Source organism: Saccopteryx bilineata, chromosome 3 (genome assembly GCF_036850765.1).
Source record: "Saccopteryx bilineata isolate mSacBil1 chromosome 3, mSacBil1_pri_phased_curated, whole genome shotgun sequence".
Taxonomy (NCBI): Eukaryota; Metazoa; Chordata; class Mammalia; order Chiroptera; family Emballonuridae; genus Saccopteryx; species Saccopteryx bilineata.
Genome location: NC_089492.1, coordinates 159,712,883 through 159,854,342, shown reverse-complemented (window position 1 = coordinate 159,854,342; position 141,460 = coordinate 159,712,883). Strand labels below are relative to the sequence as shown.

Genomic DNA, 141,460 nt, shown 5'->3' with positions numbered 1-141,460 from the left:
GGTTTCGATCTCCAGTTGGGGCACACCCAAAAGCAACCAATGAATGCAAAACTAAGTAGAGCAACAGATGAATGCTTCTCTCTCTCTTCCTATGACTCTGAAATCAATTAATAAAAGACAGTAGCTTTGCTGAGAGTCACTGTGTTAGGCACTAGGGCCACAGAGGTGAAAAGAAAACTACTTTGGGGACTCAAGAGTCCAGGGCAGGACAGGCATGTAAGTGAGTGATGACACATCTCTGCTATATACCCAAAGAGGCATGAGCAAGTTGTCCTGGAAACAGCAAGGAGAAAGGGCCAAGCTCCCAGCCTCTGGGAAGGCTCCTGGGGGTCAGTAATATTTGAGCGCTCTGATGATAAAAAGTTGCTCATCATATGACAAGAAAGGGTGTTTCCAGTCAACAGAAACACTGCTGATGATGTGGGGGTGCTTGGGAAGAACTGAGTAGTTTAGAGACTGGTTGGGTGAATGGTGGAGACAGATGGAAAATTAGGCAGCAGTCCTCACCAAATACAGGGATCCTTGAGGCCTGATGTTCACAAAGTAGGGTCTGAAACCTTGGAGCACCAAATTTACTGTACTTAACTTTTAAAAAAAATTTTTTTATAGAGACAGAGTCAGAGAGGGATAGATAGGGACAGACAGGAATGGAGAGAGATGAGAAGCATCAATCATCAGTTTTTTGTTGCAACACCTTGGTCATTGATTGCTTTCTCATATGTGCCTTGACCGCAGGCCTTTAGCAGACCGAGTAACCCCTTGCTTGAGCCAGCAACCTTGAGTCCAAGCTGGCAAGCTTTGCTCAAACCAGATGAGCCTGCGCTCAAGCTGGCGACCTCGGGGTCTTGAACCTGGGTCCTTCCGCATCCCAGTCCAACGCTCTATCCACTGTGCCACCACCTGGTCAGGCTGTACTTAACTTTTTTTTTTTTTTTGTATTTTTCTTAAGCTGGAAACCGGGAGAGACAGTCAGACAGACTCCCGCAGGCGCCCGACTGGGATCCACCCCGCACGCCCACCAGGGGCGACGCTCCGCCCACCAGGGGGCGATGCTCTGCCCCTCCGGGGCGTTGCTCTGCCGCGACCAGAGCCACCCCAGCGCCTGGGGCAGAGGCCAAGGAGCCATCCCCAGCGCCCGGGCCATCTCCGCTCCAATGGAGCCCTGGCTACGGGAGGGGAAGAGAGAGACAGAGAGGAAGGAGGGGGGGTGGAGAAGCAAATGGGCGCCTCTCCTATGTGCCCTGGCCGGGAATCGAACCCGGGTCCCCTGCATGCCAGGCCGACGCTCCACCGCTGAGCCAACCGGCCAGGGCCTGTACTTACTTTTTATTATTATTATTACCCTTTATTATTTTTGTGACAGAGACAGAGAGAGAGACAGGAAGGGAGAGATATGAGAAATATCTACTCTTTGTTGTGGCTCCTTAGTTGTTCACTGATTGCTTTCTCATATGTGCCTTGACCCGGGGCTTCCAGCTGAGCCAGTGACCTTTTGGGCTCAAGCCAGTGACCATGGGGTCATGTCTATGATCCCACGCTCAAGCTGGTGAACCTGCACTCAAGCTGGTGATCCTGTGCTCAAGCCAGATGAGCCCATGCTTAAGCCAGCGACTTCAGGGTTTTGAACCTGGGTCCTCTGCAACCCAATCTGATGCGTTATCCACTGCACCACCTGGTCAGGTCAGGCCATTATTATTTTTGCTAAATATAGAGGAGTTTTTTGTAGGCTATGGGCTATAATGCACATAATAACACCTCCCTTATTATATTAAAGAGATAATTGACATAAAATACTTAACCTATGTATAAATCATGAAGTATATAAACAAAATGAACATCTGACACTATTCAAATTTAAGAGCTAGAACATTTCTACATACCTATGCTTTTTTTTAATTAAAAAGTTTTCTTTTAATTGATCTGACAGAACATTGACCTGTTGCTCTACCTGTCCATGTGTCCATTGATTGACTTACACATGCCCTGACAGGTTACTGAATCTGCAACGCTGGCACACTGTACAACACTCCACCCAGCTGAGCTACCCGGCCAGGGCCCTATGCCTTGAACCCATCTCTCCATATTCTCAGAGATAACTGTTACCTTAAATTTTATATTTTCCTTTCACAGTTTTCTCATATACACATAGTTCCTGACCAAAATAAGTTTAGTTTCTTTTCTTTTTGAGCTTTATAAAACATACTTTTATACTGTGAAACTTTTGGGACTGGCTTTTTTAACAAACATTTTGTTTCTGAGATACATCAAAGTTGTTGCATGTAGCTGTTCATTTTCCATGGTTGTATAATGTTATGTTCTGTGAAGAGACTAAAATTTTTGTTTTCCTATTGATAGACATTTGCATTGCTGCCAGTTATTTTTCTATTAACAACAGGGTCACAGTGCATCTCTCCTGATGCACCTGTACAAGAGTTTCTTTTTTTGTGTGTGTGTGACAGAGACAGAGAGACAGAGAGGGAGACTGATAGGGACATACAGGGAGGGAGAGATGAGGAGCATCAATTCTTTGTTGCGGCACCTTAGTTGTTCACTGATTGCTTTCTCATATGTGCCTTGGGGGTCCTACAGCAGAGCGAGCGACTCCTTGCTCAAGCCAGTGACCTTGAGGTTCAAGCCAGTGACATGGGGTCATGTCTATGATCCTGCGCTCAAGCAGGTGAGCCTGTGCTCAAGCTGGTGACCTCAGGGTTTTGAACCTGGGTCCTCTGTGTCCCAATTCATTGCTCTATCCACTGTGCCACTGCCTGGTCAGGCTGTGCAAAAGTTTCTTTAGCCAAGGTGTTCCTTAAAGTGGTTGTGCAAACCTGCACTTCTCTGGTGTAAGAGTTCATATAGACCACATCCTTTCCAGACCTTGAGATAATTAATTAAGACTTCCTGATTTCTGCCAATCTAGTGAGAACAAAATAACTTGTGATCTCAGTCTGTATTTCCCTTATTACTTAGATCGATCATCTTTTCATATATTTCTAAATAAGTCTTTGTATTTTCATTTTTGTGAAATGTCTCTTCATGTCTTTTGTCCATTTTTCTATTGGGTTGTCTTTATATTGATGTTCTGTAGGAGTGCTTTATTTTTTTTTTCTTTTTTTTTGTATTTTTCTGAAGTCGGAAACGGGGAGGCAGTCAGACAGACTCCCCCATGCGCCGGACCAGGATCCACCCGGCACGCCCACCAGGGGGCGACGCTCTGCCCACCAGGGGGCAATGCTCTGCTCCTCCAGGGCATCGCTCTGTCGCAACCAGAGCCACTGTAGCGCCTGGGGCAGAGGCCACAGAGCCATCCCCAGCGCCCCGGTCATCTTGGCTCCAATGGAGCCTTGGCTGCAGGAGGGGAAGAGAGAGACAGAGAGGAAGGAGAGGGGGAGGGGTGGAGAAGCAGATGGGCGCCTCTCCCGTGCGCCCTGGTCAGGAATCGAACCCGGGACTTCCGCACGCCAAGCCAACGCTCTACCACTGAGCCAACCAGCCAGGGCAGAAGTGCTTTATTCTTGATACTAAATCATTAGTGGTTATATATGTTGCAGATAAGTTCTCCCTATTTATGACTTGTTTTTTTCACTTTTAAAAGGTGTCTTGGCCCTGGCCGGTTGGCTCAGCGGTAGAGCGTTGGCCTGGCGTGCGGGGGACCCGGGTTCGATTCCCGGCCAGGGCACATAGGAGAAGCGCCCATTTGCTTCTCCACCCCCCCCCTTCCTCTCTGTCTCTCTCTTCCCCTCCCGCAGCCAAGGCTTCATTGGAGCAAAGATGGCCCAGGCACTGGGGATGGCTCCTTGGCCGCTGCCCCAGGCGCTAGAGTGGCTCTGGTCGCGGCAGAGCGACGCCCCGGAGGGGCAGAGCGTCGCCCCTGGTGGGCGTGCCGGGTGGATCCCAGTCGGGCACTTGCGGGAGTCTGTCTGACTGTCTCTCCCCGTTTCCAGCTTCAGAAAAATACAAAAAAAAATTTTTTTTTTAATTGATTGATTTTAGAGAGAGAAATGATGTAGGGAAGCATTTGTTGTTCCACTTAGTTGTATGTTCATTGGTTACTTCCTGTATGTGCCCTGACTCACATTGTTGAGTTTATTGTAGATTTTATTTTTTCACTTTAGAGAGAGGAGAGAGAGAGAGAAGGGGGGAGGAGCAGGAAGCCTTAACTCCCATATGTGCATTGACCAGGCAAGCCCAGGGTTTTGAACTGACGACCTCAGCGTTCCAGGTCGATGCTTTATCCACTGTGCACCACAGCTCAGGCCAATTTTGATGTTTTTTGGGACAATGCTCTGACTGAGCTAACCAGCCAGAGCCTTGCTGTCAAATTGTTTTTTCTTTTCTTTTTTTTTGTGACAGAGACAGAAGAACAGATAGGGACAGATAAGAAGGGAGAGATAAGAAGCATCTATTCTTTGTTGTGGCACCTTAGCTGTTACCTGATTGCTTTCTCATATGTGCTTTGACTGGGGGGGCTACAGCAGAGCGAGTGACCCCTGGCTCAAGCCTATGTCTATGATCCCACCCTCAAGCCAGCGAGCTGTGCTCAAGATGGTGAACCTGTGCTCAAGCCGGCGACCTCGGGGTTTTGAACCTGGGTCCTCTGCATCCCAGTTTAATGCTCTATCCACTGCGCCACTGCCTGGTCAGGCTGTCAAATTTATTTATTTATTTATTTATTTATTTATTTATTTATTTATTGCAGAGACAGAGAGTGAGTCTGAGAGAGGGATAGACAGGGACAGACAGGAACGGAGAGAGATAAGAAGCATCAATCATTAGTTTTTCATTGCACATTGCAACACCTTAGTTGTTCATTGATTGCTTTCTCATATGTGCCTTGACTGCGGGCCTTCAGCAGACAGAGCAACCCCTTGCTGGAGCCAGAAACCTTGGGTCCAAGCTGGTGGGCTTTTGCTCAAACCAGATGAGCCCGCGCTCAAGCTGGCGACCTCGGGGTCTCGAACCTGGGTCCTCTGCATCCCAGTCCAACGCTCTATCCACTGCGCCACCACCTAGTCAGGCAAATTTCTTAATCTTTTCTTTCAAGATTAGTGATTCATGAATCTAGCAAACTTCTAGAAGCCAGAAAGATACTCTGGTTTCTTTTTAAAGTTTCCTGGTTTTGCGTTTCTGTAATGGAAAAACTCAGATTTATCATTTCTGAATAGGAAAAAACCTAGTTCTCCCCTCCTGTGTGTTTCTTTTATGTGAGTCTCCACTCATATAAAACACTTCACCTACCTCTGACACTTTTGGTCACCAAATGTGTAAAGTTTTCCCTTATACCAACAAGCAATTCTAGACACCAGTTGGGTGTCTAAGAATGAAAGTTAGTTCTGACATTGTTTACCTGGAAATAGCACAGATTCCACAGGTTAAAGGATCAGTCCCAAAGGACTGCCTTCCCCTTCAGATGCCAGTTGCTAGCCCAGGTTGTCACCTGTACTGGCCAGTTGGCTGTGGATGAGATGTTCCCATGATCTCCTCCCCCTAGGGTTTGATTACTTTTCTAGACTGGCTCACAAAACTCGGGGAAACACTTGCTTATGTTTACCAGTTTATTTAAGGATGTGCTAACGGATACAGGTGAATATTTAGATGGTAGAGATGCCTAGGGCAAGGTATGATAAGGGATGTGGAGCTTCTATGCCATTTCCCAGCATGCCATTCTTCCGGCACCTTCACTTGTTCACCAACTCTGAAGATCTCTGAACCCCCTACTATTGGGATCTTAAGGAGGCTTCCTCACGTAGACATGATTGGTTATTAACTCCATTTCCAGTCTCTGTCCCCTTTCTGGAGAAGTGGGGGAGTAAAGGGCTCTTGAAATTCCAAGCTTCTTGACCATGGCTTGACCTTTCTGTCCAGAGTCTCTGCAGAATGAAAGATGCTCCTAATGCTCTTATCACTTAGGAAATTACTAGGGTTTTGGGAGCTCTGTGCTGGGAACCAAGAGCGGAGACCAATATACAAGTTGGGGCAAAAGTAGGTTTATAGTTATTCATAAGGATAATGCTATAATAAATAATAAGAGGAATAAACTGTGGCATACTCACAACTGTAAACCTGATTTTGCCCCCACCTTCTATATATTTTCTATTAGCTCACACTTCCACATAGAATTTTATATTTCATTCAGAATTGATTTTTGTGTACACTGTGGTAGGGATCTAATTTCAGTTTTTTAATATGGAAAACTGTTTGTTATAGCATTGTTTATTGAGAAATCCCTCCTGTCCCCAGTGAGCTGAGCTACTCTGCTGGAGCCAAGGTTCTGTGAATTCCATTTCCAGGATTCCAAACTCAGATCTTAAAACCTGACTGTAAATAAGGTTCCAACAAAATGAAGCTCAAAAACCCACTTTGTGTTTGCATCATGTGAATGAGTTCTATTTCGATTCTGTGTCTAAATTTTGGAGAGACTAATCAAATATTACTTGAAAGAAGTGCCCCAGTGCCTAGGGTTTGAGAATCTTTTATAGGTCTCAGTTATCAAGGTAGTGGTCACTTCTGGCTTTCCTGGGCCTGGGTGTGGTTCCCCAGGCAAAATCATGTCCTGGCAGAGCCTGCCCATCAAGTAATGACAGGACCTGTGTCCTAGTCTTCGGGTCCTCTGCATGCTAGCTGGGTGACTTCAGTGTTCACGAAGATGACTCAGTTGCTTCCTGGGCCTCTTCTACTTTAGAGATCGTCATCACAGTTCATTCTTTCACACTTGCAGCTATACCATGGATCACATCCATCTCTAAAGAAATGCTCCCTGCTGAAGTCAAATGCTCACTGGGTCCGCAGACCCCTCTGCTCTCAGCTCTCCCACTTGGATATTTTTTGTACACTTTGTAACAGTACTGTGAAGAAATGTGTGTATAGTCATATGCCACCTAATGATGTTTCTGTAAATGACAGACCAAATATACAGTGATGATTTCATAAGATTATAATGGAACTGGAAAATTCCAGATGCCTAGTGACATTGGAGCCTCTGTGATGTTGTCATTGTCATTAGTGCAATGAATTACATGTTTGTGGTGATATTGGTATAAGCAACCTTACTATGTTGCCAGTCATATTAAAGTATAGGACAGTACAGTACATAACACTTGATAATGATAATAAACAACTATGGCCTTGGCTGGGTAGCTCAGTTGGTTAGAGCATCGTCCTGATACACCAAGGTTGTGGCTTTGATCTCCAGTCAGGTCACATACAACAATCAACTGATGAATGCATAAGAAATAGCCCATTTTGTTGAAATGTATTAAGTAAATTAAATTCAAATGTATGTAGGTATAATTAAGTGGAACAACAAATTGATGTCTCCCTTTCTTTTAAAAGACAATGAATAAAGAAAAAACAACTATGTACTGGTTTGTGTACTTATTATACTTTTCTTGTTATTTTAGAATGAATTTTTTCTATTTATAAAAAAAAAATTTTGGCCTGACCTGTGGTGGCGCAGTGGGATGAAGCGTCGACCTGGAACACTGAGGTCGCCGGTTCGAAACCTTGGGCTTGCCCGGTCAAGGCACATATGGGAGTCGAAGCTTCCTGCTCCTCCCCCTTCTCTCTCTCTCTCACTCCTCTCTCTCTAAAAAACCAATAAATAAAATATTAAAAAAAAAAAAATTTTGCTGGTAAAACAGTGTGCCACAATACGCCAGCCTCACATATCTCATGGTTACTGTGTCTCTTGACAGCATCATTTTCTTTTGTGCTTTATTTAATCTCATGTTGTTTTGTGTAGTAACATGCAGTATAGGCCTAGGAGCATGTTAGGCAGTGAACCACAGAGTCTAGGTGTAATAGGCGTGTTGAAGTGAACTCTGTGATGTTCACACGATGACAAAATTGCCTAACAATGAGTTTATCAGAACATATCTCTGTCATTAAGCAACACATGAGTGCTCTTTGGGCAATTCCACTTTAGGAATTTATTTATTTATTTATTTATTAATTTATAGAGAGAGGGATAGATAGGGACAGACAGATAGGAACAGAGAGAGATGAGAAGCATCAATCATCAGTTTTTCGTTGCGACACCTTAGCTGTTCATTGATTGCTTTCTCATATGTGCCTTAATTGCCGGCCTTCAGCAGACTGAGTAACCTCTTGCTCGAGCAGCAACCTTGGGTCCAAGCTGGTGAGCTTTTTGCTCAAGCCAGATGAGCCTGCACTAAAGCTGGTGACCTCGGGGTCTCGAACCGGGGTCCTCTGCATCCCAGTCCGATGCTCCATCCACTGCGCCACCACCTGGTCAGGCCACTTTAGGAATTTAAATAAGAGAAGTAGCCCTGGCCGGTTGGCTCAGCAGTAGAGCGTCAGCCTGGTGTGTGGAAGTTCTGGGTTTGATGCCCGGCCAGGGCACACAGGAGAAGCGCCCATCTGCTTCTCCACCCCTCCTCCTCTCCTTCCTCTCTGTCTCTCTCTTCCCCTCCTGCAGCCAAGGTTCCATTGGAGCAAAGTTGGCCTGGGTGCTGAGGATAGCTCCATGGCCTCTGCCTCAGGCACTAGAATGGCTCTGGCTCTAGTAGAGATGGAGCAATGCCCCAGATGGGCAGAGCATTGCCCCCTGGTGGGCGTGCCGGGTGGATCCAGTACCAGTCCGTGGGCCATTTGGTACCGGTCCGCAGAGAAAGAATAAATAACTTCCATTATTTCTGTTTTATTTATATTTAAGTCTGAACAATGTTTTATTTATTTATTTTTTTTCTGAGACAGAGAAAGAGATAGATAGGGACAGACAGGAACGGAGAGAGATGAGAAGCATCAATCATTAGTTTTTATTTGCAACACCTTAGTTGTTCATTGATTGCTTTCTCATATGTGCCTTGACCGTGGGCCTTCAGCAGACCGAGTGACCCCTTGCTCCATCCAGCAACCTTGGGTCCAAGCTGGTGAGCTTTGCTCAAACCAAATGAGCCCGCTCTCAAGCTGGCGACCTTGGGGTCTCGAACCTGGATCCTCTTCATCCCAGTCCGATGCTTTATCCACTGCGCCATTGCCTGGTCAGGCACAATGTTTTATTTTTAAAAAATGACCAGATTCCCTCTGTTACATCCATCTAAGACTCACTCTTGACGCTTGTCTAGGTTACGTGATACATTTACCCATCCCACCCTAAAGGCCGGTCTGTGAAGATATTTTCTGACATTAAACCGGTTTGTGGCCCAAAAAAGGTTGGGGACCACTAAATTAGAGCATCATCCCAATATGCCAAGGTTGCAGGTTTGATCCCTGGTCAGGGCACATATAGGAACAGCTTGATGTTCTCTCTCTCTCTCTTCCTTTCTCTTTAAAATAAATAAAAACAAAATAAAATCAATATATCTATCTATATATATGTATATATCTATATATCAATCTATATATCTATATCTATCTATCTATCATCTATCTATCTATCTATCTATCTATCTATCTATATATATATATATATATTTAGAGAGGGACAGACAGGGACAGACAGGAAGGGAGAGAGATGAGAAACATCAACTTATAGTTGTGGCACCTTAGTGGTTCATTGATTGCTTTCTTATTTGTACCTTAACTGAGAGGCTCCAGCCAAGCCAGTGATTGACCCCTTGCTGAAGCCAGTGATCTTGGGCTCAAACCAGCGACTTTTGGGCTCAAGCCAGAGACCTTTGGGCTCAAGCCAGTGACCATGGGGTTATGTCTGTGATCCCATGCTCAAGCCTGCGATCCCGTGCTCAAGTTGGCAACCTCAAGGTATCGAAACTGGGTTCTCTGCATCCCAGGTCGATGCTCTATTCACTGCGCCATCACTTGAGTAGACAATAAATACATTTTAAAAAGAAAAAAATAAATAGGGGTTGGGATCAGAGGTTGGGAATCTTTTTGGCTGAGAGAGCTATGAATGTCACTTTTTTTTTTTTTTTTGTATTTTTCTGAAGCTGGAAATGGGGAAGCAGTCAGACAGACTCCCCCATGCGCCCGACCAGGATCCACCCGGGCCGCCCATCAGGGGGCGATGCTCTGCCCATCCGGGGCGTCGCTCTGTCGCCACTCTGGTGCCTGGGGCAGAGGCCAAGGAGCCATACCCAGCGCCCGGGCCATCTTTTGCTCCAGTGGAGCCTCGGCTGCAGGAGGGGTAGAGAGAGACAGAGAGGAAGGAGAGGGGGAGGGGTGGAGAAGCAGATGGGCGCCTCTCCTGTGTGCCCTGGCCAGGAATCGAAGCCAGGACTTCCGCACGCCAGGCCGACACTCTACCACTGAGCCAACCGGCCAGGGCTGTCACATATTTTAAAATGTAATTTCGTGAGAACCATACAACGACCCATGTAGGTTACACATTATCCAATAAAAATTTGGTGTTGTCCCGGAGGACAGCTGTGATTGGCTCCAGCCACCTGCAACCATGAACATGAGTGGTAGGAAATGAATGGATTGTAATATATGAGAATGTTTTATATTTTTAATGTTATTATTATTTTTATTAAAGATTTGTCTGCGAGCCAGATGCAGCCATCAAAAGAGCCATATCTGGCTCACGAGCCATAGGTTCCCGACCCTTAGTATAGATTTTTATTTTTTTATTTTTTTGTATTTTTCTGAAGCTGGAAACGGGGAGAGACAGTCAGACAGACTCCCGCATGCGCCCGACCAGGATCCACCCGGCACACCCATCAGGGGCGATGCTCTGCCCACCAGGGGGTGATGCTCTGCCCCTCCAGGGCGTCGCTCTGCGCGACCAGAGCCACTCTAGCGCCTGGGGCAGAGGCCAAGGAGCCATCCCCAGTGCCCGGGCCATCTTTGCTCCAATGGAGCCTTGGCTGCGGGAGGGGAAGAGAGAGACAGAGAGGAAGGAGGGGGTGGGGGGTGGAGAAGCAAATGGGCGCTTCTCCTATGTGCCCTGGCTGGAAATTGAACCCGGTTCCCCCGCACGCCAGGCCGACGCTCTACCGCTGAGCCAACCGGCCAGGGCCCCTAGTATAGATTATTAAAATGGAAAATGCTCATGATGAAACAAGCATCTCTCTCAAAGTAGCCCATTTTTATTCAAAGATATGTAGGTGAATAAAAGGACCATCGGTCACCTAAGGATGAACAGTTGTCACTTCTGTCAGCTGGGTTTATAAAAGAATTGCCAATTCTTTGCACTTTTTAGTGCTTTCAAGTTTTATGGAAAGGGTATGTAACTACTTTTGTAATAAAAAATAATCAAATGTCTTTAAAAATTAAATAAAATCCGGCCCTGGCCGGTTGGCACAGTGGTAGAGCGTCAGCCTGGCGTGCAGGGGTCCTGGGTTTGATTCCCGGCCAGGGCACACAGGAGAAGCGCCCATCTGCTTCTCCACCCCTCCCCCTCTCCTTCCTCTCTGTCTCTCTCTTCCCCTCCCGCAGCCGAGGCTCCATTGGAGCAAAGATGGCCCGGGCGCTGGGGATGGCTCCTTGGCCTCTGCCCCAGGCGCTAGAGTGGCTCTGGTCGCGACAGAGCGACGCCCCGGATGGGCAGAGCATCGCCCCCTGGTGGGCAGAGCGTCGCCCCCTGATGGGCGTGCCGGGTGGATCCCGGTCGGGCGCATGCAGGAGTCTGTCTGACTGTCTCTCCCCGTTCCTAGCTTCAGAAAAATACAAAAAAAAAAAAAAAAAATTTAAATACCCCCCCCCCTTTTTTTAGCCATGCTCTGGTTTCTCTTCAGATCGTATAAATCTTTTGCCTTTCTCTTTCATTTTCACCTGTCAGCCATTCCAAGATCGGTCTGCTCTCCCTGCTCCACTGCCTCAGCTTCTGCTCACTGCTCCATTCATCACGATCTTCTCCCGGCCCCTGCATCCCGGAGAGACTCTCTGGCCAAGGTCACCCTGACAGCCTCCTCTCTAAATCTGACCTTGTCTCGCTTGCCCTGTCCACAGCATTTGACACTGTCAAGCATTTTCTTCTGGAAACGAGTTTCTTCTGGCTTCTGTGGTGACACTCTCTCCACTCACTCCACCTCCATCATTTTGGCCATTCTGTTTCAACTTTTCTTTACAGGTTTCTCTTTCTCTGCTCTTTCCTTAAGCATTAGGATTCTGAGGGTTCCATCCTGGGCTTTCTTCTCACTCTATATCCTCTCGCTGTCAACATCCCCAACGTCTCATTCTCCAGTTCAACATCTAGCACGTTTTTATGCTGCTAATTCTTGTATCCATAGTTTCAATCTATAGCCCAAAACTCCTTCCAGAGTTTTAAACCCACAGAGCCACCCAGACCCAAGAATCTCCACCTGTGCTTCCTGCAGCTCCGAACCGGTCTGATCTTCCTGTTTTGTTTTGTTTTTTTCCCCTCATGGAATGAATCATTTTTGTTTTTTTCTCTTTCCTTTCATCCTCACTGTCAAGCACTGTTGAAGTCTTGCCCCTTTTATCCTTAAAATGCCCCAAATTCATCCTCTCCTATTATCCCACCTGTACATATTTGAATTAAAGAAAGGATAATCTGCCAAAGAAAGATAGAAAGAAAAATCAGACTGACAAAAGGCTTGTAATCAGTAACAATAGATACAAAAACATGTTGAAATTGTATCTAAAATCTTGAGGAAAAATAAATATCAGCTTGGAATTCTATTATATGCTTCCATTTTCTTGGGTTTACTCTATTTTTTAAACTTCTTAAATTGGACAATTTTTTTTTTTACTTTTTAATCTTTATTTTTTTCCATTTTTGGTCAATTTTCACATTGTTTTTTGAAGTATTTTTTCTTCAGATTAAAAATATTTTTTTCCATTGATATGAGAGCGAGAGAGAGAGGAAGGGGGACAGAGAGAGAGAGAGAGAGAGAGAGAGAGAAGCATCATTTCATTATTTTACTTAGTTGTTCCATCTAGTTGTTCACTCACTGATTGTGCGTTGAACCTACAACCTCTGGCACATCAGGTTGACAGTTCATTCACTGAGCCACCCAGACAGGACCAGCTATTTTTGTTTGTTTTGAAATATCTTAATTTATTGCCTGACCAGGTGGTGGCGCAGTGGATAGAGCGTCGGACTGGGATGCGGAAGGACCCAGGTTCAAGACCCCGAGGTCGCCAGCTTGAGCGCAGGCTCATCTGGCTTGAGCAAAGAGCTCACCAGCTTGGACCCAACGTCGTTGGCTCCAGCAGGGGGTTACTTGGTCTGCTGAAGGCCCACGGTCAAGGCACATGTGAGAAAACAATCAATGAACAACTAAGAAGTCGCAATGCGCAACGAGACACTGATGATTGATGCTTCTCATCTCTCTTCGTTCCTGTCTGTCTGTCCCTGTCTATCTCTGCCTCTGTAAAAAAAAAAAAAAAAAAAGAAATATCTTAATTTATTGATTTTAGCAAGAGAGGAATGGAGAGAGAGAGAAAGACAGTAACATTAAGCTATTCCTGTCTGTGCCCTGATTGGGGATTGAACCAGCAACCTCTGCACTTTGGGATGATGCTCCAACCAACTGAGCTATCCAGCCAGTGCTCTGTTTTTTTTTTTCAAGAATTTGTTTTAGTCTTACTCATATGAGAGTTCCAGGTTTCAAGGGAGGGAAGGAAAGACTTGGGTTTAGTTAGTCTTCATGAAGTCATTTAAGGACTTTGACTGATGGTGGTCCCAACAATTAAATTCCGTCACCCTGGGTATGGCCCCCCAGTCTGTCAGAAGGGAGAAGAGCTTGGGCAGATCTGTGCATGGGCAGTTGTAGGGCAAATCTCACTAATGCCCCTGTCCACTAGTGAGGACTTAGTTACGTGGCCAGACAACTGCAGAAAGTCTGCTGAATGCAAGCCCATCAGTTTCTTCTCAATGTTTCCAATCAGTCTCGATCACAACCCTGTTCATGGAGCAGCATTGACAGCTGCAATGTTTTATTTCTGACCTATTGTAAAATAACATAACAGCTAGATGGAACAGATGCATAAGGTCAGGTAAGGGAAAGGGGCGCAGACCCCCATACCCTCTTCAAGTGCATCTCCACAGCTTCACCAGATTTTATTTTATATTCCAATGTCGTATTTTGACCAATGCTTGTGAGATATTCCAGGGATCTTACTGAGAATCACATGGCATTAAAATATAAAGAAAATGCAAGGTCATTGTCTGATAAGTAAGGATAGAAAAGCCAGAGCAATATGACCAATGAATTAAGACTATAATGATAAAACAACAGAATGAGGTATTGTTTGAAGTATTGATGGAATAAACATTTTATGTACTTCAGAGCTATAGAGAAAAGTAACTTCTTATTCTGAGAGAACAAATTTAATGCAAAATAAATTATTGTAATTGCAAACACATTAGATGGAAACACAATCTCTGAGATGTGTTTTTCTAACAGATTTTGTAAAGACACCTAAAAATAACTGAGGATTCAGTCAAATGTCACTTCTGATTCTAAGGGTCATACTGGCTCAGTACAGTCAGGGTACCCGTATTTCCCTATGTGTAAGATGCTCCCATGTAAAAGACTCATCTTAATTTTGGGGCCCGAAATTTGAAAAAAAGACAAGTGCGAAAAAGTGGGAAATACAAGTAAAAAACCTAACAATGAGTGCAAAACCAAGTGCGAAAAAGCAGAAAATGCAAGTAAAAAAAAATCTACAACCACTGTATAAGATGCATTCAGTTTTTAGACCCCAAATTTTCCAATAAAGATTGCATTTTAGCCTGACCAGGCAGTGGCGCAGTGGATAGAGCGTCAGACTGGGATGCAGAGGACCCAGGTTCGAGACCCCGAGGTCTCCAGCTTAAGTGTGGGCTCATCTGGTTTGAGCAAAAGCTCACCAGCTTGAACCCAAGGTCGCTGGCACCAGCAAGGGGTTACTCGGTCTGCTGAAGGCCCATGGTCAAGGCACGTATGAGAAAGCAATCAATGAACAACTAAGGTGTTGCAACTTGCAATGAAAAACTAATGATTGATGCTTCTCATCTCTCTCCATTCCTGTCTGTCTGTCCCTGTCTATCCCTCTCTCTGACTCACTCTCTGTCTCTGTAAAAAATAAATTAAATTAAAAAAAAAAGATTGCATTTTAGCCTGACTTGTGGTGGCGCAGTGGATAAAGTGTTGACCTGGGAATGCTGAGGTTGCCTGTTCAAAACCCTGGGCTTGCCTGGTCAAGGCACATATGGGAGTTGATGTTTTCTGCTCCTCCCCTTCTCTCTCTCTCTCTCTCCCTCTCTTGCTCTTTCTGTCTGTCTCTCTCTTTAAAAAAACAACAACTAAATAAAGTTAAAAATAAATTAATTTTTAAAAAGATTGCATTTTATACATGGGCAAATATAATTAATTTGCATCTTAAATCATCATCTCAGGTAAAACTGACATATAATATTTTAATGCTCACACTTTATATTATATGAGAAAAGAATGGACAACTTATACACCTGTAAGAGTAGCTTTTACTACACATAAAGACCTCTATGAAATCTTATAATAGATAACAGTAAATAATAATAATAATAATAATAATTAACACAGAAAATTTCTGCATTTTTTTGGAGAAAATAAACTAAACCCCTAGCTTATCAGAAACAAAATAAATCTCTCTGACCTACTGTTTTTAGGAAATGTTATCTTGAAGTTTTATTACAAATTTTGATAATAAAACCAATAAAATTCTTAGTTCATGTTGTGTTAAAAAAAATTGAGGTTATGAGAACAATATCAGAGAATGTCAGGATTCAAATCCAGCCTGACCAGGTAGTGGTGCAGTGGATAAAGCATCGGACTGGGATATGGAGAACCCAGGTTCAAAACCCTGAGGTTGCCGGCTTGAGTACGGGCTCATCCAGCTTGAGCATGGGCTCACCAGCTTGAGCCTGGGGTCACTGGCTTCAGTGGAGGATCATAGACATGACCCCATGGTCATAAACTTGAGCCCAAAGGTTGCTGGTTTGAGCCCAAGGTCGTTGGCTTGAGCAAGGGGTTACTCGGTCTGCTGTAGCCCCCCAGTCAAGGCACAAATGAGAAAGCAGTGAACAACTAAGGTGCTGTAACGAAGAATTGATGCTTCTCATCTCTCTCCCTTCCTGTCTGTCCCCATCTCTCCCTCTCTCTGATTCTCTCTCTGTCTCTATCAAAAAAAAAAAAAAAAGATTCAAACCCAGTAAGACCTTATTTACTCATCCATTCATTTATTCATCTGTCATTTGTGGAGAAACAGAGAAACATTACCTGCCACAAATATGACCCCAGATTCTTATTTCTCTTATGGTTTGGAGTTTTCATTGTTTTTTTGTTTCTTTGTTTGTTTCAGAGAGAGAGACAGGAAGAGAAAGAGAGAGGGAGAGAGATGAGAAGCATCAACTCATAGTTGCTTTACTTTAGTTGTTTACTGATTGCTTCTCATACGTGCTTTGACCAGAGAGCTTAAGCCATGCCAGTGATGCCTTGCTCAAATCCGCGACCTTGGGATCATGTTGATGATCCCATGCTCAAGCCAGCAACCTTGCATTCAAGCTGGCAATTCTCTGCTCAAGCCAACAACCTTGAGGCTTCAAACAAGGGTATTCAGTGTTCGAGTTGAAGCTCTATCCACTGTGCCACCACTTGTCACGTTCATTGTTTCATAAATGTTTTTTTTTTTTTTTTTTTTTTTTCTTTTCATTTTTTCATTTTTCTGAAGCTGGAAACGGGGAGAGACAGTCAGACAGACTCCCGCATGCGCCCGACCGGGATCCACCCGGCACGCCCACCAGGGGCGACGCTCTGCCCACCAGGGGGCGATGCTCTGCCCATCTGGTCGCCATATTGCGACCAGAGCCACTCTAGCGCCTGAGGCAGAGGCCACAGAGCCATCCCCAGCGCCCGGGCCATCTCTGCTCCAATGGAGCCTTGGCTGCGGGAGGGGAAGAGAGAGACAGAGAGGAAAGCGCGGCGGAGGGGTGGAGAAGCAAATGGGCGCTTCTCCTGTGTGCCCTGGCCGGGAATCGAACCCGGGTCCTCCGCATGCTAGGCCGACGCTCTACCGCTGAGCCAACCGGCCAGGGCTCATAAATGTTTAATGGAGGACCTGGTCCATAGGTCAGCTGGTTATAGCGTTATCTCTACATGCCAAGTTTTTGGGTTCGATCCTGGATTTGGGCACATACAAGAAACAACCAATGAGTGCACAAGTAAATGGAACAACTAAATGGAACAATGAGTTAATGCTTCTCTCTTCCTCCCTTTCCCCTATACCCTCTCTGCCCTCAAATCAATAGAAAAATTAAAATAAAAAATGGATCACAGATTTGAACATAATTTCTTAGAATACAAAAAGCACTTACAATAAAAGAAACATATTGTTAAATTATGCTAGAGCGTCGGCCTGGTGTGCAGGAGTCCCGGGTTCGATTCCCGGCCAGGGCACACAGGAAAGGCACCCATTTGCCTCTCCACCCCTCCCCCTCTCCTTCCTCTCTGTCTCTCTCTTCCCCTCCTGCAGCGAGGCTCCATTGGAGCAAAGATGGCCCGGGTGCTGGGGATGGCTCTGTGGCCTCTGACTCAGGCGCTAGAGTGGCTCTGGACGCAACTGAGCAATGCCCCGGAGGGGCAAAGCATCGCCCCCTGGTGGGCAAAGCATTGCCCCCTGGTGGGCGTGCCGGGTGGATCCTGGTCGGGCGCATGCAGGAGTCTGTCTGACTGCCTCCCGTTTCCAGCTTCGGAAAGGTGAAAAAAAAAAATTATGCTTCACCTAATTTAAAATTTTCTGTTTATCAAAAGTGGGTAGATAGTAAAAATGTCTCCCTCCCATTTCTACTAATCACCCTGTTCTCCTTAAAAGATCATCACTTTGGGCCCTGGCCTGTTGGCTCAGTGGTAGAGCGTCGGCCTGGCGTGCAGAAGTCCCAGGTTCGATTCCCAGCCAGGGCACACAGGAGAAGCGCCCATCTGCTTCTCCACCCCTCCCCCTCTCCTTCCTCTCTGTCTTTCTCTTCCCCTCCCGCAGCCAAGGCTCCATTGGAGCAAAGATGGCCCGGGCGCTGGGGATGGCTCCTTGGCCTCTGCCCCAGGCGCTAGAGTGGCTCTGGTTGCAACAGAGCGACGCCCCAGAGGGGCAGAGCATCGCCCCCTGGTGGGCGTGCTGGGTGGATTCCGGTCGGGCGCATGTGGGAGTCTGTCTGTCTCTCCCAGTTTCCAGCTTCAGAAAAATACAAAAAAAAAAAAAAAAAAAAAAAAAAAAAGATCATCACTTTGATAATCTTTTTCATTTATCCTCAAAATATTCTTTTTTTTTTTTTTTTTTTTTTTTTTAACACTTTTTTTTTTTTTTTTTTTTTTTTTTTTTACAGAGGCAGAGATAGACAGGGACAGACAGGAACGGAGAGAGATGAGAAGCATCAATCATCAGTTTCTCGTTGTGCGCGTTGCGACTTCTTAGTTGTTCATTGATTGCTTTCTCACATGTGCCTTGACCGTGGGCCTTCAGCAGACCGAGTAACCCCCTGCTGGAGCCAGCGACCTTGGGTCCAAGCTGGTGAGCTCTTTGCTCAAGCCAGATGAGCCTGCGCTCAAGCTGGCGACCTCGGGGTCTCGAACCTGGGTCCTTCCGCATCCCAGTCCGACGCTCTATCTACTGCGCCACCACCTGGTCAGGCCTCAAAATATTCTTTGCATTAAGCCTGACCTGTGGTGGCGCAGTGGATAAAGCATTGACCTGGAATGCTGAGATTGTCGGTTTGAATCCCTGGACTTGCCCAGTCAAGGCACATATGGGAGTTGATGCTTCCTGCTCTTCCCCCTTCTCTCTTTCTTTCTGTTCCTCTCTCTCATCTCTAAAATGAATAAAGTCTTAAAAATATTTTAAAAATATTCTTTGCAGTAAGAAGCATATTTATTCCTTTATAAACAGAAGTGGTAGTGTACCATATATACTGCTTCCATCTAACGTGCTTTAATTTTTTTTTTCTTATTTTCCAAGTGAAAGGAAAGGAGATAGAAAGACAGATTCCCACGTACACCCTGACCAGAATCCACCTGGAAACCCCATCTCTGCCCACCTGGGGTCATGCTCCTAACCGAGCCATTTCTAGGGCCTGAGCTGGAGGCTCCAGGGAGCCATCATCAGTGACCGGGGCAATGCGTCTGAACCAATTGAGCCATGGCTGAAGGAAGGGAAAAAAGAGAGAGAGAGAAGGGGAGGAGAAAGGGCGGAGAAGGGAGTTGCTTCTCCTGTGTGCCCTGATGGGAAATTGAACTTGGGACATCCATACCCCTGGCTGATGTTTTAAAAACTGAGCCAAGCGGCCAGGGCCTAAATTTAATTTTTAAAATGGTTTGCAAAGTAATTTATATATTTTATTTGTTTATTTATTGTGCATGGGAAAGAGAGAGAAAGAGAGATAGGTAGCATCAAGTCATGGTTATGGCACTTTAGTTGTTCATTGATTGCTTCTCTTACATGCATTGCCAGGGAGAAAGGGTGCTCAAACTGAGCCAATGACTCATTGCTCAAGCCAGAGACTTTTGGGCTTAAGCCAGAAACCATGAGATTATGTCGATAATCCTACACTCAAGTCGTTAAATTTGGTCAAGCTGGCGACCTGGGAATTTTGAACATGGGAGCTCGGCATTTCAGGTCAATACTCTATCCACTGGGCCACCACCAGTCGGCTAATTTTTATTGTTTTACAAATCAAAGATTTTCTGCACTTTCTTATACTTTTTTTTTTCTGAAGCTGGAAACGGGGATAGACAGTCAGACAGACTCCCGCATGCGCCCGACCGGGATCCACCCGGCACGCCCACCAGGGGCTACGCTCTGCCCACCAGGGGGCGATGCTCTGCCCCTCCGGGGCGTCGCTCTGTTGTGACCAGAGCCACTCTAGCGCCTGGGGCCAAGGAGCCATCCCCAGCGCCCGGGCCATCTTTGCTCCAATGGAGCCTCGCTGCGGGAGGGGAAGAGAGAGACAGAGAGGAAGGAGAGGAGGAGGGGTGGAGAAGCAGATGGGTGCTTCTCCTGTGTGCCCTGGCCGGGAATTGCACCCAGGACTTCTACATGCCAGGCCGACGCTCTACCACTGAGCCAACCGGCCAGGGCCTCTTCTACTTCTAAAAACAATTGATTTCAGTTTCTTTAGTCAGTTCTTCCCATTTTTCAAATAACCATCTCTCATTTGTTTTAGTCTTCTCTCTTTGTCCTTGCACATTTGTTTTTAGTTCTTCTTCTTTTTTTTTTTTTTTTTCATTTTTCTGAAGCTGGAAACGGGGAGAGACAGTCAGACAGACTCCCGCATGCGCCCGACTGGGATCCACCCGGCACGCCCACCAGGGGCGACGCTCTGCCCACCAGGGGGCGATGCTCTGCCCATCCTGGGCGTCGCCATGTTGCGACCAGAGCCACTCTAGCGCCTGAGGTAGAGGCCACAGAGCCATCCCCAGCGCCCGTGCCATCTTTGCTCCAATGGAGCCTTGGCTGCGGGAGGGGAAGAGAGAGACAGAGAGGAAAGCGCGGCGGAGGGGTGGAGAAGCAAATGGGCGCTTCTCCTGTGTGCCCTGGCCGGGAATCGAACCCGGGTCCTCCGCATGCTAGGCTGACGCTCTACCGCTGAGCCAACCGGCCAGGGCCTGTTTTTAGTTCTTTACTCTCGTGTTGATTTCTATATTTAACTAGAAGCTTCTTAATTCCTTAAATTTTAGTTACTTCAGTTGTCTACCTCATAAGGTAGGTGTGAGAAATAAAGGTGGTGGTACATGTGTAACAGGATGTTTCCTATTGTCTTGGAGTTTGAGCTGAGGCCTCAAGGAGAGAAGAGCATGTAGTACCTCCATTACTAAAGAGAGAACTTACTGGAAAGACAAAAGGGCACATATCTCCAGTAATGATGGTCCCTAACATCATTGTCAGCCCATATAAGTTGATACATTTGATAAAGGAGTGAAGATTTATGGAAAAGAGTGGCTGGTTTCTTCACAGTGTTTTGTCATTTCCCTTCCTCATTCCTAGGTGAGTGGAGGCTACAGACCAAATAAAGAGACTGGGGGTGCTTGCAAGAAACAGAGATAGCTTGACCAGACAGTGGCTCAGTGGATAGAATTATGGACTGGGATGTGGAGGACCCAGGTTCAAAACCCTGAGGTCACCGGCTTGAGTGCAGGCTCACTAGCTTGATTGCGGGGTCACTGGCTTGAGCATGGAGTCATGCTTGAAGCTGGCTTGAAGCTCAAGGTCACTGGCTTGAGCCCAAGGTCACTGGCTTGAGTAAGGGGTCACACACTCTGCTGCAGCCCCCTGGTCAAGGCACATATGAGAAAGCAATCAATGAACAACTAAGGTGCCACAACAAAGAATTGATGCTTCTTATCTCTGTTCCTTCCTGTCTATTACTATCTGTCCCTCTCTCTGTCTCTTTCTCTTTGTCACAAAAAAAAAGAAAGAAAAGAAAAAAGAAACAGAGATGGCATCTGTATATTTGGTGACTGGGTGTTTCTTGGGTGGTGATATTATTGTCTTGGTATTGCCAAAGAGCACAGACTCTGGAAGAACTTGACTTGAGTAATGGTGTTTGGGAGATGTACATGAACATGAGGATGGTTATCTGCTGATAGTTTGGCGAATGGGGCACATTGCAGGTTGGCTGGAGGGAAGGTCTGTAACAGCAGTATTAGTGGGTAATCTGTAGTCTCGACTTCTGATATGGTAAGCATGTGGGAGTTTCTCGTGGATCAAGAGGACATTATGGAAAGAACCTGGGCTTGAACCATATGGATAGGACCCTGCTCAAGAAGGCCAGAAGACCCTCATGGTAAGATGCTTTGGGTCAGAAGCTCAGGTTACTGAGGGCCAGCTGGCTCATGCACTGCAAACACGGAGAACTAGACAGTGTGGAGGGCCCTGGGAGTCTCCTCAAATATAAGCTCCACCAAGAGAAATTTAGGCACCTGTTATTCAGAGGGCTCTAACAGCTGCAGTCATATAAAACTGTAGCCCTTTCTCTTTTTCTCAGGATTCTTTTTTTTTTTTTAATGTGCCTTGACCGCGGGCCTTCAGCAGACCGAGTAACCCCTAGCTTGAGCCAGCGACGTTGGGCTCAAGCTGGTGAGCTTTGCTCAAACCAGATGAGCCCTTGCTCAAGCTGGTGACCTCAGGGTCTCGAACCTGGGTCTTCTGCATCCCAGTCCGACGCTCTATCCACTGTGCCACCGCCTGGTCAGGCCCTTTCTCTTTTTCCCACCATTCAATCCTGGAGAAGCCAGAGCAGGAGGTGGAAGGAGGATTAACGAAGAGCAAAGAAACAGGCCACCTTCACCATTGCAGGTCTCTGTGTTGTGAGTCGAGCCTGGGCCAGAGGCAGGGGGAAGAGTCGAAGCTGTGAACTGAATATAAGACTGAAGTTTGGCCCTGGCCGGTTAGCTCAGTGGTGGAGCGTCGGCCTGGCGTGCAGGAGTCCCGGGTTTGATTCCCGGCCAGGGCACACAGGAGAAGCGCCCAGCTGCTTCTCCACTCCTCCCCTCTCCTTCCTCTCTGTCTCTCTTTTCCCCTCCCGGAGCCAAGGCTCCATTGGAGCAAAAAGTTTGCCCAGTTGCTGAGGGTGGCTCTGTGGCCTCTGCCTCAGGCGCTAGAATGGCTCTGATTGCGGCAGAGCAACGCCCCCTGGTGGGCGTGCTGGGTGGATCCTGGTCGGGCGCATGCGGCAGTCTGTCTGCCTCCCCGTTTCCAACTTCAAAAAAATGCAAAAAATAAAATAAAATAAAAAATAATAAAAAAGACTGAAGTTTTGCCTGACCTGTGGTGGCACAGGGGATAAAGCATCGACCTGAAAATGCTGAGGTCGCTGGTTCGAAACCCTGGGCTTGCCTGGTCAAGGCACATATGGGAGTTGATGCTTCCAGCTCCTCCTCCCTTCTCTCTCTTTGTCTCTCTCCCTCTCTCTTTCCTCTCTAAAAATGAATAAAAAAAAAAAGACTGAAGTTTTTATTTTTTTGAATGTATTTATTGATTTCAGATAGAGAGGAAGGGGGCAAGAGAGAGAAAGAAAGAGAGAGAAACATAGATTTGTTGTTCCACATATTTATGCATTCATTGGTTTATTTATTTATTTTGAGAAAGAGAAAGAGAGAGTGAGAGAGAGAGAGAGGGAAGGACAGACAGGGACAGACAGGAAGGGAGAGAGATGAGAAGCATCAATTCTTTGTTGCAGCACCTTAGTTGTTCATTGATTGCTTTCTCATATGTACCTTGACCTGGAGGCTCCAGCTGAACTAGTGACCTCTTGCTCAAGCCAGAGAACTTGAGCTCAAGCCAGAGACCTTGGGCTTCAAGCCAGTGACTTCTGGGTTCAAGCCAGCGACCATGGGTGTCATGTCTATGATCCCATGCTTAAGCCGGTGATCCAACAGTCAAGCTGGTGAGCCTATGCTCAACCTGGATGAGCCGGTCCTTAAGTTGGCAACCTTGGGTTTTTTTTTTTTGTTTTTTTTTTTGCATTTTTCTGAAGCTGGAAACAGGGAGAGACAGTCAGACAGACTCCCGCATGCGCCCGACCGGGATCCACCCGGCACGCCCACCAGGGGCGACACTCTGCCCACCAGGGGGCGATGCTCTGCCCATCCTGGGCGTCGCCATGTTGCGACCCTCCTGGGTGTCGCCATGTTGCGACCAGAGCCACTCTAGCGCCTGGGGCAGAGGCCACAGAGCCATCCCCAGCGCCCGGGCCATCTTTGCTCCAATGGAGCCTTGGCTGCGGGAGGGGAAGAGAGAGACAGAGAGGAAGGCGCGGCGGAGGGGTGGAGAAGCAAATGAGCGCTTCTCCTATGTGCCCTGGCCGGGAATCGAACCCGGGTCCTCCGCACGCTAGGCTGATGCTCTACCGCTGAGCCAACCGGCCAGGGCCAACCTTGGGGTTTTGAACCTGGGTCCTCAGTGTTGTAGGCCAACACTCTACCAGGGGTCCCCAAACTTTTTACACAGGGGGCCAGTTCACTGTCCCTCAGACTGTTGGAGGGCCGCCACATACAGTGCTGCTCTCACTGACCACCAATGAAAGAGGTGCCCCTTCCGGAAGTGCGGCGGCGGATAAATGGCCTCAGGGGGCCACATGCAGCCCGTGGGCCGTAGTTTGGGGACGCCTGCGGACTGCGCCACTACCTGGTCAGGCGTTTGATTTTTTTTAAAGATTATTTATTGACTTTAGAAAGAGGATAGAGAGAGAGAGAAAGGTGGCAGGGAGGAGTGGGAAGTATCAACCTGTAGTTGCTTCATAGTTGCTTTTTATATGTGCTTTGACCAGGCAAGCTCAGGGTTTGGAACTGGTGACCTCAGCATTCCAGGTCAATGCTTTATCCACTGCACCACCAGGCTCATTGGCTCATTCTTATGTGTGTCCTGACCAGGAATGGAACCCGCAACCTTGGTGTATCAGGACTATGCTCTAACCAACTGAACTACCCAGCCAGGGTCTAAGATTCAAGTTTTTAAAAAGGATGGTTCAAGATTTTCAATCCATGAAAATGACTAGAATGCCATGGGGTCTATCTACTTAAGAAATGTGTTCAGGGATGGGGAAGGTTGATGAGAGTACAGGTAAAGGTAGTGGTTGTTGTTGTTGGGAGGGGGAAGGAGATTCACTTCTTTGTACCTTATTGAATTCAGATACTTCAATAAACCAGTTGTAACTTAAATTGCCACACCTTCATTCAACAAGTATTTGTTAAGTGCCTACTCTGTGCCAGATTTCATGTGAGTTTCAGGAGGTAAAAATCATGAGTCCTGCTCCTATGGATGATCAAGTGGGGAAGACATAAGGTAGGAACTGCATCTGGCTGCCAATAATGAAGAACAGAAATAACAGAGACTTAAAGTAGATTAAAGTTTTATTTTTCTCTTATGTAAAAAAAGTCCATAGGTATGTGGTTCATAGCAGTTTCATCATCACCAGGGCTGAAGCTTTCTGTATCATCATCCTTAGCCTGTTGTTTTCATTCTCAAGGTTTACTCATGGGCCAAGGTGACTAATGGAGCTCCAGCAATCATATCTACATTCCAGCCAAGAATCAGGAGTAAAGGAGAAAGAGCAGTAAAGTATCAATTATCAGCTTTATTCCCCTCTTAGAAGCTTTCTTGGACATCTCATCCAACAACTTTGGCTTACATCTCATTGGCTAGAATTTCGTCACATGGCCACTCTTGACTGCAAAGGAACTTGGGCAATATAAGAGTGATTTTACTAAGTTAGAAGAAAAGGGTGGATTTTAGATTGGTAATTACCAGATTGCAGCAGTACAGCCCTTCAGCTCTCTATCAGATCTTCATGTGGTCCACCGACCCATAAACCAAAAACCAGTTGTTGGCCTCCAACATACCTGATATTTAGTGGTGGAAGAGAAAAGTGAACTACAACCAAAACTCTTATTTGGAAAAGGAGAGCATAAGAAACACCAGCAGTCACTAGTCACTGGTCTAAAGCCCACTGAGTGGTTTGTGTATGTTCTTGTCCCTTGAACCTGGATGTGCCAGTGGCTGGTTGACCAGTAGAGCACAGAGGACATGATGCTTTATAACCTTTGCGGTTAGGTCCTGAGAGGCAATGCAGCTTCTGCCTTGTTTGCTGAAACACTTATGCTAATACCTTCTAAGTTAGCATTCCAACCACCCTGAGGCCAGCATCTTGTGAGGAAGCCCAAATTATCCCACACAGATAGCCACTAAGAAGCTCTGACAATATATGAAAAGAGTGAGACGCCCAGTCAGTTCCTAGCTGCTCCAGCTCCAACTGTGTGACAATAGTCACAGGAGACACCCTGAGCCACAGTGCCCAGGAACCTTTGGAAACCACAAAAACTGTGGGGATAATAAATTATTATTTTCAGCCACTAAATTTTGGAGTGATGTGTTACACAGGAACAGATAAATAGAACAACAGTGTGTATCAAATCTGGGGGTGTAAGAACCACCTGCCATGACAGAGGAGTAACTTCCTTGGTTGGTTTCTGTTAAGGTGACCAATATTTTTACAATGAAAAGGAGAACAAAAATAAATAGAAGAAAACAATATCGTAAGTAAAAGAAACATTTTATTCATTGCAACAATAATACACTATAATATGATACATGCATAATAAAAGCATTTGTAATATTTTATATTGTAATTATGCTTACATGCCTATTAATTTTCAATAATAATTGTAAGAAAAAAGTACTCATTTTAGATACAAATACATCACATCATACAGAATGGATCAACTCTGCATTAATCGAATATGGACATTTACAGATTAGTCTTCCAATATAAAAAAGGAGGACATGTAGGAGGACACTTTTCGAGGGAGCACGAAACTTAGAAAAAGGACTGTCCTCCATAAAGGAGGACAATTGGTCACCTTATTTCTGTGGCTTCTCCTGGTTCTGCTCCCTGGAAGCTTCTCCACTGCTCTTTAAGGCCCCTTGCTCTGCCCTCAGGGGGTGGTTCCTTGTCCATTATCCTACATGGCCCTCCTTAAAGGCTACACAACTTTGACTCTTTTCCTCTAGGGAGCCACTGATCCAGGATGTTTTAGCTTATAGTCAAAGGCTGTTGCAGTCCAGTGTGGGTTTTTTTTGTTTGTTTTTGTTATGTAGTTTTCTGAAATAATTATTGGGCTTTGTCAATTCATAAGCATTAATTACTATGGCCAAAATCGTACATATCATATTAAGCCTAAAAACTCTCATATTTTGCATGTTGGTTTCTGTGCTCTGACCATCCCCCCTAACTCTTCAAGACTTGACAGGGAAGATAATGCTATTAATCTGATTTTTGCTGGGAATCTTGCACTACTGTTAGGCACAGAACTCTTAACAGAAGGTGCCTGAAAAAAGTTTTGGGTTACAGTGTTGTTTCCTGGTGGGGTTGACTATGTAACAGCTACCATGCTGCTTGAACTCCTTTTCATAGGGGGTGGGGGTGGGGGTGGGGGTGGGATGGGGTAGAAAAGCAGTTGGCTTTTTCTTTTTATTTATAGGTTTAAATTATTTTATTTATTTATTCATTTTAGAGGAGAGAGAGAGAAAGAGAGAGAGAGAGAAAGAAAGGGGGAGGAGCAGGAAGCATGAACTCCCGTATGTGCCTTGACCAGGCAAGCCCAGGGTTTCGAACCGGCGACCTCAGCAGTCCAGGTCGACGCTTTATCCACTGCGCCACCACAGGTCAGGCCCAGTTGGCTTTTTCAATCCATCAGCTTCCATATACCGAGGCCAGTGGTGGGATTTAAATAATTTAATAATGGTTCTCTGCCCTAATGACCGTTTTAAGTATAAAAAATGATATATCAAAAGGTAGTTTATTATTTCATGCATCTAACATTTAAATAATAAGAGATGTATACAAAACTAGATTATAAGAAAGTTTTAAAATATTAATGAAAATATATTAAATACCTGACAAAAACAATGAAACTGTTTTAAGATATTTCCATATTGCTTCTTTTTTTTTTTTTTTTGACAGATAGAGTCAGAAAGAGGGACAGACAGAGACAGACAGGAAGGGAGAGAGACAAGAAGCATAAATTCTTCGTTGTGGCATTTTAGTTGTTCATTGATTGATTTCTCTTATGTGCCTTGACCAGGGGGCTGCAGCAGAGTGTGTGACTCCTTGCTCAAGCCAGAGACCTTGGGTTCAAGCTAGCGACCATGGGATCATGTCTATGATCCCACATTCACGCCAGCGACCCTGCACTCAAGTTGGTGGGGCCTGCGCTCAATCCAGATAGCTGGTAACCTTGGGGTTTTGAACCTGGATCCTCTGTGTCCCAGTCCGATGCTCTATCCACTGCACCACCGCCTGGTCAGGTTCCATATTGCTTCTTGATTGGCATCATTTGTAATCTTTTTCACCTATGAATAGCATGAACATTACTACGGGTTCTTAGAATATGCTGTTGCGCAGATGAACATTAAAAAAAGAGTAAAGAATGTAAATTTGTGATTTCCATTTTGGGCAGCTGCCCAGGTGCCCACCTTAGATAAACCCTGATTACAAGTGCCATTTTAACAATTGGTTTATTGGACTCAACAAAAATTAGGTATCAGTTCTGCCAAACTGGTGCGAACTAGCTGAATACCACCACTGACCAAGACTCTTGGTCAACCTTATATTCCTCATTTTGTGTGTGTGTGTTAGGGAGGTGGTGGTGTGAGGGGTCTAAGTAGAGAGTGTTTTCCTTAGCAGAGTGTTATTTCCATTTTTTAAATGCCTACAGATTGGTTCAAGCCTGATTTTATATGTTTCATGTAAAACTTTGCTAAAGTCAGTGAGAGGCAGCCAGCACACAAAAACCTTTCTTAAAGCTGTATAGCCTGACTAGGTGGTGGCACAGTGCATTGAGCATTGGCCTGGGATGCTGAGTACCCACCTCATGGTTGCTGGCTTACGTGCAGGTTCACCAGCTTGAGCGCTGGGTCATGGACATGACCCCATGGTCACTGGCTTGAAGCCATGAAGCCCAAGATCGCTGGCTTTTTTTTTTAAGCAAGACAGAGAGGGTGGGGACAGACAGGCTGGAAGAGAGAGAGATGAGAAGCATCAATTTTTCATTGTGCTATTTTAGTTGTTCATTGATTGCTTTCTCATGTGACCTGACTGATGGGGTGGGGGGGCTCCAGCAGAGTGAGTGACCCCTTGTTCAAGCCAGTGACCTTTAGGCTAAACCCAGAGACCATGGGGTCATGTCCATGATCCCATACTCAGGCCGGCAACCCTGCACTGAAGCTGGTGAGCCCGTGCTCAAGCTGGATGGGCCCTTGCTCAAGCTGGCAACTCAAGGTTTCAAACTTGGGTTCTCAGCATCCCAGTCTGATGCTCTATCCACTGAACCACCACCTGGTCAAGTCAAGGTCACTGGCTTGAGCAGGGTGTCACTTGCTCTGCTGGAGCTTTCCCCCTAATCTCGCCCCCCCCCCCCCCGTCAAGGCACATATGAGAAAGAAATCAATGAACAACTGAAGTGCTGCAACAAAGAATTGATGCTTCTTTTTTCTCTCTCCTTTCCTATCTGTTCCTATCTGTTTGTCTCTCTCGCTAAAAAAAGAAATTAAAAAAATCAAAGCTTTCTAGAAGGGGCAACCATTTGAGTGGCTTGCAAATCCACACTAAGGGTTACCTTTCTAGGCTGCAGTGAAGAGGATGCTCCCTAAATAACTATCCCACACACTTCTCAAAGCCAATGTCATATTTTAGAGACCACTAACAGTTATGAATCAATTTGGAACAGTGTTTATGTTTGTAACAGACTGAAAAGAGCAGAAGCTTAGACAAGATGGAAGTTTATTTTTCTCTCAAGCTAATAAAGTCTGGATATAGACACTCCAAGGCGACAGTCCTCCAGTAAGTCATCAGGTTCCCAGGATCCTTGAAATTCCATACCATCCTTAGCCTGTGGCTTCATCCTTATGTGCCTCCACATCACAAGATTCTTCGGTCATCATGCCTGTGCTCTCCACAGGAAACAGAAAGAAGAGAGAAAGAAAAAACAAAGGAAAGAATTACAGAGGGTAATGCTAGTTGCCTGACACATCTTTAAGAAGTTTTTCTGGCCCTGGCTGGGTAGCTCAGTTAGTTAGACTATCATCCAGATATGCCAAGGTGTGGGTTCAGTCCCCTGTCAGGGCACATATAAGAATCAACCAATGAATGCATAAATAAGTGAAACAACAAACTCATGTTTTTCTCTCTCAAAAATAAATAAATAAATAATTAGTACAAAAAAGTGTTTCTGGCCCCTGGTCGGTTAGCTCAGTTGGTTTGAATGTGGTCTGGAAACACCGAAGTTGCGGGTTTGACCCCCAGTCAGACCATACACGGAAAGTGACCAATGAATGCACAACTAAGTGGAACAACAAATGAATGATTCTCTCTCTCTCTCTCTCTCTCTGTCTAAAATATGTTTATCTCTCTCCCTCTTCCCCTCTCTTTTTAAAAAATAAAATCAATGAAGAAATAAGTTTTTCTGGAAGATCCATTCAGCAAACACCACAGAAATCTTTTTTGATTACATTCATAGAATGTAGTCACATGGTCACAATTAGCAGCAAGAGGTGCAAAATGTAGTCTTCAGGCAGGTTATGTTGCCACCCAAGATAATAGAAATATGAGTAAACTTTGGGGTTGATGAATATGTTCATTATCTTTTTTTTTTTGTAATTTTCTGAAGTGAGAAGCAGGGAGGCAGAGATAGACTCCTGCATGTGTCTGACCGGGATCCACCTGGCAAGCCCACCAGGGGGCAATGCTCTGCCAATCTGGGGCGTTGCTCTGTTGCAACAGGAGCCATTTTAGTGCCTGAGGCAGAGGCCATGGAGCCGTCCTCAGCACCCGAGCCAACTTTGCTCCAATGGAGCCTTGGCTGTGGGAGGGGAAGAGAGAGGCAGAAAGAAAATAGAGGGGAAAGGTGGAGAAGCAAATGGGCGCTTCTCCTGTGTGCCCTGGCCAGTAATCAAACCTGGGACTTCCACACGCCAGCCTGACGCTCTACCACTGAGCTAGCTGGCCAGGGCCTGAATATGTTCATTATCTTGTTGGCGATGATGGTTTTGTGGATTTATACTATGTCAAAATGTATCAAATTGTACATTTTAAATATGTGCATTTTCTTGTATGTCAGTTATACCTCAATAAATTTGTTAAAATGTTGTATGTGTACAAGAAAAGAATTATATACCCTCTAGTTATAGGCTGCAGGGTTTTATGTAAGTTCATTATGTCTAATCTCTCACTGTCAGTTTCAAATTTCATATTCTTACTGAGGAATACATATATTTCTTTTGTTTTCTTGATCCATTAATTAACTGAGGGAAATATGCTAAAATTTCCCACAACTGTGGTGGATTGATTAATTTCTCCTGGGAATTCTGTTAATTTTTTTTTTTTATAAATTTGAAGCTGTACTACTGAGAACATATAGATTTATAATTATTGTGTTCTTGTGCAGAATTTAAAGTTATATCAATGTAGATACTCTTTTTATTTCCAGTTAGTACTTTTAGTTTAAATTTTATTTTATTTTACCTGATACTAATCTAGAGGGCCCTTAGGTCATGACACAGTTCTGTTCCTATGACAGTGATGGAACCCAAATTTTGGTGTAAATCGAAACATACCATAGCTTAAGTCACTTACCTATCCTAACACAGTTGTAAAATCATCATCTAGTACAGTGGTAGTCAACCTGGTCCCTATTGCCCACTAGTGGGCGTCCCAGCTTTCATGGTGGGCGGTAGCGGAGAAACCAAAGTATAAATAAAAAGATAGAGGCCCTGGCCGGTTGGCTCAGCAGTAGAGCGTCGGCCTGGCGTGCGGGGGAACCGGGTTCGATTCCCGGCCAGGGCACATAGGAGAAGCGCTCATTTGCTTCTCCACCCCCCAACCCCCCCTCCTTCCTCTCTGTCTCTCTCTTCCCCTCCTGCAGCCAAGGCTCCATTGGAGCAAAGATGACCCGGGTGCTGGGGATGGCTCCTTGGCCTTTGCCCCAGGCGCTAGAGTGGCTCTGGTCGCAGCAGAGCAACGCCTCGGAGGGGCAGAGCATCGCCCCCTGGTGGGCAGAGCGTCGCCCCTGGTGGGCGTGCCGGGTTGATCCTGGTCGGGCGCATGCGGGAGTCTGTCTGACTGTCTCTCCCCGTTTCCAGCTTCAGAAAAAATACAAAAAAAAAAAAAAAAATAAATAAATAAAAAGATAGATTCAACTATAGTAAGTTGTTTTATAAAGATTTATTCTGCCAAACTTAGCAAAAATCAACATAAAATACTTGGTAAGTAATTATTATTATAATCTTTAACTTGCTGTAACTCTGCTTTATAAATTTTATAAAGTAAAGTTACTTCCCTACTTTATAAATCACCATTACTGTGGAACTGGTGGGCGGTTAGAAAATTTTACTATTAACAGAAATACAAAAGTGGGCAGTAGGTACAAAAAGGTTGACTACTCCTGATCTAGAACATAAAAACACAACTATGCTGCCTGACCAGGCAGTGGCGCAGTGGATAGAGTGTCGGACTGGGATGCGGAGGACCCAGGTTTGAGACTCCAAGGTCGCCAGCTTGAGTGCGGGCTCATCTGGTTTGAGCAAAACTCACCAGCTTGGACCCAAGGTCGCTGAAGGCCCACGGTCAAGGCACATATGAGAAATTAGTCAATGAACAACTAAGGTGTCGCAATGAAAAACTGATGATTGATGCTTCTCATCTCTCTCCGTTCCTGTCTGTCCCTATCTATCCCTCTCTCTCTCTGTCTCTGTAAAAAAAAACCCAAAACAACAACAACAAAAACACAACTATGCCACAGAAAAAAGAAAAGGACACAAATATAGTTACTGTGTACACTGTACTTTGTATTCTTCTGCTGTGTGCAACCAAACTAGTTCACCCACACAGTCTGTAAGTATGATGCTAATGGCATATGAAACACTCATGTCTCAATTTTTTAAGGTTTTTAGGGAAGTATCGCAAACTTGAAACGTCTTATGACAAGACTGTTGTAACCTGAGGCCCCCTGTATCTACACTAGCTTTCTTCCAATTAGTATTTGCCTGGCACATGCATATTTTCTATTCTTTTATTAAAAAATAATTTTTATTTTAAAATTAGTTGATGTAATATTATTTTAGTTTCAGGAATATATTCTTTTACTTTTAACCTTTTCATTTATGTTTTAGGTATGTTTCTTTTTAAAATTTATTTATTGATTTTGAGAGAGAGAGAGAGAGAGAGAGAAACACCATTTTGTTGTTCCACCCATGTATGCACTCACTGGTTGATTCTTGTGTGTGCCCCAACTGGGGATGAAACCTGCATCTGTGACATACAGGGACGTTGCTCTAAGCGGCTGAGCTACCTGTCCAGGACTAGTTCTGTCTCTTATAATCAACATATCAATGGATATTAATATTTATGTAGTAAAAATTAATCTAGTTATTTAGATTTTTACTAAAAATCTAACAAACTTTGCCTTTTTTTTTTTTTTAAATCTCGGTCTCCTACATGACAGGCGGGGATACTCACCACTCTACTAACGAGGATCAAACTTTGCCTTTTAACCAGAGGATTTACTTTATGTACATTGATCATGATTATGATATCATTGGATTTATTTCTAGCAAAATATTACTGGTCTTTCTAATCTGTCCAGATTTTTCTAAGTCTTTTATTTATTTTTCTCCTTTCTTGTTTTCTTTTCGATTACTTCAGCTCCTCCCTCATTCTTTTTTTCTTCCTATTTGGAAATTATACATTCTGCTCTTGTTCTATTGATATTTAAATTAAAAATTATTTATTGACTTTAGCAAGAGAGAAAGAGAAAGAAACATTGAGCTGTTCCTGTATGTGCCCTGACTGAGGATCAAATCATCAACCTCTGTGTTTCAGGACCATGCCAACCGAGCTATCTGGCCAGGGCTAAATTAAAAATTTTGACATGAGGTCAACCAGACTGCTGGGCTCCGCCCCCGGCCAGCAGTGTCTGCAGGTCTGCGGTGGGCCCTACAACCTGCGTCGGGGTGGCGCTGCTGCTGCTGCTTGGGACTTCACGCTGCTAAATGGAATGCTGTTCGTCCTTCTCTTCGTCCTTATCATCTACGGAGTCATCCTATTCTTCATACCGTCCTATTGGCTTCACGTACTTTATGCTGGACTTGGAACTGTGCTCTTCTCAATGTACTTGGTGATGGATGTGCAGCTGATGATGGGAGGAAGCCACCTCTATTCTGACCTGGACTCTGAGGAGTACGTGTTTGCTGCTCTGAACATCTATTTGGATATAATCAACCATTTCCTTTTTATTTTGCAACTGACTGGACTGGGACGGTAGTCTCATGGCCGGGCGGGGTCATGCTGATAAGAGGGAAGGACAGTCATCTGCAGTGTCACAGGCTTAGATTTGCAGAGGTGGCCATTTCATATGCCCTTCTATTAAAAAAAAGTTTTTTAGGCCTGACCGGGCGGTGGCTCAGTGGATAGAGCATCGGACTGGGATGCTGAGGACCCAGGTTCGAGACCCCGAGGTTGCCGGCTTGAGCGTGGATTCATCTGGTTTGGGCAAAAGCTCACCGACTTGGACCCAAGGTTGCTGGCTGGAGCAAGGGGTTACTTAGTCTGCTGAAGGCCCACGGCCAGGGCACATATGAGAAAGCAATCAATGAACAACTAAGGTGTCGCAATGCGCAATGAAAAACTAATGATTGATGCTTCTCTTCTCTCTGTTGCTGTCTGTCTGTCCCTGTCTATCCCTCTCTCTGACTCTCTCTGTATCTGTTAAAAAAAAAGTTTTTTAAAGTACTTATTTTTTTTCAAATGAAAGCAAGCAATCAGCAGACAGCTGCCACTGTTATATTTTAAATTCTATTGTCATGTTGCAAAATTTTCTGGAGGACATTTCTAATTTTTTTAATTCAAAAGATGAGCATCAAAATGACATACAAACAGCAAGATGTCTGTTACTTTGTTGAAGTTTTTCAGGTACTATTTAAAACTGTAAACAACATCTCTCAAGAAAAAAAACATTTTGACATGAACATTTAACAAGAAAAATTAATCAAATAGTCCTGGCCATATAGCTCGATTGGTTAGAGTTTTGTTTCTGTATACAAGGGTTGGCAGTTCGATCCCTGGTCAGGGCACATACAGAAACAGATCAATGTTTCTGTCTGTTTCTCCCTTCCTCTCTTTCTAAAAGTCAATAAATAATTTTTTTAAAAATTAAATAAGCCTGACCAGGCGGTGGCACAGTGGATAGAGCATTGGACTGGGATGCAGAGGACCCAGGTTCGAGACCCCGAGGTCGCCAGCTTGAGCGCGGGCTCATCTGATTTGAGCAAAAGCCCACCAGCTTGAACCCAAGGTTGCTGGCTCCAGCAAGGGGTTGCTTGGTCTGCTGAAGGCCCGTGGTCAAGGCACGTATGAGAAAGCAATCAATGAACAACTAAGGTGTTGCAACACACAATGAAAAACTAATGACTGATGTTTCTCATCTCTCTCCGTTCCTGTCTGTCTGTCCCTGTCTATCCCTCTCTCTGACTCACTCTGTCTCTGTAAAAGAAATAAAAATAAATAAATAAATAAATAAAAAATTAAAAAACACTTCTTTAAAAAAAATTAAATAATACAAAAGCCTTGGAATAAACTTAATCAAACTCTTCTAACTAATATGCAGTTATGCTCAAGATTTTAGCTGTATCTTTTCTTCTCTTAGTTTTTTTTTTGTTATATAGGCACATAATTTGGAGTTAAACAATTACAGTGCTTGTTATAAACAACACATCCCAGCTCACTCTCCTCATTTCCTCTACCTAGAAGCACTTTTATTATTTATTAAAAAAATTTTTTTTAAAAATTTTTCTGAAGTAAGAAGTGGGGAGGCAGAGAGACAGACTTCTGCATGCGCCCAACTGGGAAGCACCCGGCATGCCCACTAGGGGGTGATGCTCTGCCCATCTGGGGTGTTGCTCCATTGCAACCAGAGCCATTCTAGTGCCTGAGGCAGAGGCCATGGAGCCGTCCTCAGCACCTGGGCCAACTTTGCTCCAATGGAGCCTTAACTGTGGGAGGGAAGAGAGACAGAAAGAAAGGAGAGGGGGTAGGGTGGAGAAGCAGGTGGGCGCTTCTCCCATGTGCCCTAGCCGGAAATTGAACCCAGGACTTCCACATGCCAGGCTGATGCTCTACCACTAAGCAAACCAGCCAGGGCTAGAAGCAACCACTTTTAAATCCTGTATCTTGTATTTTATCAATTATTTCTTTCCATATCTCTAAATAACATCTTACATTGTGACTACTTGATTTATTACTTTATAATACACAGTAATAAATTTGATTTCCAAAATGGGAGATGATGACTCAGCTGGTTCACATCCCCACCCTTCCTTCCCCTTTCCCCCCATATAGTTATACAACAAGTTTGGTCAAAGGACTATTTAGAATTTACTTTTTTTTTTTTTTGTATTTTTCTGAAGCTGGAAACGGGGAGAGACAGTCAGACAGACTCCCGCATGCGCCCGAACAGGATCCACCCAGCACGCCCACCAGGGGCGATGCTCTGCCCCTCCGGGGCGTCGCTCTGTTGCAACCAGAGCCACTCCAGTGCCTGGGGCAGAGGCCAAGGAGCCATCCCCAGTGCCCGGGCCATCTTTGCTCCAATGGAGCCTCAGCTGCGGGAGGGGAAGAGAGACAGAGAGGAAGGAGAGGGGGAGGGGTGGAGAAGCAGAGGGGCGCTTCTCCTGTGTGCCCTGGCCGGGAATCGAACCTGGGACTTCTGCACGCCAGGCCGACGCTCTACCACTGAGGCAACCAGCCAGGGCTTACTTTTTTTTTTTTAACTATGTAAATGCTACTCATAATGCGTCACTGTGATACTTTTCCTTTCTTGAATTGCTTTTTGTCTTCTACCTATTAGTACCTGATCCCAACTCTTCTCCAACTGCCTGACCTCTTCTGAAAGCATTCAGTCAATCTTACCTTCTCACAGAACTCCTTCCTAGAGCCTCCTGGAGCAAAACTTTCCTGACGTCTTTGCCCTTTGGCCTCTGATCCCCCTTCCCTCTCATCCTGGAAAGGCTCCTTGCTTCTTGCCTGTGTTAAATTCTATCTCCCTAATTCTGCTGGACTTCATTCTCAGTTTATTCTCTTGTGTTGACGCACCAAAGCCTTTTCTTTGAGAGAGTTGTCTTAACCAGCCAAAGACCAGCACTGGCTTATTGGCCTGTGGCAGTGAGGGAGATCACAGACCAAATAACAGCAAGGCATCTCACCAAACAAAGGAAGAGACGTGGGTTTCAGGGCGAAGCTTTGGTGAAATTTAAAGCAAAGTTCTCACAGGCTCAAAGTCAATAGGGATCTGTGTAAAGAGGTTCGTAGTCTGTGAAATAAACTGTTGATGCAGGATACTGTGTCCAGAAACCTCTAATCTGTCTCAATGTGACTTGGCTTCTTCAAGCAAAAGGAGAATGATTCATTCTTACTGATATGCATTCAAACAGCAATACTTCTTTTTTTTTCTATTTAAAAATTTTTTTTTAGCGAGAGAGACAGAGAGAAAGAAAGAGAGAGGGGAAGGGAGAAGTTGAGAAGCATCAACTCGTAGTTGCAATACTTCAGTTGTTCAATGATTGCTTTTCATATGTGCTTTGACTAGGGAGCTCCAGCAGAGCCAGTGACCCCTTGCTCAAGCCAGAGATCTTGGGCTTCAAACCATTGACTTTTGGGCTCAAGCTGGTGACCATGGGATCATGTTTATGATCCTGTGCTCAAGCCAGTGAACCTGCACTCAAGCTGGTGAGCCTGTGCTCAAGCCGAATGAGCCTGTGTTCAAGCCAGGGACCTCGGGGTTTTGAACCTGAAACCTCAGCATCCCAGGTCGACACTATCAGCTGTGCCACTGCCGGTCAGGCCAGCAATCTTCTTTTAGTCTATGATTTTAGAGAACAATGTTGCTCAGTGCAGTAAGAAAGCTATAGTCACAGAAGGGGGTCCTTATGAACTTAACTGCTATGTACCTTGGGAGAAATAGAGTTTCTTCTTAACTTTGCTGGCTGTGCCCTGTCAGCTTGATGAATGGCAGGGCAGAATTTTACTTTCTCAGTCAGAGCCAAATTTTATTTTCTCAGGGAATGTAGGAGACAATATTTTTGGGCCTTGATGGGGAGATGTTAACTGTAAGGTTTTCTCTAGGATGATCTGGCCAGGACTTTTCCTGGAGTAACTTCGGTCAGTATCTTTAGATCAGATTCTGCAATACAAACATTCCTCCTTGAAGAGTATTGCTCCGATTGCTAGAGTTCTGGGGACTGAACTGGGAGAAAGGGCTGGAATTTAGGATGTAAATGTTTTTTTATTCTTCCTGTTTTTAGGATAATATTCCTGCCTTTTCTGGAGCACAAACCTCGGGTTTCCTGTGTGGATGGAGGAGAGACAAAGACTGCACAGGTGGAGAGGGGACCTAAATGAAATACAACCCTCCTTAAACATCTTTTCAAATAATTCTCCTGTTTTCCACCCCACTTGGCAACCACTGATTTTCTTTTACTGTTTCCATAGTTTTGCCTTTTCCAGAATGTCATATACTTGGAATCATACAGTATACAGGGGGTCTTCAGGTTACGACAGTCTCGACATATGGTGTTTTCAGTTTGTTACGCTCATTCTCATAAAAACCTAAAAAATTTAAGACGTGAGTGTTTCGGTTTATATTGTTAGCATCCTACTTATGGACTACATGGGCAAACTAATTTGGTTGCACACAGCAGAAGAATACGCAGTAGTGTATGTTAGGTTCGGGGAGGTGTGCTGTGGCTGCCAGAGTCTAACTCTTGAGGGAGCAGGAACAGGGAAGTGCTGATAGGGTCCCTGTGAGGCTGAGAACAAAGAGATCAGCACAAAGCTGGGCAAATATCCTGCATTCTATTGGTTAGAGACCCTTATCAGAAGTTTATGTTTGAAATTCGCCACTAAGCTAAACCCTTCCCCTGTTGCTATGTTGCACGTGACCCCCCCTAGTGAATAGCAAACTGCCACATCTGCTTCTGTAAAATGCTTGCTCACTTAGGATATATAAGGACCTAGTTGTAAGCGCCAGGTACAACTCTCGTTTGCAGCCCCCTGCGGGTACGGTGTCTCCAAACACCTTGAGAGTTCGTCCCTGTGCAGGTTAAACTTGGCCAATAAAGTAAGATCTAACCCCTGAAAGTCTCCAACGTTTGTTCTCACGCTTGGTGGATGCAACATTTGTTGCGTTGGCCGGGAAACTCCCCCGGTTCGGAGACCGGATAGGCAGCTCGAGCTGAGTAAGTATTTACTGAGGATCCACTTTTGGTTCGGTATTTGGGCTCTGGACCAAACAACCCTGAAGTAGTAGGTGGGATGCTGCTGATAACCTACCCAGGACTTTCAGAGGCTGGACGCCGCTCTCTGAAATTTGGTTTTGCTAACATTAGAAGTGACCGGTCACGTGAGGGTTCTTATTTGCTTGTGCAGCATTAGTTTTGATTTACATGTTATTCTCGTATGTCCAAAAGTTAGAGTGTCTTGTCTGTTTCTTGCTAGTCTGTATTGTTTGTTTTCCCCTTTTATTTCTTCCTCCCTGATTTTCTTAGGATAGGCCAGCAGGAATCTGTACCTGGCTCTCCACTTGATTGCCTGTTGAAGAACTTTTCTGATTTCCAGAGGCGGCCCGGGAATACGGGGGCCTGCTGCCTGACCCTGAATTTCTCCGAACCTTAAGTCAGCTAGAGTGGCCCACCTTTAATGTAGGATGGACCACAGAGGGTACCTTTGACCTTCCAACTTTATTTGCTGTTCAAGCCACCGTCTAGCAGGGGTCCCCAAACTTTTTACACAGGAGGCCAGTTCACTGTCCCTCAGACCGTTGGAGGGCCGCCACATACAGTGCTCCTCTCACTGACCACCAATGAAAGAGGTGCCCCTTCCGGAAGTGCGGCGGGGGCTGGATAAATGGCCTCAGAGGGCCGCATGTGGCCCGCGGGCCGTAGTTTGGGGACGCCTGGTAGGGTTCCCCACCCGGACCAATATCTGTATACAGACATCTGGGTAGATATAGCTACCGAACGGCCCAGATATATTAGGAAGTATTTGAAGGGAAAACAGCGAGGCAGATGGGCAGTTTGCCTTGCCGCAGGGGAGAAGAAAGTCAAAGAAAAGGAAAAAGGGGAAGCCCACGCCCCGAAACAGCCTCGTAGCCAGCCTAGGCTTTACCCTGTCTTGTCCGAACCACTGGAGGACCACCTAGACCCGGTGACTGCGCCTCCACCTTACCCGCATCGAGAGGAACCAGATTCCTCGCATCAGGATGCGGGCGGGCTCCCGAGCCCACCCCATGCCCGGGGTATTCTATGGGGAGGGGGTTTTGCCTCCGGTGGGAGGTGCTGCCATTTTGCCCGCCGCTGCTTTGCCTTTGGCGGGAGGCCCCGCCATTTTGCCTCTCCGAGAGGCACTGCTAGCACCAGATGCTCCACCACGGGCACCTCCCCGCCTTGTTTATGTGCCCTTCTCCACCAGTGACTTATATAATTGGAAACATCAGAATCCTCCATTATCTGAGAAGCCCCAAGGGCTGATCTCCCTCCTCGAAACCATATTCAGAACTCATCAGCCCACCTGGATGACTGTCAACAGATTCTGCAAACTCTCTTCACTTCTGAAGAGAGTGACAGGATAATGCGGGAGGCCGCAAAGGCGGTCCTGGGGGAGGAGGGAGAGACTACGGCCAGGAGAAGGGAAATAGAAGATATACTCCCTTCTCAGCCCCTGGCCTGGGACCCTAATACTACCGGGGGAAGGGACACACTCCTCCAGTATCACCGGGCTCTGCTGAGGGGGCTCAAGGCAGCTGCGAGAAAACCTACAACTTCAGTAAGGTTAGTGAAGTCATCCAGGGAAGAGAGGAGTCCCCAGCAGCCTTCCTAGAAAGATTCATGGAGGCTTATAGAGTATATACCCCTCTAGATCCTGAGGCAGAAGAGAACAGGAGACTAGTAAATATAGCCTTTGTGACTCAGGCCGTTCCAGATATTAGGAAAAAGCTTCAGAAGATAGAAGAATTCGAAGGAGAAAATAGAAGCAAGCTATTAGAGATAGCCCAGAAGGTGTGTGTCAATAGGGATGATCCGGAGGTTGGCAGGGCGAAAGAAGTTGCCAAAATCCTGATTGCTGCCCAGAAATTTCCTCCCAAAGGGAAAGGGGGACAGCAAAAGGGCCAGGGACGGCGAATAGCCAAAGATCAATGTGCCTATTGTAAGGAGAAAGGGCACTAGAAAAGAGAGTGTCCAAAGTTGCAGGCCGACAGCCAAGGGCCAAAACAGGGCCCAGAGGTCTTGCTCCAAACCTTAGATTGACGGGGCCAGGGCTCCATTCCTGTTGGCTCCCAGGAGCCCATGGTCACCTTGACAGTCAAAGGAAAGACAATAGACTTTCTAGTCAACATGGGAGCCACCTACTCAGTCCTAAAGCAACCACAAGGGCAAATTCAGAAGGCAACTACCAAAATAGTAGGGGCAACGGGCAAAGCAGAAGCCTATCCATGGGCTATCACAAGAATTACTAACTTAGGCCAAGGCACCATTACCCACTCCTTCCTAGTCATTCCAGACTGCCCTTACCCACTACTTGGAAGGGACTTATTGCAGAAACTTCAGGCCACCATTACCTTCCGACGGAAGGAGAACCCTACAAGGGACAAGGAGGTGGACGTCAGCTTGGAGATAACTGTCCCACTGTCTGAGGAATACTTACCTGCCACTATCCAAGGAGGTAAGGAGGAAGGAGCAGGAGTTCCGGATGCCCTGCATGCCAGGGTACCTGAAGTTTGGGCGGAAACCAACCCACCAAGTTTGGCAACCCACCAACCGCCTGTCCTAGTACAGCTGTTGAGCACTGCCACCCTTGTTAGAGTCAGACAATACCTGGTCCTGGCCCGAGCCAGACAGGGCATTGCACGGCACTTGCAGCGCCTGCTGAAAGCAGGCATACTCCGAGAATGCCAATCAGCCTGGAACACCCCGTTACTCCCCGTCCAAAAGCTGGGGACCCATGACTACCGCCCAGTGCAGGACCTGCAGGAGGTAAATGCATGGGTAGAGACTATCCATCCTACGGTGCCCAACCCGTATACCTTACTGAGTTCATTGCCCCCAACCCGTACCTATTATTCGGTCCTGGATTTGAAGGATGCCTTCTTTTGTATTCCCCTGGTGCTTCAGAGGCAAGAGATCTTTGCCTTTGAATGGAATGACCCAGAAAATGGACTGGTAGGGCAGTTCACTTGGATCAGACTACCACAAGGGTTTAAGAATTCCCCCACCATTTTTAATGAGGCCCTCAGTAAAGATCTGCAGGCTTTCCGCTCCTCTCATCCGTCGATCATACTGTGCCAGTCTGTGGATGACATCCTCATTGCTGCCAAGGACGAAGGAGAGTGTGAGGAAGCTACCTCGGACCTGCTACAAGATCTCAGGCAAATGGGGTATCGAGTCTCTGCCAAGAAGGCCCAGATTATGACGCAAACTGTAAGTTATTTGGGGTATAACTTACAGGGAGGGCAAAGGACATTGTCCAGCCAGCGAATCCAGACGGTCTTGCAGATCCCCGAGCCTACTAACAAGAGACAGGTACGAGAATTCCTGGGTGCAGTAGGATATTGCCAAATGTGGATATTGGGCTTTGCAGAACTAGCTAGACCCCTACACGAACTAACCAGGAGAAAGGAAGAACAATTCATATGGACAGATAAGGAAAAGCAAGAGTTCCAAGCACTTAAGGAGGCCCTAGTGACTGCCCCAGCTTTGGCCCTGCTCGATATGGCCAAACCCTTTCAGCTATTTATAGCAGAAAAGGGAGGGGTAGCTCTAGGGGTACTGAGTCAGGAGCTCAGGCCGTGGAAGAGGCCCGTCGCCTATCTGTCCAAGAAACTTGACCCTGTAGCCTCGGGATGGCCAACATGTCTGAGGGCACTTGCTGCCACCTCAATACTAGTCAAGGAGGATAGTAAGTTGACTTTGGGACAGGACATCCAAGTAATTGGGGAACATTACGTAGAGCAAGTGCTACGAGCACCTCCTGACAGGTGGCTATCCAATGCAAGGCTGACACAATATCAGGCTCAGTTGTTGAACCCTCCGTCTGTTCAGTTCCTCCAAACAACCGCCCTGAACCCAGCGACCCTGTTGCCAATACCGGAGTCTACAGTGGATCACAGTTGCAAGCAAATCCTTGACTCGGTGACTGGCTCCCGCCCGGACTTAAGGGATCAGGCCTACGAAAAGGCAGACCTGACTCTCTTTACTGATGGGAGTAGTTTTGTCAAGGATGGACAATGGTATGTAGGGGCAGCCGTGACTATGGGAGATGAGGTCCTATGGCAGAAAGCTCTGCCCGCAGGGACATCTGCACAGAGGGTAGAGCTAATAGGACTAACCAGGGCCTTACAGATAGCGGAGGGAAAAGTTGCCAACATCTATACTGACAGCCGCTATGCATTTGCCACCACCCATGTTCACGGAACCATATATAATATAAAGAGAGAGGCCTCCTGATGGCAGGGGGGAAGGACATTAAGAACCACAGTGAAATTCTTGCCCTCCTCGACACCATTTGGCTACCTACCAAAGTTGCCATTATTCACTGCAAAGGACACCAGAAGGGGAATTCTCCTATTATAAAAGGTAACAACCTAGCAGACTCAGCTGCAAGAGAAGCAGCCACTAGGCCACAGGAAAGCCTTCTGCCATTGCTGCCTAAGCCAACACTACCTCCAGATCCTAGATATTCCCCAGAAGAAGAGCAGGAAGGGATACAATTAAAGGGAAAGAAAAATCAGCAGGGATGGATAGAACTTCCTGACTCCCGGCTCTATTTACCCCAGGGAATAGTAAGGGAAATAGTGAGAGATATTCATACTAGCACTCACCTAGGGCAGAATAAGCTAGAACAACTTGTCAAGAAATATTATTCCGGGCCCAACATCAGGGATATTGATCACTCTGTTGTCTCTAGATGCAGCATCTGTTCCAGGGTAAATTCCCAGAATAAGAAGTTGCCTCCTGGCCCTGGCTGGTTGGCTCAGCGGTAGAGCGTCGGCCTAGCGTGCGGAGGACCCGGGTTAGATTCCTGGCCAGGGCACACAGGAGAAGTGCCCATTTGCTTCTCCACCCCTCCGCCGCACCTTCCTCTCTGTCTCTCTCTTCCCCTCCCGCAGCCAAGGCTCCATTGGAGCAAAAAATGGCCCGGGTGCTGGGGATGGCTCTGTGGCCTCTGCCTCAGGCGCCAGAGTGGCTCTGGTCGCAACATGGCGACGCCCAGGATGGGCAGAGCATCGCCCCCTGGTGGGCGTGCCGGGTGGATCCCGGTCGGGCGCATGCGGGAGTCTGTCTGACTGTCTCTCCCTGTTTCCAGCTTCAGAAAAATGAAAAAAAAAAAAAAAAAAAAAAAAAAAAGAAGTTGCCTCCTTTTGTGAGGTATCGGGAGAAAACTCCTGGAGAGTTATGGGAAGTAGATTTCACAGAGATGACCCCTGGGAAGTGAGGTTATAAGTATCTATTAGTATTAGTAGACACCTTCTCAGGATGGGTGGAAGCATTCCCCACGCGAGGAGAGGCTGCTTCCACAGTTTGTAAAGTCTTATTAAGGAAGATCATACCTAGATATGGCATTCCCCTAGCCCTAGGATCAGACAATGGACCTGCATTCATCTCTAGGATATCTCAAGAACTAGCTACTAAGCTAGGTATCAATTGGAAATTGCATTGCATTTATAGGCCCCAAAGTTCAGGACAGGTAGAAAGAATGAACAGGACTCTAAAAGAGACTATAATTAAACTGATGGAGGAGACCGGCGAAAACTGGGTTGAGCTACTCCCTTTCGCCCTCTTTAGAACTAGATGTACCCCTTATCTTAAGAAGTGGGCCCCTTATGAAATCCTGTTTGGACAGCCCGTACCCCTTGTGCCTCGATTAACCAGAGAGGAATTAGAAGTTTCTAACCATAACTTCCTCAAGTCCTTGCAGGCTCTGCAGCACATCAGGAGTGAAGTGCGAACCCTCCAGAGATCAGCCAGCTCGGAAGGAAAATACAATCCCAGACTGCCGGAGTCACCAGAGCCTGGACAGTGGTATGGATTCTCAACCACAGACGGGGCAACCTTGAGCCGTGATGGAATGGACCATTCCAGGTACTTTTGAGCACCCCTACAGCTGTTAAGGTAGCCGAGAACCCCTACTGGATCCATCTCTCCCACGTGAAGCCGGCTCAACCATCCGACGAAGGACCTCGGAGATGGCAAGTCAAGCGGACCCCTGGAGAGCCTCTAAAGCTCACCTTCTCCTCCACTTGGGACTGATAACTTTTTATTGTCTATCCAGCAAGGGACTGGAGTTGCAGGAATGGGTTTTAATCAGGACAGCAGATGGCACAGTTATAGCACAGAATAACACCTGGGATAGTAGCAACCCCATAACCCTCCAAGCTGACTTATCGAAGTTTTTTGAGGATAAATTTTGTGACTCACCAGCAGCATGAAGATATGTTGGGGACAGGGATAGGCGTCCATTAGGAGCAGAACACTTTGATAACCAAGAATTATGTGACCCTCATTATCATAATAGGGCTTTATGGTATACCCCTCACTATGCTTGCCCTGAACCCCCTTCCGGACAGCGCCGCATTTGCGGGTCTCACTCAAGATTATTTTTGTAAAAAGTGGGGTTGTGAGACACTTGTCAGTGAATTTAAATGGAGTCCACCTAAACCAGACCCAGACATAAGTCTCTTTCAATTAGGCCTAAGACTGTATGTAACTGGACATGATCCTGGTACTTTTTTTTTACCATCAGAAAACTTCCTACAAAGAACAGACCTCTCCTTCGAGGAGCGGGAAGCAGGCTGCCACTCAGGCCACCTAGACCCCCTGTAAGCCTCCCGGCAGTACCTAAGCTCCTGGACAGTAAGGCAGGCCCAGACCAGAGCGAAGCTACCACGACTCCTACTGTAGACTCTTTCCCAGTCGATCCAGGAGAGCAGGACCATAAATTGCCTTTTTACACTCCCAGCCCATTACTAGAAAGACCACACCAACAAGAGATGTATGCCCTAGATTTACTAGATAAGGTATTTCCCTTCTTTAACAGTACGCAGCCTGGAATTACAGAGTCTTGTTGGCTATGCCTTAGTCCCAGACCCTCTTTCTATGTAGGGCTGGAGGCCAACATCTCGAGAGAAGGTGAACTGGCTCCCACTACAGTAACCCTTACCAGGGACCGGAACCAGGATCAGATAAAAGATTGTTTCTCTGAAGGATCTCTCACTTTAGCAGAGTTCCATGGGAGGGGGACCTGCTACCTTCTGGCAAATTTCACCTTAAGTAACTCCAATTATAGTGACTATTGTCTTAACCAAGAAACCCTACCTGCCACCCTAGAGGGCCCAAAAGTAACAAAGGCTTCTGAAGGACTATGGTTTGTGTGCACTCAAGGTTATCTTCAAGTGTATAGTCCCCACTCATCCTGAGCTTTGTGTAAGTGCTTATATTATTCCACAGGTATATCTGTATGGGGGAGACCCCGAATTCCTCGTTGCTCCCCCTAGGCGGGCAAAACGAGCTCCACTCCTTATTCCTATCATAGCTACAATAGGAATTGTAGGGTCAGCCGCGGTAGGGACAGCATCCCTCATTCAGGGAGAACTCACCCTCAGACAGTTACCCAAGACCTTCTCCAAAGATATTGCGCTTCTCCAGAAACAGGTAATATACCTAGAGAAGCAAATAGACTCCCTCGCTGAGGTAGCCCTTCAGAATAGGAGAGGGCTAGACCTCCTCCTCCTTAAGCAGGGAGGAGTGTGTGCTGCATTAAGAGAAGAATGTTGTTTTTACGCTAACCACTCTGGAGTAATTAGAGAGAATATCAAGACACTTACAAACAGATTAAAGAACAGGGACCTAGAAGAAGAAAGCCCTAGCTGGTATGCCTCCATGTTTAAGACCTCCCCTTGGTTACCCTCATATCCACAGTTGCCGGACCCCTCCTATTATTCTTATTAGCTCTTGCCTTTGGACCAATAATCCTTAACAAGCTCCTTGCCTTCGTTAAAGAAATAATAGATGTAGTGAAATTAATGGTTCTGTCCCAACCTTATACCATTCTTCCCACTGATGAAGAATCATGGATTTGATTTATGCCCAAAAGAGATGGGGGAATGTTAGGTTCGGGGAGGTGTGCTGTGGCTGCCAGAGTCTAACTCTTGAAGGAACAGGAACAGGGAAGTGCTGATAGAGTCCCTGTGAGACCGAGAACAAAGAGATCAGCACAAAGCTGGGCAAATATCCTGCATTCTATTGGTTAGAGACCCTTATCAGAAGTTTATGTTTGAAATTTGCCACTAAGCTAAACCCTTCCCCTGTTGCTATGTTGCACGCGACCCCCCCTAGCGAATAGCGAACTGCCACATCTGCTTCTGTAAAATGCTTGCTCACTTAGGATATATAAGGACCTAGTTGTAAGCGCCAGGCATGACTCTCGTTTGTAGCCCCCTGTGGGTATGGTGTCTCTGAACACCTTGAGAGTTTGTCCCTGCGCAGGTTAAACTTGGCCAATAAAGTAAGATCTAACCCCTGAAAGTCTCCGACGTTTGTTCTCACGCTTGGTGGATGCAACAGTGTACAGTATAGTATTCTTATGTCCTTTTCCTTTTTCTGTGGCTTGTTGTTATGTTCTGGATTATGACTTTATTTTATAAAAAGATTTTATTTATTCATTTTAGAGAGGAGAGAGAAGCAGGGGAGGAGCAGGAAGCATCAACTCCTACTTGTGCCTTGACCAGGCAAGTCCAGGGTTTCAAATGGCGACCTCAGTGTTCCAGGTCAATGCTTTATCCAGTGCACCACCACAGGTCAGGTGATTATGATTTTACAACACCGTTAGGTTAGGTAAGTGACTTAGTGTGCTTTCACTTACACCAAAATTTGGGTTCTGTCACTGTTGTAGGAACAGAACTGTGTCATAACCTGAGGACCCCTGTATAGCCCTCTCAAATTGGCTTCTTTCACTTGGCATGGTGCACATTTAAAGTTCCTCTGTGTCTTTTTGTGACTTGATAGTCCTGCTTTATTTTTTCTCCTGGCAATGGTGATTTCTAACATGTTTCTATATATTTTATTTATTTATCATATTTACTGTTTGTCTCCTACACAGGAACATGTTTCATGAGGACAGGGATTCTTGTCTGTTTTGTTCACTGCTATATCCCCAGTGCCTACAATAGTTTTTTACTCAGAGGGTGCTCAAAAAATACATATTGGGCCTGAGCAGGCAGTGGTGCAGTGGATAGAGCATTGGACAGGGATGCAGGGGACCCAGGTTTGAAACCCTGAGGTCACTGGCTTGAGTGCAGGCACACCGGCTTGAGTGTGGGCTCACCAGCTTGAGCATGGGGTCGCTGGCTTGAGCCCAAAAGTCGCTATCTTGAAGGCCAAAGTTGCTGGCCACTAGCTCTGCTGTAGCTCCCCCTCCCCCCATCAAGGCCCATTTGAGAAATCAATCAATGAACTAAGGTGCCATAACAAAGAGTTGATGCTTCTCATCTCTCTCCCTTCCTGTCTGTCCCTATCTGTCCCTTTCTCTGTCACACACAAAAAAGAAGGAATACATATTGGTTGAATTAAGTGATGGATACATGAATTTACCAAAACTTCCAAACTGCCCTTTTGCTGTTCTGCTTGGCTATCTGACTCCACCCTTACTGGACTATCGCCCCTGAAACAGAAAAGTTCAAGGAAGCTGGTCAGCCACCCCGAGGAGAAGTGTTCCAAGAAGCCGATATTGTAGGACTGCAGAAGGGAGCATACCAGAATTGCTGACGCAACACACACTTGCTCAAAGCTCTCCCTTAACCCTATAAAAAATTTGCCTCAGAATCTGTTTGGGTGCACTTCTCCTGGAGGAGTGCCCCAGCAGGTCTTTCTCCTCTAATAAAGCCTGCACACCTGGTGTTCGAGTGCCGTCTTATTCTTACATTAAGTTAATTCTTAAATGAATGAATACTGTATCTAACTGAAGAACAAACTTCTATCTAGAACCATCCTAGCAAGAGAATCTGTGATATAGTTTTAAGTATTCTGGATACTTTAAGTTTCAAACCTACTGCCTTTGACCTTAGGTAAGTAACCTTAACTAACCTGTCTGTGCTGCAGTTTCCTCAGTAAAAATGAGATAATAATATTTGACAGGGTTGTGGTAAGAATTAAGTGAGTTAATACTGCCTGACCACGCAGTGGCGCAGTTGATAGAGTGTTGGATTGGGACACCGAGGATCCAGGTTCGAAACCCTGAGGTCACCAGCTTGAGCGAGGGGTTGCTGGCTTGAGCACAGGGTCATAGACATGACCAAAGGTTGCTGGCTTGAAGCCCAAGGTCACTGGCTTGAGCTCAAGGTCGCTGGCTTGAGCAAGGAGTCACTCACTCTGCTGTAGCCCCCCCCCCCTCAAGGCACATATAACAAAGCAATCAGTGAACTAAGGAGTTGCCTATCTGTCCCTCTCTCTGACTGTCTCTGTCAAAAAATGAAGTAAAATAAAATAAATGTAGTTAATACACATAAAAGTTCTTATAATAGCTCCCACATGTGTAGATGAGCAGTAATTATTATTCCAAAAGGAAGACTCAGAGAAGAGGGTGGGAATTGAATGTGGGTTGGTTGCTGAGACGGAAGAGCACTGTGAGCTGGAAACCTGGAGAAAGGAGGCCAGGTGGGGGGTAGGTACGAATCTCATTTGCTCATCACTTTACAAAGCACTTTTCCATACTCAATGCTTTTAATCCTCACACACACAAAAATGACTATGTCAGGTGTATATTATAATCCCCACTTTACCCATGAGAAAACTAGTACAAGGGAAATTGAGCGACTTGCCTGATGGAATCATATGGTAAGTGGAGGCCCCAAGATTCCCATCCAGAAGCTCTGATTCACACCTCAATACAGTCGCAGGCTATCAGCAATCGCGGGAGAGTCCCGGATTCAGAGGTCCAGTTACCCCTGGCATGGGAACAGAACCACTTTGAATAACCACGCCCTGGTTGTGAGCGGCACTCTGCCGAGGCTCGCCGGCTGGCTAGCATGCGTAAAGTTACACACAGGGTTTCCAGCTGAATTCTGCAAGTGCGTGCTGATTACAATATCGAGGCAACTCTTTACCAAGTATCCCTCCCCTTCTCCTGCCTCTAGGGGGCGGGGCAACAAAGCGCGGGAAAACCAGCCTCGACTCCACCCTCACCCTGGAGCAAGGAAAAGAAGAGCTTTTAAATGGGAAATGGGTATGTGTACGTGTGTGTGTGTGTGTGTGTGTGTGTGTGTGTGTGTCCCTCCCCGCTCTCCCAGTATTTAGGAAGTCTACCAATGTGCCGCTTTAAGATCCTTTTGGAAACGGCCTAGGCCACGCCAGCACGCAACGTCACCTCTCCCTCACTTCCGGTCTGCAAGCCCGTCCCAAGCTTCAGGTGCCGGTTCCTTGCACATTACAGAACCTCTCCGCTCCTAGTCCTCCCGCAGTGAGGAACTACGGGTGACGCCAACGCCTCTGGAGCTGGCCCGCGCTAGGACTCCCCCCATTTAGGGTTTATGGCGCTTTAGACAGTAAGAAAACCATAACAGTCAACCAAATGGCGTAATGTTTTGGGATACTTCCCATTCTGTGACTTCTGCACGGCATGAATGACATTTGGGGTTAGCAAACACCCGGTGTCCATTCAGAATCGGAGAGGTTCCCCTCAAAGTAGTCACCAAAGAGAGGCTGACAATCCCTTAAGTTTGTATAAAGTGAACCGCAGGGTTTAAGGGTCACTGCTAATATGGAATGAGGGGGCGGAGATGCACTTTGGGATAGTCACCGCCTCCAGTAACAAGGCACGGAGTCAGATCGGCTTCTTCCTAAACGACAGTAGCCGCGGCCAATCGCCTTTGAGAGCAGGTCAGGCACAACCAATGCCGAGAGGTATCTTCAGAAGGACAAGTCTTCTCGACCAATGAAACTTGAAAGACTGTGCGGGGCTTGTTCCGAACGGCAGTACTTAAGGCCAACCCAGTGCGGGACAGGGAGGGGCGCAGTACTGAACGACGAGGGGATTGGCCAATGGCGAGTACGAAAGCGGGCAGCCCCGACCGGGAACGCGGAGGGAGCTGAGGAAGGGGGAGGCTGAACGGGAGAGAAGCAGGAAGTAGCGGCGGCAGCGGGGAGGGCGGCGACAGTGGTAGCGGCTGGAGCGGGCGAGAGACCGCCGCGGCTCAGCCCGCGCTAGGAGCCCGGCAAGTAAGAGCGCTTGGGGTAAATACCCGCCCTTGGCCCCAATACCCGCCCTTGGCCCCGCCCCCGGGGGGCGGGTAAACACCCCGCCCCTCCCCCACTTGGTCAACTACCCCCTTCTCTGCGCCGCCACCCTGGGGCGGCTTCTAGGAAGGCCGGGATACCGCCACCATTCCATGGGGCGGATGGGCGAAACTCCCAGCTTGTTGAAAGCACATCCCTTAGCCGGGTAAACGTGGAGGGAGGGTTGGGGTTTCCCAAGTCCTGGCGCTCCAAGCCCAAGAGGCACCTGAAGCGCAGCCCGGGGGCTGGAGGCTGCGGGATGTCGCGACCTAAAATGGTGTCCGAGTCTGAGGGTGGGGGCGGGGGACCTGGGCAGGCAGGAGCAGAGGCTGCACCTCGCCTGGGCGCGGGTCAGCGTCCGGGCCCGGACGGGACTCAAGCTTGCGCCCCGGGCCGTCGCGCGCCTCTGCTCACTCCCCAGTCCCGAGGGAGTTTCTGGAGACTGCGGGAAGAGGAGGCTGCGCTGCGCAGGGAGGCAAGGGAACGAGGTCGGAGTTAGGACAGACCCTAGATAGATAGCTGCTGGTCTCTACAAGACCGAGCCCCGCCCCGCCCCCCGTTCTCTTGCCACGCGCCTAACCCACTCCCGCGTGGGGCGGGTCCCGGAGTTGCTGCGCGGCAGCTCCCCAAGGGTTTGGCTTGGCTTGACTGAGGCCTGTCCTCTTTTTCGGTCGTCGGTATGAATGAGACAAAGTGCCACACGCCTCAGTTTCCCCTCTGGCTTTTCCTATGTATACCCCGCCCCTTCCTCGCAGCGACGGACATGTTTCCAGCGCCGGCCCTTGGCAGATGGCAGGGACTTAATTCGCATGTTGCCCAGCTTGGTGACAGTTTAATTGCCACCCCCCCCCCCCCCAGCCGCCAGCTCCTCGCCCCCTGCATAGCAGGCCCCGGGCTAGGGAAAGGGCGGTGGGGCCCCATCGGACCCAGGCCAGTTCACCCTCTTCCTGTTTAGCCTCTTCCTTTGGCTCTTGGGGAAGAACAGAGGGAAAGGGGGGGGGGCTGGAACCCCAGGGACGGTGCCACAGGAAGGCCTAGGCAGGGAGGTACGGGGAGACTCGCCTTGAGCTCTTCTGCTTGGTCTACTGTCTGCTCCTGGCTATCAGATGACCTCTAAGTGATTTGGATGCCAAAGGGGGAATTACGAGGGGGAGGCGAGTGTGCAGATGTTTTATAATAGTCCCCACTGATCTGTGCTCCACCAACTCTGCCTGAAATGTAGCTTAGGCCTCTCAGGTATGGAGAGCCAGGCAGTGGAGGGCCTAGCGATCCATGAGGGCAGAAGCAAAAGAGATGGAGGGCTTTGTTTAAAGCCAGAGCCTGCATAATTGGGATGGGTGGGTGAGGGGAGGACTCCCCTCTCTTCCTCTAGTTAGTACCCTCTTCCTTCACCTTGGTCCCAGCAATGAATGCCATCTGCCACCTGCTGGGACTATCTCCAGTTACAGTTTAAGACTGGAAAGAGGTGAGAGAATTGGCCCTGGGAAATTGGCTTGTAACCTGCTCAGGGAACGTCTAAGGGCAGAGACTTCTTCAGTTGCTTCTTCCTAGATATAGATCCACTTGTGGGAAAATCTGGTAAGGGAAGAGACCTGGGTCCCCCACAAGCTCTAGCCTGGCCTTCTTATTGTTTTAGTGACACAGAAGTGTTGTGGGATTTTTTTTTTTTTTTTGAACTGGGCAAGATTGGGGTTGGGTGAGACTTCCTGGGCTACTTGTTGTCAAAGGAAAATAAAAGGGTGGGGAGTGTGAATTAGGGGATAGACTGGGGTGAGGAGGAACTCAAAGCAGAAATGATAGGGGTGAGGAGGCCTGGCTTTTTCCTGTTGTGGCAGCTGTGCTGGATAAACTTGTATCCAGGAGTTTTAGCCCTGGGAGAGCAAGATGTGGAGGTAGGAGGAGAGGGCCCAGGCACTCTGGGGAAGGTTGGTTAGGGAGCCCCTCAAGGTGTTTATGACAGGAGAGGTCCTAGGCTGGGAACCTTGTAACCAGGCTTCTGGTGGTTTTCTCCTCTGTGTCTTCTCTTTGTCTTTTTCCCTGTATCTTATTCTAGCTTGATTTCTTGGGTGATTTCCCTGAGTCCACTTCTCTGTTAACCAAGCTGCATCTCCAGGTGTCAGTGATGACCCTAAGTGCCCCAGACTTGACCTTACGAAACCCCTGACTCTTGTGTCTGACTCCAGTGCTCTCCAGTGCTTACTCCTTCCCAGCCTGCTGTGACCTGACATGACCTTGTTTGTCCTAGCTGTCATAATTAATTGTATTTTGGGTTCTGTCATGTTTATAATTTTATATGATGTTCAAAATAACCCTATAATATATGGATTACCTGTCCCTTCTTTCATTCAAACAGCAAACATGTGGTAGTGGAGTAACTTGCTTATCCAGCAGGGCATTTGTTAAAGCTGGAACTAGAATCATTTCTTATGTCTTGGCTTAAGTTATGGCCCCTTTGTATACATGGTTTTTCAGATCTGGACTCTCAGAAGATCCATGAAGAACATGAATGTATCCCATGCAGACTTCAATGAGCTCTTAAACCTAGAGCATCATGTCCATCCTCCTCCTTAATAGTAGTATTGAGTAATATTGACTACTTGATTGATTCTGTGCTGGGCACAGCAGGGCTTAGGTGGTTTCAACCAAGTATGCACTGAACTCCCTCCATCTCTATTATTGTTACTTCATATATGTATTTCTGAGAGGTCTCTTTTCCTCTGCTTTCTCTGGATCTTGATGTCTTCTATGGAAGGTGGACACTACCTTTTTTCCTATTTTAGTGCTTAGCAAACCATGCGCCTCTTCCAACTCTAGGATTTGCGCTATGATGGAGGTGTGCCCAAATCAGAATGTGCGTAGGTTCTGAGAGGGATAAATACAGATAACCTGAGGGAAGAAGTCCAGGGTTTCTATTTTCAGAGATCTCAGTTTTTCCCTCTCTATTTTCATCAGGTCTGGGACCTGCCGCCATGGGAGACATGAAGACTCCTGATTTTGATGACCTCCTTGCTGCCTTTGACATCCCTGACATCGATGCAAATGAAGCCATCCACTCTGGGCCAGAAGAAAATGAGCTGCCAGGAGGCTCAGGGAAGCCAGAACCCAGTGTAGGGGGTGAATCTGGAGAAGCAACAGCAGTGGCTGTAGGAGATGGCCCTGGGGTTTCTGACCATGGCCTGCCATCAGCAGACATCTCAGCAGTCAGTGTCATTGTTAAGAATACTGTGTGTCCTGAGCAGTCTGAGTCTCTGGTTGGAAGTTCAGGAGGGGAAGGGGCCCGGGCTGGGTGTATGACTAAGGAAGGGCCTATGGGGCCTCATCTGATGCAAAATGGTTTTGGGGGCCCTGAGCCATCCCTTCCAGGAAACTGTCACTCTCCAGCTCCTTCCAGTGGGGGTACCTGGAAAGAAAAAGCCACGGAAGGCAAAGCTCCCTTGGACCTCTTTGCTCATTTTGGACCTGAGCCAGGGGAGGACCCTGATCTCCTGCCTCCCTCTGCACCCTCCCCACCGCGGGAAGGGGCTATGATCCCACCTCCTTTCCCTTCTCCCTTTGAGCTGGCTCAGGAGAATGGCCCAGCCCTATTGCCTCCTGGTTCTCCCCCCCCACTGGGCGCCTTGAAGCAGGGAAGCTGCAGCCCCCTTCATTCCCAGGGTATAGCCCGGCTAGGCTCAGGCTCCAGCCCTGAGGCTGCAGGCATCCCTGCCAGCACCTCACCTCCCCAGGTTGCTGGGGTACTTTTCTTCAAGCAGTCTCCAGGACATCAGAGCCCTCTTGCCTCCCCCAAAGTGCCCAGCTGTCAGCCCCTAAAGGAAGAAGTGGATCAGGGGCTGGTGGACAAGACTCCCCCAGGAAGTCCCCAGAGTCCTTCTAGTGGAGCTGAGGCTGCTGACGAGGACAGCAATGACTCCCCTGCCTCCTCTAGCTCTTCTAGGCCCCTCAAGGTGCGGATCAAGACCGTTAAAACATCCTGTGGGAATATCACAAGGACTGTAACCCGGGTCCCCTCAGACTCTGATCCCCCTGCCCCCTTGGCAGAGGGGACCTTCCTGGCTGAGGCTAACCTACTAAAGCTGTCTCCTGCAGCTCCAACTCCCGAGGGTCCAAAGGTGGTAAGCGTCCAACTGGGTGATGGTACGAGGCTAAAGGGTACCGTGCTGCCTGTGGCCACCATCCAGAATGCAAGTACTGCTATGCTGATGGCGGCCAGTGTGGCCCGCAAAGCTGTGGTTCTGCCTGGGGGCACTGCCACCAGCCCTAAGATGATGGCTAAGAATGTGCTAGGTCTAGTGCCCCAAGCCCTGCCCAAGGCTGATGGTCGGGCAGGGCTGGGGCTGGGGGGACAGAAAGTGAATGGTGCCTCGGTGGTGATGGTACAGCCTTCCAAGCCAGCTACCGTGCCAGGTGCAGGGGGTGGTACAGTGATCTCACGGACCCAGTCCAGCTTGGTAGAGGCCTTCAACAAAATCCTCAACAGCAAGAACCTGCTGCCTGCCTACCGGCCAAACCTGAGTCCACCTGCTGAGGCTGGGCTGGCCCTGCCTCCAACAGGCTACCGCTGCCTCGAGTGTGGGGATGCCTTCTCATTGGAGAAGAGCCTGGCACGACATTATGACCGCAGGAGCATGCGCATCGAGGTCACCTGCAATCACTGTGCCCGCCGCCTGGTCTTCTTCAACAAGTGCAGCCTGCTACTGCATGCCCGGGAGCACAAGGACAAGGGGCTTGTCATGCAGTGCTCACACCTGGTTATGAGGCCTGTAGCCCTTGACCAGATGGTGGGGCAGCCGGACATCATGCCCCTGCTGGCTGTCCCACCTGCCCTTGGGCCTCCAGCCTTGCCTGCCTTGGGCAAGGGTGATGGAGCTATCACCACCTCCTCCATTTCCACAGTTGTTGCTGAGGCTCCTGTGCTGCCGCTCTCAGCTGAGCCGCCCATTGTCCCTGTCACCTCTGCTTACACATGCTTTCGCTGCCTGGAGTGCAAGGAGCAGTGCCGGGACAAGGCTGGCATGGCTGCCCACTTCCAGCAGCTTGGGCCCTCTGCTCCTGGGGCCACCAGCAATGTGAGTTACCTTTCACTGCCTTTCCTTGGGAAGGGAATAGACAGGGTAGGATCTAGAAAAGGAGAAGAAGTAATGGGGGACAGGCCACTCTTCCCCTACTTACTTTGTTTCAACCCCCTTGACAGGTATGCCCAACCTGCCCTATGATGCTCCCCAGTCACTGCAGCTTCAGTGCCCACCAGCGCATGCATAAGAATCGACCTCCCCATGTCTGCCCTGAGTGTGGGGGCAACTTCCTGCAAGCCAATTTTCAGACCCATCTCCGGGAAGCCTGTCTGCATTTCTCTCGCCGTGTAGGATACAGGTGCCTCCCACTTCTGCTCGTAGTATCTCCACACTCCTCCGTGCATTTGCTGGTCTCATGGTTCCTAACACCAGTCTTTCAGGTAGCTCCTGCAGGGCCCCCGTCTTTCCTGCTCCATCCCTTGGCTGTGTTGTGCTGGTGCACAGCAGGGCCCCTCTGGAGCTCCAGCTTTGCCTCCACAGGCCTCCTTCGGGGATTGGGTTTCTGCAGCTTCCTCTGGTCTCCACCTTGCTCAGGCTCCACTGCTGATTAACTTCTCAAAGTCCCATCCAGTCCTCAAGGATAAGCGTGGGGTGGAGGAGGGCATGGAGATGGTCTACCTCACCACCATGCCTCCCATGTCCTCCCCAAAGGTGCCCTAGCTGTGCAGTGGTGTTTGGGGGTGTGAACTCCATCAAGTCGCACATCCAGACGTCGCACTGTGAAGTTTTCCATAAGTGCCCCATTTGTCCCATGGCCTTCAAGTCTGCACCTAGTGCCCACACCCATGTCTACACCCAGCATCCCAGCTTCCACACGCAGCAGGCCAAGTGAGACCTGGGACAGGAATGAGGTAGGGGGGGCTGGAGGGGTTGGGCCCTGATAAGGCAGGGTTTGCAGTGTACTCTTCACCTGTACAGGATGATCTACAAGTGCGCCATGTGTGACACTGTCTTCACTCACAAGCCCCTGCTCTCCTCACACTTCGACCAGCACTTGCTGCCCCAGCGTGTCAGCGTCTTCAAGTGCCCGTCTTGTCCTCTGCTTTTTGCCCAAAAAAGGACCATGCTAGACCATCTCAAGGTATTGAGGACTGGAGTTGAGGGCTGGAGAGGGGGTGCTCAGTGGTGTTGACCTGGTGCAGGGGTTATATAACCTTTATGAAATGGGAGCAGGGGAGAAAAGAGGCTTCTGGCAAAGCCAGGCGCTCCCCCCACAACAGCCATCTCCTTTGTCTTCCTCTCACAGAATACCCATCAGTCTGGTCGTTTAGGAGAGGAAACTGCTGGGAAAGGGGCCGAGGGTCCCCTTCTGACCCCCAAGGCTGAGCCCGAGGAGCTGGCTGTGTCTCAGGGAGGAGCAGCTGCCCCTACGGAGGAGTCATCTTCATCCTCAGAAGAGGAGGAACGACCCAGCTCCCCAGAGCCCCCTCATCCAACCAAACGGCCCCAGCGGGACCTAGGGAGCAAAGGCACCAAGGGTGGGGGTGGGGGCCCTGGGGGCTGGACTTGTGGCCTTTGTCACTCCTGGTTCCCAGAGCGTGACGAGTATGTGGCTCACATGAAGAAGGAGCATGGCAAGGTAAGCAAGATGGGCTGAAGGGCAGCCTCAGAATTGTCCTGTGTGGCAGTGGGGCTGGGTCCTGCGCCCTGGAACCTGGCTCTGAGATTCCTTACCCTCTTCTCTCCTAGTCAGTGAAAAAGTTTCCATGTCGCCTGTGTGAGCGATCCTTCTGTTCTGCCCCCAGCCTGAGGCGCCACGTCAGGGTCAATCATGAGGGTATCAAGCGAGTTTACCCATGCAGGTAACTCTTTCTCTTACCCTTTCCTCTTTCTGACCAGCAGGTGACACATTCAGCCCCATTCCCTACCCCGCACCTCCCAAAGTGCATTCCCACCTGCCTCTTGTCTGAGTGGACTGAAGTTTAAGGTCTCCCTCTGTTCTGGAGTCCCCTTCCTCTCAAGCCATTGATCTTGGTTTTTAGGTGGTGCCCTTGGTGTCCACCTGTTCACTCTGCCCCTCTAGGTATTGTACAGAGGGAAAACGCACCTTCAGCAGCCGCTTGATCCTGGAGAAACATGTCCAGGTCCGGCATGGCTTGCCGCTCGGGGACCAGTCTCCTGGCCGGGGGAGTATTGTGGTTCGGGGCCTTGGTGCCAGAGGCCAGGTAGGCAGAGAGCGCCCCCCTCCCCCACCGTTAGGGCTGTGGGAGTGGGAACCTGCAGGGGGTTGTAGATACTGGCCTCCAGGAGCTAGGTGGGGGTTCCAGGGTCACTGGGGGTGATGAGGAGCCCAGTTTCTTCACTGTCTTCTCCAGGGGCCAGGACGGAAACGTCGCCAGTCCTCTGACTCTTGCAGTGAGGAGCCTGACAGCACAACACCTCCAGCCAAGTCCCCCAGGGGTGGACCAGGGTTGGGAGGCCCCCTGCGCTACGGGAGCAGTGGCTCAGTGGAGCAGAGCCTCATGGGATTGCGGGTGGATGGCGGTACTCAGCAGTGCCTCGACTGTGGCTTATGCTTTGCCTCCCCTGGCTCCCTGAGCCGGCATCGCTTCATCAGTCACAAGAAGAAACGGGGTGCGGGTAGTGCTGGTGGCCTGGGGGATGGGGAGGAAGAGGCCCCTCCTCCATCAAGGTCCGATCCAGATGGAGATTCACCATTGGTTGCTCCTGGAGGCCCACTGACCTGTAAGGTCTGTGGTAAGAGCTGTGACAGCCCTCTCAACCTCAAGACCCATTTCCGCACACATGGCATGGCGTTCATCAGGGCTCGGCAAGGGGGTAGTGGGGACAACTAGACCCTAGACTTGGACTGATCAGTCCCTCCCTCTTCCCAGGGAGCCTGGGTCACTGCTGCTGCCTGGGAGTTTCATTATAATTCACATTTTGTTCAGCTCCTCTCCCCAACCCCCTGAGACAACAAACTTGAGCATTATAGTTAATTCAGTCCCTGTTTGGGGTTTGGCCCATGGATCTTCCAGTCTTACTTTCTTAACACTAATTAGGCTCCTGCTGCAGACCCTGTGTGGGACTAGAGGTGGGAGGATGGGACTTTCTTAGGCCTGCTAGACAGGTCCAGGGGAGGACAGTGCTAGGACAGTCAGGACACACTCCACAACCCCTGCAAGCAGACTGCAGTCCTGGCCCTGCCCTAGCATCACTCCCAGACTCCCTCCCCAGCCCCTACAGTGCCTTTCACTCCCCTCTCCCAGAAATCGGGGTGGGGGGGGGGCTGGGTTGGTAGGGATGAGTCCTGTCAAGGGAGGCCCAGGGAGAGGAGGGGACAGGTTCTCAGGAATCCTTTATTGTAGTAGTAATACTAACTGGGGGAAATGGGAGGGAGAAAACCAGACCATTAAAACTGCTTGTGGTTTAATCCCCATTCAGGCTCTTGATGTGACTTGGACAATGTGGACTTGATGGAGGGTGGCTTTTTCCCTGGGAAGAAGTACTGATGGAACAAGGCAGGGAAAAAGCAATCTTCCTCCCCCTTGTTCTGTGTGATGTCTTTTGTATCCTGGACACTGAGGCATATGTTGACTCATCACTCAATGCCCCCCCCCCCCCAAATATAGCTCAGAAATGACACCGATGGCTAACTAAGGAGTTTATTTCAAACAAAACTTAAAAATAAAAAAAAGTGAGAGCTATATCCCTGGGTGTGGGCAAGGGATCATGGCCGGGATTCTCTGGCTAGGCCAATACCCTCTCATACTAGAGGGTTGGGATAACCCTTCCTGGCCTCTGTGGTGGGGAACCCAGGCAAGTGCAGGACCCTGTGCCAGAGCCTACCTACCAAAGGGAACCTAGGCTAGGAGGCAGTTCCTGGGAAGAAACGGCATGGGGGACAGCAGCATGGCCAAAGGCAAACCACAGGATTAGTCCTAAATACCAAGAACCCACTCTTCTCCCCTTCCTGGGACCCAGGACAGATTAAGAAAATGGTGTGTGGAAAGAACCTCTTAGACCCTGGAGAGATGAAAGGCTCAGTGTCCTCACATTTATCACTTCTCTGGAGGCAGTGAGTCCTAGAGTGTCAGGTGGTAATAATGACACCACTGAGAAAAGCAAGTCTGGACCCCGCAGCTGGCTCTCCTACCCCCTGGCAAGCTCTAGTCACATGATCCTTTGTACTTCTTGTCTCCCATTTCCCTTAGGTAGATGGATGAGTAGGTGGGGTTTCTCCCAGAGAGGGCCCTCTGAATGCCCCACCACTCTGGGGTCTGAGAAAGAGGGTGTCACATGATGCCGTTGGTGAGGTACTGGAAGCCGTCATAGAGTTTGGTTGTGATAGACCGCATGCTGCCATCCACCATCTGCTCCACCAGAAGCTGGAGCTGCTCCTCAGTCATGCTCATGTGGAACCTCTCTTTGAGGTTGCGGATGGTGCTGGAGCCATGGAAGCAAGGAAGCTGAGAACCTGGAGGCAGTGAAGGCAAAGGGTCATGGGGAGAAAGGAGGGTGGGGCAGTAGTAACAGTCATAGCAAATAACTTTGACCCCCAAGCATGTGATTGCAATTCTGCTTGGGCAGAGAAGGAAGAACTGATCAGAGGCCCTGTCTTTGTCTCATACTCCTAAACCCCTCTAGGTGAGGGCAGAGGACCAACACACAGCTCCCCTAGTAATGGGTGAGGGAGTTTTAAGACCAGAGGGAAGGCTGGTCCTGAACTGGGCACTTACCTGGTTGTAGGACTCTGCCTATGCTATGTCTGACACAGATGACCTGGGCCACCTTCACCTTGGGGCCAGACAGGGATGCTGAGGAACTGCGACAATCTGTGGGGTGTGGGCAGGGATGGAGAGGAGGAGGAGACTGGCAGCTCAGATGGGTGTACACTGCAACCTAAAGAAGGGGGGTGGGGACAAGAGCCCAGAGGGCTAGGAGAGGAAGGACCTGGACAAAAGATGAGTGAGGACATAGCACTGTGGGGTAGATAGAGGTGACAGACTTAGTTCAGAGCAGGAGTGAGTATCAGAACAGGGAAGGACCTGAGGCCAGGGCAATTGGAGATCAAAGCCCAATGGGGAGGAAAGTAGTGACTGGAAATACTTAAGCTGGTGAAGAGCCGAGTGATAGGAGAAAAACTCAAGAGTTGGATAAGGATGGGAAATGAGATTGTTCTCTATGAGCAGCCCTAGGAGGTAGTTTCTGGGGCTTCCACCCATCTACCCTCAGGAACCTAGCTGTCAGGAGACATGTAAAAGGAGAAACAGGGCCCTGGATCAGAGCTGGAAACCCTTTGGGAAGCCCTGCCTGCCTGGGGTCCTGAGGTGGAATGAACTTCCTGGAATTCCATACTGGGCACTGCCCTATGGTCAAACACCTGGCCTCTTCCCAGCCTTACCTTGTTGCATGATCTCCACAATCTGCACCACCTTGTCCATGTGTTTCCGAGCAGCAATCAGCCCCTGCAGCATCAACATCTTGTAGTAGTTGAACATGTCACCATCCAGGCCGCCCATGACCTGGGAAGGGAGGGGAGGAGAAGAGAGAGGAGAGGAGAGGGTTGTAGGTGTCAGGGGGCTCAATGTCCCAAAACCAGCCAGAACTCCTTCCACCAGGGCAAACACGCCAAACCCCATTACTTCCCAACCCTCTCAGGCAGGAAGCCGCCCAGGACACCCAGCTTCCCTTTGACTTACTGCCATTTCTGTTCTGTTCATCCCTAATTTGGCAGGAACCCATCAGCTTCCCCTCCCACGACAGAGAAAACTCAGTGAGGCACCTCTCCTTCGTCACTCACGTCCACAAACTCTGTGGTCAGCTTAAAGGCTGATGTCTCAAAGCCCAGGTTTCGAGGTGAGCTGGACAGGATGAAGCCGAAGTCGATATGGATGATATGGCCTTCTGCGTCCAAAAGAATGTTCCCATTGTGTCTGAGGAGGGGGCAAAGGAGTGGAAGAGGCAGTAGTAAGTTTGACTGAGGCAGCAGCCTCAAGCTGCAACACACTGGCCACATGACACCAGGCAGGGGAGTCCCCTGCCATGTTTCCTGGGGCCTGTAACTCTGGGTCCAACCTCCTAGGACTTAAAGCTAGCAGCAGAAACAGGGAATGAGAAAAGTAAACAGCTAACAAACTTCATAGTTCAAGCAGTGGGCTCAGAGGAAGCCTCAAGTCAGAACCTCATTACCTGTATTTATCTGTGATTCCTATCAGCCCAAGCAGGTCAGAGCCTACTAGGAGTGGCAGGTGGGAGGAGTTTATATGTAAAATTGTGTGGGGGGCATCAAGGGTAAATTTTAACTGGTAAAGTCATTACAGTAAGAAATCTCGGCTGCAATCACCACAGGAAGCAGATTGAGTTAAAGAAGATGAGTCCAGGTCTTTGTGATTCCCATATGAATGGCCAGTAGGAGGAACAATTAACATGCTAAGTATGTGAAGCCTGGCCCATTCAGGATAACCGCCTTCCTCAGTGTCAAAGGAGGCTTTGTTAGGCTAAGAGCTCAAGGTCTAAGTACTACCTTCTCTGGGGTTGGTGTGACTGGCCCAAATGAGAGTGGGGTAGGGGAGGGTAGAGGGTTGGAGGAAGGAAGAGCCCAGTCCCATCTGAGTCCTTTCTGCTCTGGGGAAGCTCTACAAACTTAACCACAAAGGCACAATCTTGAGAGCCAAAAAGGTTCTATGAGATGTCTTAGCTCAACCTCTCATTTCACAGGTGAGGGAACAGGCGCTGAGAGAAGTACTTAGCTATCCAAGGTCCAAAGATCTGTGAGGGCAGCTCTCTCTTTTCTTAACTGCTGGACATAGTTGGGGACTCATTCTGAAGCAGTTAAAGAGATCTTAAACGTGCTTCCCATTTGGAGCCCTGTGCATTGTTGCCAGTTCTTTCCGCTGGCTGATTTCATTCATGCCTCAACTGGATCTATTACTTTGAGTTATTAGGAAAGGTTTATTGTCTGCCTGTTTGTTCCCTCACCCCCATTTTTTTCCCTTTTCCAAGTAAAAGGAGGGATGATAGACTCCTGCATGAGCCCTGACCAGGATCCCCCGGGCAACCCCTGTCTGCGGCCATGCTCACAACCCAGCTATTTTAGCTCCTAAGGCGGAGGCTCCCCAGAGCCATCCTCAGCACCTGGGCTGATGCGCTCGAACCAATCAAACCAATTGAGCCATAGCAGCAGGAGAGGAAAAGAGAGAGAAAAAGGGAATGAGGGGTGGAGAAGCAGATGCTTGCTTCTCCTGTGTGCCCTGATTGGGAATTAAACCTGGGACATCCACACGCTGGGCTGATGCTCTACCACTGAGCCAACCAGCCAGAGCTCCCTCACCCCCCTTTTTAAAAAGTGTTTTTTCATTTTTTTACTTATTGATTTTGAGAGAGAGAAACCCTGACTTATTGTTTCACTTGTTTATGCCCTTGTATGAGAGAGAGAAGGAGAGAGAAACACTGACTTATTGTTCCACTTGTTTATGCCCTTGTATGTGCCCTGACCAGGGATCGAACTTGCAACCTTGGCATATTGGGGCAATGCTCTAGCCAACTGAGTTACCCGGCCACCCCCCCACACACACACTTCTTCTTTAAAGGATGGACTCTAATCTTCCAAACATCTTTGTTTCCTAAAGGAAAGCCCAGAGGCCTGAATAGCACCTGCTTCCCTGCCACCCATTTAGCAATCCTGCTACTAGCTCTAGGCTCTCTGGGCCCTGGATTCAAATCTCTGACTCTTTAGGAACAGTCTAAAGCTTGTAAATAATATTTCTCTTCAGCTCTCTAATGCAGGGCCTCCACTGGGTTCATCTGTAGGGTTGGCCAGGTGGAATGAGGGCAGGTTCTGAAAGCTCCCCAATCCTCAGTTCCCTCACAGGAAACACCTGTCTGACAAGGTTTCAGCTGGTTTCAATATAAGACTGTGAGGCCACGGCATGTAATAGATGCTCTGTTAGCTAGATCTTAAAGTGCTACCACATCACTGGGAGCTCTGGAAGCTCAGGCCACTGTGTTTCTGCCTTCCCAGGGCAGCTGCCCTATGCCCAGTGGGAGGTATTAACTCACAGGAGCATTCAGAGTACTGACCCTGAGTCAGTCTGGGTGGAATTACCTTTGTACGATATGCTGTTCACCTTTATGCGAATGAAGCTGGGCCTCATAAAGATCATGTGATATTGAAAATGACAGCAAAACGAAAAATACCTACAAGTTCCGAAAATCATAGGTTGGAATAAAAGGAGATTTCAGGGCTGGGAGTTTCAGTTTTATCTCTGCCATGCCTCTCATACCCACCCTTTTGCTCTCAGTCACTAGTCCCCTCAGGTCAGGACTCATTACCTCTTGCTTTGTTGCTAAAGCCTAACCTCACCCACAGTGCCACAGGGTGCACTTACTAAACAGATGGGGTCATGTCATTCCACCACCTGCAAAATAAAACTCCTCAGCCTCATCGTGCAGGCCCTTTAATTTGGCCTCTACTTATCTGCCTGACATTACTGCCTACTCTTCTCCTGCCAGGCAGCAGAGCCCAAGCTTTAATCACATTGATTTGTTCCTTGGCCTGGAGAATCCTTCCCCCCATAGCTTTCTCTGCCCTCATCCTGCAGGAGGCTGCTCGCTCAGACCCTTGTTTCTCCCATAATTCCTTCATGTTTTTGCCTCTTTGTGCTAGTAGTACATGTCAGTCTACTTCCTTGGTTTAATGGCTTGTGAGCATGTCTGTCTCTGTTTAAAACATATTGTTTCGTCTTTTACATCTTGGGAGATGGAAGGTGATGATGAGTATATGAGAACTACACATGAAAGGACAGAGAGAACCCTAGAAAAAGGCAGGAATTTACTTACCTGTCCTTGACTTGTAGCAGGTAGCAGACCAAGCAGTAGCCAGCGCAGCTTTGCACAAAATTGCGCTGGGCACTGAGGAATGCCTCTGTGGTATAACTGCCATGCTCCTGAAGGAAGTAATCAAGTAAGGAGAGCTGTGACTGTTTCTTCACCTGGTGGATGGACACAGCGTTGACCACTGGTTCAATCATGCCACTGTCAGCCGAAATTACAAGAATCTTGTATGGCTTGATCCAGAGGGGCACTCGCTCCTGTTCCCAAATGGACTGTGAGGAGACACAGAAGCATGGGGACCATCATCTTTCATTCAGATTGGGGGGAGGCTACAATCTCCCTCTGTCCACAACCTTGGATGGTCCCCAGTCTTGGTTGCCTTGGATTTTAGGCCATCGAGTGAGTAAAATTCACTGAGGACCAGGGAGTTTTTAAAGGAAGTCCAGGGCCTAACAAAACACAAGGAGTTATGTGGGAAAAGGCATGTTATAGGTAAACAGGCCCCCAAAGGCAGAGAGAACAGGAAACCACACAAGTAGCAAGAGTGGGAGCTATTAATCCAAGTTCAAAGAATAGGAGAAATACGAATAAGGATTTAAGTCCATAGGAAGCTTCTCTGAAAAATGAAAATGTTTTAAAGTCTGGATTAAACAGGTGAAGTTGCTGGCAGGCAGCCAACCCCAGGGATCAAGGGATTGACATCTCAGCACACTGCAACCCATTTATGAAGACAACCACATGGGAGTTTTTGTTTTGTTTTAAAGTTTTTATTTATTGATTTTAGAGAGAAGACAGAAAGGCAGAGGGAGGAGCGGGAAGCATCAACTCATAGTTGCTTCTCATATGTGCCTTGACTGGGCAAGCCTGGGGTTTCGAACCAGCAACGTCAGCATGCTAGGTCAACCCTCTATCCACTGTGCCAACACAGGTCAGGTAGGAGTTTTTATTTATTTACTTATTTAATTCTTATTGAATTTATTGGACTGTGGCCCTAGCTGGTTGGCTCAGTAGAGCATCAGCCCAATGTGTGGAAGTCCCAGGTTCAATTCCCAGATGGCATACAGAAAAGTGACCATCTGCTTCTCTACTCTTTCCTATCCCCTTCTCTCTCCCTCTTTCTTTCTCCCTCCCACAGACATAGCTCCATTGATTTTAGCGGGTTGGCTGGGCCACTGAGGATGGCCTCGTGGAGCCTCTGCCTCAGGTGCTAAAAATAGCTAAAAATAGGTAGGTTTTGAGCATGGCCCCAGATGGGCAGAGCATAGGCCACAGATGGGTTGCTGGGTGCATCCTGGTCAGGGCACATGCGGGAGTCTGTCTCACTATCTCCTCTCCTCTCACTTGGAAAAAGAAGAAAACTATTGGCATGACATTTGTTAATTATATAGGTTTCAGGTGTATAATTCTATATAAAACTCCCATCTGTATATTGTGAGTTCACCACCCAAAGTCAAGACCTGTAGTAGCACAGTGGATAAAGCGTCAACCTGTATGCTGAGGTTGCTGGTTTGAAATCCTAGGCTTGCCAGGTCAAGGCACCAAGGCACATATGAGTCAACTATGAGTTGATGCTTCCTACTTCTCCACACACCTCTTTTTTTCTCTCTCTCCTCTCTCTAAAAATAAATAATTAAAATCTTAAAAGAGACCCGGGTTCGATTCCCGGCCAGGGCACACAGGAGAAGCGCCCATTTGCTTCTCCACCCCTCCGCTGCGCTTTCCTCTCTGTCTCTCTCTTCCCCTCCCGCAGCCAAGGCTCCATTGGAGCAAAGATGGCCCAGGCGCTGGGGATGGCTCTGTGGCCTCTGCCTCAGGCACTAGAGTGGCTCTGGTCGCAACATGGTGACGCCCAGGATGGGCAGAGCGTCGCCCCATGGTGGGTGTGCCGGGTGGATCCCGGTCGGGCGCATGCGGGAGTCTGTCTGTCTCTCTCTGTTTCCAGCTTCAGTAAAATGAAAAATAATAATAATAATAAAAAAAAAAAAAAAAAAAAATTTTGGCCCTGACAGGTTGGCTCAGTGGTAGAGCATCAGCCTGGCATGCAGGAGTCCTGGGTTCGATTCCCGGCCAGGGCACACAGGAGAAGCACCCTCCCCCTCTCCTTCCTCTCTGTCTCTCTCTTTCCCTCCCACAGCCAAGGCTCCATTGGAGCAAAGATGGCCCAGGCGCTGAGGATGGCTCCATGGCCTCTGCCTCAGGCGCTAGAGTGGCTCTGGTTGCAGCAGAGCTACGCCCCAGATGGGCAGAGCATTGTCCCCTGGTGGGCGTGCCGGGTGGATCCCGGTCGGGCGCATGCGGGAGTCTGTCTGACTGCCTCCCCGTTTCTAGCTTCAGAAAAATACAAAAAAAATAAATTAATTAATTAAAAAAAATTTTTTTAAAGTGAGGAAGGGAGACAGAGAAAGACTCCCACATGCATCCCAACTGGGATCCACCTAGCAATCCCCGTCTCGGGATGATGCTCTGCCCATCTGTGGCCCATGCCCGCAACCGAGCTATTTTTAGCTCCTAAGGTGGAGGCTCCATGGAGCCATCTTTGTGCCTGGGCCAATGAGCTCAAGCCAAACTAACTGAGCCACAGCTGCGGGGGTGGGGTTGGAGGGTAGAAAGGAGAGAGAGAAGGGGGAAGGGGAGGGGTGGAGAAAAGACGGTCACTTCTCCTGTGTGCCCTGACCAGGAATCAAACCCAGGACTTCTACACACTGGGCTGACGCTCTACCACTGAGCAAACTGGCCAGGGCCTTCAATAATTAAAATCTTAAAAAAAAAACAAAGGGCAAGTCTTCCGTCACTGTTTACCCACCCCCCCTTCCCTCTGGTAATCACTATCCAGTCCGTGTCTGACTTTTTCAGACAGGAGTTTTGACGAAGGACTTAAGAACCCTGAAGTTTGGTGATCAGAGCAGGTACAAATTACCAAAGGGCCACAAGAGGTTGCTGTGGAGCTGTTTTTGTAGGGAAGTTTTAGTTTAATCTGCATCCAATTAAGACCTGGGCAAGAAGCTGACCTTCAGTAGAACTCCCTGCAGAGTGACCTGTGTGATCACCTCAGGTGAGATGTAGTTAAGCTGAGTTCCTCTTCCTTCTCTGTCCCTTTTCTTACCTGCAGTTGCTTCAACACCTGGAAGGCCAGCAGCTCCTGCCGAAGATCATCCCCACACTTGACAATGACTGACAGGAGCCGCCAATTGGGGAGATGGCCATAGGGGGAACCCTCTCTGATCCGCCTGCATCAGGGAGAAGCAAAAGGTGTCAAAGGATGATGCCACGGTGAAGACAGACATACCTTCTACCAAAAAGCCAAACTCCCCACAAGGCAAGGACTTGGACTACCTAGGAGCCTGACGGATTTGGGGGGGAGCCTGATGGTGCAACGAGTACCTGCAGTTGCCTCCAAGCTTTGAGAGGACTGGAGACTACCCCCTCCCCAACTCACCGTACTTTCTCCTGCCAGGGCTCTTTTAGAGCAACTGCAGAAGGGTCTTCTGGGTCTCGTTTGAAGGCTGTTGGGGTGTGAGCCAGTTGCTCCGAAAGGCGCCGTCTAGCAGGAAGAAACTTTATCATTTGCTTGGAGGAGTTACCCCAGAGCCTCATGTCCCTGTCTATGGCAGCATTTCCTGCACTGTCTCCTTGATTCTAGGTATACACAGAAAGAAATCTGGGCTGAGAGACTAATGGAAGGCAACACGCCATTGATACCATTTTGCTACCCTGGTGGTTTGGAATCATGTTAAAATGCAGATCACCAGGCCCTCCCCACTCCTCTACCAAGATTCTGGTTCAAAACAGCTGTGGCTCCATCATCTGTATTTTCAACAAGGTCTCCCCTTTCTCCCCTGATTCTGATATATGTAGTCCTCAGATCTACTCTGAGAAATGCTGCTCTAATTCCTACCTCTGGTGCTTTCATTCCTTTGGAGTCCTTTTTTTTTAAAGCGAGAGAGACAGACAGAGACAGGAAGGGAGAGCGATGAGAAGCATCAACTCATAGTTGTGACGCTTTAGTTGTTCACTGATTGCTTCTCATATGTGCCTTGACCAGGGGGCTCCCGCCAAGCCAGTGACCCCTTGCTCAAGCCAGTGACCTTGGGCTCAAGCCAGCAATCATGAGATCATGTCTATGATCTCACACTCAAGCCGGTGACCCCGTGGCTCAAGCCAGATGAGCCTATACTCAAGCCAGAAACCTCGGAGTTTTAAACCTGCAATTTCAGTGTCTCGGGTCAATGCTCTATCTACTGTGCCACCACTGGTCAGGCTGGAGTTGTTGTTTTTTTTAAGTATTTTTATTTATTGATTTCAGTGAAAGAGGAAGAGGAAGGAGAGAGAGAGACAGAGAGACAGGAACATCAATCCGTTCCTGTATGTGCCCTGACCTGGGAATCTAACTGGCAACCTCTGCGCTTCAGGTGAGGCTCTAACCCACTGAGCTATCCGGTCAGGGCTGGAGTTCTTGTAACACTTAATTTCCTTCAATAGTAGACCAGTAATTTCTCCACCTGCACCTTCACTGCCTCAAGTTTGGTGGCCTCAGGACAAGAATAGAGTTAAGGAGAGAGAAAAGGGAAAGACACAGGCTGATAGAGAGGAAAAGGAAGAGAGGCAGGGCCTTAAAGAGGGATGAAAAATGAGGGGCAGTGTGGTCTGGCCATACCGGATGTCCCCTGCTGCAATGAACACAGGTTCCTTGCTTTCCTGGCTGGTGATGCTGTCCACGGAGAACTGGGAGATGTTGTCACAGCTGTTGGTGTGCACTTCAGGGAGCTGGGGAGAGCGGGGATGGCAGGTCAGAAGCACTAAGCACAGGTTTCGCTTCTTTCGTCTCCTCTGCAGACCACTCTGTGTTTGCCACCTGCATGTCATGATCATCCCTTTCTTCCTAACTCTGCTCCAAAAGAGCTTCCCTGTTTGCACATCATCCTGATCACCTGGGTCCCAAATTGCTTAGGCACTCACATAGGTCCTACAGTGATGTTTCTCAAAGTGTGAACTATCTTCATCAGAAATACCAGGAATGCTAAAACTAGATTCCCATATGGCATCATCAATCTGGATTAGAATTACTGGGAATGGATCTGAAGTCTGAATTTTTAACAAGTTCTCTAGAAGACTCCCAGCATACTCAAGTTTGAAAACCACTGCCATGACAATTACAGAAAGTAGAACTTTCTTTTTTTTTTAATTAAAAAAACAAACAAACAAAACTATACATTGCTTTTAGTGAGAGAGGTGGGGGTGAGGTGGTGGAGGGAGGGGGAGAGAAACAGACAGACAGACAGACAGACAGAGACAGGAACATCAGTCTGATCCAGTATGTGCCCTGACCAGGGATCAAATCAGCAATCGCTGCGCTTCAAGATGATGCTCTTAACCAGGGGTCCCCAAACTTTTTACACAGGGGCCAGTTCACTGTCCCTCAGACTGTTGGAGGCCCGCCACATACAGTGCTCCTCTCACTGACAACCAATGAAAGAGGTGCCCCTTCCGGAAGTGCAGGGGGGGGGGGCGCATGTGGCCCGCGGGCCATAGTTCGGGGACACCTGCAACGAACTGAGCTATTCAACCAGGGCAGAACTTTCTTTTTCCTTTTTTTTTTTTTTCTTTTCCAAGTGAGAGGAGGGGAGATAGAAAGACTCCCACATGAACCCTGACCAGGGTCCACCCGACAATCCCTCTCTGGGTCATCTGGGGTTATGCTCAAAACTGAGCTATTTTTAGTGCCTCAGGTAGAGGCTCCACAGAGCCATCCTCAGTGCCTGATGTGCTCAAAAATTGAGCCATGACTGCAGGAGGTGAAGAAGCAGATAGCTGCTTCTCCTGTGTGCCTGACCAGAAATCAAACCTGGGACATCCACACATTGGGCTGGTGCTCTACCACTAAGCAAACTGGCCAGGGCAACTTTCAGTCTTATACTGAGAGTTCCCTAGGAATGCATTCTCCCTTAGGGTACAGAATACTCTCTCTCCAGACTAGGTTCCATGACCATTTCTTCAATCTAAGCCATTCAATCTAATCTCCCTTCTCCCTCTATTAAGTCCCTTCTTTTCTCCTTCCTTTGTAGCAGAGCATTTCTCCTCAACTCTATTTGTCACTTATTTTTTACTTGATGAGAGAGAAAGAGAGAAACACTGATTTGCTGTTCCACTTATTTATGCATTCATTGGCTGAGCCCTGAGCCTTGTATGTGCCCTGACCAGGGATCAAACTTACAACCCTTGGCATATTGGGTTGATACTCTAACCAACTAAGCTACCTGGCCAGGGTCCTATGTATTTTTTTTCTTAAATGTCTGTGTCCAATCTCCCCAACTGAACTGTAAGCTCAAGGGCAGAGAGTGTATCTTTCCAAAAAGTGAAGTCTGTGTGTCTCAGCCCTACATAAAATCCTGCCCTGGCTCCCTACAACCCCAGAACAAAGTCCAAGTTTCTTTCCACAGCTTACACAATTGTTTTTTTGTTTGTTTGTTTTTACAGGGACAGAGAGAGAGTCAGAGAGAGGGATAGACAGGGACAGACAGACAGGAACGGAGAGAGATGAGAAGCGTCAATCATCAGTTTTTTGTTGTGACACCTTAGTTGTTCATTGATTCCCTTCCCGTATGTGCCTTTACTGCGGGCCTTCAGCAGACCAAGTAACCCCCTGTGAGAGCCAGCGACCTTGGGTCCAAGCTGGTGAGCTTTTGCTCAAACCAGATGAACCTGCGCTCAAGCTGGTGACCTCGGGGTCTCGAACCTGGGTCTTCTGCATTTCAGTCCGACGCTCTATCCACTGCACCACCGCCTGGTCAGGCCACAGCTTACACAATCTTACTCCAATCTGGCCCATACCAGCCTCTCCAGCCTCATCTGTCACCACTTCACACCCACACATCATACAAAATTTCTTCTGGGTCCTAAAACAAGACAAGCTCTCTTTTCTCCCAGGCTTTGTACATGCTATCCTCTCTACCCAGAATACTCTGTCCAGCTAATTTGTGCCCATCTTCAGGCTTCAGCTGAGATACTATTTCCTCTAGGGACTCTCCTGGAGTGTGTCCAACTCCAAGTCTGGAGTAAGTGCTACCTCTACATCAGGTGCTCCCATAATTCCCTATCCTCTCCAGCATAACCTGGATCACACCACACTATACTACCTGCTGACTCGTCTTCTGCCCTCTCCTCTTAAGTCAGAAACTTCTTGCAGGCAGGGGCCATGTCTTGTTCACTAGCATACAACACTCAGGGTGGTACAAAGAAGGGACTCCACAAACAGTTCTTCAATAAATAAATGAATGTATAACTTTGCATTCTCTACTTTCCTAAGACAACTTTATATAACAGGTGATCCATATTTTGATTAAACTTCTCTCATTCCCTTCCACTTAGAAGTTCCTCCATACACACACACACACCGTCTTTTCCCATGTATAACATGTATCATTTTCCGAAAAATTTGGGGTCTAAAAACTGGGTGAGTCTTACACAGTGGTTGTAGATTTTTTTTTTTTTTTTTTTTTGCATTTTTCTGAAGCTGGAAACAGGGAGAGACAGTCAGACAGACTCTCGCATGCGCCCGACCGGGATCCACCCGGCACGCCCACCATGGGGCGACGCTCTGCCCACCAGGGGGCGATGCTCTGCCCATCCTGGGCGTCGCCATGTTGCGACCAGAGCCACTCTAGCGCCTGGGGCAGAGGCCAAGGAGCCATCCCCAGCGCCCGGGCTATCTTTTGCTCCAATGGAGCCTTGGCTGCGGGAGGGGAAGAGAGAGACAGAGAGGAAGGCGCGGCAGAGGGGTGGAGAAGCAAATGGGCGCTTCTCCTGTGTGCCCTGGCCGGGAATCGAACCCGGGTCCTCCGCACGCTAGGCCGACGGGTTGTAGATTTTTTTTACTTGCACTTCCTACTTTTTTTTTTTTTTTGTATTTTTCTGAAGCTGGAAACGGGGAGGCAGTCAGACAGACTCCCGCATGCGCTCGACCGGGATCCACCCGGCATGCCCACCAGGGGGCGATGCTCTGCCCCTCTGGGGCGTCGTTCTGTCACCACCAGAGCCACTCCAGCGCCTGGGGCAGAGGCCAAGGAGCCATCTCCAGCGCCCGGACCATCCTTGCTCCAATGGAGCCTCACTGCGGGAGGGGAAGAGAGAGACAGAGAGGAAGGAGAGGGGGAGGGGTGGAGAAGCAGATGGGCGCCTCTCCTGTGTGCCCTGGCCGGGAATCGAACCTGGGACTCCTGCACGCCAGGCTGACGCTCTACCACTGAGCCAACCGGCCAGGGCCCACTTCCTACTTTTTCATGCGGATAAGGAGTTGTATGAATTTTATGATGAATAAAACTTGAGTTCAGTAACTTTATATAACACTTTTTTCCAAATTTCAGGCCCCAAAATTAAGGTGCATCTTATACATGAGGAAATATGGTACATATTTAGAGAAAGAAATAGAGGCCCTGGCCGGTTGGCTCAGTGGTAGAGCGTTGGCCTGGCGTGCAGGGGTCCCGGGTTCGATTCCCGGCCAGGGCACACAGGAGAAGCGCCCATCTGCTTCTCTACCCCTCCCCCTCTCCTTCCTCTCTGTCTCTCTCTTTCCCTCCCGCAGCGAGGCTCCATTGGAGCAAGGATGGTCCGGGCGCTGGGGATGGCTCCTTGGCCTCTGCCCCAGGCGCTGGAGTGGCTCTGGTCGCGACAGAACGACGCCCCAGAGGGGAAGAGCATCACCCCCTGGTGGGCATGCTGGTGGATCCCGGTCGGGCGCATGCGGGAGTCTGTCTGACTGTCTCTCCCCGTTTCCAGCTTAAGAAAAATGCAAAAAAAAAAAAAAAAAGAAATAGAGACAGAGACAGATAGAAAGGGAGAGAAATAGCATCAACTTATAGTTGTGGCACTTTTGTTGTTCCTTGATTGCTTCTCATACGTGCCTTGACTGGGGGGCTGCAGCTGAGGCAGTGACCCCTTGTATGAGCCAGTGACCTTGGGTTTCAAGCCAGCAACCTCTGGGCTCAAGCCAGCAACCATGGGGTCATGTCAATGATCTCATGCTCAAGCCCGCACTCAAGCTGGATGAGCCTGCGCTCAGGCTGGTGACCTCGAGATGTCAAACCTGAGATCTTGGTGTCCCAGTTCAATGCTCTATCCACTACACCACCACCAGTCAGGCTCCTCACATTTAACCTAAATTCCTCCTGCAGGAAGATGAGCTCTACCTGAAACTACTCCAGGCTAGAACTGTTCAGAGCCTTCCCCTTTCATACCCAATACCACCTACCCCTTTCATTTGGGCACTTGCCTCAGCCTGCCTCAAGGTGTTGTCTCAAACCTACTGGAAGCTCCTACAGAATAGGTGTTGTGCCCCAGTATTACCTCCTTGAGCTCCCTCACCTCCACCTGCAGCTCACCGATGTCATCCACTGACCAAGCCTCATCATCGTTGTCATAGTTGGGCACAGTGCTGAAGCTGCCTGCCCGCTGCTCATGAGTGATACCGCATTCGGGCAGGTTCTCTACGGACCGTGTGCTCCGGATTCGGTTCTCAGGGATCCGGGCAGGGACACTGGTGGTGTCAAAGTTTTCACATTCAAGGACTTCCACGTAGATCAAGTAGGGAGCCTGGGGGAAAGTGAGAACAAAATTTGCAACTCACCTACATTGCTGTCCCCCAAATCTGAACTCTGTTAACACAGTTCTTCCTGCTGCCCACTCCTGGCTTCAACCCTCAAACATCAGTCTCCTGACACTATAAACTTATAGCCATAATTAGGGCTGGAACTTGTCCTATGAACATCTATTTCAAGAATCTGGGTGAGAGAGTGCACCCAAGTTTACAAAATGGTTCACTGAGCTTCAGAATGTATAGATAACGCACTCGGCCAAAACCACTCCAAACTATCAATTATAACCCATAAGAGAAGCATGGAAACCTCTGAGGGCTTGTCCTAAAGAGAAAAAGACTGGTAACTGGGCACTAATCCAAGCAGGGTTGTAATCTTCAATATTTCTAAAAGAAAAATCTGAACCATTATTGAGTCATTCCAAGAAGCAGACAAATTTAGCCAATTCTCTCCAATGTGAATCAGGCATAATTCTCTTCTCCGTGTTCACTCTGTTCACAAAAGGTCCTCCATTCTCATGCTGCTGTACCTGGAAAGCCTATGAGTTATAGAGGGTTGCAGAAGAGCTATCAAAAGGACTCTAAGGAGGGGTGTAGAGCGACTCCACAGATGTAGTAAAAGGTGAGCAGGAAAGATCAGACCTCTTTGGTCCAGAAAAACAAAGCCCAACACCAGCACCAAGGTAAAGTCAAGGTGGACATGTGCACATGAACCATGAAGGAGTCCAGGATGCTGGCGGGGCATCCCGGGGCATGGCACAGATACAAACCCCGGACAACCAGGGAGTACAATCTACCTACCTTGTCCTTGGAGTTGAGGACAACAGCCTGGGTGTGGGGCACGCGGACCACATGGTGGTCAAAGCCAGCAGTGGGCAGCCAGACTCGGGCAGGGAGCTTATGGTTGAGCAGGGAGAGCTCTGAGATCAGCCGCTGTGTTTTCTGCTCTTTGGTAGGGAGCGTGGCCAACCGCTTGCCAATCGCCATCAGGGACTTGATGAATTCTCGCTCAGGAGCCAGTCTGACAGGCTACAGGGGGTTGGGGTGAAGTAAGAAATGGTGAAGAAACCATGCCTGACCTGTGGTGGTGCAGTGGATAAAGCATCGACCTGGAAATGCTGAGGTCGCCAGTTCGAAACCCTGGGCTTGCCTGGTCAAGGCACATATGGGAGTTGATGCTTCCAGCTCTTCCCCCCCATCTCTCTCTCTCTCTGTCTCTCCTCTCTCTCTCTCTCTCTGTCTCTCCCTCTCCTCTCTAAAATGAATTAAAAAAAAAAAAAAGAAATGGTGAAGAAACCATAGCAAAGAGTGGCCCAACCACTTAGTTACTCCTGGCCATGCAGGCCAGGGATCCTAGTGCCTGGAGAACTCTAGGGAAGGAGCTATCTTTCAGCCCTAGTTCCCACCCCACCCCTGGCAACTTGAATTGGGAACAGTAGAAGAGCCAGCATATTCCTTCTTCACAGGCTGTTTGTTGAGGGTGAAGGAGTGTATGAATACAGGTTACTGGGATGTACCCCTCTTCTCCTGGACTTGAGTTTCTTAGGAACTGTCTCAAGGCTTCAAGGTGGGTGGGAGGACAATGTCCAGTGAGGTTACAGAGCCCCAGAGAGAAGAGCTGCTTACACCTAAAGAGCTTCACCTACCTCAAAAAGAGGGGTGCCCCTATTCCCACCTGGATCTTTGGGCTAGAGCTCTGCCAGGGCCCACAAGGCTAGAGAGGGGAGCTCCAAGACAGTATTTCCCATTTCAAAGGAGAACCCACTCAATTCAAATAACTGCTGGTGCTTTACATGGCACCCCATTGTCTACCCCACGATCTCTTATAAGAGGTCAATGCACATGCAGGGGATAAAAAGAGATTGAACAGATTTGGGATTAATAAAGGAATGATCAATGGGGAAAGAAAAAGCAGATGGAGGAAGGCTGGTATAGGCAGGTGGGTGGGGATAGCAATAGCTCCTTTCACTCCTTAATGACAGCTCTGAAGGCCTGTCTCTTTCTGTGATTCTCTCCTTGGGTCCTCTTCCCCTACCTCTCAAGACTGGGGTCCCATATTTGGTCCCTCTGGTGACCTTGGCTGCTCATGCTGGACAGTTCAGTCATTCTCCGAAAGGGCAAAGTCAGTGTGGGCAGTGAGGTGGGGGTGGGGAAAAGGATGGACTCAGCTAGTCATGAAGAGGGGCTCTTTTCCCTAAGTCCTTCTACAATAAGGGGCATTTTATCAAGATAGCCACGCAGCTCCGCAGCCCATCTCCCCACAGCTACATAAGAACAGTATCTCCTCCGTTCATAAAAACAATACGTCACTCACCAGGCTTTTCTCTCTGTGTGTGGCTTGTTTAGTTTCCTGATTGAGAATTTCTACCCTCCCTCAAACTTCAAAAAAGAGCTTCTTTTGAAAGCCTGGCAACACCAGGCCTATCTCTGCATGTGTGCAGAGCCAGGTTCAAAGGACAGTTCATCTCACAGCCTCTACACTACAGGGGGCTGGCTCAGGCCCCCCCCCCCCCCCCCCATAATGAAACAGCATGTCTGAATCAGTCACAAATGCTTTGGGAGGCAGGGTCAAGAAGAGATACAGGAAGACAATAAATAGAACTAGACTTCTGTGGTCTCTGGAAATATCCCAGGGGCCTAACAACAGAGAAAGAGAAAGAAGGAAGACTTATTTCTTCATTCATCCTGATCCCCTAATCCAGGGGTCCCCAAACTTTTTACACAGGGGGCCAGTTCACTGTCCCTCAGACCGTTGGGAGGACCGGACTATAAAAAAAACTATGAACAAATCCCTATGCACACTGCACATATCTTATTTTAAAGTAAAAAAACAAAATGGGAACAAATACAATATTTAAAATAAAGAACAAGTAAATTTCAATCAACAAACTGACCAGTATTTCAATGGGAACTATGCTCCTCTCACTGACCACCAATGAAAGAGGTGCCCCTTCCAGAAGTGCGGCGGGGGGCCGGATAAATGGCCTCAGGGGGCCGCATGCGGGCCCGCAGGCCATAGTTTGGGGACCCCTGCCCTAATCCATCCACTCAGGTGGCAAACAGTTACTGTCCCAAGGTTCCTCCTCCCCAACCAATTCATAGTTATCTCAGATGAGAAAAGGCAGAATTCCTTCCCATCTTCAAATCAGCATTTGGGGTGGGGGCCCCTCAGTTACATGAGCACATTGGAAACGTGACCCCAGGCCTCCAGAGACAGGCTCTGCCACATGGGAGGAGATAGGAATCATGACTGAAAGGGGATCAGCACAGAACAGAGAAAACAGATTGGGTACACAAATCAAAAATAAAATGTGGGGAAAAAAATCAACCAAACTCCCAGAGGGTCCAGCATTTCCTCTCACGTCTCTGCCCAGCAACAAGGTCCAAGACCCTGTGGGACCAGACGGTCAAGGGTTAGTCCAGAGGCAACAAGAAAGGACAATGATGATCAAGGAACATCCTGGGCAGGGAGCTGGGAAAGGGAAGAACTCAGACCTGGAAGAAATGTGGTTGAAGTTAAAAAGAAAATGGGCTATAGGGAGGTAAAACTTTCCTTCAAGCCAAATCTTGTTTGCTTTGGGAATCAGCTCACCCAGCACAGCACCTAGCATTTAGAAAAAACTAAATAAATATTTGATGGTCTGATGGCAGAAGCCATGAGGAGAGGGTCCTGGGCGGAAGGAACAGGATCCTGGATGTTTCTTGGCCTCAATCCAGGGGTAAATTCTACCTCTCCCAGCTGTTTGCTCAAGAAACCCAGGAGCTGGGGGCTGAATCACACTGCATACCAGCTGCCCGTGTGAAAAAGATCAACTGAGCCTGGGTTCAGGGCACTGGTGACAGACAGGGGACTCCTCCAGGCCTGGGAGGGGAGAGCCTGATCTCCCAGGAAGAAAAGGCACCTTTTAACTCCAACCTTGGCCTGGAGACTCAGAAGACCTGGGGACGGAGAGGAAATGCGGCCATGGGGGGAGCCTGCCACCCAGTCCCAGCCTGGCCCCACTTACGGAACTGAATGAATTATCAATACTCTCGGTGCTGGAGGAGAGTTCCTGGGAAAGGGCCAGAGGGCAAGGGAAGGAGGGGCAGGGACGGAGGGGAGAGAGACAAAGGCAAAGAATTTAGGTCCAACTTGGATCATACCTGCTTCTCTTGTGTAGCTAGCTCTACCTTTCTGCTTTAATGAGAAAAGTCAACCCAGAAACACCACTTGCCCAGATTCTTGACACTGTAGGAGATGCTAGAAGGCTAGCTCAGACCTTAATTTAAGGTCAGAAGGGTTGAAGAGACAGCAGCCTCTGTTTTCACTTTCTTCCCTTCTATTCTTGCCTGAAGAATCTTCCTTCTAGGACAAAACCCTAAACCTGGAAACCTTAGGGAGGTAACTGCTCTTAGCCAAACTTTATCTGTGGAGACCACTGGAGAGACTGAATTAACAAGATGCATGTCCCCCATAATGGAAACCCTGTGTTCCTCCAGCTTCTTGGAAACGTCAGGAAGAAGCAGAAGAGCTCAACTTTCAGTGCCAGGTATATCTCCTCTCTAACCAGCCTTATTATCACTCTGGGAAGCCTCATCCCAACCTAGAATTATGTGACTAGGGACACCACAGACCATGAGCATAAAACTTCTGGGCTAGAATCTGTTGGAGTAAAGGATGAGTACCTTTCCTATCAAACCTCCACAAGCTTCCTATTGGGCTATTTCTCATAAGAACCAATTACAATTTTTTGCCATAAGTTGGGAGCTAGGTCCTAACTAACTTCATCTGAGAAAGCTGAGTAGCAGAGCAGCAGCTGTCGCAGTCCCAGCCAGGGGGTTTATCTAAACCACACCCGTTCTTGTGTCGTACTGAAGTCTGAGAGCGTAACAGAAGGGCCAGTCAGCAGTCAAATTCATTCAGCGGCTCGGCTGCGGCTCCTACACAGGCCCATCTGGAATCTGTGCAACAAGCTCTCCCAGAACAGGGAACAGGGGCAATGCCAGTGTGTGAACCTGCAGTAGGGGAGGGGCCTAGACTTAAAAGATAAAGTACTGGGAGCTCCCAGGGCAGGAGGGCAGTGGTCACTGAGCTTCTACTCTGCAATTAGCATTTCAAGCATCTACTACCACATTTTCCCATGTATAAGATGCAACCTTTCCTGAAAAATTTGGGGTCTAAAACCAGGGTGCGTCTTATACAGTGGTTGTAGTTTTTTTACTTGCATTTCCCACTTTTTCGCACTTGTTTTTGCGCTCATTGAAGACAGTGATTCGTCATCAGACACAGATGAGGACAAGGTAATGAATGGGAGTTCTGACAGTGATGAGGAGTTGTATGAATTTTATTATGAATAAAACTTGAATTCAATATGTAATACATATTTTAAAAAATTTCGACTGGGCTTGCCTGGTCAAGGCACATATGGGAGTTGATGCTTCCAGCTCCTCCCCCCTTCTCTCTCTCTCTGAATCCACAAATTAAAAAGTGCTCTAGATAATGGAGTCTCCTCTCTCTATCTCTCTCTCCCTCTCCTCTCTAAAATGAATAAATAAATTAAAAAAAATTAAAAAAAAAATTCGAGCCCCCAAATTAAGGTGCATCTTATACATGGAAGTGTCTTATACATGGGAAACACGGTAATTCAATTCTATGGTATAAATTCTGTTCTGACTGGAGGTCCTATAGTTAGGCCCTTCCTTGAAGAACCTGGGGAGAGAGGCACTTTGAAGAAGCTAAGCTAAACACTCCCAAGGCAACAATTCTGTTTTGGGTGGAGGAGGGAGGGAGAACTGAGGCAGTGAGGATACCAGAATCTATTATGACTTAGTGGTTCAATTTCTACCCGAGCCAGTGGGGGAAGGAATAGCAGGCAGGATACCAACTCCCTGAGCAATACTCCAGCTGGTTCTCCCACAGACAGGTCCTGTCTGACTCATTAACACTCTTGGGGGAGGGGAGTTATACCATGACAGTCTCCTCTCTCCTACTCTGTAGACTTGAGTCACTCATACTGAGTCAGCTCCAAAGAGAAAAGCTAGGCCAAGAAGCTGATATCACACCGTATCAGGCTGGATGGCCCAATGGGGCTTCCAGTGTGACATGCAGCAGATTTCTGTGCAAAGGTTGCAACCCTGAAAAGACAATGCTAATTAGAGCAGTGTTTTTCAACTGCTAGGCTGCAAACTGGGCTGGTTTGCCATAAATTTTGTGCCAATCCATGAAAGAGTTAATCACCCTATTGTTGTAGGAAGATTATATAAAAAATACCGCACTAAAATGTCATTATATGGAGCACGGTGTGGGGTAGGAACTAACCATTCCACCACCCTTAGCCAAATGACTTATCATTTGGTTACAAATGGGAAAGGACAGTGCATGAGTGCAGTTCCCTGACAAACTGATAAAATCTGCTTTGAAGGGGTGGGCTTGGGGATGAGAGAGGGGAGAAAGCAGTGCTAGAACTCTCTGATTTTAGGGGAGACTGTAAAGGATCCATCATTGAAAGATAACAGGGGCCTCTGTGAGATCTGGGCAGAGAAGAGCTCTGCAGAGAGACTGCAGGCAAGAAGAGAGCTGTACAGTTTCTTCTTTGGGCCTCACCCTCCAAAGCACCTCTACTGGTGGCAGGAGTTTACGATTAAACTTAGAACCCACAGGGAATGCAGGGATGGGGAGCTGAAGAGTCAGGTCTCCTAGCCTCTCCTTCTAGAGTCCCTCCGACCTTAGTTACTTATGTGCTTCATGTTAGTAAACAACATTTCAAGAAACTACGTTTCAAGAGTCACAGATGCCACCAAAAACTGTTAGAACTAATAAATTCAGTAAAATCTCAGGATACAAAATCAAAAGTCACAAATTAAAAAGTGCTCTAGATAATGGAGTCTCCATATTACCGTATAAGTTCCTAGAGAGGACAGCATTTTATCTTCCGTCTTCCACTCCCTCTAGCACAGGGCTTTACACATTGTACAAGTTCAATAACTATTTGTGAATAAATGTAGCATGACAGGGGAAGCAGAGTAGAAGTATTGATATCTGAGGGACCTTGATATATGTATCTTCAAAAGGCCAAAGGGATGTGGAGAGACTGTGCTGAAGACTCCAATGCTTAGAATCCTAGTGATATTCCTGTTTATTCTCCTTTTCACACTCACATTCCCTGAGGAACCACAGTGGATTCAGGTGTGTCATTCTGCCAGCATTAGATAACCGAGGAGTGTCTGGGGATGTAGTATATCTCCTTTCTTTCCTGGATCTAGTGTCCCACAATAAAGAAGCCAGTGTGGGAAGAATGGCAGCTGGAGAGGCCATCCTAGAGGATTTAGGCACTCACATAATACCTGCATCTCTGTGTGTCACCCATAATCCCACTTGGGCACAAGTTAGATGCAAGGAAGAGGGACCAAGGATCAGCACAGAGTAAGTAAAACCCTGGGCTTCCCCCTTTCTGGTGCTAAGAAGAGGACACAAAATACACACAGAGGAATGGCAACCCTAACAGGAGGCACCAGGGATTCACTTCCAACTACTCACACTCATTGTTATAGAGTTGGCTCCAAGAGGAAAAGCTCCCAAACTTTTCATGCCCCTATTCCCTTCAGATATGGATTCTTTTTGTTCTGTGACAACCTCCTTTCATGACCTTGGGCTTCCCTGCCAAGCACAACCAGAAATGGAAATAGTCCTTTTTGGTTCTGAGAAGAGTTGAGCCCTGACTGTACATGGATATGGAAACCTTAGTGGCTAAGGCCTAGGCTGTTCTACCCCAGACTGATAGCTGAGAAAGCAGATAATCTGGGAAAGCAGATGCTGAGAAATAGCCAAGACAGAGTAGCTGAATGATTAGGAGCAACAGCTGTGATGTGAGGCCTAGTCTGACATTCAGTAGTTGGACAAATCATCTAACCTCTCTGAGTCTGTTTGCTCAATGGTAAAATAAACCTGTTAGGGCTGTTGTGAGGATTAAATGTAAAGTACTTGACATGATGCACATAAGTGCTTAATAAATGTTCGCTCTTTTAGCCTATTATCATAATTAAATACTAAATTTCTAGAGAAAGCAGGCTCTGTAGTCTCCTTCCCTCCTGCCTTTTTCCCTTTTCTAGTCACCCTGATCTCCTAAGCTGAAAGAAGTCCCGCTGTATCAAAAACATGGGTGGGCCCTGGCCGGTTGGCTCAGCGGTAGAGCGTCGCCCTGGCGTGCGGGGGACCCGGGTTCGATTCCCGGCCAGGGCACATAGGAGAAGCGCCCATTTGCTTCTCCACCCCCACCCCCTCCTTCCTCTCTGCCTCTCTCTTCCCCTTCCGCAGCCAAGGCTCCATTGGAGCATAGATGGCCCAGGCGCTGGGGATGGCTCCTTAGCCTCTGCCCCAGGCGCTAGAGTGGCTCTGGTCGCGGCAGAGCGATGCCCCGGAGGGGCAGAGCATCGCCCCCTGGTGGGCATGCCGGGTGGATCCCGGTCAGGCGCATGCGGGAGTCTGTCAATCTCTCCCCGTTTCCAGCTTCAGAAAAATACAAAAATAAAAATAAAAATAAAAAAATAAAGAAAAACATGGGTGGGCCCTGGCTGGTTGGCTCAGTGGTAGAGCGTCGGCCTGGCGTGCAGAAGTCCTGGGTTTGATTCCCGGCCAGGGCACACAGGAGAGGCGCCCATCTGCTTCTCCACCCCTCCCCCTCTCCTTCCTCTCTGTCTCTCTTTTCCCCTCCTGCAGCGAGGCTCCATTGGAGCAAAGATGGCCCGGGCACTGGGGATGGCTCCTTGGCCTCTGCCCCAGGCGCTAGAGTGTCTCTGGTCACATCAGAGCGACGCCCCAGAGGGGCAGAGCATCGCCCCCTGGTGGGCGTGCCGGATGGATCTCGGTAGGGCGCATGCGGGAGTCTGTCTCTCCCCATTTCCAGCTTCAGAAAAATACAAAAACAAACAAACAAACAAACAAAAAAACATGGGTGGGTTATGTGTCACAGAGGCACCATTGCTATATGCATTTTCCAACAATTGCAAATTCCTCATTCTTTTCTCCCTGCTTTCCTAGTCTAGGCTGGCAGCCAGGATGGGAGCCAAGCTGGTGGTGAGTCAGAGGGGGACTGGGCACCATTGTTTGGCTGGGACATCAGGTCACTGATACTTGGTTGTCCACTGGCAACTTCCCCTGCTATCTGTCCAGATGTGGAATGGAAGGTGGGTATAACCTATCGATGTGTTTCAGCTCCCTGTTCTGTATTCTAAATGGATATCCCCCACTGCCGCTGTAGCTCTCTCTTCTTCCTAGACACGGGATCTGTCCGAGACTTACTCTATACCACACTGCTTCCCTCTTTGCTTTGCACTTCTAAATAATTTTCCCCCAAGGAAAGTGCTTTCCCCCCCAAGGAAAAGCAGGTAGGCATTCTGCAGATGTCTCAGTGATAGGGAATGAACTTTACCTGTGTGAAAACAAAAAGCAGGATCTTCAGGGAGTGGGGAGGAGGGATTATGAGGAGTGGTCAGGAGAATGAAGCTGAGGTTTTATTTAACACCACACACACAGACACACACACACACACACACACACACATACACAATTCACAGACTTAGTCCCTTCTCCTCCCCATGGTTGCTGCTCTGAGAGGTTCTGGTAGACATCCCAGGTCAGGATGAGGAGGGTCTCTGCACAGTTCTCAGTAAGGTGTTAATGGAATGGCAGTGCAGTTGGACAGAGTCAGGTGTAAGCCTTGCTATTAGCTATATGACCTGACACAAGTCACTTTATCTCTCTGGGTCTCCAAGTTCTTCCTTTGTAAAATGAGTCAGCTGGAATACATGAATTCTAAAGTTTTTTTCCATTCTAACATTCCATGCTTTTATCAGTGAAATGAAACAGAGGAAAAGAGAGAAAAGGACAGAGTGACTCTATGTCAGACATCCTGTCTCCATGCCACCTAGCCCCTCTGTCCCTCCCAGGGATTTTACCTCATCCTCATTCTCCACTTTGGGGTTGCTGGCTGTCCGTTTCAGGTTGCTGCTGAGACTTATACTGGTGGTAGCATCTGACTTAGAGCGCTGGTGAGTCCTTTTAGAGGGAGACAGCCCTGTGTCAGGGGCTGGGCTCAAGGAGGGCAGCTCCCTCTTTCGGTGAGCTGGCTTCAGCTCATCTGAGAGGATCAGCTTCCGTAACTTGGTCCCACGGGAGTGTCGCTGAGTGGAAATGTGCATGTCTGAAGAGTAGGCTCCGAGCAACAGGGCACACTGGAGGGAAAAGTTAATGCTCTGGCGGCAACGGTGGACTATATAGGGCTTGATGGCATCACCCACATCCTCATCCATGTGGATGTACATGTTAAGCAGCTGGGGCAGATAGAAGTCCACGTCCTCATTGCGAAAGCAAAAGAGCCGGTTGCCGATGTAGGCTTGCACTCCAGGCTCCTTGGAGTTATACAGGTATGAAATGGCCATGGAGATGTCAAATAGTTTTGACTCAAATAGCCTCAGCAACCAAGATTGTTTGGCTGAGTTGTTCTGCCGCCGCCTTCTTGCTCCCTTGGCTGTGCCTGCGGCCACAGTAGCCCCCATCTCATCTTCCTCCTCTGTTATCTGGCCAGGGGGATCATCCAGGCAGTGGATCTCACTGTCCACACCATCCCCATTGACCAACTCCAGTGGAGTGCCTCTGCTAGAGATGGCCACGCCTCCATGCAAAAGCTTGACCTTCTCCAGCACCTCCTGGCAGGCCTTTTGGGCCACCTCAGGGTCAATCACTGATAGTTCCCCGACCCCCTCTGTGATGACGCTTAGCAAGGAGCCCCCGTTATTCCCTAGTGGACCAGGAGTGGGCTCAGAAGTTGGCTTCAGGGGGGCAGACTCCACTACCGTGTCTCCCATGGCCACAGCCAGACTTCGAGCTTCCAAGCTACAGGAGGGAGGAGGGAGAAAGGAACAGAAAGGGAGACACATACAATACTAGTTAGTGGTGTCGGCCTCAGGTTTCCCCTTCCACAAAACCTTACAAAGCACCTCCTCTCTTTTTGTCTTCCTGGACTCCTTCAAAAAGTCATCTCCCACCAAGAAGTTTTCCCTGACTACCTCCACTTCTGATTGATCACTACTTCCCTTTTCATTCCTTCTGCATTTACTCTGTTCCTAACTTGTATTTTCAAAACATTGCTTTATATGTGTTATGCTTATACAGGTTTACAAATTCTTCAGCTAGACTGAGAAGCAGTTCTGATCTTATTTCCTTGTCCCTCTTCAAATGCTTTCCTATCTTTGTGTTCTTCCCATGTCTCCCTTTAAATGCCTACCAATAATCTTTTTCTTTTCCTCTTTAAACTGTATTTCATTACTCATATAACAGGTCCTGAGCATCTCACCTTTATTTAGTATTCAAGTTTTGATTTATTTTTATAATTACAGATATGTTTTTACCTTCCCTTTTAGATTCAATAGTTCCCAAGAAATAACGGCGAACAAACACCAGGCCAGGCTTCACTTGGAAATAAACAGCCGTAAAACAACCTGCTGAACATCAACCCTGCTGAAGTTGTGCCATTTGTCTGATGTCATTTCCTCCAGTGCTGTGGCAGCTAATGTATAGTGGAAAGAGTCCTGAACTTGAGAGTCAAACAGGCTGGGGTTCAAAATTCTACCACTGTGAGATGTATAAACTTATACAAGCTATATATGTTTTGAGTTTAAATTTTCTTGACTACAAAAATGGGGAAAACATATCTACTCTCACTGTTGCCATGTAGAATAACTTCATGCATGTAAAAAGATCTAGCCTAGTCTCTTGTACTCCTAGTACTTTATAGTTGTTGTGCTCAATAAAGGCTAGTTGAATCTGAATTACTGAAAAGGTTAGTAAACCGAATGTGTGCACATGTGTATGTGCACATGCATATACTGTTTATTATAAGGGAAGAGAATGACAGCTACCTTGTTGTGTGAGAACCTTCCAAAACATTAACAGGCCTCTGCTATCCCAACACTACTTTCCCCACTATCAGACACAGACTCCAGAACTAGAGGGGCTGTGAGAAGGAAAAAAGAAATCAGGTTGGAACTCATGGGTCTAGAACAGGAGTAGTCAACCTTTTTATACCTACCACCCACTTTTGTATCAGTTAGTAGTAAAATTTTCTAGCTGCCCACCGGTTCCACAGTAATGGTGATTTATAAAGTAGGAAAGTAACTTTATAAATTTATAAAGCAGAGTTACAGCAAGTTAAAGCAGTGGTCCCCAACCTTTTTTGGGCCACGGACCGGTTTAATGTCAGAAAATATTTTCATGGACCGGCCTTTAGGGTGGGACGGATAAATGTATCTCGTGACCGAGACAAGTGTCAAGAGTGAGTCTTAGACGGATGTAACAGAAGGAATCTGGTCGTTTTTAAAAAATAAAACATCGTTCAGACTTAAATATAAATAAAACGGAAATAATGTAAGTTATTTATTCTTTCTCTGCGGATCGGTACCAAATGGCCCACGGACTGGTACCGATCCGCAGCCCGGGGGTTGGAGACCACTGAGTTAAAGCATATAATAATAATTACTTACCAAGTACTTTATGTCGGATTTTCACTAAGTTTGGCAGACTAAATCTTTATAAAACAACTTACTCTAGTTAAATCTATCCTTTTATTTATACTTTGGTTGCTCTGCTACCACCCACCATGAAAGCTAGAATGCCCACTAGTGGGCGGTAGGGACCAGGTTGACTGCCACTGGTCTAGAACATCTAAAAAACAGGGTGAACAGGAATCACTAAAAATCCCCCTCTGGAGGGACTCCTAGAAGGGAGTTTAATGAAAGAACACTGCTGACAAAAGCCACACACAGCCTTGCTCTTACCGGACAGCTTGATTAGTTAGAGCATCATCATCCTGATGCTCAAAGGCTGCCAGACAGAAGCAGGGAACATACAGAAACATATTGATGTTTCTGTCTGTCTCTCTTTAAAATCAATTAAAAAAGAAAGAAAAGCCACTGCCTTCTCGGACTGATTCTCCAGAGCCTCACCAAATCCAGATCAGGAGAATCAGTGAAGAACAGAAAAAAATTTCAACGTAAGGACTGGGAGGGGCACGTTGTTAATGTCACATCAACCCAGCTCCAGAGTCTGGCTTTAGTCAACCATTGGCTCAGAGGCCTCCTCACAAAAATGCAGATAGAGTGAGCGAGTCTGAGACATGTCAACAGTATGGACAAGAGGAAGGCAAAAGCTACTGTGAGGTGGAGAGCAGGTAATTTCCAACTAATAGTGACATCACCTCTGACCCAAGTGAACCTGGCTGCATGTATTTTGTGTAGGTGGGAGGAGGTTCCAGATACAGATTCACTAGTCACTCTGGAAAGCCCCATTTTCCACAGCCACCCTTCCATTGACTCTTCTTGCACCTCCGAAATGTTAAGAGTTATGGTTATTTTGGTCTGCCTGATATTATGCAGTCTAGCTCCCTGTCTCCCAGAAGTCAACATTAAAAGTTTTGCAGGAAGGCAGATGGGGAACTTTGCTTTTCTCAGAGATCACCAAAAAAGGCTACTTCACTTTATCATTCTCCCAACTCTGTCAGGCAAGAAGTTCAGCCTGACCAGGCGGTGGCGCAGTGGATAGAGCTTCGGACTAGGATGCAGAGGACCCAGGCTCAAAACCCTGAGGTCGCCAGCTTGAGCGCGGGTTCATCTGGTTTGAGCAAAGCAAACCAGCTTGAGCCCAAGGTTGCTGGCTTGAGCAAGGGGTCACTCGCTCTGCTGTAACCCCCCGGTCAAGGCACATATGAGAAAACAATGAATGAAAAATAAGGCACCACAACTAAGAATTGATGCTTCTCATCTCTCTCTCCCTTCCTGTCTGTCCCTATCTGTCCCTCTCTCTGTCACGGGGGGGGGGGGGGGGGGGGGGAGTAGATTCTCTAAACCTAAATCCAGATATGGTCCTCAGTATCAATTCACTCATTTTCAAATGCAAAGAAAATACAGCTTTGATAAATAACGATTTTAAAGAAAGTGAAAGGAAAAGGAAGAAAAAGGTCCTGCACTCAGCAACCTTCCCCTTTTAAATCAGAGAATGTGAAAGAAAATCCAAACATTTTAATATCAAATGACTCCTACAACTCTCAATGACAGGAAACTGAGGCTCTACATTTCACACTAGGAGCTTAATCTGGCATTCCAGTGACACTAGAAGGGAACTGAAGAGGCTTTCTCTGCCCTAGCCTAGCAGCTGGCTTCTAGGAAAGGGGGGTGAAAATGTTGACCACTGACTGAGGTCCACAGCTATGGCAATGTCATGTCAGGAATCCTCATCTGAGCATCAGGGGTTGTTCAGAGCAGCACAGCAGGTGTAGAGAACTGCAGGATTTACAGGCATGTGTTCTCTGTGATTGGGCATTTAAGTCAGGGGTCGGGAACCTATGGTTTGCGAGCCAGATGTGACTCTTTTGATGGCTGCATCTGGCTCGCAGACAAATCTTTAATAAGAAAAATAATGTTAAAAATATAAAACATTCTCATGTATTACAATCTATTCATTTCCTACCGCTCATGTTCATGGTTGCGGGTGGCTGCAGCCAATCAGAGCTGTCCTCCGGGACAACACCAAATTTTTATTGGATAATGCATCACCTACACCGGTCGTTGTATGGCTCTCACGGAATTACATTTTAAAATATGTGGCATTCATGGCTCTTTCAGCTAAAAAGGTTCCCGACCCCTGATTTAAGTAAATGTTTCCAGAGGGCTCTGGAGTGAGGGGATCGCTTAACCTGGCTTTCAGCTTCTCTTCCCTTCAAAAGATTCTAGGCAAACAATCCTTCACTGGTTTCCATAAAAGGACTTAACTGAAGTCTCTGCTTGGACAGGATGGTAAAATGCCCTGAATCAAAACCCTCATCCAGTTCATCACCATTCCCTTCTTCAAATCTTTTCCATGGACTAGATAAATATGGATTGGTTCAGACCAATTTGTATGTTTTTATATGTTCCTGTATTTTCCTTTAAGAGATGACCTGATTTAGTGCTCTGCCTCCAAGCAGATAGGTAAGCTCAATTTTCTTCCTCTGTTTAAAAGATTCCTTTAAGGTGAATCATATGAATTGGAAAAAGGGAAGTGGAGCCAATATCTTCATCCTACAAGGTGGGTAATTAAAAGAGACTGTTAAAAGTTAATGGAAAAGAAAGGGATGTTCAGATACGTTATTTAAGGTTTTCAATAGAAATAAAAATGACAATCATATAAACAAGTAGTATAAATCCTTATCCTTTTTGTAACAATAAATAAACAGAGACATTATATCTAAAACATTTTGTCTAAAGCTACAGCAATAACCTTTAGAAGTAAACACTAAACTAAGAGGGTAACTCTAAAGGAGAAGACAGGATGAACGGAAAGGGACTGGTGATTTTTATCATAAACTCTTATGAACCACTGGATTTGTTACCAAGTACGTATATACCTTTAATAATGATTTTTAAAAAGCAGCTCTTTAAAAGAGACTCCATATCATCCCAGGCTACCTGTTCTGCTCTTCAGGAAGTTCCTTCTCTCATTTTAAAATCTAACTCAAACCTTGCTTTAAGGAGGTCTCAGCTCATCTTTTCCCCTGGACCTCAATGGTAGAGATGGAGATTGAGTACTTCTTTTTCCTTGTAGAAACACAGGGCTAAGCAGTCAAGCAGGCTCCAGCCCTACTAGGAACCAGGTAAATGGTTACCCAAAGCTCCAGGATGCGTTGGCATCAGGAGAGAGGACATTCTTAAGCTACCAGGAGGAGGGTAGGGAGGGCAATGGTCTTAGGATAGTTAAATCAATATTAAATTGGGCTGAGAACTCTCTGTAGTGCCATGGAGCCAATATAGGCAGATTCCAGCCAGACAGCCCAAGCCAGCTCTGAAGCCTCTGCTGAAACAGACAGATGATAAAGAAAGCAGCCTGTACACTCACCTCTCTCTGAACCGAACCTCTCTGCTGCAAGCCCCAAGTGCACTTGGACTAGGTCCTCTTTATTTCATGCCAATTACTGAAAGGTTCCTTTCCAAGTTTTTCCCTAAATCAAAGAATCTCGATTTGCTGCTTTGGATGGTGTTCAGCAAACATGGTCTCATATAGTGTGGATCCAGCTCTGAGAAGGAAGGAGGGAAACTAGGGAAATATGATTTCTTTCTGCGAGTGCTTGCAAGGAGTAAAGCCGCTCCTAAAAGGGGGATTATGAGTAGACTTCACTCTGGGTAATGAGGAAAGATGAGGGAGAAGTAGGATGAGGTAGTGTGATTAATTTCAAACAGGCCTAGAGTTGGAAGATGAATGGAACCTCACATGCCCTCTTTGCTATCACAGACCAAGAGAGAGACATGACATACAAGGGGACAACTACTTTCCTAAGTCCCAGCTCACCCCAATCCTCTTTTCCAGCTAGCTTCCTCAAAGTTCTTGCCACCTGTGGAATTGGGAAGTAAGGATCAATTACAAGAGTAACAGCACATCAACTTAATGCAGTGGGGGAAAAAGGCAAGGCCTGAAGTTTGTCTTTCTTTTTTTTTTTTTTTCATTTTTCTGAAGCTGGAAACAGGGAGAGACAGTCAGACTGACTCCCACATGCGCCCGACCGGGATCCACCCGGCACGCCCACCAGAGGCGGTGCTCTGCCCATCCTGGGCGTCGCCATATTGCGACCAGAACCACTCTAGCGCCTGAGGCAGAGGCCACAGAGCCATGCCCAGCGCCCGGGCCATCTTGGCTCCAATGGAGCCTTGGCTGCGGGAGGGGAAGAGAGAGACAGAGAGGAAAGCGCGGCGGAGGGGTGGAGAAGCAAATGGGCGCTTCTCCTATGTGCCCTGGCCGGGAATCGAACCCGGGTCCTCCGCACGCTAGGCCGACGCTCTACCGCTGAGCCAACCGGCCAGGGCAAGTTTGTCTTTCAAACTGATTTACTCCCACTTAGACTAGACCAAGGAAGAATTCTTCAAACAACTAAACCACTACTAATAAATACCTTTTGTCTGAGATACCCAGATTGTCTTGTAAACAAATAAACTGAGTCTAATTCCCTCCCAACCCACATCCTGCTATTAGCCTCCTACTACACTGATGCATATAGAGTGGGCTATTTTCCCAAAAAGGTCACTCTAAAGGTCAAATGCGAAAGTCATATGTTGAACACAGAAGCCCTGAATCTGAATGAACAAGTTCTTTCCACTGTCTCCTGCTCCCTTTCCCAGTTACTGCCAACTTTATCCCAGCCCTAAACTCTCAGGGAATCAACCAAAACTATTCTAGTAAACCACAACAGTAAACTGATTCCTTTTGGATCTGGGCAGAGGTGAGAGGGCACTCTACCCTGTGATCCTTTTGAGATAAGCCTAAAATTATATAATCTAAAACAAAACTTTTCACAACCTCATTCCATTTCCATGTAGAACTGTTCATCCCTCCTTGCGCCTAATCCTGAGTAGTCAACAAAATGGTAATCTGCTAGGAACTTCTTCAAAACTTGCCGCATCCTTCAGAAACATCCTTATGTCCAGAAAAACCTGAGTAAGACAGCTGAGGCTCCCCCCGCAACACATTTTCTCCCTAGTTTGAGGTTTAGCTGACCCCAAAATAAGTGATATGTGGAAATAAAGAGTATAACAGAGAACACATAAAGATCACAGGGAAAACAGAACCAAATGTCACATGGATCAGCAGAATCCTTGAAACTAAAGGGAGAAGGTGTCAAAGTTGGAAATCCTGAATGGGAAGGGGCACCGTCAGATTTTCTCTCTTCTACAGGAACAAACTTCCAAGATTTGAGGATTAAGAAGGGAGCAAGGGAAGCTAGACAAAGTTACAGGGGTAAAGATTAAGGTTAAAGGAGAATGCAAATGATACTTTAGGAATGACGATGAGATCCTTTAAGGACAGGGTAATAGGCAATTCTTGGAAGCCAGGAGCTGGGCGGGGGGTGGTGAGGTAATGGAATCAGAAGCAGAGGAAAAGGGGGCCACAATCTGTAGCTTGGGGAAATGGGAACCCAGTGCTGGGGTTGCAGAGAGACATCGGAGGAAAGAGAGGCCATGGGAGAGGTTTGAGGCAGGAACACAGACAGGGAGGAAAGACAAGAGTGGACATTATAAGAGGCGTCCTAATGTGGAAAAAGTTATGACTTAAGAGAAAATAATTCAAGACGGAGGCAGCAGGGATAAGAGGGAGGGAGCGGGGGGGGGGGGGACCCCCGGGGCAGAGGGAGGAGCTAAACAGAAGAGGAAGCCAAAAAAGCAGGGAAGTACCCCAGGCTTGGTTAGAAAGGGTCGAAAAGGAGCCTGGGATGCAGCTGCCACCGGGAGGGCAGTTTTGTAGTCGAACCCAGGTGTGTGGGTCGGGGGGGGGGGGCACTGTATGGGATAGGTTGGAAGAGGGATACACAAGGCAAGATGGGCTCACGGAGTATGAGTTACTCACCTCCGGGGGACCCCCGCGGAAGGGGTGTGGGCGGTCGGGGTCGGGTTGCCGACACCGCCGCCTCAGCAGCAGCGACTGCTCCCGGGTTCCATTGCCCGCCTGCGCTTCCCTGACAGCGGCGGCGGCTGCACCAGGCCCCGGCTGCGGGGCTGCCCTCGGCGCCGCCTGAAGGGGCCTTCGCGCTGTCTCAAGTTCGACCGGGTCACACAATCTCCTCTAACCCTCTCCGCACAACCAAGACCCCTCAAAAAATATCCCTAGCTGGGCTTGATTCTTCTAAGTCCAAGCCGTTTTTCTTGGGATATGTTTTCCTGCTTTTCCGACGCTCAGGACCCTACCGATTCCATATTAAACTAAGGAGTCGAGTGAGCTGCCTGGAACGTGCCTGTTTAGAAATAGAAAAGGGGGCGGGAAACAGATTTTTAGAAGCTGGGGAGGGAGGAGAGGACGAGAGGAGGAGTCTACGGGTTGAAGAGCTTTGTGAGACGGGCCTACGAGATCGAGTTTGCGAGGCTAAGGAAGCCGAAAGGGAAGTAAAATTTGCTGGATAAGGGAAAGGGGCTCCCGGCTTAGAGTGGAGAGCGGCAAGCGGGCATGGGTACCCTGTTAAAGGAGAGAAGTACAGACCTATAGCGTACTTCCATAAGTACATGCAAATTATATGTAAATAAGTCCGTTTGAGTTAGCGAGTTAACTCAGTGGTTTAACCCCCCTCCTCTATTCCTCACAACTCCCTTAGTAAATCAGGCCGTGGAATGGACGCCGGGGCCCAGGGAGGAGAGTAGAAAGAGAGAAATGGGCGGGGAAGATAGTCACTCGTAGTACCCGTATTCATTTTAAAGGACGCTGTCCAGATTACGCCCCTTATCGCTTCTGGCATCATGCGGTCCCACTGCATCTTTCGCCGTTAGAGGCGCGATTCGAGGCTGCGGGGTTTGGCTCGGAAATCACCACTTGCCTGAGCAGCCTTTGGCCTCCGGTCTCCGGACATTGATTCCTCTAGGAAGGGGCTGGACAGGGCTAGTTTGGGGGAGGTGAGTGAAATGAGAAATGCGTAACCCGTCCTTCCCAACAAAACGAAACCATATAAAACTGACTAAACGAATAAACAAAATCATGTCCTGCAAATGGATCTCTGTTGTTGGTTTTGTGTATTTGCCAGCATTGTTACTGATTGGGAGCCCTCTCCATTAGAACGTCCGTCCCAACTCCCATAGGACCTTACTTATTTACATTGAAGGTAGTTATTTGAACCCAGATCTTGGATGATACCTTCCCTGCCACTTAAAGACTGTTTGATTTGGGATGACTGATATAATCTCCTTGTACCGGGGTTTCTATGTCTGCAAAGTGGATCCAGCCATATTACCACTATATAGGCCCTAAACTACGGCCCGCGGGCCACTTATCCGGCCCCTGCCGCCCTTCTGGAAGGGGCACCTCTTTCATTGGTGGTCAGTGAGAGGAGCATAGTTCCCATTGAAATATTGGTCAGTTTGTTGATTGAAATTTACTTGTTCTTTTATTTTAAATATTGTATTTGTTCCCATTTTGTTTTTTTACTTTAAAATAAGATATGTGCAGTGTGCATAGGGATTTGTTCATAGTTTTTTTTTATAGTCCGGCCCTCCAACAGTCTGAGGGACAGTGAACTGGCCCCCTGTGTAAAAAGTTTGGGGACCCCTGATATAAGGTTTTGTAAGGATTAAGAGTACAGATTACTACTACGCATAGTATTTTATTGCTTTTATTGGAACAATAATATAGGATAGATAGATAATGAAAGAAAAGAAGGTTGCCTGGCCTGACCAGGCGGTGGCGCAGTGGATAGAGTGTCAGACTGGGATGCGGAGGACCCGGGTTCGAGACCCGAGGTTGCCAACTTGTGCGCAGGCTCATCTGGTTAGAGCAAAAACTCACCGGCGTGGACCCAAGGTCGCTGGCTCGAGCAAGGGGTTACTCAGTCTGCTGTAGCCCCACAGTCAAGGCACATATGAGAAAGCATTCAATGAATAACTAAAGTGTCACAATGCGCATCGAAAAACTAATGATTGATGCTTCTCATCTCTCCGTTCCTGTCTGTCCTGTTTATCCCTCTCACTGACTCTCTCTCTGTCTCTGTAAATAAATAAATAAATAAATAATCTTTAAAAAAAAAAAAAAAAAAAGAAGGTTGCCTGATCAGGTGGTGGCTCAGTGGAATGCTGAGATCACAGGTTCGAAACCCTGAGGTGCCCAGCTTGACCAAGTTTACCAGCTTGAAGGCGAGGTGAAGGTGGGATTATAAACATAACCCCATGGTTGCTGGCTTGAAGCCCAAGGTCTCTGGCTTGAGCAAGGGGTCACTCACTGGCTTGGTTGGAGCCCCCCGGGACAAGGCACATACACGAAAGCAATCAATGAACAACTAAAGTAACGCAACTAGGAGTTGATGCTTTTCATTTATCTTCCTTCCTAGCTGTCTGTTATTTCTATCTCGCTAAAACAAAAATAGGACGTTCTATCCACTGCGCTACCGCCTGCCTGGTCAGGCTATTTATTGGTTTTAGAGAGAGTGGAAGGGAGAGAGAGAGATGTGCCCTGACTGGGGATTGAACCGGCAACTGCTGTGCTTTGGGACAACACTAACCATCTGTGCTATTCAACCAGAGCAGGAACATCTCATGTTTTCTTATTTTTATTTATTTTTTTAATGAGAGAGACAGAGAAACAGGTAGGGACAGACAGGAAGGGAGAGAGATGAAAAGCATCAGTTTTTCATTGCCGCACCTTAGTTGTTCATTGATTGCTTTCTCATGTTTCTTGGCAGGAGAGGAGGGACTCCAGCCAATCAGTGACTCCTTGCTCAAGCCAGCAATCTTGGGCTTCAAGCTAGTGACCTTTGGGCTCAAGCCAGCAACCATGGGGTCATGTCTATGATTCCATGCTCAAGCCAGCGACCCTGTGCTCGAGCTGGTGAGCCTGTGCTCAAGCTGGATGAGCCCACGATCAAGCTGGAGACCTTAGGGTTTTGAATCTGGGTTCTCTGCATCCCAGGCCAACAGTCTATCCACTGTGCCACCACCTCCTGGTTAGGCAGGAACATCTCATATTTAATTTTTATTTTCATAATTTTTTTTTTTATTAAGTGAGAGGCAGGGAGGCAGACAGACTCCTGCATGCACCCTGACCAGGATCCACCCAGCAAGCCCTCCACGGGTGATGCTCTGCCCATCTGGGGCCATTGCTCCATTGCTCAGGCAACCAAGCTGTTTTAGCTCCTGAGGCAAGGCCATGGAGCCATCCTCAGCACCAGGGCCAACTTGCTTGAACCATTTGTGCCATGGCTATGGGAGAGGAACAGAGAGAGAGGGAAGGGGGAAGAGTGGAGAAGCAGATGGTTGCTTCTCTTGTGTGTCCTGACTGGGAATCAAACTCGGTATTTCCACACACCAGGCTGATACTCTACCACTGAGCCAACCAGCCAGGGCCTATAAAAAATTTTTTTTAATTAAATTTATTGGCCTGACCAGGCAGTGGTGCAGTGGATAGAGTGTCGAACTGGGATGTGGAGGACCCAGGTTTGAGACCCTGAGGTCGCCAGCTTGAGCGCAGGTTCATCTGGTTTGAGCAAAGCTCACCAGCTTGGACTCAGGGTCGCTGGCTTGAGCAAGGAATCACTTGGTCTGCTGTAGCCCCTCTGATCAAGGCACCTATGAGAAAGCAATCAATGAACAACTAAGATGTCGCAACAAAAAACTGATGATTGATGCTTCTCATCTCTTTTTTTTTTTTTTTGTATTTTTCTGAAGCTGGAAATGGGGAGAGACAGTCAGACAGACTCCCGCATACGCCCGACCGGGATCCACCCGGCACGGTCACCAGGGGCGACGCTCTGCCCACCAGGGGGCGATGCTCTGCCCCTCCAGGGCATCGCTCTGCCGCGACCAGAGCCCACTCTAGCGCATGGGGCAGAGGCCAAGGAGCCATCCCCAGTGCCTGGGCCATCTTTGCTCCAATGGAGCCTTGGCTGCGGGAGGGGAAGAGAGAGACAGAGAGGAAGGAGGGGGTGGGGGTGGAGAAGCAAATGGGCGCTTCTCCTATGTGCCCTGACCGGGAATCGAACCCAGGTCCCCCGCACGCCAGGCCGACGCTCTACCGCTGAGCCAACCGGCCAGGGCCTGATGCTTCTCATCTCTTTAAAAGAAAAAAAATTTTAAAAAAAGAAAAAATAATAAATTAAATTTATTGGGGGTGACACTGGTTCACAAAACCAAACAGTTTTCACATGTACAACTCAATATAACACCATCTGCACACAGCGTTGTGCACCTTCCACCCCAAATAAAGTCTTCTGTCCCCATTTTTCTCTCTTTTTCCCTCCTCCACCTACCCCCTCCTTCCCTTCTATCACCACACTGTTGTCGGTGTCTAGGTGTTTTATACTCACTGCTTACAAAAATTAGGGGACCAAGGAACGTGCAGATTACTCCAGTACTTTCAGCCTTTTGTATAGTGCATTTTCACAAATGAAATAAAAGTTGGTTTTGCATCTTATTTACATAATTGAACAACTTTCTTTGACTTGCCATTGGCTTTCCTGATATTCTTGTTTACTAAAAAAGTCAAATGCTTCTTTTTTTATCACTTCATATTCATTCTGAAATATTCCCTAATTTTTGTGAGCAGTTTTTTTGCCTAATCTCCTTACCTTCTTTCCTCCAGTCTGTCAACCGCACTCCCCTCCGACAACTGTCAGTCTGTTCCATGTGTCCATGACTCTGTTCCTATTTTGTTCATCAGTTTATTTTTATTTATTTTTATTTTTTTGTATTTTTCTTAAGTGAAAAGTGGGGAGGCAGAAAGACAGATTCCTGCATGCGCCTGACCAGGATCCACCTGGCAAGCCCACTAAGGGGTGATGCTCTGCCTATCTGGGGCCATTGCTCCATTGCAACTGGAGCTGTTCTAGCACCTGAGGAGAGGCCAAGGAGCCATCCTCAGTGCCTGGGCCAATATACTCCAATGGAGCCATGGCTGCGGGAGGGAAAGAGACAGAGAAGAGAGAGAGAAGGATAGAGAAGCAGATGATCACTGCTCCTGTGTGTCCTGACCGGGAATTGAACCCAAGACATCCACACGCCGGGCTGATGCTCTACCACTGAGCCAACCGGCCAGGGCTGTTCATCAATTTATTTTGTTCATTAGATTCCACATATAAGTGAGATCACATGGTATTTGTTTTTCTCTGACTGGCTTATTTCATTTAACATAATAATCTCCAGGTCTATCCATGCTGCTGCAACAGGTAAGGTTTTCTTTCCTTTTTTTTTTTTTTTTTTTTGTATTTTTCCAAAGTGGGGGGGGGGGGCAGAGGGCAGGGGAGGCAGACAGACAGACTTCCATATGCACCCAACCGGATCCACCTGGCATGCCCTCCAGGGGGTGATGCTCGGCCCCTCTGGGGTGTTGCTCCACTGCAATTGGAACCATTCTAGCACCTGAGGTGGAGGCCATGGAGCCATCCTCAGCACCTGGGCCAACTTTGCTCCAGTGGGGCCTTGGCTGCAGGAGGGGAAGAGAGAGATAAGGGGAAGGATGGAGAAGCAGATGGGCACTTCTCCTGTGTGCCCTGGCTGGGAATTGAACCTGGGACTTCCATATGCAGGTCCGATACTCTACTGCTGAGCCAACCAGCCAGGCCTCTGTTTTTTTTTTAACACCTGAGTTGTATTCCACTATGTAAATGTACCACAGCTTTTCTCATCTACTGATGGGCACTTGGGCTGTTTCCCAATCTTGATTGTAGTAAATAATGCTGAAATGAACATAGTGGTGCATATATTCTTTCAAATTAGTGTTTTGGATTTTTTTTTTTTTTCAGAGACAGAGAGTGAGTCAGAGAGAGGGATAGACAGGGACAGACAGACAGGAACGGAGAGAGATGAGAAGCATCAATCCTCAGTTTTTCATTGCGCATTGCAACACCTTAGTTGTTCATTGATTGCTTTCTCATATGTGCCTTGACCGCGGGCCTTCAGCAGACTGAGTAGCCCCTTGTTGGAGCCAGCGACCTTGGGTCCAAGCTGGTGGGCTTTTGTTCAAACCAGATGAGCCTGCGCTCAAGCTGGCGACCTCGGGGTCTCAAACCTGGGTCCTCTGCCTCCCAGTCTGATGCTCTTTCCATTGCGCCACCGCCTGGTCAGGCAGTGTTTTGGATTTCTTAGGATATATACCCAGAAGTGGGATTGCTAGGTTAAAAGGAAGTTTCATTTCGAATTTTTCTGAGGAAACTATACTGTTTTCACATTGGCTGCCCTGTGCACAGTCTGCATTCCCACCAACAGTGCAGGAAGGTTCTCTTTTCTCCACATCCTTGCCAGCACTTGTTTGTTGATTTGATGAAAGCCATTCTGGCAGGTGTGAGGTGATACCTCATTGTGGTTTAATTTGCATCTCCCTGATGACTAGTGACATTGAGCATTATTTCATGTCATTTTGACATATCTGTATATTCTCTTTGGAGAAGTATCTGTTAAGGTCATTTGACCATTTTTACTTGGGTTGTTTGTATTCTTGGTGTTGAGTTGTATAAGTTCTTTATATATTTTGGAAATTAAACCCTTATCTGATGTATCATTGGCAAATATGGTCTCCCATATAGTGGGTTCCCTTTTCATTTTGTTGATGGTTTCTTTTACTGTGCAGAAGCTTTTTAGTTTGATGTAGTCCCATTTGTTTAGTTTTTTCTTCATTTCCCTTGCCTAAGGAGATATAGTTGCAAAAATATTGCTATGAGAGATATCTGAGATTTTACTGCCTGTTTTCTTCTAGGGTTTTTATGGTTTTGCGACTTACATTTAAGTCTTTTATTCATTTTGGGTTTATTCTTGGGTATGGTGTAAATTGGTGGTCTAGTTTTCTTTTTTTTGCATGTGCCTGCCCAATTTTCCCACTATCATTTATTGAAAAGACTGTCTTTACTCCATTGTGTGCTTGACTCCTTTGTCAAATATTAATGGACCAGGCCCTGGCCGGTTGGCTCAGCGGTAGAGCGTCCGCCTGGCGTGCAGGGGACCCGGGTTAGATTCCCGGCCAGGGCACATAGGAGAAGCGCCCATTTGCTTCTCCACCCCCCCCCTTCCTCTCTGTCTCTCTCTTCCCCTCCTGCAGCCAAGGCTCCATTGGAGCAGGGATGGCCTGGGCGCTGGGGATGGCTCCTTGGCCTCTGCCCCAGGCGCTAGAGTGGCTCTGGTTGCGGCAGAGCGACGCCCTGGAGGGGCAGAGCATCGCCCCCTGGTGGGCAGAGCTGGGTGGATCCCGGTCGGGCGCATGCGGGAGTCTGTCTGACTGTCTCTCCCCATTTCCAGCTTCAGAAAAAAAAAAAAAAAAAAAAAGAAGAAATATTAATGGACCATAAAGGCATGGATTTATTTCTGGTCTCTCTATTCTGTTCTATTTATCTATATGCCTGTTCTTATGCCAGTACCAGGCTGTTTTGATAATAACGATGGCCTTGTAGTATAGTTTTGCTATCAGATAGTGTGATACCTCCAACTTTGTTCTTCTTTCTCAAGATTGTTGAGGCTATTCAAGGTCTTTTTTGGTTTCATATAAATATCTGGAATATCTAAATCTGTGAAATATGCCATTGGTATTTTAGTAGGAATTGAGTTAAATCTATAGATTGCTTTGGGTAGTATAAACATTTTAATAATGTTAATTCTTCCAATCCATGAACATGGTATATGTTTTCACTTATTTGTATCTTCCTCAATTTCATTCTTCAGTATCCTATATTTTCTAAGTCCTGGTCTTTTACATCCTTGGTTAAATATATTCCTAGGTACCTTATTTTTTGTTGCAATAGTAAATGGGATTGTTTTCTTAATTTCTCTTTCTGATAGTTCATTATTGGTGTGTAAGAATGCCACTGATTTCTGAATATTTTGTTCCACTACTTTGCTGAATTCATTTGTTATTGCTAGTAGTTTATTTTGGTGGAGTCTTTAGGGTTTTTTATGTAAAATATGTCAACTGCAAATAGTGAGTTTTACTTCCTCCTTTCCAATTTGGATATATCTGTATTTCGGTATCTTGCCTGATTGCTGTGGCTAGGACTTCCAGTACCATGTTGCATAATAGTGGTTAAAGCAGACATCCCTTTCTTGTTCCTGTTCTTAAGAGAAACACTTTTAATTTTTGCCCATTGAATATGATGTTGGCTGTGAGTATGTCATATATGGCATTTATTATGTTGAGGTGTGATCCATCTAGTCCCACTTAGCTGATAGTTATTATCATAAATGAGTGCTGGATTTTATCAAGTGCTTTTTCTGCATCTATTGATATGATCATGTGATTTTTATCCTTCATTTTGTTTATATGTGGTATATCATGTTTATTAACTTGTGAATATTGTACCAACCTTGCACCTCTGGAATATATCTCATTTGTTCATGTGTATGATCTTTTTAATGTATTGCTGGATCCAGTTTGCTAGTATTTTGTTGAGGATTTTAGCATCTATATTCATCAGGGATATTGGCCTACACTTTTCTTTCTTTGTAGTGTCTTTATCTGGTTTTGGAATTAGGATGATGCTGGCCATATAAAAAGAGTTTGGAAGCCTTCCCTCCTCTTGAAATTTTCGTAATAGTTTGAGGATAGGTGTTAGTTCTTCTCTGAATATTTGCTAAAATTGCCAGTGAAGCCATCTGGTCTAGGACTTTTGTTTGCTGGGAGTGTTTTGATTACTGCTTCAATTTCATTAGTTGTAATCGGTCTATTTAGGTCTGATTTTTCCAGATTGTTTTGGAACATCATATGTTTGTAGGGATTTATCTATTTTGCCCAGGTTATCCAATTTGTTGGCATATAGCTATTCATATTGATAGTATTTTTTTTTAATTTATTTTTTATTTATTCATTTTAGAGAGGAGAGGGAGAGACAGAGAGAGAGAGAGAGAGAGAGAGAGAGAGAGAGAGAGAGAGAGAAGGGGGGAGGAGCTGGAAGCATCAACTCCCATATGTGCCTTGACCTGGCAAGCCCAGGGTTTTGAACTGGTGACCTCAGCATTTCCAGGTCGATGCTTTATCCACTGCGCCACCACAGGTCAGGCTCTTGATAGTATTTTTTTAAAAAATATTTTTCTGAAGTGAGAAGTAGGGAGGCAGAGAGACAGACTCCCACTTGTGCCCAACCAGGATCCACCCGGCATGCCCACTAGGGGGCGATGCCCTGCCCATCTGGGGCATTGCTCTGTTGTAACTGGAGCCATCCTCAGTGCCCAGGCCAACTTTGCTCCAATGGAGCCTTGGCTGAGGGAGGGGAAGAGAGAGATAGAAAGGATGAGGGGAAGGGTGGAGAAGCAGATGGGCACTTCTCCTGTGTGCCCTGGCTGGGAATTGAACCTAGCACTCCTGCACGCCAGGCTGACGCTCTACCGCTGAGCCAACCAGCCAGGGCCATAGTATTTTCTTACAATTCTTTGTATTTCTGTGGTATCAGTTGTTACTTCTCTTTCATTTCTGATTTTATTTGGATCCTCTCTCTTCTTAATGAGTATGGTTAAAGATTTGTCAATCTTATTCATCGTTTCAAAGAACTAGCTCTTGGTTTTATTGATCTTTTTAATTTTTAATTTTGTATGTCAGTTATTTCTGCTCTTATTTTCTTCTTTCCTGTGCTTCCTTGTTCTTCTTCCAGTTCTTTTAGGTGTAGGGATAAGTTGTATTTTTAAATTTTTATTTAGTTTTATTTTACTTAAGTGAGAAGTGGAGAGGCAGAGAGACAGGCTTCTGCATGCACCCTGACTGGGATCCATCTTGCAAGCACCCTATGGGGCAAAGCTCTGCCCATCTGGGGCTGCTGCACCATCGCTCAGCAACTGAACTATTTTAGCACCTGAGGCGAGGCCATGGAGCCATCCTCAGTGCCCAGGGCCAACTTGCTCCAAGTAAGCCATGGTTGCAGGAGAAGAGATAGAAAGAGGGAAGGGAGAAGGGGAGGGGTGGAGAAGCAGATGGGTGCTTCTCCTGTGGGCCCTAACTGGGAATTGAACCCAGGACATCCACATGCCAGGCTGATGCTCTGCCATTGAGCCAACTGGCCAGGTTTTTTGAGATTTTTTCTTGCTTCTTGAAGTAGGCCTGCAATGCTATGAACTTCCCTCTTGAGTGCTTTTGCTGTGTACCATTGATTTTGGGTGGTTGTATGTTCATTTTTGTTTCCAGTAACTTTTTTTTTTGTATTTTTCTGAAGTTGGAAACGGGGAGGCAGTTAGACTGACTCCCGCATGCGCCCGACTGGGATCCACCTGGCATGCCCACCAGGGGGCATTGCTCCGTTGCAACCAGAGCCATTCTAGCGCCTGAGGCAGAGGCCATAGAGCCATCCTCAGCGCCTGGGCCAATTTTGCTCCAATGGAGCCTTGGCTGTGGGAGGGGAAGAGAGAGACAGAGAGGAAGGAGAGGGGGTGGGGTGGAGAAGCAGATGGGCGCCTCTCCTGTGTGCCCTGGCCGGGAATCGAACCCGGGACTCCTGCATGCCAGGCCAACGCTCTACTACTGAGCCAACCGGCCAGGGCCTGTTTCCAGTAACTTTGATTTTGTTGTTAACCCATTCAATGTTTAACTACATATTATTCATGTGTTTGAATGTTTCTCAGTTGTTTTTTTCCCTGAGCAAGAGAAAGCAAGCCTGACCTGTGGTGGTGCAGTGGATAAAGCGTCGACCTGGAAATGCTGAGGTCGCCAGTTCGAAACCTTGGGCTTGCCTGGTCAAGGCACATATGGGAGTTGATGCTTCCAGCTCCTCCCCACCTTCTCTCTCTGTCTCTCTCTCCTCTCTCTCCCTCTCTGTCTCTCCCTCTCTCCCTTTCTCTCTCCTCTCTAAAATGAATTAAAAAAAAAAAAAGAATATACACACACACAAAAAAAAAAGAGAAAGCAAGAGAGGGAGGGAGGGAGATGAGAAGCATCTATTTCTAGTTGCTTCACTTTAGTTGTTCATTGCTTGCTTCTCATATGTGCCATGACTGGGGGGTCAAGTTGAGCCAATGACCCCTTCCTCAAGCCAGTGACTTTGGGCTCAAGCCAGAGACCTTGGGATGTTGATGATCCCAGAGTCAAGCCCACTACCCCATGCACAAACTGGCAAGCATGTGCTTAAGCTGGATGAACCCGCGTTCAAGCCTTGGGCTTTTGAACCTGGGTCCTCAGCATTCCAGGTCAACGCTCTATACACTGTGCCGCCACTAGTCAGGCTGTTTTTCAGTTTTTTAAATTGCAGTTGATTTCTAGTTTCATACCGTTGTAGTCAGAGATGTTTAATATGATTTCAGTTTTCTTGAATTTATTGAGACTTATTTTGTATCTTAACATGTAGTCTATCTATAAGAATGTTCCATTTGTACTTGAGAAGAATGTATATTCTGCTTTGGGATCAAATATCAGGCACATCTCTGCTCAAACTTTAAGTAGTAACTTTTTATAGCTACAGGCAGTTTTAAGTCCTTCACTAATGGAGACACACACACAGTGCTAAGTAGAAGAGTTTGTTTAAAATTTTGTTTATGGTTCTGAGGGCTCATATGTATGTATTTCTTTGCATCTTTTTATGATTTTGCATGACTTTTTCTGAAGTGTTTTTGTTTGTTGTGGTTACTCTCTGTTTCTATGAGTCTCCAAATCCCTCTAATCTGAGCTCAAGGCAGAAAAGGATTTTCATTTTCTAGCTGTGTCCTTAGTTTCTTCGACAGGAAAAAAATGTTAATTTTGTTGATATAGCAACAGGAAAGTACCAACAAGGTCAAGTAATATCATTTCTTATTTAAATTTCATCAAATTGGAGAAAAAAGTTGGCTTACTCATCAAAAGCTGGTAAAACTAGTATATTTTAAACACTCCTATAGTTAAAGAAATTATAGTGATTTCACCCCCACCCACATGAACCATGATATTTTGGGCTTTATACTTTTAGAGAAAAGAAGCTAACAGTTATTCAAGCCCCTGTGTAAGAATACAAACATTACCTAATTTATTCCTTATTAAAGCCCTATGATGCCTGACCTATGGTGGTGCAGTGGATAAAGTGTTGACCTGAGGTCAGTGGTTTTAAACCCTGGTCTTGCCTGGTCAAGGCACATATGAGAAGCAACTACTATGAGTTGATGCTTCCCACTACTCCCTTTCTTTCTCTCTCCTCTCTCTAAAAAAATCAATAAATAAAATCTTTAAAAATAACCCTATGAAAAAGATTTTAGCCCATATTATGGAAACGGAGCTTCAAATGGTTGTCATTGTTTTCCAAAACTGTTTTACTTCAACCCACAGTAAGAAACACATTTTATATCATGGCCACTGAAGAACACACAGATATGCCTTTACTGAGATAAGTTAAAGAAATAATACTTAGCCTTACTATATGCAACATATTCTGATATTTCCTATTCTATTTCACCTTTTAAAAAGCTTTGCATCTTAATAAATCAGTTTCATAACCCACTAATAGGATACAATCTATATTTTGAAAAAACTGGACTAAACATTCAAAATTATATGAAAATAAAAAAAAAAGTTGTATGAAAAGTGGTAAAGCTAAGATTTGAACTGAATTCATGCTCTTTCTAGCAAAAAAAAAAAAAGTTTCCTCATGAACACTTAACAAACACTGCTTTATTAGTTATATTAGTTATGTTATGCTTAGTTTTATCTCATAGGATGGAGCCAGCAGGATGATCCTAGACAAAGAAGTAGACCTACTGAGGAACCATGAGATAAAATACTTAGACCAGTGGTAGTCAACCTGGTCCCTACCGCCCACTAGTGTTAACTATAGTAAGTTGTTTTGATAAAGATTTATTTTGCCAAACTTAGCAAAAATCTGACATAAAGTACTTGGTAAGTAATTACTATATGCTTTAACTTGCTGTAACTCTGCTTTATAAACTTTATAAAGTAAAGTTACTTCCCTACTTTATAAATCACCATTACTGTGGAACAGTTGGGCAGTTAGAAAATTTTACTACTAACAGAGATACAAAAGTGGGCGGTAGGTATAAAAAGGTTGACTACCCCTGACTTAGACAAATATATAATGACATCAATTCCGCTGTCTGGTATGGGTGAATGTGGCATTTGCTTTGAATTCTAAAGAAAGTTGTTATCCACAAAAATGGGCAAAAAAATTACTTATTTGGGGCCACAGACTAGACATACAGAGTTTGTCTTGGTTTATAGCAAAATATTTCAGATTTAATTGTTATAAATGATCTTGAACTTAATTTATAATAGGGCTAAAATGAAAGAGATGACATTGAGGGCTAAAATAATGGGAATGGGGAATGTGGTATGAGGAGAGGAGAAGGAATGGAAAGTAGAGAGGTAGAAGTAGACAGTCCCTCAAATCTTAGTTTAGCCTTTCATCTAATGAACTGAAGATTGCCTGAACTACAGAATAAATCTTGTTTCATGTTAGATTTTAAAAACAGAATAATTTTTAAAAGTAGACTACTTAACACACCCTGTAACATACATGTAACCCTCAAAATCCCCCAGTGGCCTGGTCTCCCAAATTGAATAGATACATCCTCAAACCCAATCATGGTAAGCAGAAAATTTCCTCAGATGCTTCTATCTCTCCTATCTACAGTGGTTTATTTTCCCATATGTCTATCACCTCTAATGTGTCTGTGGCTTTTTCCAGTCCCTCATTTTCTCCCACATGCATAATAACAGATAACTGGCTGGTTCCTATTGATTCCAGTTCCCCTATTCTCAGATGCAAACTTTATACCTTTTATACACCCACTCACTCAACAGGGAACTATAATGGCTGTGTGTTCTTTTTCTAGTTTACTTCTCACTATTGTTCATATACATCCCTTCTGCTTGACATGTCTCTCTACTGGGTTATACTGCCAGGCCAACACCCTAAAACCCTGCTTTTCCTGGAATGCCCTCCACTTTTTCACCTATCTTAGGTCTACTGATCTGAAAGGCCTAACTCAAGCCTACCTTTTCTTTTTTTGAGAGAGTCAGAGAGAGGGACAGATAAGGACAGACAGGGAGAGAGATGAGAAGCATCAATTCTTCGTTGCAGCTCCTTAGTTGTTCATTGATTACTTTCTCATATGTGCCTTGACCAGGGGGCTACAGCAGAGCAAGTGACCCCTTGCTCAAGCCAGTGACCTTGGGCTCAAGCCAGCAACCTTGGGCTTCAATCCAGCGACCTTTGGGCTTAAGCCAGATGAGCCCACGCTCAAGCCGGTGACCTCAGGGTTTCGAACCTGGGTCCACCGCATCCCAACTGCTCTATCCACTGCAGCACCGCCTGGTCAGGCAAGCTTACCTTTTCCATGAAGCGTTCCCAAATTACTCAGCCCAAAGTGCTCTCTGAATTTAATTCAGCTCTTACGTAGTACAGTATCATGATTTAGCTCATTTTACTATGTGTCTTACATTGTTCTGTTCTTGCTTTATGAGTTAGGCTTGTCCAGCTTAATTCCTACACACCTCTACTGGGAAGACACACCTGATCCTTGTCTGAGCTGGGTACTATTATTCTGGGCTCCCACAGCTCTCTGTGCTTAGTGTTAACATAAATCACACGGGGCTGTGATCATTACTGACTTGAAGACAGAGCCAAAGTCAAGTAGGTTCTGGAAAATGCAAATGCCTAGCATTTAAAAAACAAGAAAGAAAATATAAACAACACAGTAATTGATTCCTACTTCTGGCAGTATGGATAAGAGAAAGAGCTTCTCCATTAAAATACAACTAGATTCTGGATAATTTACAGCAAGCATGTTATTTAGCATGCAGCTGAGCTTGCTAGAAAGGACAATCACAGAGAAGAAAAAATAACATTAAGTTGAAACCTATATAAAGATGATTAACATGCAGTAGGAAAAGCAGGTATTCCCTAGGACAAATTCCAATACCAGTATTGGGAACAGAAGCTAGACCTTGGGCCTAGACAAGGAAGGGGAGAAAATCTGGAACTCCTGAATTAAACTAGGAGTCATGAAGGGGCCAACACAGTTCCAAGTCAGGAGCACCCTCTAGTTCCTGGCAGAAGCAAATGCAAATCCTCTGTGGAGAAAGGTACCCATAATTTGGCCCTCTGGATTCTTACAAATGAAGCTTAATGAAATCTGAGCTCGAAACCCAAACATAAAATATGCAAGGAAACAAGCTACCACAGGCAAAACTACAAAACAGACTTAAGACACCCATGTTAAGTTACAGAATATAAAATAAAATAACAATCTCAACAATTTCAAAGAACTGGTATTGCAGAGACCATCTGAGCACAAATAATAAGCTGAAAATATTAGAAAGATAAATTTTAAAACATCCAGACACTTGGAAATTATAAAACGTCTTGAAATCATGAATCAAAAATGTCATAAAAGTAATTTAAATATTCTTAAAACTAAATAATAATTAAAATACTTTATAACAGAAAAACTTGGGGAATGTAGAGAAGCAGGTTCTTTAAAACTTATACTATACCGCCTGACCAGGCGGTGGCGCAGTGGATAGAGCATCGGACTGGGATGCAGAGGACCCAGGTTCGAGACCCCGAGGTTGTCAGCTTGAGCGCAGGCTCATCTGGTTTGAGCAAAAGCCCACCAGCTTGAACCCAAGGTCGCTGGCTTAAACAAGGGGTTACTCGGTCTACTGAAGGCCCGTGGTCAAGGCACGTATGAGAGAGCAATCAATGAACAACTAAGGTGTTGCAACGCGCAATGAAAAACTAATGATTGATGCTTCTCATCTCCATTCCTGTCTGTCTGTCCCTGTCTATCCCTCTCTCTGACTCACTCTCTGTCTCTGTAAAAAATAAATAAATTAAAAAAAAACAAAACTTATACTATACCCTAGCTCAGTTGGTTAGGGCATTGTCCCTATACAGTATACACCAAGGTTGAGGGTTTGATCTCTGGGCAGGGCACATGCAAGAATCAACCAATGGCCTGACCTGTGGTGGCGCAGTGGATAAAGTGTCAACCTGTAAACACTGAGGCTGCCAGTTCAAAACCCTGGGCTTGCCTGGTCAAGGCACATATGGGAGTTGATGCTTTCTGCTCCTCCTCCCTTCTCTCTCTCTCTCTCTCCCCTCTCTATAATGAATAAATAAAATCTTAAAAAAAAAAGAATCAACCAATGAATGCATAACTAAGTGGAATAACAAATCAATGTTTCTCTCTCTCTCTCAAATCAAAACTAAAAATTAAAAAAATCTTACACTAGCTTGGCATGTGTGGTATAGTGGATAGAGTGCTGAAACCCTGGGCTTGCCTGGTCAAGGCACATATGACAAGCAACTAAAGAACAGCTAGAGTGAAGCAACTACTTCTCGTTCCCAAGCCCCTATCTTCTCTCTCTAAAATCAATAAATAAAATCTTTTAAAAAATAACCACTAGGAAAAAAAAGCTTGACAATTCATTAGCATCAAAATTTAGATGTTATAAAACCATAAATCTAAAGAAACCAGGAGAAATGAAATACTATATATGAGATCCATAATTAATGATGTAGAAAACAAATACATAAGGGAGAGGATCAATAAAGCTCAAATTAGTAAGTAAATATAGACAAGGAAGATAAATTTCTGGTGCAACTGATCAAAGGAATAAAAAAGAAACCACAAGTAATAGAAATGAAAAGGAGGACACACTACACAGAGCAGAGGCAAAAAGGAAAATAGAAGAAATTTCATTAAAAAAAAAAGGACATAAAATGTGTAAAATCCTAGAAAAACTTTGTCTACATTGACTCAGGAAGAAATAGGAAGCACAAGTAGCCTATACTTATTAAGTTTTGTATTTTTTTGAAGTGAAAGCGGGGAGGAAGAGACAGACTCCCGCTTACACCCTACTGGGATCCACCTGGCAAGCCTGCTAGGGGGCGTTGCTCTGTTGCAACCAGAGCTATTCTAGCTCCTGAGACAGAGGCCATGGAGCCATCCTCAGCACCTGGGCCAACTTGCTCCAATGGAGCCTTGGTTGTGGGAGGGGAAGAGAGAAAGGAGAAGGGGAATGGTGGAGAAGCAGATGGTTGTTTCTCCTGTGTGCCCTGGCCCAGAATTGAACCTGGGACTTCAACATGGCAGGCTGACACTCAGCCAACCAGCCAGGGTCAGCCTATACTTATTGAAGAGATTGAATCAGTTAAAACTTTTCCCACAGAGAAATGCCAGGCTCAAATGCCTTAATAGGTGAGTTTTACCAAGTCTTCAAGGGGCAGTTCATTTCAATCTGATGTAAACTCTTCCAGGAAATAACACAGGAGGAAATGGTCCCCAACTCAGAGAGTATACAGACCAAAAGAACCATCTTACAAACCTTTTTAGAAATCTTGCTAAAAATAAAGGCACTAACATGTACAATAATATCCATAGCAGCATTGTTTGTAATAGCAAAAAATTGGAAATAACCCAAAGTCCATTGATAGATGAATGGATAAATAACTCGTGGCTATGTACTTGATGGGATATTATACAGCTGAAAATGAATGAATCATAGGTACCTAAAATATGGATGAACCTTAGAAATAATGTTAAGTGAAAAAAAAAAGCAAACTACAGGGTACTATTAGAATATGAAGATTTCTTCATAAAGCTAAAAGCAAAACTGAACAATACATTTTTTAAAGATATGTATATATATATAGTAAATAATTAATAAATACAAAATTGAGTACAGCAGTTACCTCCAGGGAAAGGCAGGGGACAGGATAGGGGAGAAACACAAAAAAGTCAATGATATTTCTAATGTTTTAATGTGTAAGTTGGGTGATAGGTCATAGGTAGTCATTTAATTATTATGCTTCATAATTTATTCATGTTAAATATACTCTTTATAGATATCAAACATTACATATTATAACTTTTAAAAATCTGCTGTGGTGGAAATAAATGAAAAATGAAGTCTCCCTGAAAGAAAATCTATTATATTATTTCTTGGGAAGAACCAAGATTCCCTGACAGAAACTACCCTATGCAGAAGACCAAGTAGGTCCTCGATAAATATTGGTTTACTGCTTTTTACAACAATCCACCTGGAGGGTCTGGATTCCCTTCCTATAGGTGCTCCCTGATATGCAGAGCCACTTCCTCCCATACAGCTAGCCTAAACCCCACAATCCTGGCTAGTCCTGACACATGTATGACAAGAGACTGACACCTGGTGGATACAGAATGAATTTAATAAAATGACTAGAAGTAAATCTCACTCTTAGTGAAAGTGGCAGTAGGATGGGAGACAGGGAAGCAAAAAGGAGAAAATAAAAGTCAGAAACAGGAAAAGGAAGGAGCTCCACCTCCGAGCCGTAGGTGAATAATAATAAAAAATAGGGATTGTCATCCAAATGAGACTAGAGTCCCTAAAGGAGAATGACTTCTCATTCTTTATGAGACCAGAATTAAGAGGTTAAAGCTGCAGTAAGAAAAATGCAAAACTATGAGGAAAAAAGCAGGTACAGCTGATCTTAGCCTAGATAAGCTAAAATCACATGTACTTTATAGGGTTCCAGCTCCTGAGCAGGCAAGAGGTGCCAGGTGCCTCCCCAGGAATTTTCCCCTTCCTTTCTAAGGAGTCTAATCCCACCCTTTATTCCACAGGTGCAGTCTCTGTTGTAGATTAAGCAAATTAGCATATACCATCCCCCTGGCCACAGGGATTGGTCAGGGGTGGACATGTGGCACAGGCTGGTCTAATCAGAGTGAATCATAGGATTTTTGCTACGATTCCTGGCATAAAGATGCCCTCTGTTTCTGGTTGGACCTAAGTAAGGAAACATTGCAATTCTAAAAGTGCTGGCAGCCACAAGGCAGCCCAGGCTTCAGATGATCCTACAGAAGGCAGAATAGTGGGGGTGGGAAGGCAGGGGAGTTAATCAGGTATTTAGAGACATACTGAGCCACTGGATCAGCTTTACCTGGAGCCAGTACTCCCTTTGGACTTTAGTTACATGAGCCAAGAAATCTTTACTTTTAAGCCAGTTTGAGTTAGGTTTTCTATGACTTAAAACCAAAAGATTCCTTAACCTACACATTCATCATATCACTGCATTCTTATCTTCCCACAAGATAGCCCAGGGATCCAGGTAAGGTTGACTAGGACCAAGGGTATTGAGTGGAAAAAGTCAGAGGCAGGAAGCAGGCGCTGTGAAAGACAGGGTACCTCAGCTGTCCATACATAAGAGCATGAATTCCCTTTGGAAAAGAAGAGTCAGAAGAGAAGCAAGTGAGAAGGGCTTCTATGACGCAGACAGGTAGAGATCACATCTAATATAAATGCTCTTCTCCAAATACCTATCATGGGGGCGTTGCTTTGGGGTCTTTCTGCTCATGGGATGAGGAACTTTGAAACCTATGTCCCTTTAAATCTTTATTCCCCTGTACTGCAGTGTCTACCTCTCCCTTTTCCAAATGAAGACCCTCCTTTTGGCTTCTACTGCCCCTGATGACACTCACTTTTGGGGTAACAAGAGGAACTTTATCTTCTCCTTTGGCAGGACGGGAACTGGGACCCTTTCCTCGTTTGGAGACAGCACCACCTTCATGACTTTGGGCCAGCACTACCCCCGTCTCAGACTCTCTGATTGACCCTGGTATCTCTGACCCTCCAGCTGAGTTGCTTTCCGTTCCAGAGGACCAAATCTCCCGTGGTAACCTTGAGGACTGGGCAGAGTCCGTGGCAGCTACTGACTTGTCAGGGATAGAATTCCTTTCCCTACTTCCCCCTGATTTTTTTCGAGGGCGCCCCCGTTTTCTTTTGGCATTGCTCCCTGTATCCTCTATATCTTGCTTTGCTGCTTTAGCTGGTGGGTCCTGCCCATTGGCTTCACTCATAGGTACTTCGGCTGTCCTCTTGACACCCTTATCATGAGGTCCTGGGTCACCACTTATGCCTACCTCCTTATTCTCTGTGCCCTGTGGCTGAATGAGCTCAGGTTGAGTTTGCCCAGGTCCAGGTCCAGGTCCAGGTCCAGGCAAAGCAGGAACAGTTGGTAAGATCATATTAATGATAGGCACAGCTGCCTGGGTTCCCCTAACCCTGTTGGACACAGGTAGTGCAGTCAGTTTCAGAGAGCCTGAAGAAAGCTTGGGGGCCATGACAGATGGAGAGACGGAGATTTGCGGGATAAGTGAGCGAGGGGCCCGGGGGAGGAGCAGAGGCAGCCGCGCCACCAGGGCATTAACCTGTGGGTTACTGGCTGCTGGGGCTGGACTCTCCACTACACTCTTCTTCCGTTCTCCACGTACTGGGGGACCAGCCCCAGCTTGGGGTTCCAGCTCCTGAGCAGGCAAGAGGAAAAAAGAGGAACACAGTAAATGGGAAGGCTGGACATTGCAGGAAGCATAGACACAAGAGCTGAAGAAATAGGGGACCCATTGGGAAAGGGTATATTAAGCCCGAAGGCCAGGGTGGCAATGTCAAGGGCATCGACTTCCTTACCTGGGTTGGTCTTTCTGGCTTCTTATGGGCTCCACTCTCCAGGTTTTCTACACCATTCTTAGATTTAGATGACCGTTCCCGAGGGGCATGTTCGTCGACTTCTGCAGAAGTGCCAGAAAAGGTAATAAAGTGAGGTGGAAACAGAATGGAAGAATGCGGCAATTCTGACTGACTGGTAGAGGTGAGGGGAAGAAGGTGGTGTAAGGCATGTCCTAGAAGGATCTCTAGGAATAGAAGGCAAGTCCAAGGTCTCTATCCTAGTATGAGGGAGGGCTTTTGAAGTTGATAGTGGTTGAGGGATTCTCAGGACATAAGACAGGGTCCACCCACCAGCAAACCCCATGGCCTTGAGCACATGGGCATGTGCAGATCGCGCAGAGATGAGATGATGCTGCAGCAGGAAGCGGGCGACCTCAACAATGGAACTGAAGGACCGTTTCAGGATTCGCTCTGCCCAGTCACAGGTCAGGGCACAGGCTGCCTCAAAGAGTTCATCCCGAGGTGCTGGAGTTACTTCTGGGCCCATTTCTGGCTGCAGTGGGGAAGAACATGCCTCATAATACTCCAAATTAAAGGACCCTTGGCTCCTCTTGAACATCTAATATTGACCATAATGAGACTAGACTGGGGATAGGAGTAGCCTGTACTATCCTGTCCCAGAGACCCACATATTCTTTTCATTCTCTGCCTCAGCCATAGGGTAGGCAAAAGGGCATATCCTATATACCCAGAAGCTATGTGCAGAATCACCTAGGCTGTGTCAGTCCTCAAAACATATCCCAAAGACCTAAGACTTCTACCTTGGAGAGAAGAGTGCAATCAGAGGAGTTGTTTGTTACTTACACTCTCAGAGCCCTTTAGGTCAAGGCCAGGCAAGGGTGGCATAGATACCAAGGTCTTTCTTCGTATACCACTATAGCAATATCTGATGTAATTTAAGGAGAAACCAACTTATGGGGATCTCCAAGCCCATTAGGAGGAAGGTTGGGCTGTTTACACTCCTGCCTCTCCACATCCATAAATTTTCCTCCCCTAGTCCTCAAGCCCCAACCTCTCCAGTCAAGGATACTTGGACTGCCCACGACCACCAAGCCTTCGGGCCTTGATGTCAGGGAAGATCTCTCTGATGATTTTGCCAAAATTGGCTGTGCTGAGTGGGCGGCAACAAGCGAGGCTCTCACAGTACTTCCTGAGTGGGAGGTGAGCAGAATGGAAAGATACTCAGAGAAGGAGGTCACAGGTGGGTTCAGAGGGTCCCTAGGGATCAAGCTTGGGAAAGCCTTTTTAAGAAGTCAGGCTCTATCAAGGCAGTGACCTCTCCAAGGGCAAGGGGGTCATCCTATGCCCACCAACCCACCCTTCCACTCTCCTATCCACCCACCGATAGGCGTCATAAACACTTTGCTTTGGCAGACAGGTGTCAGTATGCTCTTCTAGGTGGTTGCGGATCCACCTATAGGCATACATGTACTCCTCATTGCTGAGTGTACTTGGCTCTGAGCTGCAAAAGAGTAGAAAAGAAAACCATTACTAAATTCCTAACAGTTTTCCTGGTTCTATCCAGACAACCACTTTAATAGTGCTAGACCAAATCCCTTCACTCAGAACTCGCCTTTCTTTGGTAAATCAGTGCAGGACAGAGACTTTTCTTCTTGATCAAGGACAATCATTACGAGTATTCTTATTGACCCTTCCCTTTCCCAGTGAGACTTGATGAATCAGAGCCTCTGATATCTGAAAGTCTCATGAAACATACCTTTTGTCTCCAGTACTGGGACCTGAGGGGAGCTGAAGGTAGAGATACAGCTTGTCATTGTCTGAGAATTTCTGTACATCTTGCTGAGGTAGGGAAGAACAGAGTCGAGAGAAATAATAAGGCCAAGAAGGACCCAAGGTAGGACCCTCTGATCAATACCAAAAAGTCTAGCTGACACAGAGACTGTCAGACTGAAAAAAGACCCTAGAACAATTTGAGGTAGGCTGTTCCCTGTGCTCTGAGGAGCCCTTATGGGCCACCATGGTGACGGGGAGAAGGGATCCACTCTGATTTTAGTTCTACTGGGCTTCCACACAATAGATTACAGAGAGATGGAGTGAGATGTTCAAGGTCAAATTGGTAGTAAGTTGCAAAGCCAATTACAGTGGTACCTTGAGATATGAATTTTTTTAAATTAATTTTTAGAGAGGAGAGAGAGAGAGAGAGAGAGAGAGAGAGAGAGAGAGAGAGAGAGAAGGGGGAGGGAGGAGCAGGAAGCATCAACTCCCATATGTGCCTTGACCAGGCAAGCCCAGGGTTTTGAACTGGCGACCTCAGCGTTTCCAGGTCGACGCTTTATCCACTGCGCCACCACAGGTCAGACTGAGATATTAATTTAATTCGTTCTATAACTGAGCTCGTAAGTCAGTCAACTTGTATATCAAACTGCTGATACTGGACCTGTGCACCAACGTGCCAACTAGCGGCAGCTTCCCGAATCATGACTTGTATCTCAGAATTTCGTTCGAATCTCGACCAAAAATACGGACCGAGTTGCAGCTTCTATCTTAAAAAATTCGTATGTTGGTCTGTTCATATCTCAAGGTACCACTGTATCTCTGACAGAGGACACAACACTGCTTTTTCCCACAAAAACCTTTAATTTACTTAGGTTGTCACCACCCTCATTCTCCACCAATTCCATCTCTCTATTGTCCTCTTGCCCAAAATACTTACCAAGATTCCCTCTACTTTGTTCTGCACGGCCTTACTGTGGAGAAGAGGAGAAAGCTTGAGGTCAGACACAAGATTTCCCCCCATCCTATGTCTGACTGCTAGGGAAAGAAAGAGGACTGGAATGTCTGGAAGGTGCTCAAGAACTGCCACCATGTGAAGAATCTCCCCCTGGTCAGATGCACTTGCTCAGGGCCAGGAAGTTCATCTACAGAGTAAGTGTGGTGCTACAGGGAACGATACCAGGTCTGGAACAAGCTTTGGGGATGAGTACTTACGAAATGGTACTTCGGAGCCTCTGAAGAAGGGTGGTAGGTTCCCCTGCTTCGGCAGTACCTGAGGGGCCCCTTCCCCCAGACTTTGGACTTTTAGTATCAAGTTCATCTTCTGCCATCCCAGCATGAGGGCTAGAGTTGACAGGAGACAGGACATGAAGATTTAATTTTCCTTTCTCAGCGCACTCCTCATCTTTCTACCCAGAAAGTGAAACTGAAAGAATGCCTCTTCTCCAGTGACCTTTTTCTCACCACTCGCCTTCTCCAAAAATTAGAAATTATTCCATTACTTCTCAGGCCCATATATATTCCAAGAGATTCTGCCATCTCCATTCTATCTGCCTTACCTTCCTGCAATCTCCTACACGTGGAAAACTGTGAAGGCGATAGGGGGGGTCTGGGAATCCACGTGAGAAAAAAATTTCATTTCTGATTTGACCTCATACTGCCCTCTTCTCCCTCAAAAACAATAACCACCACAAAACAAAGTTATCTAATTCTCCAAGATATATCTCACCGTTGAATTTGACTGGGAGGTCAGAAAGGATACGAATGTATTCTGGGCTTCTATTCTAAGCTTGGAAAAAACTGGGCCCAAGTTCTCATTACTTAATCTTGCCACCGCTTCCCCCGCCGCTCCCCTCCCCATGTCGCCGGCCCCTACGTCATCTCCCTCAACATCCCATCCCGACGCGCGCCCCCACCTCCCGCCCTTGCTCCTCCATTCAATCCTGGGCTACTGCAAAGTAGAGGGTTAATTAAGGGTAGCAGAACTCCTGGGCTGGGCGTAGGAAACCTAGTTGGGAAATGAGGTCCCAGATTCGGGGCACGCGCACATGGGTGAAAAAGCTGTTGAAAATACAGCTAAAATCTTTTCCTGCTCTCTTCCCGACTCATATTGCACCCTCCCACCTTTGAACAGTCGCCTTCCCACACAAGCAACAATAATAAAGGTAAGGGAGAAACAGAAACTACCTTGTAGCCACCTTCACTCCAGCCCAGCCCCACGGTCCTGGCCCGGCGGGCTAGTGCGTTGCTGTATTTTCTTTTTTTCTGAATGGCTGGAAGAGCCCCGATCTGCCTAGATACTCGACGGCCTGCTCTATTATTGGTTGATGCTGGAGACAGAAGGCGCCGGGCTCCTACCGGCAGCAGCTAAAGTCTGCCTGGTAACAGAATATCATTGGTCAACAGGGGAGGGAAAATCCAAAATTGGTCTTATTTGAGTCAGTAAGAGGGAAGTCCGGGTTAGGTTTCGGTTAAAACTGGGGTCGGTTGGGAGTGTCGGTCCCAAGAGATTCTTCTCTTAAAGGGGCCGCAGGACGAAAGACAGGGCGGTTGGCTCTCTTTGGAGCTTCCTTTTCTTTTGCTCTGCCCTTCCGTGTTTCAGTTTTGCCTTCAGTCATCAGACCTACTGGAAGAAAAGAACCCATAGATGATAAAAATAACTGGAGAATTATGGGTAGTAGTGATGGAAATTCACTGTAAGCTTACACAGCCCCCTTTTGATGAAAAACAAGTTGAACCATCCCCCATCCCCCCCCCCCCCCCCATATAGGCACTCACAACAAACCTGCCAACAGGCTCATGGTCTTCATTGATGCAGACCTGGAAACCGCAGCAACTGTATTAAATAAGCTAAATTGCACTAGTGTTCCTTGGTTTCCTGTGTGTACTTTATTTCCTTACAAAGAGTTACTAATGCATCTGCAGCCCTATAGTTCTGCGCTGGTGAACACTAGAATTTTGGTTGACTCACCATGGGCTACTGGATGCCCAAATGAACTTTTTACTCTTAGAGAACTTTGTACTGAATAGGTCATGGGTTCTTTTCTTTTTAAAAATTTGATTCCAAAGAGAGAGGAAGGGAGAGAAACATCAATTTGTTGTTCAATTTATTTATGCATTCCTTGGTTGATTCTTGTATGTGCCCTGACTAGGTATCAAACCCACAGCCTTGGTGTGTCAGGACAATGCCCTAACTAAATGATCTACCTGAGGAGCCCTGAGGAGCCACTGCGCCACCTCACCCACAGGTGTTGTAAAGTACCAAAAACTACAGAATCAATATTAATACTTTAAGAGGCTTAAAGAACATTTTATTAATCTGGGTTAAGGTGCGCAGAGAAATTTTGTGAATAATCTCTATACTGTGTGATTGGCATAAAACCAGGATGGCCCTTGGCATTGTATTGTAAATGCGAAGGGAAGGAAAACATGGATTCCTAGACATTCCACCACACCTGTGGGGAAAGGGGTGAATGGCTAGCCAGGTGCAGGAAGAGAAAAGCCAAAATAAACCTTTTCTTTCTTTTTTTTTTTTCAAAATAAACCTTTTCTTATAGTAATGAGCCATTTGTGGGCATTTGTCCCCAGGGAAACTACCTCTCCCATATGAATGCATATAGTTAATGTGTGTGTCTCTGGACAAAGAGATGGCAGATAAACATTAGAAAATATAGGAATGTCTCTTAATATGTAAAGAGACATCTTTCTACCATTGTGTTGACTTGTAAATTTTGTTTTCTCCAAAATGATGTATGGCTTGCAAATTGAACATGGTCCTATCATGTTAAAGGGCACATGACTATAACCAATAGTGGTAAAGGGCACCTAATTGCAATTTTTGCTTCTATACTTCCCTGCTTGCAGAACTATAAAAACTAAGTAGAACAAAGGGCCGGCGCGCTCTCCCTCAGATTTCTGTCGGAGTTCCTGCCGCTTGGCCAAGCTAGACAATAAAGCTTTGGTGTACAATCGGAGGGATTTTGTTCGGTTCTTCAATGTTTCAAGTCCCTTGGATTAGGCTTAACATACCCAGCCAGAGTGATGACCTTCCTCCTTTCTACACAAGACTTCCATTAAAATAATGATTTTTTTCAATTATTTAGCCTCTACATAATTTGGGTATTTTTTCATTTTTTTCTTGTCATTGATTTCTAGTTTCATACTATAGTGTTCAGAAAAGATGCTTGATAAGTGTTGGTCAAATAAGTTTGTAAAATATGATTTTTATGTTTGCTCGCTTATAGTTTGCATTGGGGGCTGGGCAGCACCAGGTATATGTGATCTGTGAAATTGCAAATTACCTTCCTGCTTGGGAAGGGCCATTGTTTTGCTAATATTTGCTGGAGGAGAGGATTTTTGCACCAGAAAGTTTTGAAAAGAGAGAGGAGAAGGGGAGAGAAGCCATGTTTTCAGAGTGAGAGCAGAGCAGGGTGCTGAGGAAGAAGCCATGTTGGCAGAGAGAGAGAAGGTGTGCAGATGGGGAACCAGAGCTGAGGAGCTTTGCGAGCCCTCCTGAGACTGGTGAGGCCTTTGATTTTAGGAGGAACCAGAGAAGATTCTCCTAGGTGTGGAACTAGATAATGTGTCAGGGCTTTGGGAGCTCTGAATGAAGAGGGAAGTGTTTTCTCTGTGTGTTTGCGTGCCGGCAGGTGTGAGACCTTAATAAAAGGAGTGGCCCACCATTTTTTGGCTCCACTGTTTCTTTACCGTCTGCCCAAATCCAATGGGAACCTGCATGTGAATGGCCATGATGGCTGTGACTACTGACCCTACAATATGCTTTCAACCTTCTTAAATTTATTGAGACTTGTTTTAAAAGTGGCCTATCATGTGGTCTATCCTGAAAAATGTTTCATGTGCACTTGAAAAGAATATTCTGCTGCTTTGGGGTGAAATGCTCAGAAAATATCAATTAAATTCATCTGGTTGGATTTAAACCAGCCCTGGCCAGTTGGCTCAGCAGTAGAGCGTCATCCTGGTGTGTAGAAGTCCCAGGTTTGATTCCTGGCCAGGGCACACAGGAGAAGCACCCATCTGCTTCTCTACCCTTCCCCCTCTCCTTTCTCTCTGTCTCTCTCTTCCCCTCTTGCAGCCAAGGCTCCATTGGAGCAAAGTTGGCTCTGGCGCTGAGGATGGCTCCATGGCCTCAGCCTCAGGCACTAGAATGGCTCTGATTGCAGTGGAGCAGTGCCCCAGAGAGGCTGAGCATCGCCCCTTGGTGGGCATGCCGGGTGCATCCTGGTCAGGCACATGCGGGAGTCTGTCCGTCTGTCCCCCTCCTTCTCACTTCTGAAAAAAAAAATTCTAGCCTGACCTGTGGTGGCACAGTGGGTAAAGCATCGACCTGGAAATGCTGAGGTCGCTGGTTCAAAACCCTGGGCTTGCCTGGTCAAGGCACATATGGGAGTTGATGCTTCCTGATCCTCCCCCCTTCTCTCTCTGTCTCTCTCCTCTCTGTCTCTCTCCCTCTCTCTGTCCTTTCTAAAATGAATAAATAAAATAAAAATTAAAAAAAATTCTATCTAGTCTAATGTGCTATTTAAGGCTGCTGTTTCCTTTTTGATTTTCTGTCTGGAAGATTTATCCACTGATGTCAATGGGGTGTTAAAGTCCCCTTCTATGATGACATTACTGTTGATTTTGCCTTTTATGCCCATCAATATTTGCTTTATGTATTTATGTGCTCCTGTGGTGGGTGTATAAATGTTTACAGTTATCCTCTTGTTGAATTGATCTCTTTATCATTATTTAACATCCTTCTTTGTCTCTTATTGTAGCCTTTGTTTTAAAGACTACTTTGTCTGATATAAGTATTGCACCCCCAGCTTTTTTTTTTGTTTCCATTTACATTAAATATCTTTTTTCATCTCTTAACCTTTAGTCTGTGTGTGTCTTTTGATCTGAAATGGGTCTCTTGTAGGGTGTGTGTGTGTGTGTGTGTATCTTGTTTTGAAGAAGATGAGCTTGTAAAATTTAAGAGGGTCAAGGTGGTAGGAATGAGCAGCAATGCACTGCCCTCTGGTGGCCAGGTGAAAAATGGCACACACCTTATAGGACTCAGTACTGTCAATCATAAAAGTTCACACCAAACTCAGGTGTCTTTTCAGGCTTGCCTTTAGATCAGAATAAATTCTGTAAGAATCAGTGTTTCGCGATGCTTTCTAGTAGAAGTCATTGTTCTGTCATTTCACACTAGAAAAACACAGACCTCATCCCAAGTTCTGTAGTTCAGAGAGTGTGTATTGAGTTCATTGAATCAGGCCTTGGGTTCTAGGACAGAAAATACAGACCAGGTTGAAGCCCATTGACCCACAGTGGTGGGGCAATAAATATTTTAGAAAACCAAGAAACTACCCCTTAACACATTTGTATGCTTTCATTTGTATTTAGATATAGACAATTACTCCAAAATGGGGTTGCCTTATATTCTCAGTCACTTTTTATTTAATATAATTATCCCTGCCCTTTTATGTTTTTGAATCTATGATTTCATGGCTGTGTAGTATTCTTTATTGCATGTTGTATATACTGACCTGATCTGGAGCTCCTGCTGTCATCTTTCTTTGCCAACTATATCTTCTTTATTTCTGAAAGTGGAGTTTCATCACTATGAACTCCAGGTAGCCTCCAAATCTAGAATTATCCACTGGACTTCCAGAGCATGTTCACTCTATTCTTTTCCCTTAGGTTCTCAGGCACTTCATGCCATGTGTGAGCTCCCTCTTTAGATTGGGAGCTTCTCTTAGGCCAAGATGCTGCTCATTCAGATTTCTACCTAGATCTTAGCACAGTGCTTTTCATTTGGCACCAACTCCATAAAGACTTGAAAAACACAATAATTCTAAATGAGTTCTACATTGTGTCATAGAACATTAATTGTCCATCAATATCCATTGTCCCATTTGGGTACACATCTGGATGATATTTCCCAGACACCATTGGGGAAATGTGACCCCATCATTGCCAGTGGAGGAGGAAAGGATCTGATGTGTGCCATTTCAGACTTGACTGACACAAGCCCCCCACATGCATTTCCCTAAGTTCTGTCTTCTCAGGCTGATGAAGCAGATGGTGGTGACATTCTAAAGATGGGAAGGTGCACAATGGAAGAATTCTGGGTTCTCAAATGGCCATGTGAATGAATACATCTCTCCAGTCTGTACACCCACCCAGCACTGTTATGTGAGAAAATATATAGTGACATGCTCTGTAATTTTGAGGTATTATTTAATAATTCAGTGTAACTTAATAACCACAAAAGGTTTAAATTATAAGGTTAACTTAAGTAGTTATCAATGTAATTCACTTAAAATGACCACAGTCAATTTAACTCTACAACTGAGCTGGTCAGTGGTGGATGGATCTTCTTATCTGTTTACTCAGCAACAGTGCCCTGAGTTTTCATACTGTGCTAAAAAAAAAAAAAAAAAAAAAAAAAAAAAAGAACGCCAACAAGTCCCTGACTTCCAGGACCTCACAGTCTGGAGGAGAATATGGACACAACTATGAAAATAGAAACATAGGCAAGGAAAGAACAATTGCTATGTGGAAACAGAGCAGGTACTATGGAAAGGCTGGAGACTATTGGATGAGGGCCTGGAAGACAGCACTGAGGTGACATTTATATTTCCAGCAGCATGACCAAAAAGAGCGAGTCTGCACAGACTCAGTGTATTTAGCCTGGCAAAAGGCACAACTGTGCAGACATTTAAAGGCAGAAAGAGTCTGTACAAAGAGAAGTTTAGAAAGGAGGTCAGTGTGGCTGGAAGGAGCATTGGAGGAGATGGGAGAGGGAGGGAGGAGGACAGGTCCAAGGCCTGGTTTGGGGACAACTGTATTAGTGATCTCTTGCTGTGTGACAACATTGCCCCACACTTAGTGACATAAACAGCACGCACTTATTATCTCATAGTTTCTTGGACGAGGAATCCCACATGGCTCAGTTGAGCACTTCTGCCAGTGACTCATATGGGGCTGGGGCTGCAGTCTCATCCGAGGCAGAATCTTCTTCACTCAAGATCTGCGCTCACTTGGGGGTCTTGGTGGGATTCAGCTCGGACTGAGGGCTTGTCTTCCTTCTCTCTCTCCCTCGGTGCTAGGCCACGTCAGTCTGTCCAGAGAGCAACTCAAAATGCAGAGACTAAGTAGCTAGGGTGAGGGACCTGAGAGAGACAGATAGAGACAGAGAGAACATAGGTCAGAGTGAGAAAGTGTTAGGCACTGACATTTTATAACCAAATCTTTTTTTTTTTTTTTTTTTTACAGAGGCAGAGATAGACAGGGACAGACAGACAGGAATGGAGAGAGATGAGAAGCATCAATCATTAGTTTTTCGTTGCGCATTGCGACACCTTAGTTGTTCATTGATTGCTTTCTCATATGTGCATGTGCCTTGACCGTGGGCCTTCAGCAGACCGAGTAACCCCTTGCTGGAGCCAGCAACCTTGGGTCCAAGCTGGTGAGCTTTTTGCTCAAGCCAGATGAGCCCGCGCTCAAGCTGGTGACCTCAGGTCTCGAACCTGGGTCCTTCCGCATCCCAGACGGATGCTCTATTCACTGCGCCACCACCTGGTCAGGCTATAACCAAATCTTGGTAGTGACCTTGGGTCACTTAGCCATCTTCTATGGAGTCACTAATGCAGTCCACATTTTTTTTTTTACAGAGACAGAGAGAGAGTCTATCTCAGAGAGAGGATAGATAGGGACAGACAGACAGGAACGGAGAGAGATGAGAAGCATCAATCATTAGTTTTTCTTTGCGACACCTTAGTTGTTCATTGATTGCTTTCTCATATGTGCCTTGACCGTGGGGCTACGGCAGACCGAGTAACCCCTTGCTCGAGCCAGTGACCTTGGGTCCAAGCTGGTGAGCCTTGCTCAAACCAGATGAGCCCGCGCTCAAACTGGCAACCTCCGGGGTCTCGAACCTGGGTCCTCCGCATCCCAGTCTGACACTCTAGCCACTGTGCCACTGCCTGGTCAGGCTGCAGTCCACATTTAAGGGGAGGGCACACCCCCACACCCCACAAAGATGTGTCCACCAGGAGGTGAGGATGGTAGAGAGCTACTGAGAGGAGAAGTGAAAGGTTCTCAGAGGTCCATGCTTTGCCTGGAACCACAGACTAGTCAGATGCAGATTCAGGGATGAATCCCACTCTGTGTCCTTGAAATTGGGGTCTTGGCTGTACCCAGGCATTCTCAGAGGCTCTGTATTAGCCTGTGCTGTGTGACCATGTACAGACATGGGGATGGCATGGGGGAGAGGCTGAGCATTTGGCAGCTTAGAATGGCATTTGGCCAGTCTTTGTCTGAGGGGATCCCAGGTTGGGGACCTCTAAGCAGCAACTCTGTCCACAGCCAACCCATGGTAGAGGTATTCCTGACTCCCTTTACACAGAGGTTATGCTTATACATTCTGAACCTCATCTTCATTGGATAATTGGGAAACTGAGGCTCACAGAGAGGCAGGGACAAGCCAGGGTACATGACTGACATTTAGAGTCTAAAGTTCAGGAGTGTTCTGACCTTTCAGGCTATGGCTCCAACTTCTCCCATAGGGTTGGTTTGGAAATGAAAAATCCTAGCGTGTTTGGAAGCTCTTGCCTATTCTTCCTTATGTGGGGGCTGTTTTCTTCTGGGATGCAGTCTGTGAGCACTGGCATGCACGCGTGCGTGCGCACACACACACACACACACACGTACACACACTAGATGTAACAAGTATGGGAGGCATACTAAGAGGTCCAGACACAGAGGAAGTGACAAGAGGAAGAAAAAAGAGGTTGGAGACACTACCTCCACTCCTCTAGCTTTACAGTGTCATCCCACCTGTGCTTGATCATCCCTGAGAAGTCTGTGCTGGCATATTCCCGCTGTGCAGGCAAGGGCGAGACAGGCCTTACAATAACAGTGCCTTATACAGGATCAAGAAAAGGAAAGAATGAGAAGTTGGGTCTGAACCTAGGTCTGTCCCCTCAAATCTGGGATGCTGGCTGTCCCTAGACCTTCCAGGGGGCTGTAGAGAAAGGTGTGTTGGTGTCACTGGAGACAGAGGTGGTATTACATGAAGAAGGGGTGTGCGTGGTCAGCAACCTGAGGACTATTTGTACATCTGTCACTGGAGGAAGGGACTCAGGAAAGGGGATCCCAGGAAGTGAAGGCACTTCTTTATGGAACTTGGAACCCCGTAACCAGGCACCCACATTCTAGCAACAACACTATAGCCAGCTCACTTGGCTAGTGACAGTTGACAGATTATAATGTTTTCTTGCTGTTTACCCACTTCTGGGGGCTCTTGCTTCTGCAAACCCTGCACTGAGCATTTCCCCAAACTCTTCAGATGTTGGTTCAACTCTCGTCCACACCATCTATGGCCATTCTTCAGGAGATCCCCTCAGGTAACAGAAGTCAGCCTTGGTCAGGCCAAGGCAGGCCACCTCTGTGAGCCACGCCTGGGCAGCCCCCATCACCTCTTCTTTGAGTGGGGAGAAGAGAGACATGAAGAGAGGACCTCCTGGGCAGGAACAGGTTGCTGGGTGGGAAATAATCTAGTGATCCTGTCATGATCACACACCAAGACAGGGCTGGCAGGTGGAGAGGAGCATCCTAAGGGGTTTTTTGTGTGTCAAAAACAATTCTAGGCCCAGGCTGTCATGTCTTTTCTGTCCTTGTTGGTGATCTGAGCAAAACATGGTGTGTGGGATCCTGACTATGGGGTAGCGCAATGGATAGAGAGTTGGACTGGGACGCAGAGGACCCACGTTTGAAACCCCAAGGTCACTGGCTTGAGCACAGGCTCATCTGGCTTGAGCACAGGGTCACCAGCTTGAGCGAAGGGTCACTGGCTTGAGCGTGGGATCATAGACATGACCCCATGGTCGCTGGCTTGAGCCCAAAGGTCGCTAGCTTGAAGCCCAAGGTCACTGGCTTGAGCCTAAGGTTTCTGGCTTGAGCAAGGGGTCATTCACTCTACTGTAGCCCTCCCTCCCCATCAAGGCACATATGAGAAAGAAATCACTGAACTAAGGAGCTGCAACGACGAATTGCTGCTTCTCATCTCTTTCTCTTCCTGTCTGTCCCTATCTGTCCCTCTCTCTGACTCTCTGTCTCTGTCAAAAAACAAACAAAAAACCAAAAAAAAACCCATGGCGGGTGCGTGCATGTGTGTTTGTCTGGAGTAGGGAGAATCACAAAGGTCAGAGAAGGGACAGACAGGGCACTGAGGTTTTCTACGTGGGTCTGGGCACTTTTTTTACAGAGCTCCACAGAAGAGGTCCAACAGCAGGAGGATCATCAGGTGCTCCACACATCCACAAGCATGCAGTGTGGGCTCATGGTGAGTGCAGGTGCCCAGGGGCTTACTCTCCAGGATCCCATAAGGCCAAAGGACCCCCTGGGTTCCAGATGCAACCCTGCTACTCCCCTGAACTCTCCTTCCTAGAGTCCTGCTTCAATGGCATCTGGGTCACCATCTTATCTCACCACCCACCATCACTGTCCACCAATTCCTGGCCAGAGGCAACGTCACTGTCCACATATTTGTAAGAATATCAAAAAGGAGACTTGTACTATTTCACCTCATGTTCAGTGAAGAGTATTTTTTCATTTTCCTACAGATTTTCCTGCTTTAATGTCCCTTACCAAGTGTCCATGTGGGCCTGAAAATTCTAACACACCTTCCTGCAGACTTGTAAATCTTCATGATTGTGAGGGATGCTTTTCTCGAAGTGAGGAGGACTGGTTACCATGGCAATCCAGCCCTTGCTGTGGGACCTGGACATGACCCTTCTGTTCTCATTTCAATGGTACTGCCTGAATATCTCACATGTCCTAAATATCCTGACCCCTTCCACCCCAGGAAAAGCCTCTGTGTTCTCATCTTAAAATGGGATGTTTTGTCAGAAATCAGATGATAGCAGTGTTGATACAGGGAGTTGCTGTCCATTCTCAGCTAGCAAAATGTGTCTTATCATTCCCCACCTCCAATTCTAATTTTCATGCCAAGAACCTTTTTTCTCCTCTGATCACTCATGTCCCATCTCTTGCCACCAGTCACTGAGGGTTTGGGGATTCAGTCTGAGCTAAAGCTGCCAACCCATGTGGTGTCCATGATGCTTCTTTTGACTGCATGTCCTCCTCTGTCCCACCCCAGGGAGAAAAAGCATCAACTGGGAATACAAATAAGATCAGTACGGTGCAGAACACCCAGGCACAACAGCTGGACAAGCTGGTCGAGTACCTGCTTCCCGCCTTCCTGGACAGGGACCCCACCTTTGTCCCCTTCTTTCTCCGTGTGTATAGAAGTTTTGCTACAACCAAACAGCTGTTTACTCGAGTATTCACCAGGGGAGCACCCTGCCCCTTTACAGCACAGTGGTCTTTTGGCCACCTGCTAGCTGTGTCTTCAGAAGGTCAGTGATTTTTGTGAGTTTGTGTGCTCCTCTGAACAGCGGGGTGAACCCAGGACCAGTCTCATAGGATTATTGTGGAAACTCGGTGAAGTCTTTCTTTCTTTTTTTTCTTTCCTGAAGCTGGAAACGGGGAGAGACAGTCAGACAGACTCCCGCATGCGCCCAACCGGGATTCACCCGGCACGCCCACCAGGGGCGAGGCTCTGCCCACCAGGGGGCGATGCTCTGCCCATCCTGGGCGTCGCCATATTGCGACCAGAGCCACTCTAGCGCCTGAGGCAGAGGCCACAGAGCCATCCCCAGCGCCCGGGCCATCTTTGCTCCAATGGAGCCTTGGCTGTGGGAGGGGAAGAGAGAGACAGAGAGGAAAGTGCGGCGGAAGGGTGGAGAAGCAAATGGGCGCGTCTCCTGTGTGCCCTGGCTGGGAATCGAACCCCGGTCCTCCGCACACTAGGCCGACGCTCTACCGCTGAGCCAACCGGCCAGGGCAAGTCTTTCTTGTAAAGTGCAGTCTGGGTGCCTGGCCACTGGAGAGGTTTGTAGGAGGGGCTGTGGGTGTGCTAATTGGTCATTTTCTCTTCTTGATGATGAAGCCTTGGCCTCAGCTCTCACTTTACTCTTGGCCTTGGTGGAGCTGTTTTATCTCTTAAAATGGAAATAGGAAGGTCTGGCTGAGTAGCTTAGTTGATTAGAATGTTGTCTCAATACACAAAGGTTGCAAGTTCAATCCCTGGTCAGGGCACATAAAAGAATCAACCAATGAATGCATTAATAAGTGGAACAATAAATTGATGTTTTTTTTTTAAATACTCTTTATTTTTATTTTATTTATTCATTTTAGAGAGGAGAGAGAGAGGGAGAGAGAGAGAGAGAGAGGAGAGAGAGACAGGGAGGAGGAGCTGGAAGCATCAACTCCCATATGTGCCTTGACCAGGCAAGCCCAGGGTTTTGAACCGGCGACCTCAGCATTTCCAGGTCGACGCTTTATCCACTGCGCCACCACAGGTCAGGCAAATTGATGTTTTTCTCTGTCTTTCCCATCTTTTCTCTCTCTAAAATCAATATTTAAATAAAAAAAAAAAAAAGGAAATTGGAGATTCCATTAGGAGTCTCTGTCCTGGGTGTGAAGCCAGAGCAGGAATCCCAGGGCTGAGCAGTGGTCCCCAGGCTCACTCAGATATTTGTGATGGGCTGGTTGGGGCTCATTCCTTCAGCAAATATACTGGAAGCGCTACCAGGAACAGATGCAGGCTCATGTTAGGCACTGGCCACAACCCAGTGCACAGAGCAGACACCGGGCCTGCTTTCCAGAGCTTCCTTCTAGTCGGGAGGAGGACAGTCACACCAAACTCACAGGCAGGTAGTGTCTGCAGGACAGTTGATGTGATGTCCTCCTGGTCTCCTCTAGGCATGGCTGCATCTTTGCATATGATGGAGGGGATGGTGAACCTGAGAATTATGTAAAAAAATGAGTGGATTTTGGGTTAGAACCATGAGGGGAGTATGAGGACTGTGAATTGGTGGTACTGGCAGGACCCTACATCTCACACTTCACGGGATTTCTGCAAGAGAGTGGAGGTCCGGGGCTTCACTTGGTGAAAAGGAAAGGAGACAATGAGAACTGTGGATTTGGGTTAGGGTGGGGGGAGAGCACTGTGGAGGCGGGTGGACAGAGTCAGCCCCTAAGAACATCCACACTCACCCCTTCCTCATCCCAGCCCTGCCTCCACCTCCCCATCCTGGGACCTGGAACAGGGGGTGTGGGGGCATCCTGCTCACTAATCTGGTAAAATTTCAACAGCAGGTGTTGGCCAGTGCTCCTGCCCTTGTGAGTGGAGTGTCAGTGAAAGGAAAGGAACCTCACAGCACAGCTAGTGAATTAGCACGCAGGGGCAGGAGTTAAAGCTTGAGGCGTTACAAAGGTCATAAGAGGCCAGGGCTGGAGATAGGGCTTGTTTGTTTGCTCATCAGTCAGATGTTCACAGAGCATCTACTATGTGCCAATGAGTGCAATGAACAGAGCAGACACTGCCCCTCCTGCCCTCCTGGAGTTGCCATTCCTGTGGGGAGGGCAGGGACACTGACAGAGCAGCCAGGCTTCCCTGAAGAAGGGGCTCGGTGGTCACACCATTGTTCAAGAGCTCTGTTACAAAGACTTCTGCCAGCCCTTCTTCGGTGAGTAGATGTACCTCTGCTGGGACTGCCAGATTGAAGGTGGACAAGGAGTAGCACTGGCTCTGGGTGGGCAGGAGCAGGAATGCAAGTCCCTGGACTCCCACCGGGATACTCTGGGAGGAAAGCGTGGAAGTCGAGGCCAGGCCGTAGACTCTGCTGCCTTGGTGTCTCTCCCCAGGGCCATCTCTTCCTTCTTAGGCCTCTGGATCAACCTGTATCCAGAAGATTTTGTCAAGCCCCCAGGGTTTTTCTCCCTGCTGAGGCTGCTGGCTTACCTCAAGCTGAATTTCCCAGGCTCTGTCCTGGAGTGCTAGGCCCAGAGTCTCCTTTCAGATCTGCTGTGCTGCTGTGGGCCTGGTGAGGCCGAGACCGAGGGTGAGGAGGACTCTGGGTGATGTGGGTGTGAGGAGGGGCGGGGCGGGGCCACAGGCAGAAGGGCTTTCAGAGACGACTTCATGATGGATATGAGATTTTGTGTCTTTAGAAGACACACGAAAGCCAGTCATGGTGATGGTATGTTGTCATTTGGATCTACAGAATCAGCTCCAGAGGAAGATGAAGAAACATCTGAAGACGTGACACCAACTCGAGTGTCCTCTCCAGAGCCAGAGCAGGCTCCAGGCCTAGCTGTCACTGAACGGGAAGAGGCAGGGGACCCATCCACAGCCCGTGAGCAACTTTCTTGGGCTTCCATGTGACCTTCAGTCCTGGATCCTGAGCTGGGACTGTGTCAGCTGCCACGGCAGAGAGGGCTTCCCCATTTAGGTGCAGTTGTAAAGTTTTTTGTGTTATCTTTTTTTTTTGGAGTTTGTAGTTTTTATAGTATTTATTTAAAATAAAATGTATTTAAATTAAATCTAATGACATGTTAAATAAAATAAAATTTAATTTGTGACCCTTCAAAATCTACAGTATAGCGGCTTTCAGGACATTTGCACTTTTTCATGTGACATCACAAGCACTCTCTAGTTCCAGCACCTTTTCATGTGATTGTGGGAGGTGGTGGCAGCTTTCAATAGCTGGGGGAGACCTGTGGTGGCGCAGTGGATAAAGCGTCGACCTGGAACACTGAGGTTGCCGGTTCAAAACCTTGGGCTTGCCTGGTCAAGGCACATATGGGAGTTGATGCTTCCTGCTCCTCCCCCTTCTCTCTCTCTCTTTCTCTCTCTCTCCTTTCTAAAATGAATAAATAAAATAAAAATAAATATTTAAAAAAAAAAAAAACCAATAGCTGGGGGAAGGGGGTCGGGGTTGGCAATGCACAGTTGTGACTCAGGCAGAGGAAGTGGTGTTCATTCATTTCTATCCTTCTTCCCTTAGCATGTAGCACTCATGGTAAATTTAAAAGGCATGTCAATATTTGGAAAGAGTTGACTGTGAATGGTATGAACCTAAAGTAGTTTAAATGGCTACTAGTAATGGATTAATAAAACAAAATTTGATACAGGCAAAGAAATGATCACTGCTATCATTAAAAATTAGGCTAGCATTTTAGACTGATCTAAAAACATATTGCACCAAATCTTAAGACAAAGGATACTGGACATTAAGAAAGAGGTTCACCCCAGTCTTTACAATCTAGTGCATTCACTTTTCTTCTTGTGTGTACTCTGCTAGCATTGTTACAAAAACCAAGATGTGATCCCAGTTTCTGCAATTAGCACAGTGCTTATACAAGAAGGCCAAAAACCTGGCTGTTTTTGTTTTATAATTAGACAAGTTACTGCTCTTTCAACATTAATATAAAACTGTTTGATTCCTTCAAGAGTCAATTCTTCCTTTTTCACCAGAATTCGAATTGGATCTCCCATGAATTTTTTGGTCACTTCCAACACATCAGTTGGCATCGTGGCAGAAAGCAATACAACCTTTAAAAAGACGATGGTAGGCCCTGACCGGTTGGCTCAGTGGTAGAGCATTGGCCTGGTGTGCAGGAGTCCCGGGTTTGATTCCCGGCCAGGGCACACAAGAGAAGTGCCCATCTGCTTCTCCACCCCTCCCCCTCTCCTTCCTCTCTGTCTCTCTCTTCCTCTCCCACAGCCAAGGCTCCATTGGAGCAAAGTTGGCCCCGGGGTGCCGCGGACCAGCGCAGCTTCCAAATAACGGTGCGGAATTAAGGAAACACACTTTGTCAGAACAAAACCGATGGGAACGGGAGGACTCCTCAAACTGCCTGGCAGCATCTGAGTGCCTCACAGCCCCAGTTCGCTTTATTATATGGACCTATGCAAATCAAGGACCCTGATACAAGGTTGCACATCAAAGGCTAAGACAGGAACTCTCCCAAGGCAAAAACAGGATACATTAGTGAAATTTACAAACATCTGAAACAAACAAAGAGTCAGAGGAAGGGTATGTATATTGCTTCCTGCAACCCAAGGAAGGAAGTGGAGTGGGTGCAAACACTCAGCATCAAAGCCAAATATGGAGATGGAGGGAGGATAACTTAGCCTTTTGCTAAGCCTTGAATCTATAATGGCTTCCTGCCATTAACAGTCCACAACATATCCCCCTTTTCTTTTTAATTTGTGTGCTGAGATTTGCACTCATCTGATTTTCTAATTTGGAGGCAGATGGAAAAAATACAAAACAAACACAAAATTAGTATAGCCAATGCTAACAGATACCCAAAACAAGTATACCAATACATCACAGTGATCAAAGCCTTTAAGCAAACTCTTTAAGCTAATACAACAAGAATCTATAAAAGAGTAATGTCCTTAAAGTGTTCACCAAGTCCAAGTTGGCACCAACACCATTCCAAATCTCTGCAAATGCAACCCAACCCCAGTTCAGTCCATCAAAAATTGTCACAAGAGCAGGAGTCCAGGAAAAGTCCACTTTCAGGAGAAGTCCTCATGGCACTGAAATTGCCGTCACACTTCCACACTCTGCAGTTAGCGTCAAAGTCCCAATGACCGCTGCTTCCCAGCTGGCAATGACCCAGGTAGACTGGAAAAGCCATCTGCAGCACGCATGAAGACGGAGCTTCTGTTTTCTTTAAACTGGAAAGATGAACCCAGGGGTCCTATACTGGAGCTTTACAGCCATGGAGTGGTGAGGAGAACCTTGGGATACACTAAGCTGGGTGGCAGAGGTAAATTTGTAAATTGGCAAAAAAGGAAAAAAGGAGCTCTGAATTAGGAGTAGGTCCTAGCCTAAACTATGAGTGGGGCATTGAGGCAGGAGGAATAAAGGAAAGACTATATATTAATCAAAGCAGCAGAAAACAGGACTATCAATACCCACAACAGAGATCTTCGAGGGAAGAATAAAAAACCAGAATATTCAGGCAAGACCTAGTTAAGTGGCCCTTGTGTAAATGAGACCAGTCTACCGGCTACTTGGAAGAAATACCCCAGGCTCGTCCACAGTGTCGAAGATGGGGCCGACGGCCCTGGGCACCTTTTAGCCTTCAGTGGCAAATCCCAGTATTCTGGGCAAGGTTAGGTCACAGGTGGCTGGAGCAGGGCTGGAAGAGACTGAACCCTCCCTTAGAGGAGTGAGGGGGAAGCCTACCTTCCAGTGTGTCCCTTCTTCCTCACAGCAAAGGCATGTAAGCCTGGCAGGCTTTGGCTTAAATGATCATCCTTTCCACTATTGAAGCAGGGCCCTGATGAAGTTCCAGTTGGAGCGCTGGAGCCTCTGAGGGCGTATGCCAAGAGCTAGTATTTTACCTGATCTCCTTTGGGCTTTTTTGGCCTCTTGGTACCTTAAAAGCCATGCTCAGAAGATCTCGCTGAGGGGCTTGAGGGTCCCTATCTGCCTATATATCTGGAGCTATTCAGAAAAGAACAAAACAGTGTTATTAGCTGGAATCAAATAAAAATTAAAAAAAGGTAGTAGTTTGCAGGACAAAAATTTGGGCATCTCTTGTACATCAGCATTCAAGATAAACTGTTTGAAGTAAAAAGCGTAACAGGGTAGACCTGCAGGAGCTCCAGGACATGACTCCCCCCCCTTTCTTTTTATATTATTTACAATTGAATCACACTTTACAATATTTTGACTTCAAATATTGCAAGAAATTCTTGACTTTGTTAACTTTTAACAAAAATAGAGTAAAAGCACCTCCAAACAACATTCCCACACTTATCAAAACACCCCCTTAACATTAATTAACAGGCACTTTAGAGAGTACATATCAAAACTGAAAAATCCCATTGTGATCTTCATTATTCTTCTACAGCAAAAAAATCTTTACACCTTTATTATGTAAATCTATGCTGCTTCAAGCCTTTCACTTGCGGCCTGGAGCAGCCTGGCCAAACCAGCAAGTCTTTTGGATCCAAAATGAGCATGCTCTACTTATTCCAAACAAAATTATATTTATATAGGGAAATGAAATTATTCCCGTTTTGTTTTCAATACTACAGCCGGCACTTCCAAAACTATTATCATCATTACTTTTCATGTAAGGACTTAATTCAGGCCTTATAAACAAAAACACTTAGACATTATACAAAGACTTCACATACAATCACACAAATCAAGAGTGAAACCCAGGGTTTTAGAGATTAAACTATGGCCTGCTTGATCTTAAGTAGGGCTACCTTAATAGGAACGTAATAAGGATATATACTAAACAGAGATCTCTCTCGAAAAATCTCAAGACGGCCGTATGAGATTTCTATTCAGCAATACCCAAATTAGGCCCCCCTTTTGCCCTCTTTTCAAGCAATGGAACAGGAAAATAAAATGATCTAAAACATTAAAAAAATTAGATAATAATTGAGAAAGGGAAGAGAGCATAGTAACTCTTATGCAATTGCTCTTGTGAAGTGAGTCTCTCATCTAGAATCATGGTGTCTCACCAGTCGTTCAGGGATCCACCGAGGAGCTTCAGCAGACCTAGGAAAAACACACACATATCCTCGGCCCCATAAGAGAACAGGGTCTGGCCCTTGCCAGATTCCTGTGAGTGGGTCCCTCCATCGCACTTCAGGGAAGGCTTTCCTTGCAAGGTTCCAGAGTCTCTCTGCTGCTGAATGACCCTGTACATCAGTATTCAAAAAATTTAAAGTGAAAAGAGCATGACAAAGAAGATTTGCAGGAGTTTGAGGGTATAATTCCCCTTTTTTAATTTTTTCCAATTGGTTTTTAAGTGTTTGATGTGCACGCTCTACAATGCCTTGACCCTGGGGATTGTAAGGAATTCCCGTCCTTAGGTCAAGTCCAAAAGTCTGACAAAATGTAGTAAATGCTTTTCCTACATATGCAGGAGCGTTGTCAGTTTTAATCAGTTTAGGAAGTCCAATAATAGAGAATGCATACAAGCAATGAGCTATAACATGTTTAGCAGCCTCTCCTGTTCTGGCAGAGGCTACTATAAATCCAGAATAAGTATTTACTGTAAAGTGGACAAAGGATTGTTTGCCAAATGAAGGTATATGAGTAACATCCATTTGCCAAAGTTGTCCCGGTAGGAGTCCTCGAGGGTTAATTCCAAACGAAGGGACAGATTGTAATGTAGCGCACCTTGGACAAGATTTAACAATCTGCCGTGCTGCTTCCCGAGAAAGTTGAAACTGTTTACGCAGGGCTGCAGCGTTCTGGTGATGGATAGTATGAGACTGAATTGCTTGATCTGTCATGGTTGCTCCAATAATTTTCTTTTGGGTAGCTTGATCAACAAGGGCATTCCCTTGCGCTAAAGCTCCAGGGAGCATGGAGTGAGCTCGAATATGTCCTATAAAACACGGAGCTGTATGTTGACCTACAAGTCTTTGAAGAAGGAGGAACTGCTGAAATAGTTCCTCATCAGCAGTTGTCCCTAAGACAGCAGTCTCTATAGTGGAAACAACCGTAAGTAAATATCTGCTGTCTGTATATAAATTAAAGGAGGAGTATGGAAAATGCTGAAAAGCCATGATAATGGCATGTAATTCTACTCTTTGGGCTGATTTTAAGGTGACTGTTTTAGTATAAAGCTGTCCATTGATTATTAAGCCTGCTATTCCTGAGCTGGATCCGTCAGTAAAGATTGTAGGTGCTTCAGGAATGGGCTCATTAACAATTGTCTTAGGAAATATAAAGGTAGTAATTAATGAAAATTGAACTATTTTATCAGCTGGGTAGTGAGAATCAATTTGGCCTGTAAAATTTGCAAAAGCGATTTGCCATTTTGTGGAAGTTTCCCAGAGCCATTGTTGTTGATCCTTTGAAAAAGGAACAACAACAGTCTGTGGCTCAAAACCTACAAGCTGCAAGAGTCGCCTACGCCCCTTGATAATCAAGGAGGCAACAAGATCAAAATATGGAGATAAAACTTTCTTAGGAGTAACAGCTAAATGAATCCATTCAATAGGACCTGAAGCTTGCCACAATAGTCCTGTTGGAGTGTAACTTGAGGGACATATTAGTAGGGCAATTGATTCCTCAGGATTTATGCGTTTTAGTTGTGCTTGCTGCAAGGCCTTTTCTACAAGCTTTAAAGCTTGTTGTCCCGCAGGTGTAAGTAGCCAAGGAGAAGCTGGTTCAGCTGAGCCTCTAAGAATATCAAAAAGTGGCTTCAGTTCTCCAGTAGTTAATTTCAAGGAAGGTCTAAGCCAATTAATGTCTCCTAACAGTTTCTGGAAATCGTTTAAAGTTTGCAAATGATCTGTCCTGATTTCTATTTTCTGTGGGTGAATTTGTTGTCCCTCAATAATTTGTCCTAAATAAGAAAAAGGTAAAGATTGCTGTACCTTTTCAGGAGCTATATAAAGTCCTGATTTTTTCAGAGAATATTCTAGTTGTTGCAAAATGGTCAACACAGTGTCTTTATCTGGATGAGCAATAAGAATATCATCCATATAATGAATTGTGTATGCCTTAGGGTGTTGCCTTCGTACTGGAGAGATGGCTTGAGCAACATATTTTTGGCACAAGGTAGGACTATTAGCCATACCTTGAGGCAAAACTCTCCACTGGTATCGCTCCATGGGAGCCTGAAAATTAAGTGAAGGAACACTGAATGCAAAAATGCTTGCAATCATGAGGGCTTAAAAGAATAGTAAAAAAGCAATCCTTCAAATCAACAACTACAAGGTGATAGTTCCATGGAATGGCAGTAGGAGAAGGAAGTCCTAGCTGGAGAGGACCCATAATTTCCATAGTCTTATTTATTGCTCTCAAATCTTGTAATAGCCTCCAGTTTCCTGATTTCTTTTTAATGACAAATATAGGCGTATTCCATGGACTATTAGATGGTTCAATGTGCCCAAGCTGTAGCTGTTCCTGTACCAATTGAGCAGCTGCCCTAAGTTTCTCCTGAGAAAGGGGCCATTGGTCTACCCATATAGGATTATCTGATTTCTAAGTAATTGGGTCTGCACAGTGCATTATTGGGGTAGCAGGAGCTACCAAGGCCCCTATGCAAAATTTTGATATCCTAATCCATGCCTTCTGGTATTGGGTGTCATTTCTATGGGGGTGAGAATTCCTCGCTGTTCTTTCCCTAGACCCTTAGTGGGCAAAAATCCCTGATCAAGCATTTGAGTGCTAACTAAACTATTAGGACTGACTAGCAATGCCCCCATATTTTTCAAAACATCTCTACCCCACAAATTAACTGGCAGTCCAGGGAGCACATAAGGCTGAAAAAATCCAGAATGAACTTCTTTATCTTCCCATTGTAAAAAACTAGAACTTTGTTGAGGGGATTTACTCTGCCCTATACCTTGTAATTCTGTGGCTGCTGCATGAGTGGGCCAGGAAGGAGGCCAATGTAGCTTTGCAATAACAGATACATCAGCCCCAGTATCTAAAAGCCCTTTAAATTTACGCCCTTGTATTGTTAGTTCCATTTCAGGGCGTTCCTAACATATTTTTTGAATCCAATAGGCAGTATCAGTGGAACCAAATCTTTGATTCTCTCGGGGTCCCTTTAGCGGGGTTTGGCCTTGTCTTAAAAGAGGTAAAAGGATTAATTGAGCAATTTTCATATCAGGGGAGATAGTGACTATATTCCTCAAAGTGTGAGCCATTACTTTAATTTCCCCTGCATAATCAGAGTCTATCACTCCAGGAAGAACAAAGAATTCCCTCATAGTTAAACTACTTTTTTTTTTTTTTTTTTTTCTCTTTTTTTTTTTTTTTTTTTGTTGGGGTTTTTTTTTTTGTATTTTTCTGAAGCTGGAAAAGGGAAGAGACAGTCAGACAGACTCCTGCATGCACCCGACCGGGATCCACCCAGCACGCCCACCAGGAGGCGATGCTCTGCCACGACCAGAGCCACTCTAGCGCCTGGGGCAGAGGCCAAGGAGCCATCCCGAGCGCAGGGGCCATCTTTGCTCCAATAGAGCCTCGCTGCGGGAGGGGAAGAGAGAGACAGAGAGGAAGGAGAGGGGGAGGGGTGGAGAAGCAGATGGGCGCTTCTCCTGTGTGCCCTGGCCGGGAATCGAACCCGGGACTTCTGCACGCCAGGCCGACGCTCTACCACTGAGCCAGCCAGCCAGGGCCAAAGTTAAACTACTTTTGCCTAACAAAATTCCTACTGTGTTACTGGGAAGTGGCCCAAAAATTCCAGTGGGTATGGCTTGAGGTCCCATCTCTGGAGTCAATACGAATTGGGAGGTGGGACTGAGGTCCAGTCCTGTACTGCCTGTTGTTGCCTGGGGAATGAGGATGGCTCTATGGCCTCTGCCTCAGGTGCTAGAATGGCTCTGGTTGCGACAGAGCGATACCCAGGATAGGCAGAGCATCGCCCCCTGGTGGGCATGTCGGGTGGATCCCGGTCGGGCACATGCGGGAGTCTGTCTGACTGCCTTCCTGTTTCCAACTTCAGAAAAATACAAAAAAAAAAAAAAATGACTGACCTGTGGTGGTGCAGTGGATCAAGCTTTGACCTGGAACGCTGAGGTCACCGGTTCAAAACCCTGGGCTTGCCTGGTCAAGGCACATATGGGAGTTGATGCTTCCTGCTCCTCCCCTCCTTCTCTCTCTCTCCTCTAAAATGAATAAAAAAAAAAAAAAAAAAAAGATGTTGGTGTCACACAAGTAGCATAACTTTCACAATAATAAAGAAAAAAAAATAGACTAGCATTGACTTAAGGTGTAAGCAGATGTGTACAGCATAGTATTAATGAAAAGAGTAGTTACAACCAGTTGTGGAAAGAGGTCATCCCTGTTTATTGGGAGAGTGTGTGTGGTGGAGGTGGGGTGTGGATGACTCAGACTGAACAAAAGGCAAGGTAAAGGGGGTGTTGGATGACCACTCTCTCCAACAAGCTATGTTTAAAAATGGAATTTTTCTGAGTGACAAGTTATTATCTAACAATCGCACAAGTTCATATTGGTGTACCAAATTCCTGAATTAGGTGATTTCATCTTTTTTATTTTTGTTATTTGGTTGTAGATATTGCTGTGATGAACATTTTCATATTTATTGCTTTTTTTCCTAGATTTATTTCTGTTCAATTACTTATTTGGGATGAATTCCTAGGGGAATGATGGCTGAATGTAAGGTATTCAATAATTTCTCTGTGACTCTAGCTTGGCATTCCTGAATTGTTTCACCTTTTAGAAATTTGAGGCATGTTTTTATTTTAGTGCATTGATGAAGCACTTATTTGCTGAAGAACTCATTATATTGGGTAGATGAAGACTCACCTAGCAAACTGGAAAAGGCTTGTCTTAACTATATACCCACTAGAAAGCCCGGCAGTCATACGAAATGACCGCTGTTCTAGATATTATAAATTGTAATTAAAATGATTTGTGCAAAGGTGTCTGATAATTCAAACTGAATTACCCAGGGCAGGCGGCGAGGACACCCCTTTGCTTACTGCTCCATGGAGTTTCCCCCTTCTACTTGCTTAATTGCTTAAAGTAGAGTGCAATGAAGGAAACCACTGGCAGTACATTTCCTAAGAGCCACCGCTAGCTCAATAAATAAAGGTGATTTAAATAATAAAATGTTAATTCACATGTCAAAGATCTCTGTACACAACATTTCTTGTGTAGATCTTTCCATCATTTTTAAGCTCGCCTTGCAGAGGACCATCAGTTATTTTTAATTTTATGTCCGTTCTTTCACGAACTCTTGAACAGGCAACATAAAATTTACCGTGTCCAAATGCAGGCTCAGGTAAAAAAATGCCAACACGCTTAAGCATTTGGCCCTGAGACTTATTGATGGTCATAGCAAAGGCAAGTTTTACAGGAAATTGTCTACATCTCAATTGAAATGGCAACCCTGTTTGAGATGGAGCCAAATCAATTCTTGGAATGACATGTATTTCACCTTTAGAGGAGTCAAAGACTTAGCTATTATGACATTATTTTTCAATTGGAGAACCTCTAGTCTTGTACCATTGCAAAGACCCCTTCTGGTGTTAAGATTTCTTAACAGCATAATAATTGCTCCAATCTTTAACCTCAGTTTGTGAGGTGGCATGCCAGAAGGCGGACTATTTGAATGCCGTGGCAACTTCACCTCATTGGCTAGTACAGTTACGCAAGCAACCAATAAGCTATTGGCAACAAACAGACACTTAAGCCGCATATAATAAAGATTTCTCTCAAACTTTTAGGCATGGGGGGGTGGTTCTTAACCACCGGTTCAATTTCCTGTCCTCTGGCGCCGCCTTGTGGGAGATTTACTCACTAGCCTGCGTGGCCCCTCCCAAGGCAGTTGCATGGCAGGGGGTAAAAGGGGCTGGCAGATAGAAGCTTGAGATGGAGTAAGGCACTGCACCTGCCACCCAAAGGCCATGTGGTCCCTGAATGGAGAGCTCTTTGACAATAGTCATTGCGACATTGCACTCGAGTTTTCCCTTATAATAAAGCTGTCTCTACCACTTGTCTCTCACCTCCCATCAACACCCAACACATTTGAAATCCTGTGCACAGGAGAAAGTTGAAGCTCTCATTTGGCCCATAGGGCTCTTCGCATTTGTCTCCATCCTGCTCTCCAGCCATGTTTCTCCTAACTTCTCCTTGTGAACCCTGTGGACACTGTTCCCCAGCAGGCCAACCTCTTTCATGCTATCAAGTCTTTGGCCATGCTGTTTCCTCTGTCTGGAGTACTGGTCCTCCATTTTTCTCCTTGCAACAAAATCTTTTCTTTATGTCCCAACCAGAAATGTCACCTCCTAAGGAAGTTTTCCTCAACTCATCAGGCAGACAGTGTTCTTTCCCGGGTGCCCAGTGTACCCTGTTTATGCCACTAAGGTAGTTGTGCCATGCCCTGGGGGTCTCTGGAGTCAACTCCAGAGGACTTCATGTCCATGACATGACTCAAGTCCACTGCACTGCAGGGGAAGCACCCCAAGGGTCCCTGTGAGCCTCTGTTTGCCTACTTTTGGGGATATCAGAGGCGAGTCTTGTCCTGAGTTTACTAGAGGGCAACTGCTAGGGTCACAGAGTGGGCTTGGGTAACTGTGATTAGTCCTCTGTTTCTAGGGAGCCCTTTGCTTTTCCAGGACCATTTGCCTATATCATGGGGCTGTGCAAGGACTGCCAGGTCCTTCCACTCCCCTGGGTACAGGGCCTCAGTGATGGACACCTGGGCACAGAGCCAACAGATGGCAGCCTCGGCCAGGTGGTCTGTTGAGGGAAGCCTGGGAGAGCCTGACCAAGGCAGGAAGCATCCATGTCCTCAGGTCGCCAGCTGTGTGGAGACTTTATATGAAGTGGTTTTTGGTGGGTGGAAGGGGGAGCCAGAGGGTGCTTACCTGCCCTCAGGGCTGATGGTTATTCTCCAGGCCCACAGCTGCTTACAGATACAAAGACTCCTCCCTGAGGCTTTCTCAGGGATGCACAATGGGTTCCCGCCACAAGCTAGTCCTGATAAAACCTGCTTCACTGCCCTGCCCTAGGGTTTTCACTGGCTTTTTGCTTACCTTGTTTCCAAGCTGCATCTGACTCCAGACTTCCTTCCTGCTGTCCCTTCCACTTCAAATGCTCCTTTCCTCTCCTGCACCACCCCCAGCCCTTAGCCCTCAGGGCCACCTGTACGGGGACATACTGGACAGTCCCAGGACCCATGGCATTGTCTTTTCCCTCACGTTGCACTTTTCTTAGGACAGAGGCCAGTTGCTGTGGACCAGCGTGATTAGTAATTGTCCAAGCCTGAGTG

General features: G+C 46.7%; 3 protein-coding genes and 1 non-coding gene across 12 annotated transcripts; 1 reads left to right on the top strand and 3 right to left on the bottom strand.

Moving 5' to 3' along the window:
* The first annotated feature begins 50,542 nt into the window (after positions 1–50,542).
* ZNF687 (zinc finger protein 687) lies at positions 50,543–59,376 on the top strand. Of its 3 annotated transcripts, none has more exons than XM_066267921.1 (9): positions 50,543–50,718; positions 53,713–55,826; positions 55,952–56,130; positions 56,484–56,660; positions 56,751–56,913; positions 57,079–57,411; positions 57,522–57,634; positions 57,856–57,997; positions 58,148–59,376. In XM_066267921.1, exons 2-9 carry the CDS (start codon positions 53,730–53,732, stop codon positions 58,625–58,627), a joined length of 3,684 nt encoding a protein of 1,227 aa, XP_066124018.1. In that variant the 5' UTR covers positions 50,543–50,718; positions 53,713–53,729; the 3' UTR covers positions 58,628–59,376. The 3 variants fall into 3 exon arrangements, with proteins under 3 accessions (XP_066124018.1, XP_066124017.1, XP_066124020.1); XM_066267920.1 differs by having other exon boundaries at positions 50,544–50,703; XM_066267923.1 differs by lacking the exon at positions 50,543–50,718 and adding an exon at positions 50,801–50,926.
* A 45-nt stretch (positions 59,377–59,421) lies between these two features.
* On the bottom strand, positions 59,422–93,651 carry PI4KB (phosphatidylinositol 4-kinase beta). Of its 6 annotated transcripts, XM_066267927.1 has the most exons (14): positions 92,591–92,989; positions 90,095–90,272; positions 89,160–89,280; positions 84,127–85,063; positions 78,201–78,245; positions 74,995–75,222; positions 73,965–74,192; positions 69,262–69,371; positions 68,044–68,148; positions 67,711–67,834; positions 64,614–64,879; positions 61,576–61,708; positions 61,177–61,297; positions 59,422–60,249 (listed from the first exon to the last, which is right to left on the bottom strand). In XM_066267927.1, the coding sequence occupies exons 4-14, from the start codon at positions 85,033–85,035 to the stop codon at positions 60,068–60,070; spliced, it is 2,451 nt and encodes an 816-aa protein (XP_066124024.1). In that variant the 5' UTR covers positions 85,036–85,063; positions 89,160–89,280; positions 90,095–90,272; positions 92,591–92,989; the 3' UTR covers positions 59,422–60,067. The 6 variants fall into 6 exon arrangements, with proteins under 6 accessions (XP_066124024.1, XP_066124022.1, XP_066124023.1 ...); XM_066267925.1 differs by lacking the exons at positions 89,160–89,280; positions 90,095–90,272 and adding an exon at positions 93,549–93,651 and having other exon boundaries at positions 92,591–92,975; XM_066267926.1 differs by lacking the exon at positions 89,160–89,280.
* A 17,676-nt stretch (positions 93,652–111,327) lies between these two features.
* RFX5 (regulatory factor X5) lies at positions 111,328–117,118 on the bottom strand. 2 transcript variants are annotated; one of them, XM_066267918.1, is made up of 10 exons: positions 117,002–117,118; positions 116,030–116,158; positions 115,755–115,788; positions 114,798–114,880; positions 114,423–114,542; positions 114,111–114,230; positions 113,885–113,966; positions 113,372–113,573; positions 113,042–113,142; positions 111,328–112,881 (listed from the first exon to the last, which is right to left on the bottom strand). In XM_066267918.1, the coding sequence occupies exons 2-10, from the start codon at positions 116,143–116,145 to the stop codon at positions 111,898–111,900; spliced, it is 1,842 nt and encodes a 613-aa protein (XP_066124015.1). In that variant the 5' UTR covers positions 116,146–116,158; positions 117,002–117,118; the 3' UTR covers positions 111,328–111,897. The 2 variants fall into 2 exon arrangements, with proteins under 2 accessions (XP_066124015.1, XP_066124016.1); XM_066267919.1 differs by lacking the exon at positions 117,002–117,118 and adding an exon at positions 116,544–116,672.
* Positions 117,119–130,906: 13,788 nt separating this feature from the next.
* LOC136332462 (small nucleolar RNA SNORA81) lies at positions 130,907–131,082 on the bottom strand. Its single transcript, XR_010730720.1, has one exon. It is a non-coding gene; the product is annotated as a small nucleolar RNA SNORA81 (small nucleolar RNA).
* Positions 131,083–141,460: the final 10,378 nt, after the last annotated feature.

Coding starts and splice junctions, on each gene's coding strand:
- ZNF687 (XM_066267921.1), top strand. CDS start 53,730: ATGGGAGACATGAAGACTCCTGATTTTGATGACCTCCTTGCTGCCTTT. Junction 57,412..57,521: donor TGAAGAAGGAGCATGGCAAG/GTAAGCAAGATG, acceptor CTTCTCTCCTAG/TCAGTGAAAAAGTTTCCATG. Junction 57,998..58,147: donor GCCTTGGTGCCAGAGGCCAG/GTAGGCAGAGAG, acceptor TGTCTTCTCCAG/GGGCCAGGACGGAAACGTCG.
- PI4KB (XM_066267925.1), bottom strand. CDS start 85,035: ATGGGAGACACGGTAGTGGAGTCTGCCCCCCTGAAGCCAACTTCTGAG. Junction 61,709..64,613: donor CTGCTACAAGTCAAGGACAG/GTAAGTAAATTC, acceptor CCCCCTCCTCAG/ACACAATGGGAACATTCTTT. Junction 60,250..61,176: donor TGTGGAGATCATGCAACAAG/GTAAGGCTGGGA, acceptor CACTGCCTCCAG/GTTCTCAGCTTCCTTGCTTC.
- RFX5 (XM_066267918.1), bottom strand. CDS start 116,145: ATGGCAGAAGATGAACTTGATACTAAAAGTCCAAAGTCTGGGGGAAGG. Junction 115,789..116,029: donor AGGCTCCGAAGTACCATTTC/GTAAGTACTCAT, acceptor TCTTCTCCACAG/TAAGGCCGTGCAGAACAAAG. Junction 113,967..114,110: donor GGTGGTCGTGGGCAGTCCAA/GTATCCTTGACT, acceptor AAATTACATCAG/ATATTGCTATAGTGGTATAC.